General features: G+C 36.9%; 13 protein-coding genes and 1 non-coding gene across 22 annotated transcripts; 9 read left to right on the top strand and 5 right to left on the bottom strand.

The window, feature by feature from the left end:
• Nucleotides 1-342: 342 nt before the first annotated feature.
• On the top strand, nucleotides 343-6,620 carry LOC100244841 (hypothetical protein). Its single transcript, XM_002268969.5, has 5 exons — nucleotides 343-855; nucleotides 2,125-2,275; nucleotides 2,374-2,440; nucleotides 2,538-2,772; nucleotides 6,109-6,620. Exons 1-5 carry the CDS (start codon nucleotides 776-778, stop codon nucleotides 6,317-6,319), a joined length of 744 nt encoding a protein of 247 aa, XP_002269005.3. The 5' UTR covers nucleotides 343-775; the 3' UTR covers nucleotides 6,320-6,620.
• A 3,257-nt stretch (nucleotides 6,621-9,877) lies between these two features.
• Nucleotides 9,878-12,111, top strand: LOC100854247 (sphingolipid delta(4)-desaturase DES1-like). 3 transcript variants are annotated; one of them, XM_059739970.1, is made up of 3 exons: nucleotides 9,881-9,999; nucleotides 10,088-10,322; nucleotides 11,171-12,111. In XM_059739970.1, the coding sequence occupies exons 2-3, from the start codon at nucleotides 10,170-10,172 to the stop codon at nucleotides 11,999-12,001; spliced, it is 984 nt and encodes a 327-aa protein (XP_059595953.1). In that variant the 5' UTR covers nucleotides 9,881-9,999; nucleotides 10,088-10,169; the 3' UTR covers nucleotides 12,002-12,111. The 3 variants fall into 3 exon arrangements, with proteins under 3 accessions (XP_003635420.1, XP_059595953.1, XP_059595952.1); XM_059739969.1 differs by having other exon boundaries at nucleotides 9,896-9,999; nucleotides 10,080-10,322; XM_003635372.4 differs by having other exon boundaries at nucleotides 9,878-10,322.
• Nucleotides 12,112-12,637: 526 nt separating this feature from the next.
• On the bottom strand, nucleotides 12,638-14,788 carry LOC100854362 (tetraspanin-19). The gene is made up of 6 exons (XM_003635373.4): nucleotides 14,449-14,788; nucleotides 13,869-13,968; nucleotides 13,539-13,619; nucleotides 13,332-13,436; nucleotides 12,982-13,149; nucleotides 12,638-12,890 (listed from the first exon to the last, which is right to left on the bottom strand). Exons 1-6 carry the CDS (start codon nucleotides 14,616-14,618, stop codon nucleotides 12,879-12,881), a joined length of 636 nt encoding a protein of 211 aa, XP_003635421.2. The 5' UTR covers nucleotides 14,619-14,788; the 3' UTR covers nucleotides 12,638-12,878.
• A 447-nt stretch (nucleotides 14,789-15,235) lies between these two features.
• Nucleotides 15,236-15,308, top strand: TRNAV-UAC (transfer RNA valine (anticodon UAC)). The gene has a single exon. It is a non-coding gene; the product is annotated as a tRNA-Val (tRNA).
• An 830-nt stretch (nucleotides 15,309-16,138) lies between these two features.
• On the bottom strand, nucleotides 16,139-24,665 carry LOC100258601 (general transcription and DNA repair factor IIH subunit TFB2). Its single transcript, XM_059740136.1, has 15 exons — nucleotides 24,366-24,665; nucleotides 23,707-23,874; nucleotides 23,095-23,163; nucleotides 22,674-22,767; nucleotides 22,383-22,483; nucleotides 22,219-22,264; nucleotides 21,719-21,778; nucleotides 20,130-20,198; nucleotides 19,709-19,792; nucleotides 19,416-19,499; nucleotides 19,037-19,122; nucleotides 18,348-18,438; nucleotides 17,269-17,349; nucleotides 16,957-17,031; nucleotides 16,139-16,865 (listed from the first exon to the last, which is right to left on the bottom strand). The coding sequence occupies exons 1-15, from the start codon at nucleotides 24,476-24,478 to the stop codon at nucleotides 16,731-16,733; spliced, it is 1,356 nt and encodes a 451-aa protein (XP_059596119.1). The 5' UTR covers nucleotides 24,479-24,665; the 3' UTR covers nucleotides 16,139-16,730.
• An 844-nt stretch (nucleotides 24,666-25,509) lies between these two features.
• LOC100243438 (uncharacterized) lies at nucleotides 25,510-33,019 on the bottom strand. 2 transcript variants are annotated; one of them, XM_059739971.1, is made up of 5 exons: nucleotides 32,735-33,019; nucleotides 30,893-30,946; nucleotides 29,651-29,754; nucleotides 27,099-27,137; nucleotides 25,510-26,101 (listed from the first exon to the last, which is right to left on the bottom strand). In XM_059739971.1, exons 1-5 carry the CDS (start codon nucleotides 32,805-32,807, stop codon nucleotides 25,943-25,945), a joined length of 429 nt encoding a protein of 142 aa, XP_059595954.1. In that variant the 5' UTR covers nucleotides 32,808-33,019; the 3' UTR covers nucleotides 25,510-25,942. The 2 variants fall into 2 exon arrangements, with proteins under 2 accessions (XP_059595954.1, XP_059595955.1); XM_059739972.1 differs by having other exon boundaries at nucleotides 25,510-26,946; nucleotides 32,735-32,912.
• Nucleotides 33,020-36,694: 3,675 nt separating this feature from the next.
• Nucleotides 36,695-49,467, top strand: LOC132254415 (uncharacterized LOC116803646). Its single transcript, XM_059739973.1, has 15 exons — nucleotides 36,695-37,014; nucleotides 37,648-37,741; nucleotides 38,000-38,120; nucleotides 39,308-39,381; nucleotides 39,714-39,790; nucleotides 39,955-39,991; nucleotides 40,064-40,149; nucleotides 42,943-43,002; nucleotides 43,356-43,504; nucleotides 44,269-44,395; nucleotides 46,864-47,019; nucleotides 47,103-47,213; nucleotides 48,108-48,218; nucleotides 48,661-48,759; nucleotides 49,125-49,467. The coding sequence occupies exons 1-15, from the start codon at nucleotides 36,928-36,930 to the stop codon at nucleotides 49,251-49,253; spliced, it is 1,518 nt and encodes a 505-aa protein (XP_059595956.1). The 5' UTR covers nucleotides 36,695-36,927; the 3' UTR covers nucleotides 49,254-49,467.
• Nucleotides 49,468-50,771: 1,304 nt separating this feature from the next.
• LOC132254416 (uncharacterized LOC116803646) lies at nucleotides 50,772-58,581 on the top strand. The gene is made up of 5 exons (XM_059739974.1): nucleotides 50,772-51,526; nucleotides 53,016-53,934; nucleotides 54,024-54,548; nucleotides 56,260-56,724; nucleotides 57,909-58,581. The coding sequence occupies exons 1-5, from the start codon at nucleotides 51,069-51,071 to the stop codon at nucleotides 58,218-58,220; spliced, it is 2,679 nt and encodes an 892-aa protein (XP_059595957.1). The 5' UTR covers nucleotides 50,772-51,068; the 3' UTR covers nucleotides 58,221-58,581.
• A 429-nt stretch (nucleotides 58,582-59,010) lies between these two features.
• LOC100252186 (stem-specific protein TSJT1) lies at nucleotides 59,011-60,982 on the top strand. Its single transcript, XM_059739975.1, has 4 exons — nucleotides 59,011-59,404; nucleotides 59,754-59,994; nucleotides 60,303-60,423; nucleotides 60,583-60,982. Exons 1-4 carry the CDS (start codon nucleotides 59,205-59,207, stop codon nucleotides 60,780-60,782), a joined length of 762 nt encoding a protein of 253 aa, XP_059595958.1. The 5' UTR covers nucleotides 59,011-59,204; the 3' UTR covers nucleotides 60,783-60,982.
• Nucleotides 60,983-62,547: 1,565 nt separating this feature from the next.
• Nucleotides 62,548-72,102, top strand: LOC100258824 (putative nuclear RNA export factor SDE5). 3 transcript variants are annotated; one of them, XM_059740063.1, is made up of 12 exons: nucleotides 62,548-62,722; nucleotides 63,918-64,540; nucleotides 65,234-65,259; nucleotides 66,420-66,497; nucleotides 67,869-67,942; nucleotides 68,468-68,706; nucleotides 69,855-69,937; nucleotides 70,079-70,135; nucleotides 70,730-70,797; nucleotides 70,909-71,015; nucleotides 71,092-71,165; nucleotides 71,739-72,102. In XM_059740063.1, the coding sequence occupies exons 2-12, from the start codon at nucleotides 63,958-63,960 to the stop codon at nucleotides 71,853-71,855; spliced, it is 1,506 nt and encodes a 501-aa protein (XP_059596046.1). In that variant the 5' UTR covers nucleotides 62,548-62,722; nucleotides 63,918-63,957; the 3' UTR covers nucleotides 71,856-72,102. The 3 variants fall into 3 exon arrangements, with proteins under 3 accessions (XP_059596046.1, XP_059596047.1, XP_059596045.1); XM_059740064.1 differs by having other exon boundaries at nucleotides 63,949-64,540; XM_059740062.1 differs by lacking the exon at nucleotides 62,548-62,722 and adding an exon at nucleotides 62,755-63,007 and having other exon boundaries at nucleotides 63,949-64,540.
• Nucleotides 72,103-72,476: 374 nt separating this feature from the next.
• On the top strand, nucleotides 72,477-78,790 carry LOC100257317 (monothiol glutaredoxin-S17). 2 transcript variants are annotated; one of them, XM_010657124.3, is made up of 3 exons: nucleotides 72,477-72,935; nucleotides 74,207-74,281; nucleotides 77,160-78,790. In XM_010657124.3, the coding sequence occupies exons 1-3, from the start codon at nucleotides 72,765-72,767 to the stop codon at nucleotides 78,390-78,392; spliced, it is 1,479 nt and encodes a 492-aa protein (XP_010655426.1). In that variant the 5' UTR covers nucleotides 72,477-72,764; the 3' UTR covers nucleotides 78,393-78,790. The 2 variants fall into 2 exon arrangements, with proteins under 2 accessions (XP_010655426.1, XP_010655427.1); XM_010657125.3 differs by lacking the exon at nucleotides 74,207-74,281 and having other exon boundaries at nucleotides 72,530-72,935.
• Nucleotides 78,791-80,404: 1,614 nt separating this feature from the next.
• Nucleotides 80,405-82,990, bottom strand: LOC100262431 (pentatricopeptide repeat-containing protein At4g21705, mitochondrial). Its single transcript, XM_003632914.4, has 2 exons — nucleotides 82,635-82,990; nucleotides 80,405-81,857 (listed from the first exon to the last, which is right to left on the bottom strand). Exons 1-2 carry the CDS (start codon nucleotides 82,908-82,910, stop codon nucleotides 80,613-80,615), a joined length of 1,521 nt encoding a protein of 506 aa, XP_003632962.1. The 5' UTR covers nucleotides 82,911-82,990; the 3' UTR covers nucleotides 80,405-80,612.
• A 979-nt stretch (nucleotides 82,991-83,969) lies between these two features.
• On the bottom strand, nucleotides 83,970-85,794 carry LOC100855171 (heat stress transcription factor B-2a). 2 transcript variants are annotated; one of them, XM_059740352.1, is made up of 3 exons: nucleotides 85,412-85,794; nucleotides 85,244-85,335; nucleotides 83,970-84,390 (listed from the first exon to the last, which is right to left on the bottom strand). In XM_059740352.1, exons 1-3 carry the CDS (start codon nucleotides 85,673-85,675, stop codon nucleotides 84,375-84,377), a joined length of 372 nt encoding a protein of 123 aa, XP_059596335.1. In that variant the 5' UTR covers nucleotides 85,676-85,794; the 3' UTR covers nucleotides 83,970-84,374. The 2 variants fall into 2 exon arrangements, with proteins under 2 accessions (XP_059596335.1, XP_010655428.3); XM_010657126.3 differs by lacking the exon at nucleotides 85,244-85,335 and having other exon boundaries at nucleotides 85,412-85,787.
• Nucleotides 85,795-94,446: 8,652 nt separating this feature from the next.
• Nucleotides 94,447-100,481, top strand: LOC100255005 (pentatricopeptide repeat-containing protein At2g20710, mitochondrial). 2 transcript variants are annotated; one of them, XR_009466766.1, is made up of 3 exons: nucleotides 94,455-94,829; nucleotides 98,362-99,726; nucleotides 100,003-100,481. XR_009466766.1 is itself a non-coding variant. In XM_059740247.1 (2 exons), the coding sequence occupies exons 1-2, from the start codon at nucleotides 94,545-94,547 to the stop codon at nucleotides 99,541-99,543; spliced, it is 1,467 nt and encodes a 488-aa protein (XP_059596230.1). In that variant the 5' UTR covers nucleotides 94,447-94,544; the 3' UTR covers nucleotides 99,544-99,846. The 2 variants fall into 2 exon arrangements, 1 of the variants encoding a protein (XP_059596230.1); XM_059740247.1 differs by lacking the exon at nucleotides 100,003-100,481 and having other exon boundaries at nucleotides 94,447-94,829; nucleotides 98,362-99,846.
• Nucleotides 100,482-120,470: the final 19,989 nt, after the last annotated feature.

Consider the following 120,470-nt stretch of genomic DNA (forward strand, 5'->3'; position numbering starts at 1 on the left):
GAATTTTGTATAGATTTACAAATTTTATAATATTTATTTTTATTTAAATTTTTTTTGTAATAAATTAAATTAAATTAAAGAATTTAAATATTTTGCCATATTTTCTTGAGAAAATTGTCTATCCAAATCATATCCAAAACCATGAATCTTATTTAGAAATCATCAGCATAAAATATGAATAAGGTAAAAATATTAAAAAAATCACTACAGATCGATTTTCTCAGAAGGGATAAAACAGAGAAGAGAGAGCAGAAGAGGGCAATTTCGTGAATAGATATAAAGCTGAAGGGGAAAAGAGAAAGATGGAATAGGTAACCATCACTGCGTAGAGGGAAAGCTACCGAAAGGGCAATAGAGAAGTGGGAGACAAGAGAGGGATATAGAGAGAGAGAGAGTGGATAAGGGCGTCAGGGGCTGAATTTGGAGGGTCTGTGCTAATTCCCATTGACGCCTTTATTATTATTATTTTTTTAAATTTTAATTGTTTTTGACGCCTACGTGACACCCTTCTCCGTACACGTGGCGAAGATTGAGGGTCTCACACCACCTCGGTCCTTATTTTCGCTCTCGGCTTCGCTTTCAAGAACAGATAGAATAACAGCACTCGGACCAAACCCACTCCTTGGAGAGAGAGAAAGCGAGGGTTTTGGGGCGGTGAATTAGGGTTTTCTTGTTTGAAGTGGGGCGATCGATTGATGGTGGTGGTTGTGTGTTTCGTTTTGTGATTGTTTCTTGAGAAAGTTTGGGGAGATATAGAGAGAGACCGTGGGGGGAGATGTACATAGCTTCCATGCGAAAATCTTTCAAGGATTCTCTCAAAGTGCTTGAAGCCGATCTTCAGCACGCCAATACTCTGTATGTGTCCAGATAGTTTTCTGTTCATTTTGTTCTTTGCTTTTTTTTTTTTTTTTTGGTTTTTTCTCACTTTTTTTTTTCCTAGGCTGTGGTTGAAGATCACTGCTACAGTCCAAAGCATTCACCTTTCTGCTTTGTTTGACAAAATTTGTTTAATTTTTTTTTTTGTTGGATGGATAAAGAAAGCGAATGTTATAAAGATTATCGCCAAAAATTTGTATAATTTTCTGCTTTGTTCGACAAAATTTGTTTAATTTTTTTCTTGCCAATTTTTATTTTCCCTTCCCTTTTTTGGGCTTAGCTGCTTGTGGCCTTCTGAGGGTTTTTTGGTTATTGTTTTAATTACGCAATCTGACACAGTTTTCTTAGTTTTTAATGCCTTTCCTTTTTAAGTTGTTCTTTTTCCTGCAAAAGAGAGTGATTTTATGCAGTTATTCCTAAGGAGGGATGTAAAAATGTTTGTGTTCCTGTTTATGATGTAGGTATATTTTTGTCTCCCTTGTATCTCGTCCGTCCGTCTTAGTTTACTCAACTTCGTTGAGTTGTTCTTACTTCATGTCAATATCATGTTTATCACTCGGCGGCGAAGATGACTAGTGAATTAGTAAATATACGTATACTGAGCATATCTTTCCACATTTTTCTCCTGCAAATTTCTACCTGTTCACTTGAATCGGGATGAGTTGACTGCCGTCTCCTGGCTTCAATAGGGAAATGGGTTCCACCTCGTCCCTTCCTTTTTCTTTTTATTGGAGCTCCTAAGCACTGGGATTTTCATTTTCTTCATAAAAAAGAGCTACATTTTATAGCGGACCCTTATGGAGGGCAGAATCCCACCTAGCCTTTTTTTTAGGTGGGGTAGCTGTTTTGAATTTGCAAGCCATTGCGGGACCAGTATAGCTGTTGAGCCGGCTGGATTGTTGTTTCCCCAATTGTCTTTCTACATGCTGTTATTGGCAGCATTGGGAGGATTGTGTATCACATTGATTTTTTGGCTCACAATATGGTGCCAGTGTATCCTTACTCTTTAAGATTTTTGCTAGTTAAAAGATTTTTTGTAACTTGTCCGGAGTCATGGGGTTTCTTTGCTACTGCCCTTGCTTTGGAGCAAGCATATGTTTTATTTGATAAATTGTTAACTAATAAAAACCATGGGAGTTTTTATATAGTCTGGTTTCTTATAATTTTGTTAGTTTTAAATGTAATTTATTTTGGTGGTTGTTCCTTCATGCTTCTGTTTGTATTCTTATCTTGCAATGTGTGGTGCAGGGCGTCGGATTTCCCTAGGGAGTATGATGGTGCCTGCCTTCAGATGAGAATGTCATACAGTCCAGCTGCACACCTGTTTCTTTTCCTAGTGCAATGGACTGACTGCCACCTTGCTGGTGCTCTTGGACTATTAAGGATCCTAATTTACAAGGTTAAATTTTTGTTGACTTCCATGTATTTCACTCCTACCTTGTTGATTTCTTCATCAATCAAGAATGTGGCTGACCTTGGGGATTCCTTATGGTATAGGTTTATGTGGATGGCACAACGACCATGTCCACTCATGAAAGAAAAGCAAGTATTAGAGAGTTTTATGGTAATCTCTTATTTCTTTGAATTAGAACCCACGATCATGGTGATTCTCTTAGGCTCTAGTATCTGTTTATTAATGATCCAATTCATACTGTGTCCAGCTGTAATTTATCCCTCTTTACTGCAACTAGAAAGAGGTCTTACCGATACAGAAGATAAGAAGCAAAAGGCAGTGTGCATGGAAAGGTACAGAAGAAGAGATGATGAGGAACATAAGCAATATTCAGACGTGGACATTGAACGAGAAGAAGAGTGTGGTATTTGCATGGAGATGAATAGTAAGATTGTTTTGCCCAATTGCAACCATGCCATGTGCTTGAAATGCTACCGAGAATGGTATGCCTATTCCTCTCTCTCTCTCTCTCCCTCTCTCTCTCTCATGCATGCACACACCTCCACCACTCTCCCCCTTTTTCTCTTCCCTGGATGAGTGATGGGATTATGAACTAAGCCTGAGGCTATGGTGGTTTCAAATTCATCAATAAATTCCTCAAGGTAAACACATTCCTCTTGGTTCAGAAACCGGCCTTGTAGTTGCTTGATTTAGGAATTCAAAAGAAAGACATCTCCATGTGCGTCATTGATGAATAGAACAATTGACACATCTCCCATCACTATGTTCCACATTAGCACAGTCTCCTCTCATAACTTTGTTCCAGTTCAGGAATGGACCAATTGATCACATTAGCACAATAGTTCAGTATGCTGAGGGAGTGTTTTTATGATCTTGCATTCCCTTAAATATAGCATTCAAAGCCTAACCCTTCTCTGGGTGTTTGGAACTCTTTTATGAGACATTTTGTTGATGAGCCCTAAAGGATGTAATGAAGACGTTAGAAGACAAAATAGTGTTGCTGCAAAACATTTGAAACACTTGACCAAGCTGACAATACAGACTATGATCTATATGTTCTCTTTACTGACATCCAGAGTACCATCTTTGCAAATTTTGTAGTGTGAATCATGGATTATTGGTTTGCTAGCTGTATTCATTAAGTGAAAGATTGATTCAGATGCATAAGTCTTTTAAACTGATATTCGAAGTATAATAGGTAATGAACCCTTTAGTTTTTTGGTTTCTTTTATTGATATTAAAGTTTGCGTTTCTGACTACTGAAATAACGATTCTCTAGCTGCAGGTTCAGATTATTGCCCCAGTGGTTTTGACAACCCTGAGGTTCTAAGCCCCTAGTCCATAGAAACGTAATTAAAGGAAAAATATGGATATTTACCATTAATTTAAATTTAAGTTTTACTGGCTTTGGAGCTAAAAACATCTAAAGCCACTTCCAGCTTATTGAAGTTGGATAAAAATTTTATTCGTCTTCCCCCCTTTTTCTGCCACACTGAAACCTCCCCCCAATTTTCTCTTATTTAACCCTATTTGGCATCTAAAGCTTTGGCTAGGGTTTCTCCGGATTGGAAGGTCCAAACATGTTTATTATTATATTTTTTGGTTTGCTTAATCCATTTGCATATTTTACCTGTGTTCTTTTTGCTTGTACCTCATACTATTAGTTTTCAGGATCTGCTTCTTGAAAAGACAATAGTGTCAAAAGTTGGGGGGGAAATCCCATCTATTTTGTGAATTACATGTGTGAGGGCATAGGTTGTTTCCGTGATTTTGAAAGGAGGTGACTGTAGATTATACATATGACTGATCAGAACTGGAGTTCTAATAGGTCCAAACATGTTTATTATTATATTTTTCGGTTTGCTTAATCCATTTGCATATTTTACCTTTGTTCTTTTTGCTTGTACCTCTACTATTAGGTTTCAAGATATGCTTCTTGAAAAGGCAATAGTGTCAAAAGTTGGGGGGGGGGGGGGAGGAATCCAATCTATTTTGTGAATTACATGTGTGAGGGCATAGGTTGTTTCCGTGATTTTGAAAGGAGGTGACTGTAGATTATACATATGACTGACCAGAACTGGAGTTCTAATAGAAACATTGCCCTGTTTGGGACTGGCAGAGGTTTGGGGACATGAGCTCTTGAGAATTTTCCTTATAGAGTTTGGACTGTGTTGTGGTTCTTCATCAGATGGAATTTTTGTTGTTTATGTTCAAATTGAATCCTGATTTGCAGTCTTTTGGGATCTGGATTCTATGATAGAGCTTGTAACATGAGGGTTACAGAAGGATGAAATCTTGTTAGAGGACCTAATGTTAGTTGAATGTGAGTTTTCCAATCTGTAGGTTTGTTGTCCATCTGTCTCTAAATGGTGGATTTTGTTTCGGATTAAGTTGGAAATGAATGTTATGTTTACCATATGGTAGGCATGTTTGTATCATCTATTAGTAGTACTTCTGCATCCTTCAACTCAGGGCAATTCCTGGAAGTTTAAGGTAGGTGAGAATTGGAAGAATTGGATGTGTCATTGGGACTAGTTGTTAGATCTGAAGCTAGGTCAATAGGAGGGGAAAAAAACTGGTTGAGGATGAACACTCCCTTGAGAATGCAAAAAAAATTTGTTCACTTCCATGTGTTGTTTAAGTTATTTTCACAACTGTCATTGACTTGAACAATATGACAGCTATTTCATATTTTGAATGGATTAAATCAAAGTAATGAATCTATTTCATCACACCTCTTTGCTTGTGAAGGCATAATTCCATGTTAACCCAAGAACAGACCCACTTTGCTAGTTGGAAGAAGGAACTCTGAAAGTTAATATATTAATATTATTTATAAATGTTGTATTGCAGAGGATTCCATAGTGTGACATGATAGTGCCCATATTTTGATGTTGGATTGCAATGTTGATTATCATATTTATTCCAAAATATACTTAAATTGCTTCCATTATACCAGTAAAAATTCCTCGTTTTTTATGTGGTTTTTTCCCTTTTCGGGTAGTAGCATGCCAAGGGATATTTAGTAAATTGGGGATGAATTCTGTAGAAACCGGATATGTCTCTTATTCGGTTCTTTGGCATTCGTATTATCCCTATCGTACTCATTTTGTGTGTTTGGAGGGATCTGCTCTGTTTTTGTGTATATTAATTTTTCGTTGCTCATTGAAAATTAATACTGAGGTCAAACATGAAGATTAATGTTTCTCAACCTGTCATTTTTATCACAAAAGCCTCCGTAGAATATCATAGCTGTTCTATTTCTTTTAATGTCAAGTGGATTAGATATATGCCACATTTTAGAGAGATGATACCAATACAATATTCTGAATCCTACACAAGTTGAATTCGGTCAGAAAAACTCGATACATATGATTTACCATTGAAGTTTTGTAGTGTCACTAAATAATTGCTCACATCAGATATTTCAACCTGATGACTTCCAATAGGATAGAGTTGGTTTTCAAATGACATCGGGATCTGGTATATGGTCTAGTAGTTGATATTTGGAGAGTAAAAAAATGATACTCTCTGGTCATTTCTATAATTCAAAATTGTTGCAGGCTAATGGGTACATAAAACACTACAGAAAATTCTAAGCCATTCCATTTCCCTTGTTTTCATTCCCTGCTTTTAACCATTTGCATAATTATTTCCCCTAGCTTTTAACATATTAGGTTGATGTGCTCATGCTTGTTTCCAGCTATAGGAGATATAACATGCCCTTTCTCAAGCCCTTGGTTTGCTAGCTATTTCATGTTTTGTTGGTCTTAATTTTTTCTATGGGGTTAGTAAGAATTTGATGCAATGCATTGCAGGCGATCGAGATCACAGTCGTGCCCCTTCTGTCGTGACAGTCTTAAGAGAGTGAATTCTGGTGATCTCTGGGTATTCACAGACAGCAGGGACATAATTGACATGGTTACAGTCACTAGGGAGAATCTCAGAAGGCTTTTCATGTACATAGACAAGTTGCCTCTGATCATTCCTGATTCCCTTTTTGACCAGTATGATTCTCATCTAAGATAGGTGATTAGTACACAGCCTGAGCCCACTGTCTCATGTGTTTTTCAATGAGTCTGTAGTTCTCTGTCTGCTTTAATTTTACATAAGGACCGAGATTGATTGGTTCGGTCGATCTAGATTTAGTTACAACTGTTCTGCTTTCTTCCCGCTTCTGAGAAGGAAGAAGCAAAGGCCTGAGTTATTGTGGGCAGGGAGGTGAAGGTAGTGGTCTATTTAGAAGGTTTATGAATTGTAAGAGAATTTGTACATGTTTGTACAGTTTGAAAGTTTGCCCATGAAATGTCTCTCCAAGCTTAGAAAGAAAGCCCCTTTTCTCTTTCTCTGCAGCAGGCGGGTTGCTTCCTAGTTGAAGCTACCATGTAAGAAAATGAGACATTTACCAGATGGTTTCAGTGATAAATGGTTGGCTTTGTTTGGAAATTATTCTTGAAAATAGTTTTCTGATTTTTTAGAATAAACTTTTGATAGAAGTTTCTTAAAAATAATTTATTTTTAAGAATAAATTTAAGATATTTGCTATCGGTTTTTGTATAATGTTAAAAGCATTTATCATATGGAAAATAATTTTAAAATTGTTTTTTATTTCTTGGAAATAATGGAGAATTGTACCAAAATGAATCTTTAGGGTGGCAATCATTTTTTTTTTTTTTAAGTTTTCTATTTTTTTGAATAAAAAATTTAAAAAGCATGTATGGTAATTAAAAATTGTTTTCTGTTTTTAGTTCTTAAAATTAGAAAATATTTTATGACTATTTTTTATTTTTGTTTTTAAAAGGGTGTTTTAAGAAATAATTATATAAATATATGTTTTTATTTTTTTAGACTGGTAAATTATTATGTTTGGTGTTGCCTGTATTTATGCTTCAAAAAGAGAGATTTTTTTTTTTCATGAGAATCTTATATTTTAGCTTAGGAGCACTATTTTTATTTATATAAAATTTATTCCACATTTAATAAACATTTATAATATTATGTCATGAAGTTTATAATTTTGGATTGGTCATATAGCTAAAACCAAGAGTTGAAATCATTGCGCCCCAAGCTACCAAGTTTTTTGGGTTGAGGCTTGAGAAGTTAACCAAATGACAGTGTTAAGTCCTTGTTTGGGACAAAAAATGGATTTTTTTTTCACTTATGAATTTTATTTTATTTTATTTTTGAAAATGGGTTAATTTTTATATTAAAATGAAATTAAAGGTATTTTTACTTACTTTTTGCAAAGCATTTTGAGTAAGACTTTTGTGAGTTTTAAACAAAAATATTTTATTTGAATTTTTATTTTTATTTTATAAAATAAGGGTATATTTGATAACTATTTTTTAAAACAATGATGAAAATTGGTTTTTGAGAATAGTTTTTTAATTTTTGTAATACAAAAAACTGTTTGAAAACCTGAAATATTTTTAGTCTGTTTTTAATATTTCTAAGTATGTTTTAAAAATAAATTTTATATCTAATATTTTATTTTTAATCATTCTACATGTTTGTATAATTATTTCGTAAAATAATTTTCAAAAAATAAATAAAAATAATATAAAACAAGTAAAAGATGTTATCTAAAAACGTCTAGTTTTTTGTTCTTAAAAATAGAAAATATAAAACAGAAAATAGTTTTTATGAAATCAAGGTTTGTTTAATTTCGATTTTAATGATAACAAAACAAAGTTTAGAATTAATGATTATATTTCAAGTATGATTATACAAGATAATTTCCAAAGTGACAATTACAAAGATAAATCAAGCCAAAAAGAAATCATGAAAAAAAAAATATCTCAAAGAGAAGTGTTTTTCAAGACCCAAGCTTCATAAGATATCTTTGTAAAGTTGTTGATGCATTAGTTTTTTTTATGCATTACATTATTTACTTAAGCACCAAAATCATCAAAAAGTTTTTTCATTTTTAAATCCTTTAAAATTAAATAATTTCGTGTTTGCAACTAAAACCATGTGTCAAATATTTTTCAAACTTGTTTAAAAGGTTTTAAGTTGGAAAAGTTGGTTGTTGAGTCAAAAACGACTCAACCGGTTGAACCAGATGAAGAACCAGTCGATCCTCAGCTCAATCGGTTGAGGGGTGCAAAAAAAACGTTTTCTCTCTTCCAGAACAATTGTTCAATCGGTCAAGGTTGAACCTCAATCGATCGAGGTCCGGTCAAGGGGTGGTCGAGGTTCAACGATCACCTGCCAAGCATGAAATGCTAACGATTAGTCAACTAGTCGAACTCCCAATGGCTAGTTTGATATTTTTCTTCTATAAAAAGGTTTCAATCTTTATTGTTGCATGAGATTAATCTTCATAAACATTTCTTGAATATATTTGAGCCTTGAAAGAGTGTTTTTTAGTGCACCATTGTTCTAAAAGATTTTATAAAATCATTTGTAAATATTTGAGAAGAAAAGTCTAAGTGTGAGGTATCACTTAGAGATTCTTAAGTGTGGAGTATCATTTGAGGGGTTATTAAAGAGCGAGATATCTCTTGAGAAGTGTAAAGGGTGCTTGGAGCCAAAAGTCCAAGAGGGTGGATTAGAACCATAATGCAATTGTATTGTTTGAAGGATTTGTTTGGAACCCTTAAATTAATGGAACCTCAAGTTTGAGATTGAAGTTAGAGGAGAGTGGATGTAGGTCGGGTTGCGCCAAACCACTATAAAATTTTATGTTTGCATTCTCTCTTTCCTACTTTTTTACTTTATATGCAAATATTTTTATATTATTTTATTATATATTTATATATAATTGTCTCTTACACTCATACAATTTAAATTTGAAAAAAGAGACCATCACCACCCTATTCACCCCATTTTAAGGCGATTACCTTAGATTGGATTATCCTAATTTTTCTATCAGTTTTTTTTTTTCTTAAAACATGTTTTCTGTGTTTTTTTGTTATAGATAACAAAAAAATTATTCTAAAAAACAATTCCCAAACAAAGTTTTAACCTTTATCAAAATAATTTTCAACTAATGTATCTCAGCCACTTGGACATCCATGCAACTTGAGATTTTTGGTGTTTTTTTTTTTTTTTTTGTGTCACAAAATCGTATAACTACTATACGGTTTTGAATTTTTAGAAATATAAAACCCTAATCTGTTATTAGTGCTTTAAATTTAATCTTAACAATTTTAAGTCCTTTTGTGATTATTTAAAAAAAAAATTAAAATCATAGTTACCAAAAACGATTTTTTTATGATATGGATAATACGTGGGGATAAAATGCACTAGTTTGAAAATCATTTTGAAAATGAAATTACTTTATAAAATTTATTTTAAAGAGATTATTTTTACTAGTATACAATATTTTTTTAATAAATAAATTTAAAATAGATTGTTTTAAATTTTGAATTCCTAAATAAATTTGATAATTGAAAATGGCTGAAGTATTTCAAATAATGTTCAAACAGAAGTTTCAAAAACGTCAGCCCTAAAGATATTTTAAATTGCGATTCAGATATTTGGTGTGGAATTAGGAAGGGGTTCAAACTCCAACGGTGAAAAAAATTTAAAACATATTTTTTTGATTTTATAATTTGGAAAAAATGAGGGGGAGGCACGTGGGAGCAAGCTGGCAGCGCCACTTCCGCCACAAACGGCAATCATATCATGGCTCTTTCGAACGCCAATGAGAAGGGACGCTGGACGAGGCCTCCACGCCCACGTCCACCAACGCCGTACCCAACAGGGTCCTTCCAAATCTCCATCACCTCTCTCTCTACATTTCTAATATTGGCCATTCCCTTTTAACCCTACATTATTGGTTTAGCTTCGCAGGTACTAGAATCTGAGGCCGTAGGGAGACAATACAAGAAAAGAGGAAGGAAATCGAGAGAGGAAGGAAGAGGGAGGTCTGGGGATGGGAGGGGAAGAGAGAGAGGAGGGAGTGATGGCAAACGACTTCTTCTGGTCGTACACAGACGAGCCTCACGCCTCCCGACGCCGTCAGATACTCTCTCAGTACCCTCAAATCAAAGACCTCTTCGGCCCTGACCCTTTCGCTTTCCTCAAGGTTTTTTTTTTTTTTTTTTTTTTTTTTCTTTCAGATCTGGCTAAATGTGGTTCAATCCATCGTTCTCGTTCTTGAAAAAGTGCTTTTATGTTTGTTGCATCGGCCTTGGTGGAGTTGTATTCAGAGATTGGTTTATTTGTGTCGTTCTTTCTTTATATCCACTCTCTCGGATCTGCAAATGCTGGTTTATATGATACGATTTATCACTGGATGATGCAGAAATAAGCTGCGATAGGATTTCGACTCCGCATTGCTGTTTTGTTTTTGCTAATTGTGTGTTGGCGGAAAGTGATTACTGTGTATCTGATCCCAATTTCTTGTGATTTAAGCTTTTGTCATTGTTGTTCTAATTTTTGAATCTTTATCGTGTTTCATGCTTGCACCTCCTCCCCTCCTCTCGTTTCAGCATTGCGATGTATGAAGTTTGAACTTACATCTTCCAAATCCGACTTTTCCCCCCCTTTTTGTTATCGTTAGAATCCAGCTGTTCCTTTATGGATTCAATTACACATTGATTATTTTGACTGGAAGAGGTGGTGTTTTGAAGTAATTAATATGTCTAGAAATTCTAGATAAATTTAGAGAGAATTTCAGTTTCACAAATTCTGAAGGTTTTAGAAAGTTCTCGGAAAAAAAAATACAAATGCCTAGTTTTCTTGAATAAAGACTTCAATTGAGAGTTCAGTAGTTTTGTCACTGTATTTCCCTGTTTGGAACTCTAGAAAATATGTTTGTTATGCAGATGTCCGACTGGTTTTGTGACTGGCTTATTGTTTAATTGCTATTACAATGAATATTCTGCAATTAAGATGTCTTTGGTTCATACTATTGAAATTGTGGGCTTGCAGGTTGCTGGGGTGGTTTTGCTTCAGCTGGGGACTGCTACTGTCCTCCATGATGCAGGCTGGCTGAAGATATTGACAGTGGCATACTTCTTTGGCTCGTTTCTAAATCATAACCTCTTCTTAGCCATTCATGAGCTGAGTCACAACCTCGCCTTCTCTACTCCAGTCTACAACCGCTGGCTCGGGATTTTTGCTAATCTCCCAATTGGTGTGCCCATGTCTGTCACCTTCCAAAAGTACCACCTTGAGCACCATCGTTATCAGGGAGTGGATGGCATGGACATGGACGTCCCCAGCCAAATTGAAGCCCTGCTCGTGAGAAATGCCCTAACAAAATCAATCTGGGTCACCTTCCAACTCTTCTTCTATGCTCTCCGGCCTCTATTTCTCAATCCGAAGCCCCCTGGTGTATGGGAGTTCTTCAATTTGATTGTCCAGTTGGCCCTCGATGCTGCCATGGTCTATTTCTGGGGTTGGAAGTCATTTGCTTATTTGATCCTTTCCACCTTCGTTGGGGGCGGGATGCACCCAATGGCGGGTCATTTCATCTCTGAACATTATGTCTTCAACCCTGAACAAGAGACATACTCTTACTATGGCCCCCTAAATCTTCTCACATGGAGCGTGGGATACCACAATGAGCACCATGACTTCCCCAGGATCCCAGGGAACAAGCTCTATAGGGTGAAGGAGATTGCACCAGAATACTACGAGGATTTAGAGTCGTATAAATCCTGGAGCCAGGTCATCTACATGTACATTATGGACTGCACAATTGGACCCTTCAGCCGGATGAAGAGAAAGCCATCAACAACTTCCAAGAAAACGGAATAGCTCTTCTCCCTTTGTTTTTTCCTCCCTTTCAGATTTTCCCTTCTTTCTTGGTTGGTTTGCATATTTGATTGTAAAATTCTTGAGAAGATCATTAAATATTATTTTTGTCATCCTTTTGTCTGTAAAATTGGGAAGGGATCAGTATTGACTCTCTATCCATTGTTTGTTTAATTTTTTTTTCCTAAAATAGTCTCATCATCTTGACTATATCCCAAGTAATTTCCATTAATATTTAAAAATTAGATTATTTTTAGTTACAATTTAATTGATTTAAATAATATTTCCATATTTAATTAATTCAAATAATATTTCTCTCTTTTCAAGGTTGTCTCTTTAAAAATATTATCTTAATTTAATTAAAGCATTTTTAATGAAAGAAAAAAAAGTTGATTTATATTCTATCATTATTTTATTTAATTAATTTAGATAATATTTCTAAGATAATCTAAAAATTGATTTATATTCCACTTTATGACAATAATGTCTTTTCTATATCCCTACATGAGGGAAAAAAGTCTCTAAATATATGTAGTGAGTTCTTCTTAACCAAGTCGTTTCAGTTAATTTCGACATCTTGTTTTGACGATGATGTTGTGAGTGCCCTGCAAATCCAGTGGGTGATAAGAGTAGAGAGTAAAAAAAAAACAAACCCAGACAATTATGAAATTTTTAGTCTCTGGTATTTGTTCTACAACAAAAAGTCCTTAAACCATTTATGTAATCTTTACACCATTTCCACTTCAACCACAATGAAACCCATGCACACCACCACTTCAACATTGAAGTCCCACTAAGGAAAGCTGATGCCACCACTGCCAAACTGATTAGTCCCATGTTTTTTCCTTCTTGTTTCTTCCACATTTGATGCAAAATCTCCTCACTTTTTCATCTGAGAAAGGGAAAAATACATGTTGAATGAGAAATCATAAGCTCCCTCAGAAACCTCAGGCAGAAAAATATGGCTGTGAATAACTGATTACACTATCATGACCCACGGTCCAGGCATCATTAGCAACATAAGGAAGTGGCTGAACAGGCCCGTTCAATAGGGGGTTCCTGGCTGTTGTGTAGGCATCATCACTGTCATAGTTGGATGCTTGTCCTCGCTCAGTAGTTCTTAGCACCATGGCCAGTAAGATGGAAATGCCCTGCAGATGGAGGACAATAGGGTCATAAGCAGTAGCAAATTCAAGCTTTGGAATGGTTTGAATCCTCATTACAACATCTTATTTTGACTGTTGATTGTGTTATCATCAAAAGTTTCATTTCAGTTCTTGATTGATATTTCATTCAATCCGAGTATTGGGATATTGGACATAGAGGTAGGTACCTGTGCTAAAACAATCAGCAAGCCTATCCATTGGAACATCTCAATATTTGAGTTCACAAAATCTTTGAAATCATCAAACCTCCCTGTTGGATCCTCGGGTAAGTCCTGATAGAGCACAATAACAGTTCATGACAAGCAACACAAGTTGTTTGGCAAGGAAGAAAAAGAGAATTTGAGGAGACAGAGAGAATCTCTCTATACATATACCTTCTCCCAATCTGAATTTAGGAATATATCTGCTGCAAGCGCTGTTTCCAGCAGGAGAAGCGAAACGAGAATCACCATATACTGTGCTGATTTAAGGTATCCAATAAATTCAAAATGTGAACAAGAAGGTGAGGACATATGCATATGCATTTGTGTTCATAGTGATAGATCTATGATTTGAATTAGGAATTGGACTGACCCCTGTGACAGTTGAGGTTTAGAGTGTGGATTTTTCACATGGCAATAAGAGCAGTTTGCCCCATGAAGGACTGTTCATACAGGCTTACAAAACATCAAAAGAAATGAGCAGATGCTTGATAAAAAGGATACACAAGAGAGGCAATGACCATTTACAGTGTCTGCAGCAATGTGACCTATGGATGTTATCACACAAAAACTGATGCCAGTGATGATAGAAGCCCATATAAACCTGTATTTGACAAGGAAAAAATGTCAAAAATGAACTAATCAGCAATTATCCAAACAACAAAGTAGAGAGCTAAAGTAATCTTTTCCTAAAAGCTTAAGTTTATATCATGCTTCCTTAACACCCTCGACCTCCTGCCAAATGGGGAAACAAATATGTAAATTATGGAGAGGTCGTTCGAACCACGACCTCCTGTCAAACCAAGCTCTGATATCATATTGAGTTACCAATTTTCCTAAAAGCTACTTTGTAGGATTTGGATTGAAAGTCTTGGATCTTTTCTTTGTGCAGACTGGATGTAACATTACAAGGTCAGGGCTGATTTCAACTCAGGTGAGAACCAAATACAGATACACAAAAAACAACTGAACCACAGCCTAAATGAAAATGAGGAACTTCTACTACTACAAGTACTAGCTTCCTTCAATATTTTCTCAGTGATTTGGGAAATGGGAAATGGGAAATAACAGAAACAGAACTTACCATGGAAAATGGGGTGGTTCAAAACTATCAGAGGAGGTCCCCTGCATGTCCCTCTGCCAAACTCTCATCATCCACAAGCCATACAGAATTATGGTCACTCCAACCATTCCCATAACCAAATTCACCAATTTCAACATGGATTGCAGGAAACTCTTTACAAGTCTTGCCATCTTCACCTCTCTGCCAAGCCCTTTGAGAAACCCAGGATATTCTCCAACTCTAAGCCACTTAGCTGAGAGAAACTACCTCTACCGGATTCAGCAATATTTCTATTTTATTATTTCATTCTCTATCAAAAATGATAGGCACCCTCACCTCAGTCTTATCAATTTTAACAGGTCTTACATTTTTTTTTTTCCTTTTCCATTTTTTTAAAGATTTATTTGGGAATTAAATAGAATATTGTTAATATTCTTGTAATTTTGAAAATTTTAATTTTAATTATAAAAATAAAAAATTCAATGCCAAAATATGGCATGGGGAGAAAATGATTTGGCAAATGAAACATTAGGAAATTTCCAAGAAAGTGTCTGTCTCTGTTTTTATGGATTGGAGTGGCACACTTTTTCATGCTGGCCAATAATAGTTTCACACGTCACCATACTTGTCGTTACGTGGACCTAAATGTAACGGCCAAAAGGATATGGACTTCACTTAGGGGCCCATGCAACAGCTTGATCACGCGGGAACATCGAGTCTGGAGTTGAATAACTGCCGTTATGAATTTTAGCAAAGATGTCAGTGTGGATGAATTATTATAACTGGGAATTAGTTGTTAAAATCATCAGATGCTGTGGTGTAGTGGTTATCACGTTAGTCTTACACACTAAAGGTCCCCAGTTCGATCCTGGGCAGCATCATTTTGTTTCTCTTCTTTCTGCCAGGCTCTGTTTTTCTTGTTTTGGCTTTTTTCCCTTCTATGAGATAGAACCAATGAAAATCCACCGGACAGGGACAAACAGTAATAGTCGAAATTGAGAATATATTAATCTAAGTAATAAGTATACTTTAATATTTTAAAAATTAAAAAATGGATATATTTTTTATTTTCTACTAATACATCTTCTATATAAGATTCAACAACTCTTAAAACCTTGTATAAAAAAAAGCTAATATTTTTAAAAAACTGTTTTAAAAAATAAAATATTAAAACAATTTATTATCTGAAACTTTAAAAATTTTAAAAGTGATTTTTAAATATGTATGATGAATTTAAACTATTTGTATATTATGTCATATTGCTATATAGAAGTTTCTTATCTTTAAAACAAACGAAAACTAAATGTAAAATTATGAAACTAAAAAAATTAACGAGATTGTAGTTTACATGGGGAATTTAGAATACGTTTGACATTGATTGGACGAAGCATTTTTAATCTTTTAAATATTTGAAAGATAAAATTTTTTACTGTTAAAAAGGTTTCCTAAAATAACTATCAAATACATTTTTCGAGTACGAATGAGAGTGATTTTGGGAAGTATTTTTAACATTTCTAATGCTTGAAAATTTTTATCTTTCAAATATTAGAAATATTAGAAATATTTCCAAAAATCATTACCTAACTTATTCTTACTCCCGCAACCAGAATTTCCCCTTATCACCCATCTAGTCTAAAACAAGGAATGAGATGATTACAAAGAATAAATGATTTCCCCTCCTCACCCATCTAGTCTAAAACAAGGAATGAGATGAGTAAAGAGAATATATTTATAAGCAAGGATCCGATAGTTTACATCCCTAGTTTGCACACACAGTGAGGGTGGATGATGAACCTTCACTGGACTGAAGCAAAATTGGAGATCCAAAAAACACTACATATGAATACCAACAGAAAAACAAAATTGTAACAACAAAAAACTCCACTGGACTGAAGCAGTGGGATTCATATCCAGTTACAAGTATAGGATGATGAACCTTTCCCTTTCTTGTTCTCCTTCTCCTTGTTGTAACAATATAATACATTTGTTATCTCGCAATGTCGAATTACTGTTTCCATCTTTATTTGCAGTGCCTCAACTATTCCATCTCAGTACAGAATAAACCCCTCCAGCAGCTACATTCAACATTGTCAGGAGATTGGATCTTTGAATACCCTTTGATTGGATTGGATGCTCTGTACACAATGACAGCTCCAGCAAGAAAATTTGAGATATTGGTAGCGGAAAAATGGAAAGACACCAAGAAGGTTTTATTTTCCCAGTAGATGTAGCTTCACTTCATTTTCCAGTTGTCAGAGAGAAAAGGGAAGATGCCCCATGCATCTTCTGGATGTATCCAGCTACTACTTTGGGCGGCGAAGATACTCACGCATATGCAAATGTATCTCTGCCTTCACTACCAGACGCATCTTTTTTGAATCCTCCCATAACAGCCCACCGTATTCCCTCGCAAAATCACAAGCTGCCTCAAAGACATCCTGCAGTATAGAAGAAACAGATTTTGGGATTAACTATAAAAATATGAAAATACAAAAGAATGTTATTCTAATTAAGAAGCTTAGTTGTTACCCTAGAAGGGAATTCATCATAAAGATGTGAAGGCATCGTCTCAACCCTGTTCAGATCTGTCTCCCACAGCCTAATCTGTGACATATTAGTGAATTCTGATATTAGAAAATGGAAAATAAGATGTCAATCTCTTTGTATTAACATCCCTTAGAAATAGAAGGTTTGCAGTTTCAAGGACTTGCTGATTTGCAAAGCAAACTAGCATTTGCATTGGATGTGAACAAAAATATCAAAAGTGATTGGAATCAAAGCTGGGAGCAACAGAAATTTGAGTACATTACAAATATTTGAACAGAGAGAAGAATGGGAAACCTGATCTGTGACATTTTCAGGGACAGCTGGTGTTCTTTCTGCAACACGGGGATGTGCATTTTGCTGAAGAAAAGAAATTATCTGCCAATGCAAAGGGTCAGGATTTAAAAGAAGTGACATTGTTTCCAAGGAGATGACAAATTATCAGAAGTAGCAAGTTTAAAAGACAAAGTATGCAATAAAAAGATTTTTTTAGTAATTGGTTTGAGTATATAATTTATTTTCTACATATCCATGCAGGTGGCAACCTTAGGATCCTCTGCCACTGTTCTTGAAAAAGAATCACATTTGGCATATTAATCAAAAGTTCCCACAAAATCGCCATGTACAATCGCACTGTATCTAGGATAAAAGCTTGTAAACGAGAGAAAAAACCCTATGCCATTTTTACTCCTCTGACCCCATCAAAAGTAACACACAATGCATACATGCATAAATGCATATGTGCACCTCCAAACACTTTAGGTTAGAGCAACTCATTTAATCAAAACAGAAGTTTGCATAAATGTTATCTCCTTTCAGAACCATACACAAGTGATTGTAACCTATTCAGCTCCCTTTATTGATGGGATAGAATGAAAAATATTGACTGATTTTGGCCTTCCCAAGCCATATTAGATGATTTACAAAGCTTGCCAGTTGAGCATATAGAAAGATCTATAGACATTAACTGAAGCATGCTAGAGTGCAAGTACTCCTGAGGGTAGTGAAATCAGTATTACTTTTGGGGGAAAAAGTGAAGTGTTAAAAAATGAAATATAAAGGTTCTCTCCTTTTCATTGAATAACAAGTTAGCCTATAACTCTCTTCCTCTTCCATGACAGAAGCATAGGTGGCATAATTTATTGAACACGAAGAACAGGTGAAATATGGGCCAGTCTCAGTTCAACCTGTGAATAGGTGCCTTGTTCAAGCAAAGTCAATCTCTCATAACCAGAATACTAGAATGAAGGTAAACAGGCATTAATTGAAAGCTGCAATGTTTTTAAGTTTTGAAGTCAATTTGATCCCAGCCAAAAGATTCTATTAGATTGAAATATGATATTCAGGCAACAAATATAATGCTTTAAAAGACTCACCTGCTCTGCCGTAATGCCATTTTCAAAAGCATTATACAAGCTTTCTTTGGTTATTGCACCAACTATAAGATTTGGAAGTTGATACTCTACCCTGCATTTTTTGGCACAAACTTATATACTTCAGAAATCAAGAACAACGATCAAGTAGGTAACGCAAGCAAGGAATTTTTTCAGCCAAGCAGCTAATAGTAAAAATGACAAGGTAACCATGGCAAGGAGTGGCAACAGTAGATACAGAACTGAAAAACCAAAAAATAATTTTTCCTTTTTTGATAAAAAGGAAAAATAAAATGAATCATATAGTTATGGGGGGAAAAGGAACATCTATATCAGGCACTAAATTAAGATAGTTTTGTCTTTTCCCAAATTACATTATCTTGTATCTAAGTGCCTCTAACAGTGTACATGGCTCCAATAAACGTCAAAGTTAGGCAATAATAACCAAGGGAAAAGGTTCTCAAACATTCGTACATTATCAGAGAAACATCGAGTAGGGTTCCTTTCTGTGCTTTAGTAAGGTTTGCACCATGATTAAAGGGAATAAAATCAAGTTCAAAAGAAACACTCATGGATTCTTCCATGTTCTCATTAACAAGCAGTGTATTATCCACAGTCACACTTACCTCCTGAGCAAAGAAAAACAGGAATAACAAATACATAAAAGACAATCAAACAACATGCTGGCATACCTTGAGAACAGCCGTAAAATCTCACAATGCAACTTAGATGATGAATAAGCATACAACCTAAAGTTTGTTTCCACAACCACAAATCCCTGAAGTGAGAACATAATTAGAAGATGTCATCAATAATGTATCTAATATTTTTTTGTTAAAGAAAAAAAAATGAAAAAGTATTTATAGGTACAAGCTGAACAAAGGAAGAAGCACATTATATTTCAGTTATGGCTGTTGATTCAGAGTAGCATATCCTGTCCAATGTTAGGATATATTAGGATTGGACTAACGATTCATAATAGGTTAGCAGACCAAATGGTTATGCAATATAATGATTTGACAAAACATGTGCTGTGCTGGAATGCATTAAATAATTTGTCTTGTGCACTACCTGTTTCCGCGATGATGTATCTGATAAGCTCATTGACAGATTGGTAGCTAATTTAGTAGGAATAAACCAACTCTCTTTTCTGCCCTGAACAAACACAAATATATCAAAACTATAGCAAAACAATACCTAGTTTTTCTTCTTCTTCTTCCTTTTCCTTTTGCACATTAAAGGCTTCCTCTATTACATTGACCCATACAAAGAAAACCCCCACTGACTCCTACATATTGAAATGGATACTTTCTTGGACAATGATTTACACATTCTATAATAAGAAAATGGAGGCTGGTATTCACCTGCTGAAGTTTGACCAATCCCAAGTCTACCAGGTCCTTGATTGTATTTCTCTGGAACTCAGTCAATGTGTTTATATTATATGCCTACACATGAAGTAACAAACAGTTTAATGCCCAAATGAGATGTGGTATCATTATAGAAAAAGTCATTGCAAGAAGATTGTAAAATCCTACAGAGAGGAAGTTCATAAAAGTATCACCAAGGGAAATGGCACCCTAAAGAATAAAATTTTTGAAGGATAAAAGAATTCCTCTCATTATCCATTTAGAATATCAAAAGAAATGTTCAACTTTCAGAAGGCAAGGATTGTCAGCCAAACAAGGATCTCAACATTTCACAGACAACCATATATGGAATAGGAGAATTGAATAATGCAGCTTGCTTGGGAAACAGTTAGAAATAAAAAAATGTATTTAATACCTCTCCTGTAACATGAAAACTGAGCTCTAGCAGAAATGAAATCAAATCTGCTGGGTCCACACCCCGCTCCTGCACCAAATTCAGAAGGTCCAGATATAGGAAATATTATATAGAGCCACTAAAGTGCAAAATTCTACCAAGTTAGATTAAAAAAAAAGAAGCGACAGAATACAAGAAATTAATTTTTCAGACAAATTGTTAAAAGTATCATTGTATTTCTATCTCCAATATCAGCATTGTTAGAGTGCTTGAGATATATTGTGAGTCCAAATTCTACAAGCTTAAGCTTTTAGAAAAATTGGTGGTTCAACATGGTATCAAAACTTCATTTGGTGGGGGTCATGTATTCAAACCCCACTACCGTATATTTATATACCAAATTTATTAAGCCTAAAAGAAGTTGATTGTGGTTGTTTGCCTACAAGTTTGTGTCTCTTCATGTGCGGTATGAGATCACACATGAGGGAGGGTGTTAGAGTCCATGATATACAATGCAAGTTTGTCTAACATGGTATCAGAGCCTCATTTGGTGGGAGGTCAATAATGTATATTTATATTCCTAACTTATTAAGCCCAAAAGAGACTGATTGTGGTTGTTTATCCACGGGCTTGTGTGTCTCTCCATGTGTAGGTACGGGGTTGCACATAATGGAGGGTGTTAGAGGCTCAAATCTTACAAGTTTAAGTTTTTAAGAAAATTGGTAGTACAACAAATATGATATATTTTTCAATAGTTATTTTCAAGAAAAATGCTATCGGTTCTTTGGATCAAATTGAGAAATCATAAGATATTTTGAATACTAAGAAGGAATTATGATTGCAATAAATAAAACTTCAAAGGTGTTAAAACGGTATAAACATCAAATCTTATAAAAGACTAATAAAAAAATCAGACAAGATCCAATTATTTAAAAAATCAGAACTATTTCTCTCTTGATTCTTGGAAAAATATCTAGAGATTTTCAAATGGCAGAACATATTGTTGGGATGCAGCCCAACATGCTAAAAGTTCCTAAGGTGCCAAGTGAATTCCAAGTCAGTTCCAGAAAAAAAAAATATATCTCATTCGAAGAGTCATCCTTTCATTTTGTATGGAACTTTCAGGTTGCAATTTTCATCAAAATTAGTAGCTAAGCATTACTTATATGTTTGGAGCATAGTGTTGAAGCTTCCAATTAGCAAGTCTCACAAGAATTTGGTAGCATGGTCTTGAAATAAAGCAACTTTCATGCTGTTACTTTTGTGTCTCTTGTGATTTTAACTTCCTAGATATATTATCAACAAAATCCCAACAAGGCATTTACAGTTACTGAAATTATTTGCATTTGAGATTTCTTCTCCGCGGCCCTTCTTTTGGGTTTGAGACCATCAATTTCCTTCTTGTTCTTCAGCAGTGGGGGCCCAATTTCTGACCACCAATCTTCTCCACTAAAACAGTAACAAGGGCACACAGATTCCCGTACCTTTGAAAATAGGATTCCACTCAAAGATACATATATAGGCCAGATTTACCAGTTGACCAGTATATATATATATATATATATATAGAGAGAGAGAGAGAGAGAGAGAGAGAGAGAAAGAGAGAATACCTCAGAATTAGAGATATATTCCCTCATGATGTACCAAAGTTGTGCATTTGTATCCATAAGCTGTAAAACAGGTCAGAATCATTTCTAGCAACAAACATTTTAAGAGTAAGTATGGCTCTGCAGGTCAACTTAACAGGCAGGTCATCCTTGCTCCTACTTACCTATGTTTGAGTCCTGGGCTTACCTGGTGCATGGACCTTGGGGAAGAGGTCATGTGCCATGGTTTTCTAAACTAGGGTAGTATGTTTCTGAAAAAGGCCTATTGCGCCACCATTTTTGTCACCTATTGATGTGGCATATGATTTTGATGATAGAAAAAATTGGTAAGACTAAAATAAAAATATAATGCAATATTATAATCTTACAAAGATCACCTTTTTCTACCACTAATCATATCAATAGGTGGTAAAAGTGGCAGCAAGTATAGCACCTTACATGAATTTTTATGTTATTGAAAGAAAACATATAAGAAATAAATCAGATGATCATGTAATGCATACCAAGAACTGGAAACCACTCTCAGTTAACCGTGGAGCTTCTTTTTCTCTGTGTAAAAGGTACATGCACACATAATGTAATACAAGATGAGATACCAAATCACCACTTTCCAAGTACACAACAAAAATTCAAGTTCAAAAGTGGTGGCAAAAAAGTAAGGAAGGACCTTTGAGTCAGAAGACCACGCTGGAAAACTTTCATCATAGAAGAGCTGAAATTCGTGAGTTTTTCAGTTTGAGTGGAGCTTATAAGTTGCAGCAAGAAACACTGGTGAAACACATTTGCAAGTCAAAGAAAGGAGTAGCCCAAAATATCATGAGATTGCATATAATGACCAGTTGCAGGAAGCAGTTAAGCTTCATAATACATCGAGCACCAGATTCAGTAGGAAAATATCACCACTATCCTTAAGCACACTTGCACAGAGAGAACAAAAACAAATAGATGAAGTTCACACCTCCCATTGTCCAAGGGCATAGGCTTCTAGATCATCCAAGCTTGGGAGCCTCACAGTGATATTTGAAGGCATTGGTTCCCTTGGTAAAACCCCGCTGCAAGTTTCCAATCAAAGGCCATTTCAGAACTCTATTTTAGAAAAATACTGTGTCTCAAGGTAAAAACATCTGGAACATCATAATGCTGACTTTTATCTATCAAAAATAGATGAATAAATAAGTTATCCATCATAAATCCATATGAAAAATACTATTTTTTCCTTTTTTTCCATGTATGTATGATGGTTCGAATATATAAAAGGAAAAAAAATGGTCTGCATGTAAGAAATTTTCATTTGCTTTCACTCAAAAGTTTGCAGGTAAGAGATCAGGTGCAACTAATCACTGCCAAAAATAAAAGCCAGAGATGAATCTAAAACTTACCCATATATCAAATGCTTTTGAAGATTTGTCTGAAACGTTGGATTTAATCTATAAGAGGTTTCCTTTTTCCTGCCAACATGATAAGAACTTCAGAAATACTGCAAGCAGTGCTGAGTTGGACACAAAAATTTATCCAGTAGTGACAAAAGACAATGATTAAATAAGCAACAACTTTGGAGATACTTAAAATTTTCAAGCTTCCATACAAGGTTCAAAACTTCAAGTACACTTTGATGAGAAAGCAATAAAAGAAAAAAGTAACTGAAATGATGAAAATGCTTGATGTTATAGCCCTCATAGAAGTTCCAAAACTTTGTGTCTAACGTGTTAATACAACTGAATTCCCAAACCATAACAATGTTCTTCTTCTTCTTTTTCCATTTTTTTTAGTTATTGTTGACTCAAATCTTCAGGTGGAATTAAATTTCCTTTAGTGAATTTCTAATACTACCATATAGTCTACAAACCCAAATGAGAAATTGTCCAAAGAAAAAGACGCAAACATCTTAGCATGCACAAAACCTTTCTTCTCTTTTACTCCAAATCCAGATCAAACAGAGTATTTAAAACCAATTGGCAAAAACCCCAAGTACTTAACAAAAGGCATGTTACCTGTCCGAAGTTTCAGTAAATACTCTTAACTGGATCAATCGATCAATGGCTACTCTATGCTTAGAAAACCCATCTGCCAGCACCCACTCCTCCATTGCCTTGGCTGTTACCGGAACATCAATGTATAACATTTGTAATATATACTTCTTGGCTAGAGGTGGCAAAGACCTAAGCACAAAGAACAACATACAATATCAATTTTTATCAAAATTCCACCACTTAAACACCCACATTGAGCACATATTAACCAGATATTCAGCAGGACATCTCAGAAATGCGAATGTTTTCAGCTATAACTACCCAATTCACAATATTGTAGTTTAAGAGTAGCTTCAGTTCAAATCTTAATAATTAAAATAATTATAAAAAAAACCTTAAAATACATCAATATCATCAAAATCTTAAATCGTAGCATTTCATAAAAAGGTGCAGTGCCTCAATTTAGACTGAGAGCTCAGCAGAATGATGATAATTTAAGGGATCACCCCCAACTGCTGTGAAATTATTAATTTAAAATCTACAAATCAAAATAAAAAATAAAACTTCAACCCACGAATTTTATTTTTTATTTTTTTCCTGAAATTTTGATAAGGGAAACAAGCATCATGGATTCATACAAATGAAATTACGGAATAAAAAACAAGAGTTAAAGAGAGAACCTGAGAATGGCTTCGCAAATGAAAGTATTGTGGTAGAGGGCGTCGAGCTTCATGGCAGGCAAAGATGCCACCATGTCCATAAAATTCTTGGCGATTATTTTCACCTGCGGCATTCTCTGTAATTCTTTCCTTTTTCACCTTCTCAATCTCCAATTAATATAATCTCGTTTATAATCTCAATCTCGCCTTCAACTTTCTTTCCCACTGTCTGGTGTCTTCTCTCTTTTATGGGTTTTGAAGAGTAGGGTTCCCAAGGAAAGGCGATGGTTGTGATCATCAACTGCATTTTCGACCGTTGATCAAATCTTGGATAGGCCCCACAGTTGAATTAGGGACGAAATGTGCGTTATTTTCTCCTAAGATACCTCAAAATGAATAATTATTTAGGGATTTTTTTTCTTCAAATTATTTGGAAATGGTTTTTTTGTAAAATAAATACAGAAGTATAATGCTTTTGAATTTTTGATATTTGTTCTACTTTTAGACTCCTTATAAAAAATTTTATATTAAATTTATTTTTTAAAATTATTTTTCATAAAATGATTTTTTAAAAATTATTTTACACATTCCAAAACCTATTGGTTTAGGTTCCATGCTGTTACAAAATGAATGCCCATTCATGATTTTAAAAGAAAGATTTTGATATTATAAAAAATTATTGTATGTAAGAGATTTGTGACGCGAATTTTAAAAGGTTCTACAAAAAATAATCCTGCCTTTGGGAAAAGTCATGTTTTCTTACCACCTTCTGATATGAATATGAAAAGGAAAAGAGAAAAGAAAAATCAATTCTTTTTTCTTTCTTCTGGTCACCATGTCTTCGCGTGGATCACAGGTTTTTCTCAAAAAACATGAAGTGGATATGTTTTTTGACGCTTTTTATTTTTTCTCCAGATACAAAAGGGCATCAAGATAAAAAAATTTCGTGTCATGAAGTCATTCAGGTAGGGTCATGCCAGGAGAAGTTTAGCGTCAGTACTCATTGTGTAATGATTTTGCAGTATGTTAAAAGGCTAAGAAGCGAGAAGCATTTTTCATGCTTAGACAGAGATGCAAGATTGCTTCCTTGGAAACATTTCCGAGGACTGCTATCATCACCAGGCAGGAGCGGTCTACCAACACAACCACAGAAAAAGATCATATATACAAAATTTCCTAAAAAAATTCCCATAACCACCGAAGAAGAACAATTAGTCCCTGTATGGTTTTAGGTATCTTGTAAAGGATTTTTAGACCGATTCTTTTGCACCATCATATCTTTTATGGAGCAAAAAATTGGGGGTCAGTAATCCAGAAAACTGACCAGAGGAAGCTCCAGAAAAATGACTAAGGTATAGTCTCAAAACTCCAGAAAACTGGATATTAGGTCACACCTCAGGCCAGAGGAAGCTCGGAAGACGCAAGAGGTGGACATAAGAACAAAATCTTCTGCCGACAAAAAAATGGCCTACAACTGAACTGATCCTAAGCAGCATGTATGTTGCAGCATTTCGTCTGCCTGCAAAATGTTTTAGCAGACAACTACTCTCACTATGCAGATTTTTGATATACAAGCCTTGTTGCCTAGAATACTCTCGCTATGCAGATGTGCAAGGTACATCTTCGGTTGTTGCACAGGGTCCGTCAGTTGGTGTTGGCATTGGCATTGGTGTCGACGGTGGTGGTTCTTGAACAGTGAGAGGCTCAGGTAACCTCTTTGACCGAACTTTAGCAACTTCCTCTGGGCTAATTTCAAACTGCAATGAAACAAAGATACAACACAGGCAAAAGCTTGGAGAACAATTACTTGGAAAAACATTATGGAACTGAAGATATTATTCATCTAATCCAATGGAATGTAATATAGTTGCACACTAACTGCACTGGGAGACGATGGATAATTCTCCAATAATGTCCATAAGCCCAGAAGACAGATACTGTCCTCATCAGCAACATACATGACCCAATACCATGAGCTTCACAATCATGGAGATAATGTGGCAGTAAAAATTGTAGTGAGCATGTAACAATGTCAAATTATTGACTTTTTTCTATAGTAACCATTTTTCACCTTTTTTTTGGGTATGGCTGGAAGGGGAAGGATGCAGCAGAATTGTCATATCAAATGTTAGAAATAGATATGTATAGAGATTATCCACATCAAGCGCCAAAACATTATCTTATTACAGTCTGAAGATTAGAAGAATAGTTGTTCAGTGCCTGTTTGGAAATGAACAGCAGTTTGCCTCATACCTTGACAACAAAAAATTATTGTAGTAAACATGGGAACAACCCCAACCCCTGTTTCTTTAACTCACAGAGCATAAAGAAAGTAAGACAGTTAAAGCAACACAAAAAATGGTTAGAAACCTATTAACTATGAACATAGCATATGTAAATGGTTTCCTGTCCACAGAAAAAGCACTAGATCATTGAGTAGGAAATGCAACGCTTCAAGGGTTATTAAAAGTACTAAAAAAGCCTTTCATAATTATCATTTAACCATAAACATAAAGCAATGCCAGTAACAAGCAAGCTCAAGGACTTTCTTTCTCATGAAGTACATAAGTTTTTTCTTTGCTTCTCACCAAAAGGCAGAGCTCTGCTCAAGCAAAACAAGAGAATTGCAGACAGAAATTCTAGTAAGCAAGTCATGGTGGAATAGCTTTCACATTCATAACATTCAACATGAAGTTCTAAGACTAAAATTACTCAATGTAAGAAAAAGTTTAACCCGTTTGAACACAAACTGACCTTGAAACCACAGCCAGATACACAAGCATTAAAGCATTCCTGTATGCAGAAAAGGAGCACATAGGTATTAGTACACAGCTGGAACTGTACTCATTGCATCTATATAATGAATTTCTGTCACCAAAAAATTATAAGCATGCTGGAATGGATCAATCTCCACCACCATACTTAACAGGATATAGCACAGATAAAATGCTGCATATATTGTGGTACAGTTTGAATATAAATTAACAACATTTGGTGCAGTTCTGTTACAAAGAAGGTGTTATTGGCATTCGAACATGGTGGTGCCTTTCTCCTTGAAATTTAAAACTTGATTATGCCAATTTGTGACATTTTTTTGTGGGCCAAGTCCACTGTTCTTACCATCCTCTAGCATATTTTGATAAGCCACAATAAGCTGGTACAAGGAAAGAAAATCTGTAACGTTGTGGCCAGATCAAGTAAAGTACCAATTTCAGCGGATCTCTCTTCTTTTTTTCTTTTTTTTTTTGAGGCAAAGATCAAATCTATTAAATGCACCTAACAAAAAAAATACAAAGACTTCAAAAGGCCATACAAAGTGCTGAGAGACAAAAAACAGTGCCCTCTCCCTACTTAGAACTCGGACAATCAATGAAGTCTACCATGGACATTGAGTAATCTCCTATGTACACTCTAACCAATTGAAGGGGATTATGAATGCTTCCTCCTAGATCTTGTTGGATCTGGAATGAGCTGGTATTTGTTTTATGGCCTATCAAGCTTACAGAAATAGTACAGCTGCAGGAGCTGAAAGTTGATGTGCTCTATGTCCCATCCAACTTGAAGCTCAAGCCCTTGAGCAAGCCTACAATGATGCCCAATGTTGTCTACAAATAAGTGCATGTGTTCCCAATGCAAGTTGTAAATGTGTGAATATCCATGCTGACTCTATTCAGATTCTATATCATTTCAGAGAAGCTTATCAGTTTTCTGACCTTTGTCCTATTACTATGAAGTTCAGACTGGAGTATGAAAGGAAGTTTCCAGTTTTGTCAAATATGTAAAAATTTCCTAAGAGAATGAAGCTAGATTGGCTGCTTCTGAGTTTGTACTACAACAATGTTCTATAGTTTAACTAATGCATCTCAGACAATTTTAAACATAGTAGGATTTTCTAACCAATCTAATCAATGATTTTATATGCCACCAGATAAGCCATGAATAAGAATAATGGCCAGTTTAAAATGGAAACAGAAAATTCATATTAAGTTGCATTCAGGGGAGCAAACAAGGCTTCTTAATACAAATTGGCATGTTGCATTTAAGAACAAAGAAAAAAATCCTTCCAAATGCGATTAAAATCACTTAATTGTGTCTCTACAGACAACATAGAAACCAATTGATGATCAGTTCCAAGCACCACCTGTATCAATTCAATTCCGACAAAATATTGATCAAGTTCTCTTCTCTCCTAAATTGCTTAATTTTCCTCTATTCGGAACTCTTGAAGACCCCAGGCTATTCATTTTCTGTTTAACCAAGTGCTAATAATCTTCTGCAAATAATGCTGAAATTTGGGAGAAAGGATAATGCCATTGAGCGGACATTTTGTGCTTACAAGTTCCACAGTCCATATTTTACAACACTTCAAGTGGTTATTTGCAGAACATATAATTCAAATCATTGACTGATTGATCAAACTTTCTCAAAGCTAATCAATTAATTTCAACTTTCAAATTTTAAAATAGCACCATATTCACCCACAATGGTAAGGTAGTTAGCCCTTATTTCCATTATGATAATTATTGCTGTTGTTTTAGCATTTACTACTTTTCAGATTCAGTTCAAATATCATCTTTTATACATTTGATTTGAAAATAACTTTGAAATAACAAAAATGTTAAAATAAGATAAATACAGAATAACAACAATTTATATTTCTATCATCATTCCAACACTACTTTCTTATCAAATAATTAGAAAAAAAAAAAAAAATTTAACATTATAATGCAGCAGTTGAATGAAAGTAAAATGACCTTTCTTAAAACAATTATTAATTTTCAACTACTTATGAACCTCAGCCAAGCACTTTCCGGACAAACATTTTGCCTTGAAATTAATAAATCATGTTTCAAAACAAACAAATTTTCTTTTACATGATCAGGAAATAAGTTGCTCATTCTGTTATGATTTATGGGTCTTATGAACAGCTCACAAGAAAGAGATTTACTAGATGTTGCAAAAAGAAGTCAATCAATTAATTGGTTTAGACCAATTGGAAAGACCATTTTATTGGGTGTTGAAGGAAAATTAAAATATCTACCCCAATAATAAGCATTACAAAAAATTAACATCCAGATAAACATTATAGTACACAATCTAAGACTTTTCATTACATTAAAAACAACTTGCTTCGGACAGCAAAATTAGAACTTATGTAAATATTAGAGGCCACGTGGGGAAGGTCAAAAGCAGGTGGGAAAAAAAACCAAAGGGTTCAACCGGATCAACCTTACAGATATATCATTGAATGACAAAATACACTGCAACACAAACAGGAAGAGAGAAAATTTATAAGAGATAAAAACCTTGGAGTGAGAGGGAGATCCAGGAGAACGATCAATGTAAGCACTCCACTGCTGGTCCTTGAATACGGGGTCCTTATAGCATATCTCATTGCACTCCTCCAAGCCTAAGGATTAAATAATACTACCGATAAATGCTCAGAATCAACTAGAAAATCTAAAATAGGGTTCCTTAACAACAAATATTTTAAGTAATTGAACCAAGCAAAGCTTTGGAAATAACCACTAAGATTATTGAAGCACCATGGAGATGGCTCTCTTTTCATGGGATGCAGCACTCATTAGCAAGGGTACAGAGACAATCTGGGTTTAGCTTAGTCAATCTAAGGTCTTCCACTTGCTACCAAATTATTCAAAGGTCAACTGGATCACAGAAGATTATACTTCTTAGTCCTTATTTTCGTACTCCAGCACAGAAATCTGAGTTTCAAGTTTTAGTTTAATAGATAACGACTATGCCATGATAATCCCTCACAAAAATTTGTAGGGACAATGAAACCACAATCTTTTTTATTATATGACAATAGCTGATCATGAATGATCAATAAGTAGGATCCAAAATGATAAACTGGATTCCCAACTACTATGTTTATCTATATACTTTCACTAAAGTTGCTTAAGAAATTCTTCACACTACTGATTTCTATTCATAACGTGTTTTCAAACCATGTTACAAGCTCAACTAGGCCCAAAAACCAACTTGCAAGTAAACAAATAATAGGAATTTTCAAGATTTATGTGTCTCTTTGCATTTTTCAGCTACATGATTGACTCTTCAATACAAAATATGAATATTAACAGTACTAAAGAGAATCAGATTCAAACATTTTCGACAAGTTCATGTTTGGAGCCCCAAAAAGACTAAATTTTTCCATGACTTCCCAAAAGAGAGAACTTTCCATGTTTGGACTAATACTATGCATGTTCCATTTTTGTGCATTCCTTTAATGTGATGACATATCAATACAGTTTTCCCCAAATTTCATGATAAGTGGAGCTGAATTATAACCTGGCCTGGTATGAAATGCACCATTAGTTTTTTGGAAATTTTAATCAAGCTCAGTGCATTGATGCAAAAGAAACTTTCACATTATGTCCCCACACATATGGACAAGTCAAAAAACAATAGGGCTATAGTCCTGCCAAATATGAGATCTCCTACCGTATCACAAATAATAGGGGAAATATAATTCATCTAAACTAGTTTGAAAGAGATGCTAAGGAGGACGACTGAATAATACTTACATTCCTCCCATGTCTCTCCATCAGCATAGCACCCTTTTTTGCAAAATACTCTCCCTGCAAAATCCCGTTCAAATTGTTTTGGTGGTTAATTTGATAGCCTTTAATTTGGAATTTCAGTTATAATTTGTAAAAATTCAAAAACAATAAACACCCACATAAGTACTGTTGCAACAACATAGATTTTAGAGAAAAAATATATAATGATTCTGTAAGGCTATTTGAGATCAGATTTTTTTAAAAAGAACAACAACAACAAATCTCCAAGCATCTTTCAAAATCTTGGAGAATCTTGCACATATTTCCACTAATCAAACAATTCAAATCAATGAGTTGGTCTCCTCCATGAATTGTAGTTGTAATGAAGTCCTGGGAAGCATAGCAAAAGCCCAGCTGTTGCCTAAGTGCTTAACCCAGTGACAAGGCAGTCCTTGAATGAGTATGTCACGTAAAATCACAGCTTGAAATTAATCACTAGTCATAAAATTCTAACCATTTCATTGTACAAAATAAAATATAGAAGATGACAAAATACAAGAAACAATGCAAAAGGGGAAGAGCAGTAAAAGTCACAAACATGCTAAGCCTAACCAATAAGTAATCAAAACCAGGTCAAAATAAGAAATGCGACAAATATTTGTTTACTTTACAAAGTAGAACAATCTCAAGTCAGTGGATCTTAAAACATCAAATTGAGCTAGACTTAGTTGGAATTTAGAACCTATGCTATTTTTCCTTGTATTTCCTTCTACTGTTTATTCCAAATTTGGAGTAGTTAAGCATGACAATACTTGATTAACAGTTTATTTACAACATGTGGAATGAGATGATGATCCTGCCTCAAAAACTGCAATTTCTTATTTTTGGGCACAAGCTCAAGAGTTGTAATTTTCAATTTTCAGCATTTATTACTCAGTCTCCAAATCTACAATTACAAGCCTTACTAACTTGACACAAACTTGAGTGATCAAAAGTTCAAACCGTTTCATATGAGATTTCTTTTTTTCCTTTTGGGGGGAAGAAGCTGCAGAAATTAAATTCAGTTTTTCAGTTTCAAAGGCTATCATTTACAAATTTTTTGGACAAAAATAAATAGTTTCTCTCTCCTAATGGTGTTAATTTTCAGCTTTGAGGGCTATCATCTCCAAATTTTCTGTACAATAGACCGTTCCCCCCTGATGATGTGTTTGATAGTATACACGTGTGTGCATGTGCGCGCACTATGTGAATGTTCATGTGTGAACCTGTGTATATGAATGCAAGTATACAAATAATTGAGCATGAAATGTCAACCTAATAAAATATTACATTCTTCGCTTGGATGACTTTTGAACCTTGGCGGCCTTCTCACTCAGTTTTTAAGATTTAAAGGAAAGGTCTGTCATCTACCAAAAGAATTTATATATTTGCTATTCATAAGTTCTTTTGAACCTCCCAAGCTTGACATTTTCCCGTTCCTCCCTTTTAAATCCACTTCCACATTAAGCAATGAATCTGCCTAAAACAACACTATCCTGAACTTACCTGAAAAGCTTAGCTCCAAAGATATGATCAAAGAACCGACAAAACAACTACTCCAGACTTGAATTTAACAAAAACGACATGAAAGTAGGGTTATATCACCAAACGCATATCGAAATGGCCACAAACTTCACAGCAGACAGATTATTCGGAGCGAAAACCTTCGTTGACCGCACACGAAATCATTCTCGGATATTTAAGTGCAAAAAAAAACGTATTGAACACTGAAGGCCATGAATCGATAAATCTGAAGAAATCAGAGAGCAGACAAAACATGAAAATGAGAAATTGAAGAGAGAAGCGGTAGAGATGGAGGTGATTTACATGCAATCTGCATAGCTGCGTATTTCTTGGTGCACTGATTTCCGCAAGGAGACGTCCATTGGTCTGGAATCATCGTTCCCTCCACAAAGCTTCTCTTTCCCTCAATATCTCTGTCTCTCACCGGAAGATAAACAAATGAACTCCGAGTCTTGGGGGTCTTAATAAGTGCATTGCCAATAAGCCTTCTACGGACGCAAATTTTTTTTTTTTTTTTTTTTTTTTTTTTTTACAGAAATACAATTTCTAAACCAAAGAATATATTGGTTAGGCATTTTCTAAAATGACGATATAATTGACATTTTCTAGAATGTGAAAGAAACCTCTCATAAGTTCACAACAATGAGTCGTTATTGCTTATGACAAAATTAGTTGGGCTGTTTTTGTCAGTAAATGGTACGACTTTTCTACAGTCTGACTTGCTCAAATAAGTGCATTTATTGAAGACAATGGTGCGAGGTTTCCAAAGTCTCCATAACATGGCCCATTTTTGTTGGGAGGTAGAGATTTTCCCGCTTTATATGGGATACGAAATATTTGCATGCCAGTGATTCATTCAAATGAAACAACAAAATTAGACACATAACAGCGTATATGTGTAGAAAATCCTTCAAATGAGAGAGAAATTACGAGGCACCATCAATTCAATTTACTAATAGAGAAAGAAAAAATTCTCTCAAGTAGTGGATTAGCAACAACTAAACACATAAATGATGTATAACGTCTTTAAACAAAATCAACGGTGTCTTGTTTGGTAATTGTTTTTTGAAATAGTTTTGAAAAAATAGTTTTTGAATACGATTTTTGAAAATCGTTCTTTAATTATTTTGTAGAACAAAAGCTTGTTTAAGAACTTGAAATACTTTTAATGTGATTTTGATAAATCTAAATATGTTATAACAATCATTAAATAGCAATTAGATCATAAGCATAATTATATACAGATTGAAAACATATCTCTCGCCATGGCCGTTCTACAGGTTAAAATATGTTTTTCAATTTTCAGGTTTCAGGTGCTTTGAAAAACGGAAAGATATTGCAGACTTAGGGAACCTTACCCATTAGTGTTCTGCAACTTTTAAAGACTCTTTCCATCATCGAGTCTGCTTAGAGCGTGCACGAAACATAGGGTAGTGATGCGAACGTTGTTCCGAGCATGAATCCTTATTCCCAAATTGATGGAATGATGCAAACCACATTCTGAATCACGTCTTCGGTTTATTACCGAAGATCCAGGACAAATAAAATCCCAACATTTGATATTTTAAAATATGTTTTAAAAATAATTTTTACCTGCATAACTTTATTTTTAATTATTATACATATTTATATAATTTTTTTTTAAAACATATCTTAAAAAATAAGTAAAAATAACTAAAAGTTTTTGTTATTAAAAACAAAAAAAGCATAAAACTATTTTTTTATTATCGCATGTGTTTTATAGTTTTTTTTTTTTTTTTTATTCTGAAATTTTTTTAAAAAAATATTAATGAATACAATTGTGAAATAGACCTTGAGTTACTATTTATAAAAACAACTCTTCTAAATACTTGAAAAAAAAAATCACATTGGTTTGGTTTTAATAAGTAAAAAACATTAAGAGTGTGTTTGTTTTTTAAACTTTTTGCTAAAAGTGATTTACTATCAGACTTTAAATTATTTGTTTTTCTATTTTTTCATAACTTATTATAAAATTTGTACTGAATATAAAAATTTAAAATATTTATTTTTTTCTAAATAAAAAAAAAACATATTAATTTGTTTTACTTTTTAATACTTAATAAAAAAAATATTACAAAAATAAACAATCTAATACTTAATATAAGTATTAAAGTTTTATTTAAAGTTAAGTAAACAAACAAACACCAGCTAACCATTAAATATAAAAAGTGGGATAAAATAAAAGAAATGTTTATTTATTTATTTTTCTTGAATGCCATAAAATAAATTTAAAAAATAGGCTCTTAAACATTGTTATATATATAAAATATGGATTCTCACAAAATAAGTCGGGACGAACCCTAAACAAATGTTTGTGTTGATCCATTCCACATGAGACTAAACTCCGATAAACCTTATTTTTAATAATCTCCCCTTTTAGACACGTGAAGAGTGATTCCCTTGTAACTTATAAGTGAATCTAATGTTTATTGACATTTTTTTTTTTATTCAAAACCTCTTACAACTAACCTTATTTTGTGCTTCGCTTCATTATTCATCGGAGTCATCTATTGAAAATATATCTTTTAATATAAATTTAGTTTTATGGAGCCATGGAAAACGTCTTTTAAATATAAATTTAATTTTTTTCATTTTGTGACTATGGACCCCACATTTCATTCATACGTTCCCACTCGATGGTGAAACTCGTTTTTTTATTTGATGAAAATTTGATTTTTTTTTTTTTTAAAAAAACTTGGAGTCGTCAGTTATTTTTGTTTTATTTTTTTTAAGGAAAAACAAAATAAGAAATAAAACTCTAAGTGTGACTCCTTATTTTGAAAATACAGTATGTGGAAAACCAAAATCAAGTTCGGGGTCAGATTATCTATTGAAAAGGTACGGTGGTGAGTTGTAGCACTCCTTTAAACCCCTAAAAATGAGTATATACTAAATAAGATGAAACAAACATGACAATTAACTAGGAGATCAAAATATACCAAAATGATTATAGATCAAAATCAAGTCATGATAATGAATAAATAAATAAAGTAAGAGTGAGAGCGTGTCTTGACAACAAGTAATAAAGCGTTGGGAGGCCTCATCTTGAGCAATATTTTGTTCGTCCAGCTTCCCAACTTTTTTTCCTCTACTTCAACTCTCTTTATCTCATAGTTTTTCTTGCTTTCTCTGCAAGAATATCAATAGACTCACATCTATCCCTTTTTTCCCTCAAACTAAATGGATCCTCTCTAACAGCTCATCATCGGAGAATGCTCTTCCCTATACTAGAATCTAAATCCTCTTTTCCCTTAACGTCTCTTATTCGATCTCTCTTCCATTGCCTCACTATCTCCCTCTTCTCTATCTAATGCTCAAATCATCATCATATGAAGCTTCCTCGTTCCAGCCATCCCTCTCTCTTTCTTTTGCTCTATTTTTCTTATTTTCCTCTCCTCTACTAGCTCTACTACTTATCGCTCAGCCTCTACTAGCTCCACTGCTTCAACCACCACCATGGCAAGGTGAGCACATCCTTGCCACACGTCTCATGCAACCCTTAACCTTAAGAAGTCGTCCCCCACTTTTGGAAATGGGTCTACAGTGACTAATACGAAAATTGTGGAAAATATTTTTTTAATATAAATTTGATTTTGGGGAATGTATATAAGTATAAAAAAGAATTATGAAAAAAATGTATTTTAAGAAAACACTTTTAGTATAAATTCAATTTTATAAAATTGTAAAAAGTTTTTCTTAAAAAAACATGTGTCACTAGTATAAAAATTATGGAAGGAAGATATTTACATTTTTCAATACCGTGAAAAATACCTTAAATTTAATTTATTTTTAAATGTATTGTATTTAAAAAAATTAATTTTAAATTTACCCTACTTATATAGAAAATCAAAGGAAAGTGTGAGCCGTGTGCCATTGACATTCGGTTTATATTCAAAAGTGGCTTTTAGCAGTGCCTCACAACGCATGGTCCACAAGGAAAAGGGAGAATCCTGAGCAATGAAGGCACAAATTATTTTTCACGCGCAAATATACAGATTGCACTCACGGACAAACCGCAACAGGATCAAACCTCCGCGCAGTTGAATCAGACGAATAACTGCGAGTGATGATAGTACGTGACGAATCTGGATTGGCAACTCAGGATTCCACGTAGCAGCTTCAATTATCACTAAAATGGTTATTGATTTTGATTTTGATTTTATTTTTTTAATTTTTATAATTTTAAAATCATTTAATTAAACATTTTAATATTTATATTAACGTCTTATAAATAAACAAAATATTTATATTATATATGATATTTAATTTCGAATATATATGAAATAATATTTTATTTACATTAATATTTCTTCCTTGTATGAAATACTATCTTTTTAGAAAATAGTTTTTATTTAAGAAAAATTAAAAACATCTTTTTAACTTTTTTTATTTTTATTTTTTATTTATTTTTCTGAAGTAAACTCGATCGAGTCCCGTCTTTGGGCAAGGAGCGAGAGAGCAGAGGAATAGAAGAAATGGATTTTCTGCAGTCGAGGCTCCTGCCTTTGCTAACACTGTTGCTGTCTTCTCTACTTTTCTTCTACTTCAACAATATTTCCAAGGTCGTATTCTTCTACTCTCTTCTATTCTCAATACTGTTTTTTCAATTCCGTCTTGTTTTGTTTGTTTGATTATAGTTCACTATCCCTCAATTTTCACGTAATAGATTGTGGTTTCAACTTCCTCTGTTTGTTTGCTGAGAAAATGGAGGAAAATCAGTAGAAATTAAAATCTTCAGTTTTATGTTATTTGTTGTTATCCTGTCAGAAAATGGAAAATTCTACCTGGCTTACTTGGGCTGAATTGATATACATAGATATTTATATGAAGGGTGGCTGTTCATTGGTCATAGATGGGAAAAATTATGATTCGAAATTTAGATTTCTTCTGTTTTTTACACTAGTTTGATAACCAAATGAGTAATTACCCATATGGTTATGATTATTACATGATTTTTGGGCCCCTCATCACTTTACATATGCATGCTTTGTGTTTGCGTGTGTATTATTTCAGTTCTAGTTGGCTTACTTGGGTGTTGCTTCCATTTTAAAGCAAATCCCTTCCCTTCTTGGACATTGCCATTTGAATTTTTTCCCAATACCAAAAAAAGAAGAAAGAAATAAAAGAAGGAGAAGAGAAAATTTGTCATTTAATGTAAGTAATGCTGCTTATAAAATTTAACATTTATATTACAGCCATCTCACATTGGGTGCAGCCTTGTTCCTTACAACCATTACTGGATAACCAGCAAGCGAATTGTAACCCCCCAAGGGGTTATTTCTGGTGCAGGTTTGTTCAGTGTACTGTTAATATTTTCATTTAATTTCAAGTTCCCATGAATAAAATTAGAGCTTTTGGATTTGCATTGTATATTTAATAACTTGTTATACTTCAAACAACATTTGTTTTGATGTTAGTTACTCTCATTATCATACTAAGACCATATTTCATCATTGTTATTATAATTAGTTACTACCCTTGAGCAATATTTTTTTCTAACACTATTTAATTGCTTTTTTTTTTTCTTTTTAAATTGGAACTGAGCAGTTGAAGTAAAAGGAGAGTACATCACTTCAGTTGTTAATGGAGAGGATTGGCGTGGAAGTGTCAAGAAGGAACAAGTAATTGATCATGGAGAGGCTGTTGTCATGCCTGGCTTGATTGATGTGTAAGATGTGGACACATCTGCTAGTAATTTTGCTTCTTAATGTTGTCATTAAGTTGAAACCATATAATTGGCAGATGAAACAGATGTGGAAAATAGTTTGAACTGAGACTGGAACTACCATAAGAATTATTATATTTATGTAAGATGAATAACATGTAAGAAATGTGAAACTGCTGTAAAGGAGATTGGATTGAAACTGCTGTAAGAAATGTGAAAATATAATTTAAAAGTGTATTCACACAGGAATTTCAAGCTGTTTTGTTATCCATTTCTCAGAAGCTTCCCATGCATTCTTCCACATAACCTAGTTCCCATTCATATATCTCATGTTATGGGAAAAAGTTTGCTTCTTTTCATTTCCCTGGAAATTCCAGTAATGGGTGTCAGGTTTTCTGGTTGATGTAAGCATTAGTTCCATGCTTCATTTTGCATTTCTTTCATCCATGCACTTATCTATTGGTATACTGTTGTTCTGAAGCAACATTTCAAAATCCCATGGAATTTCTATGCATCAGTCCTATCTAGTTCATCACCAGAGTGGGGTCATTAAAGGAATAGGAACCGTCATCACCGCTATTGGCATGGACTTGAACTTGACGTCTCTTACAGTAACGTAGTTCAAATGTTTACAATCATTTGTGAGATGGTCTTTATTTTTAATGGACTGACTCAGGGTGATGAACTTTTAGCTTGTAATATTAATTAAAATACAATGAAGCTACTTAATTTCTGTGTTGCATTCAGTCACACTCACTCTCTATTCATAACATTGAAAATTTCATTGTAGGTTGGAAAAAATAATCCTAGTATGTTATACCTATAACTGAAAATAGAGCGTGTGGGTGCAGATTTGACAATTAACAGAAATATGAGGGAAATATAGTATGAGACATACATCTAGAACTGGAAAATATAAGAACTGTTAAAAGTTTCAATAATTAGAAGGATATGCACAAGTAAAGCCATGGTCTTGGATTTTGCATTTATAATTAAGAATGAGGAGTTGATTTCTATTTGAACAAAGGGAGAAAAGACCGAGGGTTGACTGTTCATGGAGTTGCCTTGCTTGGTAGGAAATAGATCAATTCTCTTATTTTAGAATAAAAAAACTAACTTGGGTGCCATGAATTATCATAGGCTTATAATAGTTCCCCTTCATTAAACTTTTTTGATCATGTCAATGGCAGGCATGCACACCTTGATGATCCTGGAAGAACCGAATGGGAAGGATTTCCTTCTGGAACAAAGTCAGCTGCTGCTGGTATGCCAACTTTTCCTTCCTTTCATAAAGTTATTTTGAATAATGTTTCTATATTCTTAATTGATTTTCTTTAGGGGAGTGGTTTTAAGATTCCCAAAATTCAAGGCATTTGATATTTCTTCAAACTTTGAAACACGTATAAAATATTGTTCATTTTGTTGTCCTCTGATCATCGATGAGTTCAGCATTCTAAAATTTTTACTTTCACATATTTATTTGGTTGATTCTGACTGTTTTTGTGCAGTGTCAGAAAGTTTGGCTGTGTTAAAGTAGATTTTTTTTTACCCTGTTACTGGCCTAACTAAGCATTTGGCATAACCGTGTACCTACAGGTGGTATAACAACATTGATTGATATGCCTCTAAATAGTTTTCCCTCAACTGTGTCTGAGGAAACTCTAAAACTCAAGGTATGAATGGTTTGCTTTCAACTCACACTTTGTTGTTAACTATATAAGAAGTGGCCACATAATGATTCTGAGTACTCATTTTATAGCGAGCTTGCTTTATTTTCTCCATAATTGTACATTAACTAACCAATGTTCTTATAATCCTTTAAACACCTGCACAATAGATTGAAGCTGCAGAAGAAAAAATCTACATCGATGTTGGTATGTTCTTGTAGCTATACCTTAGCATGCTGATATTTCAAGGACTTCTGTTCCTGAACTTTAGTTAAACAGGTTTCTGGGGAGGTCTAGTTCCTGAAAATGCATTCAATGCAAGTATGCTGGAGGGTCTGCTTAGTGCTGGTGCCCTTGGTTTGAAGGTAACTGTTTGGAATTTTAAATGATGTTGTCAACTATTCTTCCTGTGATACCTGCTTAGAACAGTATAATCATGCTATACAAGTTTCTTTGCCTAGACTCAGGATTTGCATTCTTCTGTAGGGGTAAGGAGCAGGTCTCCCTTAAATAATATTTCTTAAAAGTATTCAGGTTGTATGCACTTCTTACTTTTTATACAGTTAAGCTTTGTCCAACTCAAAGGAGCACTCATGGAATTTAGTCATTCTTTTTGTGTACTGTTATTTTTGTTAACTACTAATGTTCCTTTATCATCAAGTACATTATCATAAATTTTCTTAGCCTTTTCTTCTTAACGACTTTTAACTGCAAATGTAAATGTCGATTGCGCTTGATTGCAATTGTTACTGTTATAAGTCTGCTACATTTTACTTTCTGATCTTGGAGGAAACATAGAGTGTTTTCATGAAGATGAGAAAATACTTGTGTTGTATGCTTGTAATAAACTAAACATGTCTGTTTCCTATATTCATTTCCAATTGTGGGACTGCCTTGCATGATCTGTTTTCAATTATTAATTTTTTATGACATTCAAATCAACAAACCGTCTCTTTCCAAGAACATGAGGGTAAGGCTATTGTGGAGGGGCTGATCTTTATTAAGTACATTGCCATTTTTAAATTTGCAGATGAAATGTCACATTATTTGAAACCCTTGCTATCACTTGATGACAGTGGCTCTCCTTGGATCATTGTGATTGTAAATAATATTTGTACAATGCCTGTCTATTAGTGTGTCTTATGCCCCATTGTTATTATTATTGTTAATTTTATATAGGATAATCTATTGTTAATAATTGCTGGTATGCTTCTGAGGGTGGCTATACTATGACTGGGTTTTTAAGAAGTTCTTGCAAAAAATTTTAAGAAGCCAACCATCAACCATGATAGGGGCTGATCTAAAGTTAGTTGCAATGTTAGTGTATGTCAAGGTTCCTAATCCTTCACGTCTCAAATTTTAGGATGCATGGACTTGTGTAAAAAATAATCTTAATTGTACTAAAATATATTATAACAAAGAAAAAAATGAATTGCAAGTTAATTAGAAGCAAAAAATAACATGCTTTTGCTAAAAAAACTCTCTTTTCTCTTTTATCCCTAATCTTAAAAGGATTCGTCGATCACGTCACTGGATGAGGTTTTTCTCTAGAGCCCCTCCTTCCCACAAGAAAGCCCTACAAAGTCTCTCTAGTTTCACTGCCACTGACTTGGGAATAGCAAAAAGGGACATGAAGCATATAGGTAAGCCACTCAAGATACTCTTTAACAAAGTAAGTCTCCCTCCCATTGAGAGGTATTGCCTCTTCCAAAGAGCTAGTTTTTTGGAGAACCTTTCCTCTACCACGTCCAAAGCAGATTTATCTTTGAAGGGAGCACCTGAGGCAGCCCCAAATATGTGGCAGACAATTTTCATACTCCTCACCCCACCATTGATGCTGCAAAATAAGTAATGTGAAGTAAATAGAAATGGACAATATTTTCTTTTAGATAGGCGGAAGTGGACAATCTAATTATTGTATTGAAAGAAAGAAAAATTGCCCCACATCCCTGCTGCTGTGGGTGTTATTTCAACCTCATGCCTCTTCCCAAGTTCATGCAACATAGCTCACCAATGTCTTTGCCTCTTAACTCTGCTCCACTCCATCTGTACCATCATCACCAACTCTTTGATACCACTCTGCCTATAGCTACAACCTCCACGGCATTAGTGCTGGTACATTACCACTACCATCAATAACCACACTATGCCACCATTGACTACCTCCACTTTTATCTATGACACTACCACTTCAGCACTAGTTCTCTTGGAATTCTATATGCTAATCCAAACAACAGAATCCTGAAGTCCACAGAAGAAAATTCTCTCTCCCAATTCCATTGTTTATTATCCAAACATACCCTATATAAATGTCAGATTTCATGGTTAGATAGGAAGGTTCCCTTCCTAATATATGGGTGTATAATAAGTTATGGTGGTGGATCTTAGAAAGTTAACAGGAGGAATACCATTTCTGCCACATGATTGTATTCCTTTGCTATTTCTTCAGTCTCACATTAAGGGTAATTTAACCTGCCTAGAAAGTTGATGAATCTATCAATCACCTACTTATTTAATGGTATGGGGCAGGTTCATTCACTGTTGAGAAGTTTGGAGTTCAATACTTCTTGGGGTTATCAATACTCTGCTGGGTTGGTATCTAGCTAGCACAAGAAGTGGGTTGTTTAGGGTTGGATTGGGTTTATTGCATCATTTGGCTCAGAAAATTGATGAATCTGCTTTCTAGCTGAGGATTTTATTTGATCTACTGCAAGATACTGATGTTCATGGAGTGTGGTTCTCTTAAGCATTCCCAGAAGTAATCTGGAAAATGTGTTGATATTTATTTGTTCTGGTAAAGAAATTTAGGCAATCAGTTGTTGAACTGCACAGATTCATCTTTTTTATTTTTTATAATTGTAATTCTAATATTGAAAGGATGGTTTGATTTATATCTAGACAGTCACATGTATACAACTATACATGCGCTTTTTGCAAAGGGGCAGAAGTATATAGAGGATAAATGCATAGATGTTTGAGCATGTATTTGCACCTTAAGAAGGTCTTAAACATTGAAGCTATAATGCTCTCTCCCTTTCTTGTACTGTACATTGCTATATTAATGGCATATTAGATTCATAAAATTTTTTTCCTTGATTTCCTAGAATTCCTTCTAATAGCCACTTGTTTACTGACACTTCTTTTTTTTTTGGTTGTAGTCTTTCATGTGTCCTTCTGGGATCAATGACTTTCCCATGACAAATGCCAGTCATATTAAGGTTTGTTTCATGAAGCATGATACTAGATCAAGGTATCTTGGATGACAGATCTGAGCTTCCTAGTGAAACTAACTACAGTTTCAGGGTTAATGTCTTCTTGGTTTTTTTTACTTTATGATAATTCATTTCCAAATTCCTTTTTTCCAATTGTCACATATTCATGCATGCATGGTTAGTTGTATGGTCTGGCTTTCTGCAACATATTTTGTGCTTTTATGCATGTTAACTTCTTTGTCAATGAACCAATTTTAAGGATTGGATGGCATCATGTTTGCAATTCTAGGTCTGTTTTCCTGCAAGGAACATATGATTTAACTCTTTTTTCTTGTGGTTTCAATTATTGGCTCTTGTAGGAGGGGCTATCAGTACTGGCAAAATATAAAAGACCTTTACTTGTGCATTCAGAGATTCAACAAGATCTTGAAAGCAATTCAGGACTGAAAGATGGTATTGATGATGTGCGGTCTTATTCAACATATCTAAAGTCTAGGCCTTCTTCATGGTACACCACTCTGCTTATTAGTTTTTCTATACTTTGCTTAATGGCTAAATTGTTTGTCAATAGTTCAAGCTTTATAAAGATTCTTTTAATTTGCTTTCCATGGAAGTGGAATGTGGTGCACACATGTGTGTTTTCCATGGTTTGAGTGCCAGAATTTTTTGATCTGTCATGTGGATGCTGTTCTTCATCTGGTTGGCAGTATCTGCCTGAATGCATGATTAGCCTAAATTAAATTACTTATGCTGTTTAATTGCTTTTTAATTTGATTATTTTCCATATAAATCACCCGAAGAAAATTTCATCTCCAATAATTCCTGTACTGTAGGTTAAAACATGTATTTTTATGATGAGTACCTGTTGCGTTGGTCCTGTTGAGGATTTGAAGGGGTAACTTATCTTTTGCCACTTAATTGTAGAGGGAAATTGAACTGTCAGGAATTCAGGGTTTAAAATCCAGAGTCATTTTTGTAGTTAATGTGTTTTCTACTTTTCTTCCTCAAAATTCTCAAAAAAAAAAAAAATCCAAAACAAATGCCATGTGTGTTTCCAGATGAGCCTTTCTTTATATCTGTTGCTTGATCTCTACTCTTGTTTTCTCACATGATAATGAACTTTTCTTCAAAACACCTTGGTACATTTCCAGATGAGAATGTTCATATATCTGTGACTTGCTAGATGCTTGTTCTTCTTCACATGACTATTGATCCTCTCTGTCTCTCTCTCTTTTACTGCTTCCTTTTTTCTTTTTTTCTTTTTCCAACCAGGGAGGAGGCAGCTATTAGGGAGCTTTTAACAGTAACAAAGGATACAAGGGCTGGTGGTCCTGCAGAAGGAGCTCATCTTCACATTGTTCATTTGTCTGATGCAAGTTCTTCCTTAGATCTTATAAAGGTGCTGTATTTCTTGTTTTTCACACGTATGAATATGCAGTATCTCACTGCTTATGTGATACTTTCATCACATAACATACAACTTATTGTTGAGACTTGTGTAATATATAATTTCTAATATAAACCAATACTCTTGAGAGTCAATTCATGTGACACGGAAATGCTAGGAATAATTAGGATCATATGCTTCCTCAAATTGTATTTTGAGAAGTTAGGTTTGAAATCTGTGTTATTGTTAGCTTGACGTTTGGTTAAACCCAAGTTTTGATGATAAAGAGGTAAAGACTTGGATTTATTGTTAAATTCCAAATGTGATAGGCAAGAAGATCTAGATTAGGTATTGATAGTTTTAGGCTTGTTAAGCTATGACTTGTATGATCAAATGAAGGTAAATTTTGCCTTAAAATTTGACCTTAAAGTTAGGCCTTTGAACCAAAACTTTTTCATATCATAAGAAGGCTTTCTAAAAATAAACTCATCTAAGCATAATTGATAATCTTTAATAAAATGAGTTTGACTCAATCAAGGATAAAAACTCAAGCTTTCAGCAAGTTTTCAAAAGTTTAAAAAGTGTTTTTATACTTGGTATAAAATACTGGGCCTAAACCCAAGCCATACGAGTCCATGTGTGTAGAATGAAGGGTTCTAACATAGATGGTCAAGTGGGCAGTCAATAGCTATCCCTGTGGTTTTGCCCCCTTCTATTTTGTGCTTGGTTGTGACAAATGGATGCACAATCAGCTAGCAACCTATTAACTGGTTGTGCAACTGGTTGAGCAATTGGTCAGCTAGTTGGTCTACTGGTTGTCCAGTTTGTTTCTCATCAGTCACCTTCACAGAACACTAAATGCTAACTGTGAGTCTGCGAGTAAGTAGTCAACCATGGGAAATGCGCGTAATGTTCAATTTCCTATAAAATGCTATAAATATGACCATTGGAACTCATTTACGATGGACCAATAACTTGTAAGTCATTATTAAATTGGGTCCAAACCTCTTTAAGCATTTTATAGTGCATCAAACCTCAACTTGCATACTTGATTGCATTTACGTCCAAGCTCATTTGACTTGTATATCTACTCTAAAGTAGAATTTCATTCAGTCCTTCTTCCATTATAAACTTGTAAAAGGTTGAGACGACCTCATTAGAGCTTTATTAAAGCTGTGAAGGTGTGAGGATAACATCAAGAGCTTGTAAAGGTCCCTTGGTACCAGGGAAAACCAAGAATATGTATTTGAGTTTTGGTTAGAAGATTCTTGAGGGATTAGTGAAAATTTTTCAAAGCTTGGAAGAAGCTTGTGAGCATGGACATAGGCAGGATTCTCAGACCACAATAAAATCCTTGTTTGCATTTCTCTTATCTAGCCTTTTACTTTATTGTACTTGAGATTATTACTTTGCTTGTTTTGTTCAAATTTCATAACTTACAATAATTTTTCAAAAAAATGTTGAACTTCTAGTTCACCCCCTCCTTGGGTGTGCTTGGTAAGTTTTCCCATTTCTAAACAACAGTTACCAGAACTGCCACATGCTTTTTTTATTTTTTTTTATTTTTATCTAGAATGTTTCTGAATAGGTTTTTCTAACCAAGTCTCTGAGAGGAATGGATTATTAAACCTAAAAACAAAATGGATATTTAGTTGTTGATACATGTGATCACACAACGGAGGGGGCCTTGTAACAACAATTACTAACTCCAATGGCTTGTCTCCCAATATCTAATTGCTTGTTTCTTCAATTCTCCAATCACTTCATTTCCACTTTGTCACATCTACTTGTACACATGATATGAATCTAAAAGTATGTCCTATTTTATTTTGTATAATTTTTCCTTTTCTACATTGGTAAGAAGGGACTTAATGTCAAACACAGTTATGCTAAATATTCCCAATTATAAAATGAGACTGAGCTGGCTGATCTTCCAAAAGGGAAGTGCCATGGAAATTGTAATGGTAACTGATGTAATGTAACCAATATGAAATCAAATTTCATCTCAAGTTATATTTTACTCCACATCCCTCATGTATGGATCCCCTTTTCCCAAGATGGTTACTGAACCATGATTGAGCCAAAAATGTGCTGTACAAGAGATTCAAGTCTGTGACCTAGAGTAGTTATCAACAAGCCACAATCTGGACTTACGTGTATTTTTGCCCCCTTGGAATAGATTTCTTACTCTTTCACACTCCACATCAGCGCCACTCCCCTGCCTCACTTCCACTGCTTTTGAACTTCTTTAAACTTCTAAATGACTGATTTATTAAGTTTCAACCTTCTGTTTATGAGAAGTTGAGGATGTCACCATCTTTCATATTCTGACTCCTGTTTGTTGTGTTGGTATGATACCACTGTTAGATCTCAATAACTATATTGATGTATTGGCATTGTGCACTGCTGTTCCTTTCATGTGTAAATCATGACCAAAATATTCATAAAGAATGCTATTTCTATTTCTACGTATTTTACAGGGAGCAAAAAGTAGTGGTGACAGCATAACTGTTGAAACATGCCCTCATTATTTAGCTTTTTCAGCAGAGGAGATACCTGATGGTGATACTCGTTTCAAGTGTGCTCCACCCATTCGTGATGCGGCCAACAGAGAAAAACTATGGGAAGCATTATTGGTACTTACAGTTTCATGATGCGTGTTTTTCGTTTGCATTGTCATTTGATTTGCTTGATTTTCTTGATTTCCTTCTCATTTCAGGAAGGACAAATTGACATGCTAAGTTCTGATCATTCACCATCAGTGCCAGAACTGAAACTCTTTGATGAGGGTGACTTCTTAAGAGCATGGGGAGGCATATCATCTTTGCAGGTTGATTTGTTTTTCATTCATTATATGAACAGGAGTTTGTTCTTGTGATTGTTTGGTTAATTGTCATATGTCCATAAGGGTTTGTGTGTATCAGAAGTGAAACATAAATGAATACTAACATGGAACTGCTATTATTTGATTTTAGAAAGAAAAAAAAAAAAGAAGCTTTTTGAGTGATGTACCATGCCACATGTTTTAACAAGTTCCGCATTCCAATAAATGAGCCCCTGAAGGATGTCTACCTCAATTATTGGATAAATCTTGAGCTACAAAGTTTGAGTCCCATTTGACCTGCTGCTTGTGCTTCCCTGGATTTGCAGTTTAGCACCACTCTGTCCAATTAGAAGCTTGGCATCTTCAATAATCATATAATTATGAACATGAAATATGAATACAGCTAGTCAATACAATGGCCATAATCTGTAACTGAAAAACTAAAAAAATGCATAATAGAAGTAAAAAGTTTAGGGACATAGGAGTTTGACTCATTGCAACATGTATATATGGTTGTGGGTGTGTAGGTATGCATGTAAAAATTTAACATCTTTTATTATGTGCTTGTTGGTGGACAGAGTCATCCTTCTTTTGAGTGTGGTTGTGCTTTCTTACCTAACTGCTTTAACCATGCTATACAAGGATGCTGCCAGAGAAAATGACATTGTCTTTTAGGACTAACAGTTGTTTATGGCTTTATGCATCTCTACCTAGACAGTACCCACTAGCACAACTAGAAAAGGTGTGTGCCAGTTTCTTAGGTTTGTTAATGTTGTGATATATGCAATACCTAGTCAACAAAATAAAAGAACAAACCTGTTATCGATTTCTGTTCTTGAGACTGCTAACTTTTTATTATTATGTGAAGAGTAACTGGCATTCTTTCAATGACATTTTCAGTTTGTTCTTCCTGTGACATGGTCTTATGGGCGGAAATATGGAGTAACTTTGGAACAGTTAGTCTCATGGTGGAGTGAGAGGCCTGCCAAACTTTCTGGACAAGAATTGAAGGTCATTTTTCAAATTCTTGTTTCTCTTCCTTTCAGATTCTATGCACTTCCATGACAGCTTGTTCTAGCTTTTAAAATTTTTTGGAGTTCTTCCTTTCCAGCCACTACCATGAAACATAAATGATTCAAATAGGAACCGCAAGAAAGTTCTGTGTGCACTTCTCTTCATGCCAGTGTTAACAAAATTCAATTGCATTGTTAAGTATTATTTTCTTTAAAATAGACATGAATATTGCAATCTCACATCAATATGAATATCTGGTTTCAAAAATTAGCACGTCTGAATCATGATATGAAGGTATGACAACTTACCGGGTTAGCTCATAAGATTGATTGATCCACTGGGGAAAACTTTCTAATTTCATTCTTTAGGTATTTGACATGATTTTAAGTTCTGCAATTTTACAGCTTTGTGTTTACAGTATAATTTGCATATATTGCAGGGGGCCATTGCAGTCGGAAAACATGCAGATATTGTTGTATGGGAACCGGAGATAGAGTTTGACCTTGATGAAAACTATCCTGTCTACCACAAGCATCCCGTATGTTCTTATATATTATTCTTTGTTTAAAAAAAAAAAAATAGAAAACAAAAAATTTTGCCCCTAAAGTTGATTATGGATAGTCAAGATGAATAAATATGGCTGATAATAGGTTCTGAGAAACAAAATTTGGCAATTTTGGAATAGTAACTTTGGGAAAAAGTCAGACATTTGAGATATCAGAATATAGACACACAGACAGCATCATGCTTGACTCCATGAGACCACCTTCCCAACCTTCACTTTTCTTTATTTTGCATGTTTTGCATAACGAATTGAACCTTTTGCCAAGCTATTGCTGTGAATCTAATTCATGTTTTTCAGAGCCCACAGAATATCGATTCTTTCTGTGTTTGTAACTACAGAGTATCTCAGCCTACATGGGAACAAGACTATCCGGAAAAGTTTTGGCAACTTTTGTGAGAGGAAACCTTGTCTTCAAAGAGGGACATCATGCCCCTGCTGCTTGTGGAACTCCGATTCTTGCAAGATGAGAAGGATGAATTGCTGGGTCTCTGACTACCGGTTAGTCTCCAAAATCTGACTTGAATTTTGATTTGTTTTAATGCGGTGTATGTTGATATTGTATCCTGGCTCCACAACGTTCATCTCCAGAATTGACTCTAAACTATTGATGGATATGATTCCATATTCAACTATCTTTTCATAAGCTCCTATGATTATTGAAGGGCAATGCGTTGGATACCATGGCGTTGATCAAACTCTTCACTAGATTCAAGGCTTTTTAAGCTATTTAAGAAACATAAAGGTGTATTTGGGAGTGTTTTCGAGGATACATCTTGGAAAGCTAAAGAGTGTTTTTAACCGTGTTTCTCTTAAAAGTGTTTTTTAGTGAAATTGTTTGTTTGGAGAGTGTTTTTATGAGAATTATGTTAATGATTTTTTACCTTTTTTTTTTTTTTTTTAAACATTTATGAGGTTAAAAGCATTTTTTAAAAACATTTGAAAAATTTTATCACTTAAGTGTTAAAAATGTTAGGAATGTTTTATAGAATTACTTTTAAACATACTATAGCTCATTTCACAGTAATTTTAGAAAGTGTTTCTAACTTTTTTAACACTTCAAATTGAAGTATTAAAAAAATTAGAAATGTTTTATAAAATCATTACCAAACACATTTTTAAAATCATTTGAGAACTTTGAATATTTTTAATTTGTTTTTTTTATATTTTTAAATATTTTTTATAAATAGTTTTTATATAAAATGTTTTATTTTTTATTATTCTTTATATTTGTATAAATTTTTTTAAAGCAATTAAAAAAATAAGTAAAAATAATTAAAATATGTTCTCAAATAATAATATATTTAACATCACATTTTCATTTAAAAAAAAAAAAATCAAATGGCTTTTGAGTTTGAAAAATAATTTTTATTTTTAGGGGCAAAAAATTATTTTTAACATCTGGTTACACTAAAAGAACAATTTTTATACTAATTGTTATTTGACAAAAAAAAAAAAACAATTTAGCATGTTTCTAAAAATCTAAAAATAATAGAAATTACTACAATAATAAAATTATAAATAAGTAATTTATCATTATTAAATTTGTTAATAATTTGAATAATAATAAATTGATCAACCTAAATCATATTAAAGAAAAAAAAGTACAATTCAATTAGATATTTTTAAATATTCGAAGACAAAATTTTCATCATAGAAAAACATAGGAATTAACAATTTTTTTATAATTGCAAAAATTTAAATCTATCTAATATCTAAAATGAGAAAACCAAATGAACTGAATTATAATTAAGTGGTGTGAATGAAATTAACCCCTTTTAAACATTGTTTAATTTTTTTAAGGAATTAAAATAATTTACTATTTCAAATTTAAAAATTTTTAAAAATATTTTTGAGGACATAAGCTAAGTTTATGCATTTTATACAAGACTTATTATATTTTTTATTTTTTATAGAGTAATTTTTTTTAAATATAAAAGAAAAAAATGTCACACAAGCACTATGGTTTGTATAAAAATACTTAATTCTCTTTTATATTAAGAACTTAAGACAGACAACTTCCCCGCTGAAACTGAAGTCCGATAAGCGAAACTGGAAAAGTGGAACTCGATCAAACAAACAGATCCCAATGATAATCTTGAACTAGAATAACCTAAACCGGTGCAAGGAAGGATCGTAGCCGCTGAATGGATTATAGTGATCCACTTGGCAAACAAACTCGCGTCTTAACCGGATAAGAGAATTGGAATCCAAATCCCAGGGTCCAAACAACAAGGCCCAATCGTCCGCGTTTCATCTCAACCCATCCATGAACTGCTTCTCCAATGGAATTCTGTCACCGCTTCATCTCCATTAGAACACCTTCAATCATCCACCGAACCCGCAAGCCCTACATCTCTTTCTGCAACTCACCCGAGTCACAACGAATTAGGATTTCGGAGACTCTCCACAACGAGACTCTGAAGACCTTAGAATGGGATTCCATATGCAGACAGCTCTCTGCCTTCACTTCTACTACCATGGCCTCCGCCGCCGCCCGAAACGGAAATGTCCGGCTCGGTAGGAGCCGAGACGAGAGCCAGAAGCTTATGGACCAGACTACTGCGGCGGTGCTCTTCTCTCGGCCGTTGGATTTCTCGAGGATCGAAGATGTTTCGGAAATTGTTGATTCTGCTGTTGGTGGCGAGCTGGTTACGGTTGGCGAGCTTTGCGCTGTGAAGCGGACTCTTCAATCGGCGAGGGAGGTGTTGGAGCAGTTGGAGGACGGAGAACGTTCAGAGAGGTATCGGTCATCTGGCGCTTTTTTGGATTCGTGATATGCATATCGGTTGTTTTGACTCGCAAGGCTGTGGCATCGTTTGGTTGCTGAGAAATTGCGGGAAACTTTTGAATTTAAAATCTTTACTAAAAAACTTTATTTATTTATTTATTTATTTTAAGAAAAATCTAAAAAACCATGACTTTTTATCAAATTGCGCACCTATTTTACTAGATATAGATGAGAAAGTCAAGAGGAAAGCAATGTACATAAGTTTGGAGCAAACATGGGTTTATATAATACCTTCCGAAATTAAATCTCTGGTAATATCTTAAACTTCCACTGTTTCTAAAAGCTTAAACTTGGCAAGAAATAAACAAATGTCTATCAAGCTGCCTAATACGGAATAGGCCAATAAAACCTATAAAGCTGGTTAGTTTAACAACCGTCTGCCTCTCGCATGGCCTTATCTTGCTCATTGATTCAATGAGGGAATAGATAAATTTAAGTTTGTAAACAACGACCCATCAATGCATGACTAACATTTAACATTGAGTTGGTTTGAGATAGGCATTGGTCGTTGAATGAAATCTTTGAGTTGGTTCCTTCCTCTAAATGGTTCATGTACTTTATTTTTGCAGTTCTGGAATGTTTTTTTTTTAGTAAGGGAATGTATTAAAAGTGCACAAAAACGCACAGGAGTATACTGGAAGTATACAATGAGCGAAAAATACAAAACAAAAAGGGGGGAAAACAAAAAACTACTCCCTTCCTCAACAAGAACCCATCCAACCTACACAATCTATTAAAGACAAAGAACTTCCATTAATGTACACTTGAGTCCACGTAGCAAGATTGTTAAGGAATGAACTTTTAAGACTTTGATTCGACATCTCCTCATCTTCAAACTCTCTTTGATTTCTTTTCTTCCATATAGTCCAAAAAATACATAAAAGGGCTGCTCTCCAAACTTTCTCATGCTTTCTTCCCACAAAGGAACCTTGCCACCCTAGTAGGGTGTCCCTTATTGAGGCAAAAATAACCCAAGGGATGTCAAATAAAGAGAACACCAACTGCCATAACATCCTTGCTTTAGCACAATGAAAAAGAATGTGGTCAATGGATTCTGCTTCCTCTTTGAGATCTGGAATGTAATCTGGTTCAAGATAATAAAGATGGAATAGCTTTTATTATGGGCCTTTAGGGCTTGTGAAGACCTTATATTTGATTTTGAACCAATTTTATTAGATGCATCTCTGGATAGATTTTCTTTTTTGCTTGACATGATTTTGAGAGATGAGTGAATCATTATGATAATGATAGATTCTCATGTTACATTAAGATTGAAGAGGGCTGAAAGGAAGAAATTGTTTTGGGGGCACTTTTTCTATATGCTATAGTGCTTGTTTCTATTTTCTTTCACATTTAAAGTAGAAGCTGCATGCATGAAATTCCATTTTAGTGATAAGGGACTGTCTCATAGGGTGCCATATATTCTATTGTACTCAAACAGGTATTCTCCCCTGCTTGAAATACTTCGCAGTTGTGATTTCCAGATAGAATTGGAGCACAAAATAGGGTTTTGCATAGATTGCAATCTTTCAATAATCCTTGATAGAGCTAGTGAAGACTTGGAGATCGTTAGGTCAGAAAGAAAAAGGAATATGGAAAATCTGGATTTGCTGTTGAAGAAAGCATCAACTGAGATTTTTCAAGCTGGGGGCATTGACAGACCTTTGATAACAAAGCGTCGATCAAGAATGTGTGTCGGTGTCAGGGCTTCACACAGACATTTGCTTTCTGATGGTGTACTTTTAAATGTTAGTAGTTCGGGTGCAACATACTTTATGGAACCCAAAGGGGCGGTAGAGTTGAACAACATGGAAGTGAGGCTTTCAAACTCTCAGAAGGCTGAGGAGAATGCTATTTTAAGCTTGTTTACATCTGAAATAGCAAGATCAGAAATGGAGATAAAGTATTTGTTGGATAGAATTGTAGAAGTTGATCTTGCTTTTGCAAGAGCTGCTTATGCTCAGTGGATGAATGGGGTCTGTCCTAGTTTTAGTTGTGGGGGCCCTGAGGGATTCAAATCTAATGGATCAGATTATGCTTTATCAGTGCATATTGAAGGCATACAGCATCCATTGCTCCTTGAATCCTCTCTAAGAAATTTTCCAGATGTCCTTACACCCCAAATTGCTAGTTCAGTTCAGTTGGATAAGGGGAATGCTGTAGTGCCTATAGACATACAAATTGGATGTGGAACCAGAGTGGTTGTAATCTCAGGGCCTAATACCGGAGGCAAAACTACTTCCATGAAAACTCTGGGCCTGGCATCTCTTATGTCAAAGGCTGGTATGTATTTACCTGCTAAAAAACACCCAAGGCTTCCTTGGTTTGATATGGTTCTAGCTGAAATCGGAGATCATCAGGTAGTATTTTGTCTTATTTATGGCAGAGAAAGTCTCATTTCTGTTTAGATGTTTTATTTTTTTCTGAAACTTTTGTTTTTGGGTTGAAGTCTTGGGAGCAAAACCTCTCAACTTTTAGTGGACACATATCGCGGGTCTGTAAGATCTTGGAAGTGGCCTCAAAAGAGTCACTTGTCCTCATTGATGAAATAGGGTGTGGGACTGACCCTTCAGAAGGTGTGGCTCTTTCTGCCAGCATCTTGGAGTATCTTAAAGATAGTGTTAACTTAGCTGTTATAACTACCCATTATGCGGATCTAAGTTGCTTGAAAGAAAAGGATGCACAATTTGAGAATGCAGCAATGGAGTTTTCTCTGGAGAACTTACAACCTACTTATCGGATACTCTGGGGAAGAACTGGTGATTCGAATGCCCTGAAAATTGCTAAATCAATTGGTTTTGATGAAAAAATAGTTGAACGTGCACAAGAGTGGGTGGAGAGATTAATGCCTGATAAGCAGCAGCAGTGGAAAGGTTTACTATATCAGTCACTAATGGAGGAAAGAAACAGATTGGAAGCTCAGGCTCAGGCAGCTTCATCTCTCCATTCAGAAATTATGGATCTTTATCGTGAGGTATTATATTAAAAGTTCTGGTTGGCACAATCATGTTTTTTAAGCACTAATTGATGGCTAATTCAGAGGCCCATTTAGAATCTTTATTTGTCCTAATTGCTGATTTTTTATTTTTTATTTTTTGGGTGAGAAGCAAACAATTCCTTAACAAAGTAGAAAAACTGACTAAAAAGGTAGGAAGACAGAAGAAAACAGGTGGGATAGCCGAGAACCTAATCTAATTACTGAAATTTTAATCGAATTTGGATGATGAAATTTTATTTTTCAATTATTCTTTTATCCCTACATGGATTTGCTGTGCTTGGAGCACCAAATCTAAACTTGTGCAAGGAATTTCTATCTCCTCTCTCACTTAGCACCATATCTAAATTCTTGTTATGATTTTTTTTTTTTTTTCTGTCACTCTTCATCTTTTGTGCTTTGAGAACAATCTCAAATTTCTTTTTGAGAATTTTCTTTCATTCTTTGATTGCTTTAAGAAATTGTAACTGAGAGAACATCATTTGGTACTTTGCTGGAACCTCTGATCTATCTTTAGTTTCTGCACTGTCAAGGTTGTCAAATATGCTTCACCCATTTCATTAGGTGCTTTCTATTTCAATTATATTCTCTTTGCCTATCAGAAAAGGTTGTTGACTATGGTTTGAAGTCTATACTAGTTGGCCATAATTGGATTTTGGATAGGGTGTTGAGTAAGGAGAAGTTAGAATTAAGAATAATAGTAACTTTTTTTCTTTTTGAAGATTTGGCAATTTTCCTGGAAATCTATAAATTTGGCCTTTTTAATACTTCAATGTTTTTTAATATTTTGAACCTAAAGTTTGGTTGAAACCTTGAATGAAAGTTTTGGAAATTGGATAAATTTGGAAGGATGATCCTAGTAATTAAAGTTTTTAAAAAATACTGTTTATAGTATTGGCACAAAATTATTGTAATCTGGATCCTGACAATAAAAATCCAGACATTCTTTAGTTAACACACTGTGGTACTATTTTGCCAGTTGATCTCCAAGGCATTTAATCACTTTTTCACATTTCACACAGCAGCAGTTAGTTTAAAGCTATGTTAGTTTGAGGGAAAGAAAAGAGAAGAAAATTATAAGGAAAGGAAATGGTGAGGAAAATTTATAGTTTTTCTCTTGTTTGGATATTGATGGAATAGTTAGGGAAAGAAAATTAAATTGTTAAGGAGTACACTTTCCCCAAACTTCCCTCATCTTTATCTAAGGAAAGTAGGGAGGAAAATCATTAATGCTATGTTTGGTTCCAAGGAAACTATTGAGCAAAGAAAAAAATGCTAAGAAAATGATTTTCTCATGTTGGGTTTTATTATGGAAAACATGAAAGAATCAGATATGATTAAAATTAGTTAGAAACTTATATGCACTGGTCACTTCTTAATGCTTTGCATGCACATCTGGGCTCACATTTCTACTAAGTTGTTTAATTTTTGTTGGGTAAATGGGGTATCGCTTTGATACTTATGCTGTGCTTATCTCAAAGTTATTGCAAAATTTTCATATATTCCTATCATTAGCATTCTATGTGCAAGGAAGAGATCCAGAACTATTTAACCCTCCACTATCTCTAGGAGAACACATGTGAATATCCACACAAACAATAATATTTGTTGTGAATATTGCCCTGTAACAGGCCTCTACTTATTGGTGTTGCTTATTTTTTTCTCCTTTTTTCCGGTTTTACTGATGAAGATCCAAGAGGAGGCACAAGATCTTGATGGACGTGAGATACTGCTAAAGGCAAAGGAAACCCAACAGGTCCAAAAAGAACTAAAAACTGCAAAGTCCCAGTTACAAACTGTTGTACAGGAGCTCGAGAATCAACTCCGAACTGCTAATGCTGATAATTTCAATTCACTGATTAAGAAATCAGAATCTGCAATTTCATCCATTGTTGAAGCTCACCGCCTTAGTGATGATTTCTTTGTAACTGAAAAAGATAGCAGTTCTTATAAACCACAACTTGGAGAGCAAGTCAATGTAAAAGGACTAGGAGGTAAGTTAGCTACTGTAGTTGAAGCGCCTGGGGATGATGATGAGACTGTCCTAGTCCAATATGGTAACATAAGGGTCCGTGTGAAAAAAAGCAACATCATAGCTATTCCAGTTAGTGAAAGGAATGCTGGAACAAGTTCTGTTCGACCCTTGAGGAGGCAGGTATGTATTAGATAGTGCTATAGAATAAGTTTATAGGTGTTTTATTTTTTGGTGCTGGTCCTTTTCAGTTCAGACATGTCTTAATGATAAAATGAAGCCATAATGGTTCCACCTTGTTGCTGATGCAATGGGTCCTAGATTGTCATTGTATAGCTGGTATATTAGTGACACAGGCATATGTCCCTGTGCTTGGCTCAAGACCCAGAGCAAATGGGACTTGATTTGTTAATTTAACTTCTGAAGATTCAAGGGAAAGTAGAACCAGATTTTAAGGAATTTTGGAGTCAAGATTATAGCTCATTTTGTGGAGCTATATTAGGAGTTTCTTAGAGGAAGGTATTGCTGCATTTTCAGTAGTTCTGCTAGACTGTTTGTTTTTTTAAACTTAATGTTGAATGTAATTTGTTTTCGGACTTTAAATTGTTTGTTTTTAACTTATTACTTAATTTATAAATTTTTTGATTGAATAGAAAAGGCTAAAATATTTGTTTTTAGCTGAATGCTAAAAATAATTTTTTGAAACAATTAAAACACAATTACAACACAACCCTCGCCCTATTGATACTTAATATTTATTTAAGAGAAATAAAAAAATAAAAAAATAACATAATTCTTAATACCATTAAGTTGTATTTAGAGTTAAGTTAAATTAAGTCCTATTTAGATTTAAGTAAAAAAAACAAATACCACCTGAGTGTAGTTATCATTTCTTTTCTTGCTTAACTCATTTCTTAGGTGAGGTTTCAGTTCCTCTACAAGTCTTATATGATGCCATTTACCTTAGTCAAACAGGGTCTTAGAATGCTATTGAATTAGGTCTTGAAAACGTAAGTTAAGTGCTTTGGGAGACTATGTTTTGGGAGTTGTTCCAAGTCTGAAACTATACCAGTCCTGTGTCTTGTAATATTCAGGAGTTTTTTGGATTATAGAAGATCATGTTAGTTTTAATAGAGATTTATTTCTTGAAACTCTGTATTTCTTTGGTGGATTTCATTTAGGGGTGGGTTGCAAGTCTAGTTGGGCCCATAAGGGTGCTGATCATCACCTTTTAGTGTTCCTCTCTGTGTTCTTTTTCCTCGAGTCTCAGACTTCTTTCAATATTGATTAGTGGCCTGTTGCACTCATCTTTAAAAGAATCTAAACATGTAAGAGTCGATCCATCTTTATTATAATTTATATTTCAGGGTCAGCGGAGGAGAATTTTGAGAAATGCTTCAGATGCAGATAAGAATGAGGAGGTTTCTTATGGGCCATTGGTGCAGACATCAAAGAACACGGTGGATCTACGAGGTATGCGAGTGGAGGAAGCTTCTCACCACCTCAACATGGCCATCTCTGCAAGAGAGTCTAATTCAGTTCTCTTTGTAATACATGGGATGGGCACTGGAGTTGTTAAGGAGTGTGCAATTGAGATATTGAGAAACCATCCACGCGTTGCCAAGTTTGAACAGGAAAGTCCAATGAATTATGGTTGTACGGTTGCTTATATCAAATGAGAAAACATCAATTTTTTTGGTCTGCTAAACAACTTCTTTGAGAGTACAGCCTTTGTTCAACTTGGACAAGATTCGACTGAAGCTTTACCTTCTATTGATACACTAGGAATAGTTTCACTTCCATATGTCAATGTGACTAGTTCATTGATAGTAAACAAGTATAGTCAATAGTTGTAATTATGATGCTACATGTAATTCATTCATCCCACTAGTGGATTTAAAGAGCTTCACAGTAGTTTTATGTCAGTTGTGGGTGTAACAGGTTAATTTCTTGAGGCTCTCGATATAGTGAGAGATGTACAAGATCCTATTCTTATATGAAATTTGCTTTGGTAGGTTGTGCTTGTGTGCAACCATTCAATAGTCTTTTTAATTTTAATCGGTTTCGATCAGGTTAGGGCACACTGTCCCATTGATCATGTCATTCCAGCTGCTGCACAGATATCCCATTCTCATGAATACCAAGAAGAATCCTGTTTGTATGAATGAATGTCCAAATTTGCTCTGCAAACAACAGAGGATATTGGCTTCATAACCTTATCTCTGAGGTCCATTCCCTCTTCAAATTTTGGTAAATCAAAGGCTCTATCAACACCTATCTTTCAAGACCAGGCGACCCTTCTTAGGAGGCACAACAGGACACACTTTGCCGCTCTGATATCTCAGAAAAGTCCAGTACTCATCTCTATTTTTTTTAAAAAAAGAAAAAATCGCAAGGGGACAGTCAGTCTGTAACAAACACCAATGGTATAAAACCAAATTCCTTGGCCTTATGCCTGCCTCCCATGCCCACCTTGGTTGCATTTTTACACGTATTCCCCAAAACAAACGTTGGAGCTGCCACATGCATAACTGCCAAGCAACACTGACTGTACTCCTTCAATTTTTCTTCAGTTACAACATTTGAGATAAGCATGTGGTAAGCCTTAAGCACCCCTTCTAGTCTAATCCCTTGCCGGGGAAGTCTTCAAGTTTCGCCGGAAAATGTTGGCTGTTTTTGAGAAAGGGATTGGCAAGCCCCCGGAGGAGCTGAGTCTTCCTTCCATGGGGTTGCAGAACTCAAAAACCCGGCAAGAGATCGCAGAGACGCTCCGGGTGGCATGGCCAGAGGCGACCATGTACAGCCTCTCAAATGGGAACTTCCTGGCTTTGTCACATGTGGATGAAAGTCCAACACATCCAAGGTAATGAATTTTCTTTATTTCCTTTTCCTGCGTATCATGATTTTTTGTCTACTCTGTTTCTCCATGAAAAGATCACCCGAGTACTGAAAACTTCTAAATTTGTCGGACCTAACATTACAGGCAGGGATGTCTTCTACTTGATAGGCAGCCTCTCCCTGTTTGATCCTGCAATAACACGATAATAAGTCTGTTTTTTCTTTTTCCAATTTTTTCATGTTTATAAAATAAAGTCTTTTCATTCATGATCATTCAGAACCTGATCATGACTAGACTGCTGTTTCAAATGTACTTGGTTGTAAAACCAGAAGAAAAAAGTGATCTAAATTGTCTAATATGGTATATGTAACAGGTCCATTGTAGTCGTGGACGATGTCTTCTGCATTTTCGTTGGGACGTTAGAGAACATCTGCGACCTAAGAAGGCACTATGGGCTTTCCAGGCAAGCAACAGAAGCCATGGTGGTGGTTGAAGCTTATAAAGTCCTGAGAGATCGTGCACCTTACCCTCCTGATCAAGTCATTAGAGATCTTGAAGGAAAATTTGCATTTATTCTCTTTGATGCTAAAGGTGGTACTCTTTTTACAGCCAGGGTGAGTTCATGACTGGAATAATTTCCAGGCCTTCTCTCAAGTAGCTTCAAGGAAGACTAACTTCTGTTTGATGATAAAAACTTGATGATTCAGTTGGGAATTTTCAAATCCATGCTTGTTTTTAAGATGGGCTATAGTGGCCATTGGCACTCTTTCAACCTCCAACATGACCTTCAAACCATCCTAAACCTGGCACCATGGTTGCTCTGCTGCTAGCTCTCTCAACTTGGACTTAATAGGAGAAATTGCTTGAGTCCCATCATATATTTGCAATTGTATCCTACTAATTATTCTGCCAATGGTCTTAGGATCGGGATGGAAGCATAAATCTTCACTGGGGCATGGCGGGTGACGGGTCACTGGTCTGCTCCGACAATCCAAAAATCATTACAGAGGCTTGTGGAAAAGCTTGTGCTCCTTTTCCTCCAGGTTAGATAAAGCTCAATCCTTTTTCCCTTTGGTGCTCTGTTTGTTTGCTGCTATCATTTTGGACCATTTGGAACCTTACTATAAAATTAGTGTGCCCTGTTTGAATCTTTTTAAGATCAGTGAATAGTGTTAAAATCAGTCTTCACATTTGTTTCCCAGGCTGCATCTTCATGAATGGAAGTGGGCTAATGAGCTTTGATCACCCCCTTCACAAGGTAAGAGCAATTGCACGGGAAGATGATGATGGAAGCATTTCTGCCATTATTTTTCAGGTGGACTTGCTCACGAGACTACCCAGCATTCCACGCACTGGTAGTGCAGCCAACTGGGCTGGTGCTGCCGTTGTTAATGAAGAATAAGGTGACGAGGTTTTGCCCTCAATGAGAATGGACTCTGGTCTAATCTTATGCAATGAAAACTAAATAATGTGTTCATGGGTTCATGCGTTGAAGCTTGAGGAATGTGTTGGTTTCCCAAAGTGACATGAATCTGGATTGCAGAACTTTAATACAGTTTGTTGTGAACACAATGTTTATGGTATGTATTTATGTTTGGGGAACTTGCCTTATTACCTCTACCAAAAGCAGGGGCTGCAGGAAACCACCACTTCCAGCGCTACAGAAGCTACCAGGCGTTGGGTGTCCAAAATCCACCACTTAATATTTTAATATTAAATGTATTTTCAAGTTGGAATATTATAAATTTTATCGTCCATATATTATTTTTTAATAAAATAATTTTACTTTATTATTTTTAATTTTTTTTCCATATTTTTATAGAGTTTTAATCAAATTTTATTTTATTGATATTTTTTATTAAAACTTTCATTCAAATTTATGTAAAATCCCCAAAAATATTCCCATAAATTCTAATAATTTAATCCTCATAAAAAACAACCAAAAACATGAAAAAGCCCAATAAACATAAAGCTTGGTTGGTAATTATTTTAAAAAATAATTTTTAAAAATTGTTTTTTAATTTTTATAGAATAAAAATCTGTTTAAAAATTTAAAATATTTTTAAAAATAATTTTTATGACTAACATTTTATTTTTAATTATTTTATATATTTATATAATTATTTTTAAAAATAACTATAAAATTTTTTTTTTGTGAAAACATTCTATTGTTTATTTTTAAAAATGGAAAATACGAGAATAATTTTTAATTACCCAAATATTTTCTATATTTTCTTTTTGTTTCGAATAACAAAAAAAATTATTTTAAAAAACAATTACAAACGATCCCAAAGTTCTTCCATACGATCCCACACTTCTTCCGTCCAAGAGAAACGTGGCCACGAAGTAGCTGTCGCGTCGCAAAGCTCGACCCTTTTGCTTTTTTTATTTTTATTTTAGCATATTGGGAATCAAAAGAAGAGGTGGGCCCCAGAATGCAGGAGTGGGTCCCATTGATATTTGTGGAAACCCATACCTCCAAATGGAGCAATGAGATTACGAGACTCCCCTCGAAAAGATACAAAGGAGTCAAATTTTCTTCATATCAAATTACTTTAATGTCCCTCCCACTAATCCTAAATATTTTAAACTAATTTAATTTAAAATAATAAAAACTCAAATACAAATATTAAAAAATCATTACAGGAATATTAACAAAAAATAAATTTTAGAATTCATTTTGACAATATTTAAAAAAATAATTTTAATGTAACAAAATATAAAAAATACTTTTAACATTTTGAAAAGTGAATTTTTTCGAAAAAAAAAAACTTTTTGATATGTGATTTTCCTCAAAAACACATGAAGTAAAAATATTGTTAGAAACATTTTTAATATTTTTCATTATAAGAGGACTTGAAATGAAATTTATAAATATAATAACGGGTAAAAATGGAATTTTATTTAGTTCCCACTTAATATTTATAACAAAGCTAGCCCGTATCCCTGATAAAAAGAATTGTGATCATGTTTATTCCTTCTAATCGCTTTTTAATTAAAGCCCTCGGATTCGATCTGCAGGAGGACCGAACCCCACAGACGCGTTAAGTGTGTGGCCAAAGATTGACCAAATTACCCCTGAAATACCCCCACAATAACGAGACAACCCCTGGTCACGCGGCAAAGAAGGGCCAGCGGGAAGGTACGAAGAAAGAAATAAGACGCGAGGTGGTGAGTCTGGTGACTGGTTAGAGAGCAGAATTCACAAAAATCAGTACCACAATTGGCAAAAAAGAATTCCGTTCCCTTTCTTTTTACGTACCCTACGTTCCATTTATATCTATATATATAAAGTAGAGAGGGACTACTTCATTTGTCTGCTCTCCAAACCCTCTGGTGCAAGTAAGCTCTTCCTCTCGATTTCTCAGATTCCAATCTGCTTGCATTTCCTTTTATGAATTTGGGATTAAATTTTTGTACTCCTCCACCTCCAGATTTCTGTTGTGTGTTATCACAACCGATTTTTAGGAAGTTTTGCCGCCTCCTTTTTTTTTTTTTTTAAATTTAAATTGTAATCCCGGGTATGCATTTTGGGTTTGAGTGGGTCTGATCGCTTGTGCTGTAATCTGATTGAAAGGGGAGGTTTATGTGGAAATTCATGGGTTTGTCACATTCTGATGAATGATTGTAGGTTTTGGCACCGAGTTGAGCTTGTGGATTTTTATTTTTTGTTTTTAATTTTTATTACAATCGATGAAAAGAGGAAATGAAACCCATTATTAACATGGTCGTGGGTTTTGATAATGCTCCATTTTCATGGGCTTTAACATGGTGCAATGATGTTTTACATATTGGAATCAAACAGTAATGGGTATTCATAGGGACAGTGGCAATGTCCTACTCTTAGCCTGGAGTTTTTTTCTTTTTGGCAACCCTAATTTTTTTTTTCTTTATATTGATTATTTTTGCTAAATTTATTTGCGGACCTTGAGGTATCCCTCACCCATTGATCATGCTATCTGTCGTAGGGGTGATCTTATTTCATCATTTTTCTTTTGTTTTCTTGGTTCTTTCCATCTCACCACTTTGGCTCTTTACTGAGAAAACAATCCCTGTGTTTCTGTCTTGGAAAATTTGAGAGAAAGTAAATCAGAGAGGAAAAATAGAAAGAAAATAAAAATAGATTTAAAATTAATACATTATTTTTGCATTTCCTTTCAAACTCATTTCACTTATTTTTCTTTTTCCATATAAAGATTAATTAAATTTGATTTTTTTTTTATATTTGTCATGATCAATCAAACATGAGAACACTTTTTTCTTTGCATTTTTTCCCTTTCTTTAGTACATTTCAGGAACCAAACATAGTCTAATTTGTTTGTTATGCCATATGCTTACCTATCTCCTTTGATTCTAAGATTCACCCCCTTGCTCACTTGAGAAAGAAAACGGCATTGGTAATTTGAGGAGAGAGGTTGGCATATCTTCTTTGTTGTATCATCCGGTTGGGTTTGCATATGGGCAGTTATGCTATTTCTTTGATAACTATGTCTTTTTTAGTTTCCTTTCATATTGTAATGATCATGGTATTATTCAGTGATTGATGTGAAAATGCCTTAACATTGAAGCATTCTAGAATGGAAGTCTCTGCTTCAAGCATATCAGAATATGATGAGAGAAAGGCGTTGGAGGTTTTGCTTGATGCATTTGGTTCCACATTTTCCCTTCAAGAAATAGCTCATGCTTATTGTGAGGCAGGCCGAAATGCAGATTTGGCTGGTGAAATTCTATATGACATGAATGGAAGCACCTCCACCTCTACTGTTCATGCATCCAATCAGGCTACTGCTACATGTAATAAGGAGGTGAAGGATGATCCATCTTCAGAGTGCTATAGTAATATTTCTGAACATCCATGTCCTGCAGATGGAAACCCCAAGGCTTCAAAGCCAAAAAGACGTCCTGTTTCAGTGGGCACTATTTCAGGTGTTATTGGTAAAAGTTATGCTAGGTGCACAGCTTCAGCAAATGAATCTTGTGTGGCAACCAAACCATTGAAACTGGATATGACAAACTTTCCTATGTTTGAATGTCAAGATAAAGAAGATAAGTTTGATTCTGCGAAGGACGATCTTATGCACAAAGATGTTGAGGATTTCATATTTAAAATGCTTGGACATGGGTTTCAGCTGGACAGGGGCCTAATTCAAGAAGTTCTTGGTAAATTTTCCTTGATGCCTTCGCTATCTAAACTATTGTTATTTGTCTGATTATGAATAAAGACGAGGCATATTTTTCCATTTTACTATGGTGGATGCAAATTAAACTGTTGATTGAATTAGATTATAGATCTTTTCTTCTTTATTATAATGTTAACAAAAAGAATCTTAGCACAGAGGTAGCCTCTTGAAGAAGTAAAATTACTATTCACACTCAAGCAAAAAATTCTATTTTGTTACCGAATCAATATATGTGTAGTCACGTGGACATAGTGCTATTATTTTTTCTACCTATCACAGTATGATACCTGTTTGTTTCTTTTATACTTCAGATGATTACTCTGGTTCTAAATTATGACTATATTGGTTTTAATTTCTTGATGAGGGATTTTGTTAGCATTCAGTGTGTGTATGCTAACGAAACCCCAAATAAAGAAATTAAAACCAATATGGTCATATTTTTTAGCACTCATAGTATGTGTATGTGGGTGGAGCAAATTTTGTTTTGGATTGTAATTTTAGCTCCTTGTTTGATTTCTTAGATAGTCTATGAAAGGGCTAAGGTGCTAGTTTTTACTATCTTTGGTGCATTTTGTATACCTCCTGTACACAGTGAATGTGCCTCCTTTTCTTCTGGGTGCTTACTAACACAATTTTCTACAATCACTGATCAAGCATTTTATTGAATGTGCAGATAATTGTGGATACGACATTACAAAGGTATGTTAGGTTTCTTTGCTTTTGTTTCATAATTATTCCTTTCTTATGTTAGGGTATTATATTTATGTCAAAGAGAAAACTCAAATTTAGTTTTCTTGAATGAAGTGTATATTGCTTTTATAGAGCTTACTTACAATCAGTTGATATATATTTGCCATGTATTATCTAGCATGGGGATTTCTGGTTATAATTTTAGCTCAGGGGTTTGATAATTAAAAAGCCCTGTTTGTGAAAGGCTTTTCTATGGCAACTCAGGCCATGATGATTAAAGAGGGGCATGCATCTCTATAAAAGAGAAAGGGGAGGGGTTCCAAAAAAACCCCTCTGCAGGAAGACCAGGCCTCACAATTTAAGAAATTACTGGTCTTAAAAAATATGATGAGTGCTATCCTTGAATAAATAGGGAAGGAGGCGGGTGTGCCCATAGAAATGACAGGAGATTTCCAAAGAGAAAAATGAGAGTTCTTTCTTGGAAAGTGACCATACAATAAAAGAAAGGAGAGGATTGCTCCAAGAGAAAAGGTTCTCTCTATGAGAAAAAAATTTTGGGGAAAAAAAAGAAGAAGATTTAGTCCGAGCAGTTCAAATCATGGTCTAGGATCACACTTCTAAGACAATATATTCCAAACAAAGAGTTAGAAAAAGCAGGAGCATATTCAATCCCTCTATTTTTTTTTTCCTTTTCAGGGTTAGGATATGGAGGAGGGGGTAATTTATGTTTTCACCTTTGCATCTTTATATCTTCTACTATATATGCATCCTTATTCACCTGGATATGAGATCTGTTATTATTGGCACTCTCCACCTTAATCTAGGGATTTTTGGTGACCAAGTTTTTCTTGTTGCTATTGTGATCATTATTCGGCTTCAATATAAAGATGGCTATTTTTTTTTTTTTGGGGGGGGGGGGGGGGGGTGGTTTGTCCCCCAAAACATGACATTGTTTGATTACTTCTGTTTATGACAATTAAGCACCTTTGACGAACATGGTTCAACTTTTTGGGTTGGTGTGTTTAATAAACTAATTCTTCAAAAAAAAATTTATGGTCTGCTTTTTCTAATGCTGCACTTTTACTGTCATTTTCTCAACTGCATTACATGTTGCAATATGGCATAAGGTAAACAATATTGCATTACAACATTTCTTTTTTATGATTCAGGGTATGGATAAACTACTTGATATGTCAGCAGCAACTTTGGATGAAACGAACAGTAATCTTCATGAATCCAGTCAAAAGGTTAGAATGACTGCCTAGATTTTAGGAACACGATAATCACTAAGATCTTCATGCTCTATCTTCTATAAGAAAGATATTAGAACGTGCCAAAGGGTACACTTGTGATTTGAATAAAATTTCAATTGCTAAAGAAAAGGGTATGCACCTCAATTTTGGTGTGCATTGGTAATATTCATTTTTTAACTGATTGATGACATCTGGAAATGACAACAATAATTTTTTATATGCTCATCTCAGTCAAATATTTATATCTGAAGTAGTTTGTTCTTCTCTATATTATTGCACAAAAGAAAAACAATTGTAGTCACCATATACTTGTTTAATTTTAGTGTGCAACAGAAATTCCTTTTTCATAGACTTTCCGTTGGATTTATTATGAACTATTTGTATCCTTATGAGGCTTTGTCTTATCAATATTTTGTGTTCTATTTCATAGAATGGCAAAGTGGTTGAATTATTTCTGTGGCATATTCTTTTGAAGGATACACAGAAGCACACATGCATGTACAGAGACATTTATGTTGCACTCATCCTTTCTCCAAATATCCAAGAAAGAAACAGGAAATCATTATCTTGTTCTTTTATCTTTTTTTAAGGACTGGTAGGATTTTGGTTTTGTGTTTGCATGTAAGAACATCAGAACATTACAACTGAAACTCATCTCTGCCCTGCCTCCTTCTCCTACACTAGGCGTCACTGTCTTGAGTTTTCCCACCTCATTTTACTTATTGTGATCTTGGTGACTTGCTTTTCAGAAAGCCTTTATTCCTTCATAGGAAAATTTTGTTCTACATCCGCTTTATTTTTTTCTTTAGTCAATAACAGGTAGCTTGTTTTTATTTGGGAATGAATTTATTTCTAAAGGGAAAGTTCTGAAATATTCTGCAAAGATGTATCATGCAGCTCAATTTTACATCAACTTTTCATCCTTTCTGTGTTGCTCTCTAATTACTTAATCCATGGATTTTTTATCTGGACAAATTGGTAAGAGATGCTTTGGTATTTCAGCCAAGATTTTATTTTTTATCTAAATTTTAGAAGAACCCCTCAAGATTAGGGAATAAATTTAGTGAAATTACTTTTGGAGTGTGTTTACATAAATGCTATGATAACAATGACTCTCCTGAGTATTTAACTTATTTCTCTTGCCATACGCATTTCTGCAAAATATTTACTACTCTTTAATCAAGTTATGGAAGTGTTAGGTATATGCAATTATGTGGTGTGGGTTCTTGTTAGATGGTAAATTCATGTTGAGTTGTTCCCTGGTTTGCTCCCTTCCTCTATACAACTGGAAACTATAGGCCTTAATAGGCCTGTTTTATTATTATAATAACTGATTTTTCTTTTCATTTGAGTTAATTTTTGTAGTTTACAGATTATCGTCCAAAATCAAGATCTCTTATGGGTCAAAGGAAGTCAGAATATATGACTGGTGACCGAAGGTATATTTCTTTGATCTGTCTTTTTTATTTCAATTGCTATTAACTCCATCAACTTAATAGTTTCTCCAGTTTTGTTCATGAGGGGGATAGGGAATCAATTCATTCTCGTGATGTTTCATAGGTCATAGTTATTTTTTGGGAATTACAAAATCCCCCCTCTAAACTGTCACCAGTGTCTCAATTTAGTCCTTAAACCCTTTTTTTTTTGGAGCAATATCAACACTTAACTGCCCAAATATCAAATCAACCCTTTTGCTAAGCAATTTTGTTTAAAATGGATAGAAACTTGCACACATCATGTGCAATTCACATGCAATATACAAAACCTTCATGACGTGGTCACGTTGAGTGTAATACGAGAGTTTCCATCCATTAATAACAAAATTGCTGATTGGTTCAGCATTTGGGTATAGTTCAAGGTTGACATTTCTTAACAAAAATTCTGGGACTAAAATTGAGACATCAGTGAAAGTTTGAGGGGGGTTCCCTTAATTTTTTCCTACATTCACATGGTAATTGAAACAGGATTTTGAATACAAAAGAACCAGAATTACCTGGGGAGAAAGGGAGACGTAATCTGCAGAAGGAAGTTTTGGCTGCTTTGTTTACCACTTCTGAGAGGCCTGAGGAGTTGCCTGCAAGAACAGCTAAACCCAGGCCAGTGAGAAAATCTAGAGTAGCAGGAAACCTGGTGCTAGAACCTTTTAAGGATGTTGAGGAGTACAAGATTGATGACTTGTTTTCTAAGCAAATCTATGAGGACGGTAAGCACTCTGTTCCATATCTTTTATCTTTATGGAAAGCTTCATTCCTAATATCCATATGGAGCTTAAATAAGACATGGAAAACTCAGCAATTGCTATTTCAGGAAATAGGAAAACTGATGCTGAAATTATAGCTTCTACTGGCAATTGACCTTTCATTTAAAGACTGTAGCTTGATATACATTATTAATCCTATTCCTCATCTTCTTAATCCTTAGGGCTCATGGAAATGTAACAAGGTATTAGAGCTTCATTTTTTAGGGGTTTTGGTTCATAACTTTTTGAAAGCGTATATTTTTTCCCAATGTTTGCCTCTTGTTTGCCTGCCTATCCTCTAGCAGGAGGGGGCTACACAGGGTGTGAATATTGGCTTGGTTATTGGTCCATTCTCCACTAGCTTAAGCTTTTAGTGTAAGGGTGGTAATATAATAGAGAGAATGCGCCAAGATTTGGTGATTTGTCCAATTTTGTTTTAGAACTTTTGGTGGGTTATCTTTTAAATTATATGAAGGTGCATGGCCTAGGCCCGCTGACATTTGGGCCACCCTGGATTATGTGGCAAACTTAAACTGGTCCAAGGCCTGGCTTTGAGGCAAATGTCCTGCAGTAAGCCCTCCCAAGAGTTAAGATCTCTACCTCAATAGTCAAACCCTCGCCTGTTGGTTTAGAGAGGACTCTCAATACCATGCCATGGTGATCCCTAATCATACCTCCAATTCCAAGTTGGCTTGTATTACCTAGTAGAGTGCACCCATCAAAGTTCAACTTAATTGAACCCATTGGAGGTGGTATGATCTAACAACAATGGGTATGATATATCTAGGAAAGAAAAGTTCTATGAACAATTCTTCTTGTGTCATGGAAGGAAATAATATGGTAGTTGCTTGTTCATCCATTGTCACATTGCAGAGGGTAATTTACTGATTATAGCATCAGTCTGTAAAGGACTAGTGAATCTTTGGGAGTTTAAATTTTTTCTGAAAAAAAAAAAATTCTAGTTCTCTCATCTGAACCTATAAATAACATTTGAGACAAGAACTAGGATAGATGATGGCTCAAGTTGCTATTAGATATCACATGTTTTTGTTTCTCTAGCATTTATTCATTTGCTTTGTCCTTTTTTTCATGGAATTTGATACCAAAAGCAGATGGGGAGGAAGATGACAGCTACCAGGACCTTCGTCAAGCAGTGAAGGAGTACAGAACTACAATGAAAGAATATTACAAAGCTGTATGCCACTTTTTATCAAAAATTTCCATGCCTTGTTTTGCTTGTTCAGAGAATTTTATACATTTTCAAAGATGCGTTATAGAAGGTTTTATTGGCTTCAAATTTAGAATCTAGGAATTAAGGATATTGGTTCCATGGCAGGCTGTCAATGCATTTGCCAATGGAGATCGTGTTAAAGCAGACAAACTGCTAGAAAAGGTAAAATTTCTGCATTTCCCCCCTTCAACTATGTGTTTGGTTTCTGCATTTTTCCCATTGCTGTCTCTAAGGAGTGAAAGTGCTTGAATGAGCATTTTTCAAGTTAACCAATAATGGTCGATGTATTTTCTCTATTGCAACAACCATGGTCTCTTGTTAACTTTCAATCTTCTCTGTATTTAGACTTGTAGGTTTAACAAATTTTGAGTAGAGAAGTAAAATCCCAGTACCATTTCCAATTTTCTGTTCTTTTTTACACGATAGTAGAGTCAAGTTGTTTGTCAATGTTGTGCTGAGATTTTGAAATAGACTCTTGAGGTACTAGGCACTGATGCAAAATGTGTATAGACACCAAGAAACTTGATACTGCTACTACATGGTCTGACAGTTTATTGTATATAATGGAGATGGTACATTTTTGACAATTTAGTGAGGCTTGTAAGAATAAAGACAAGGTTCACTTATTTTTCTTACATATGATTTCACATAACAAAAGATGAAATCAGTAGTAGCAGCATAATGGCTAAGACAATTTGGTTTCAAATCTGAGAATTGGCCTTCTTAAACAAATGTAATTATTGTTATCTATGGCAGGGACATTTTTTTCACAATAAGGCTCGTGAAGCAGATGAAGAATCTGCACGAAAGATCTTTGAAACTAGGTCAGCGTCTCTTTCTTTGATGTGGTGTAACAGTTAACTGTATTCTTTGAGGGGGGTTAGGGAATGATGTAAATTTGACCTTTTCTTGACACGAGTTTTGTTTATTGAAAGAAATGTGGAAACAGAAGATGAAATGTCGCTTGACTTGCATGTTCATGATGCCAAGGAGGCAATACTGATTCTAAAGAGTCATCTCTCTTCACTTTCTGGCATCCCATGTAAGTGTTATTCTCATACTTTTAATTTGTTCTTGAATTCATTTACTTATTTGATCTGTGTCATCTTATCCATCAGCTATTAAGTTCCTCAAGGTTATCATGGAGACTGGCGAGGAAAACATTTCAAAAGGAGGGGCTCGTAAGCGACTGGTAAGGCTGGTTGATTGATCAAATTCAGTTGCAAAGCAGTTTATTCCTATTTAGAAATTTATGGGCCTGACATTCATTCATTTAACTTCAAAAGAGTTCCTTAACATGAAAATTTGAAATGGCATTTCAAAAATTACTTTCACATCCCTTTTTTCTTTCTTGGGGGTGGTGGTGTAGAATCAAATAGAATTGAAGTTTATCATATTGACCCAAGTTTGCTCTCGGGCCTTAATGGATTGGTATACGTTTGAGAATGGCCTGTTCCACAACTTTCCCCTTGTATCAGCTGATTCAGCTCTGCTACTAGATTTTTCCTACTCCTAGAAAACCTGTTTCTTATGGGCAGGCTAATCCTGAACAATTTTAAGCTTTCTATTTTTAGCATGAGAAGGTAGATCTTTTCTAGGAGCCAAATTCTATAAGTTAATGGCGGGCCTCAATTCAAACCCTTTGTGTTAAATATATATGCTAATGCACAAATCATTCATAAGCTTTCATTTCTCATTCACAGGCCTTTGTTAAGTAAGCCGATCATAGAATTTAATTATCGGTTTCATATTGGCATTTGCACAGATTATGAAGCTATTGGAGAAGCATTCCATTAAGTGGACCGAAGGGAGCAATGCTGGAATAATATTGATCCGGGTGGATGAAATCAATCCTCAACGGCTGAGTTTTACCAGAAAATAACAGAATCAGCCCTCCTCTATAAACTACTCATTGTGGGTGGCATGGGATTTTTATTATTTTGTTCTCTATGCCATAAGCTTTGAAGCTTTGCAATGTCATATCACACCTTATCATTCTCATTCTCCATTTTGGTATTCCGTATCCAGGATTTTCATACCTTGGTAATTGTAATCCTTGAAATCAGGGATGATAAGAGAATTTCCGAATCGAAAACTTGCGTTTGAATGGACATTGATATTTCTCTTCATGTAGTTGTACACTTGTACTTGGGCTTCTCCTTAGCTTACACAAGCTTTAGACAAGGTGACAAGCCAAATGATCCCACCTGAAGAGTGCCTGATTCCCGTGAGAAAATAGATGAATGGCATATTTGATACCTTTTTGTTTTTAACTTTAATTAAAAATAAGTCACAATTTTTTTTTAAGGATAATGTTGTTATTATTTTTTATTTTTTAAATTTTTATTTGATTTTTTTTTATTTAAAAAAATATAAAGAGGATATATGTTCATAAATTTACAAATTTAAACCTTCATTTTTTTCAATTTTTAAAAAATTGACAAAAATAACTTCATTTTTTCTTTTTAAAAAAATCACTTAAAATTTTATCCCCTTTTAATCAATTAATTTTAAATTTATTTATTTATTATTTTCAGAAATTGAAAAAGGTGGTGAGTCCAGACATTTCCGGACCCGACATTCAGAAAGCGGATGTGGAGCGCGTGACGACTTAAAGACGTCGACTCCCTGTGATTCTAATTCCTCAGGGACCGCCTCCACAGCCCCTTTTCCTTCACAAATTCTTCTCTATCTCTTTCTCCCTCTCTCTCATTCCCACAGAACCCCTGTTTTCTTTCTCATCTGTATTTCGGATTCTGAAAGTAAGCATTCATACAGAGAAAGAGAAACCATGGGTGGGTCTGTAAAAGATGTAGAGTCAAAGGAAGAGCTGGATAACGTGGTTCGCCAAGGTGCTCCCGTTATCCTCCACTTCTGGGCCTCCTGGTGTGAAGCTTCCAAGCATATGGATCAAGTCTTCTCCCATCTCTCCACCGACTTCCCTCACGCCGTTTTCTTCAGGGTTTGTTCTCTCTTTCACTCTCTCTCTTTATCTATGTTTTCACTATATTTCTTATTCAAAAATTTCTAGGTTTATTTTGTTCAACTTTGGGGGAACATTGGAATCATATTAGAATTCGCTGAAAATTTACTAGGGTTTACTTGAAACTTGGTCTAGAGATTTTTGTTGTTTGGCAGATTTAAGGCTTCGATAACAAGGACACGTGATTCATTTTTTGTTTTTAATACATGAAATCCATCTGGTTAATTAAGTTGTTAAGAATGGGCTTATCCCAAAAGGGGGAATTGGGGGAATGATTTTTCATTTTCATTTTTGTTTTGTTGGTGATTTGAATTTAATTTACTATTCCTTTAGCTGTATTTGCTTTCAACATTACACAATGACAAGTTCATGTGAGATCGTATATTATTAGTCAGGTGTGACATTGCAAGTACATTCTGCCTTTCCCTTGGGTCCTCTACTAAAATCTTCCTTGTTTAATGGTGTGTGTTCTAAATTTTGCATTTGGGATTTCTCAATGTTCTGGTGCTGCGTTCTAGCTATTACACGATCAATGAGCTACAAGAAGATCAGGCTTTACAAGATTCTCGAGTGTGGTGCTGCATATGGGGCGAGTTGTTTTATTATAGCCTGATTCTGCTTGGAACATTCTATTCTTTAATTTTTAAAATTATTGGTATTATGATGAAGTTGAAAGTGAAAATGTCCCTGCCAAATGGGAAGTGAAGTAGGGTACTACTACATGATTCTCAGGATGGGAAATGAGAAATTGGATGAATGCATTTATAATTTGAAAAACATGGATTTAAATTCTTGAAACATGTGACTTTAACATGAGGGTCCCTGCAAGAAGAATGGGGGTGGGTTGTTGTGGAGGGAGGGAATGATGCAATGAGTTATAAATTATTATTCATCTTTAATGTATCATATCAATGCTTCATCTGGCAGGAAAGTTCGTTGATTGTGGTATTAAAGTTAGTTCTTTTTCCCCCTTTTTCGTGTTTGAATCTGAAAAATTAGTGTTTGATCATAACAAAATGGGTTATCCATCATCCAGCTCTTTTTCTGATCTTTATTTGTACCTTTTTGTGTTTTATGTTAGTTTCATCTAAAGCTTGTGCTTGATTATAATTTGCTATTATCATTGATTATGAGCTCTGAGTCTAAGTGATGCCCACATTGTGATGTTATGGGGTCTCTTCTGATATTTTCATTTTTGGTGATGCTTGAGAGAACTCATGTTTCTTTCTAAATTGTTCATAATATTGTAGGTTGAAGCTGAAGAGCAACCTGTGATTTCTGAGGCTTATTCAGTTTCTGCTGTGCCATATTTTGTCTTCTTTAAGGCAAGTTAGTAAAATATCCTCATTACTAGATCTTTTTTCAGTTTCACTATATGGTTATCAATGTACTGTTCAATGGCTAACAGAAAGATCTAAAACAATGGGGGAGACAAAGCATGTGAGGAGTCTCCCCATGATAACCATTAGTCTAAGACTAAGTCCTGGGACCATGATCTAAAGAAATACTCACTCTAGATTTGAAAATCTTCCTACACCCTTTCCAATAGCAGTCAGAAAGTCCACCTTGTAAGGCTTCCTTGCTTCCCTCACATACGAATCCTCCTCCAACTCCTCATACTCTCTTTCAAGGACACTTTTCCATGAACTGTTTCTCTCTCCTTTGAACCCTGAAGCTGTGCACCTCTCGAGTAAAGATTTGTTAAGAATTGATACCCTTCTAATGCCTAAACCAGCCCTTGGCTTTCTTAACACAAACAATTTTCCATTTGACCAGGGAATCTTCCTTTTCTCAGTTTCTCTTCCCTAGATAAGATTTCTTAAGAGTCTTTTCCGACCTGTTTCTGACTTTTTGGGTTCTTAAAATGGGACTTAAAATAAAGCAGGAGACTAGGGAGAAGCCTTTTTTATGAGTGTAAGTCTACCACGTTTGAACAGATACTATCTATTCCAAGAGGCTACTCTCTTCCTTAACTCTATCTCATTAAGATCCTGCAATGAGGTGGACTTGTAGAATGCCCATAAATTCAAACCTAAGTCCATAGTATGTATGGTTCCCACTTTGCACCTAACGCCTAGTGCCAAACTCTCCATATGCTCCACTCTTCCTGCTAGAGCAATCAATTTAAGCCTTGAAACTATTTTGAAACAAAGAGGAACCTATCTCGGATAAAGTCGCTACTCAGTATTAGACTCATAGGACAGCTGAGAATTATCATGAAAACAAATATGAACGATCCTATCCTGTTGACTCCTCTGCCTTTCACTTTAAAGGTACTGACAAACCTCCCTTTCACCACCGTCAATAAAAAGCAGCTCAGCATCTCCATCAGCTGGGGGAATATATAATGCAAAAGTGGGTCCTACTTCAGCTTCCTCAAGCTTTTAAAAAAACTGGTAGGGTCCTCATTGATTAAAACTGAGAATGGAACCATGCAGGTGTAAAATTAATCCAGCCCATCCATTTTTTTCGGAACCCCATATATCTCATCATAGAAAAGAAAAAGTCTCAATTCACATGATCATAAGCTTTTTCTGTGTCTAGCTTGCCCACCATCCCATGAAGCTTTTGATTTTAAAACTGATGACTTCATTGGCAATGAGGGCTGCTTTGAGAATCTATCTATTCCACAGAAGCATGCTATGACTCAAATCACCTTTTCAATAACCTTCTTAGCCTGTTCACTAGAATTTTTGACCTAGAGTTTTACAAACCATCCACCTAATGTGCCTGCAATCTTTGATGTCCTCCACACCTCCCTTCTTAGGCACCAATGCCAAGAAGGTAGCATTTAAGCTCCTCTCAAATGTTCCAGACCTATGGAAATCTTTTAAAAACCAGAACACACAACCTTGAACTGTAGATCCAAAACTTAGAAATAAAACCATGGTGAACCTATCTGGTCCCAAGCTTTATCCCTGTCTAAATCAAGTAATGCTGCTGGCAGCTCTTCTTCATTGAAAGGATCCTCTAGACCCACTCTATCCTCCTCCACCAGCTGTTTGGAAAGCACCATTCCTACACCAGGGTGATGGTCCTCTTTGTTTGAAGGAAGCCATTGGGAATATCCAGAAATCCATCTCCTCAATTCTGACCCCTAAATGTCCCCTCCCCCCCCCCCCCCCCTCTCTACCCGGATCGTCTATCTTGATGAAATTTCATCAATTTCTTCGAAGAGCTTATGATCTTGAATAGAGGAATTTGCAGCCACCCAGTCATCCACCAGCAGCCTGCCCTCTCTTCTTTCAAATATCAATACCTGATTTGCTCTTAGGCACAAGCATTCTAAATGGCAACATTACCAAACATTCTTCTGTTCCACTTTTTCAAAAAGCAACCTCAGCATGCTAGCTAAGACAAAAGCTTGGTGATCCCATAACAGCAGAACTCTCCTGCCATTATGAAAGAGTGAGTAGTTGATATTTCATTTTTTATTAAAAAAAATGCATTTGGTTATTGGGGTTTTTGACTTTCAATGCATTCTTGGAGAAGTATTTTGTTACCTGTGACAATTACAACAAAGACTTGTAAAAGAAATTTACTGCTGCTGCCACAGTAGCCACCAGTTGGCATGGGTGCCACCATAGCACCTCCTCATCACCACAGAGCTTTTTTCAGCAAAGCTGAAGCAATCAAATTCCTATTGCTCTTGAGTAGAGTATGTGCCTTGGTGTGGGTTTTCCATCAAGGTAGCACTGGTATTGGTTGAGGATCACAAAAAACTGTGCATAGGAAGAAGTACCTGATTTTTAGCAAGACTGTTGCTGAAACAGTACAAACTTCTGTGGTTTATTGTTAAAAGGCATAAGGATTGTACTGGTACCATCATGTGCAGGTTCTAACAATTTAGCAATGTTTGAAATTATTTACAGAAAGAGCATGAATATAGCTTACAATATATGTGTGCTCATTTTTAAACATTATGTGGGACTTCTATTGTTATGCTGCAGACAACTACTTTTTGCAGTTTATATGTTTCTCAGTTTTTTTATTGGCTTTTGGGTATGATTGCAAGTGCAATTTCTTTAACACCCCCCTCTTCCCCCTCTTTCTAAAAGGTCTCTCACTCTCTCTTTTCTCTTTCTCTCTCTCTCTCTCTCTCTCTCTCACACACACACACACACACACAACTCTCACTGTCACTGTAAATCCTAGTATTGAAGTTTCCTTTTGTTCTTTATTTTTCTTTTTTTCTTTTTGCAGGATGGTAAGACTGTTGATACAATGGAGGGTGCAGATCCATCTAGTTTGGCCAACAAAGTTGCTAAAGTTGCTGGGTCAATTAACCCTGGGGAAGCTGCAGCCCCTGCCAGCCTTGGGATGGCTGCTGGGCCCACTGTCCTTGAAACAGTCAAAGAGTTTGCCAAAGAAAATGGTGCTTCCCAAGTGGAAAGTCAATTGCCATCAGGTCTGAGTGATACACTAAAAATACATCTCCAGAAGGTAATCGAGACACAACCAGTCATGCTTTTCATGAAAGGAAGCCCAGAAGAGCCCAAGTGTGGATTTAGCCGAAAAGTTGTTGAAATTTTGAGGGAAGAGAAGGTCAAATTTGGGAGCTTTGATATTCTGCTGGACACTGAGGTACGCGAGGGGTTGAAGAAGTTCTCCAACTGGCCAACATTTCCTCAGCTCTACTGCAAGGGAGAGCTTCTTGGCGGGTGTGATATAGCAATAGCAATGCATGAGAGTGGTGAATTGAAAGAGGTTTTCAGAGATCATGGGATTGAAACTTCTGACTTGAACGAGGCAAAAGAAACTAAACCTGGAAGTGGCAAGGGTGGCATCTCTGAGTCCACTGGCTTGAGTGTGACCTTAACCTCCAGGCTTGAAAGTTTGATCAATTCAAGCCCAGTTATCCTGTTTATGAAGGGAAAACCAGATGAACCTAGGTGTGGTTTCAGCCGAAAGGTGGTTGAAATTCTTCAACAAGAGAAGGTGGATTTCGGGAGCTTTGACATTCTTTCTGATGATGAAGTTCGGCAAGGGCTCAAAGTTCACTCAAACTGGTCCAGTTACCCTCAGCTTTACATAAAGGGTGAACTTATTGGTGGATCAGACATTGTATTAGAGATGCAGAAAAGTGGGGAGCTTGCGAGGGTTTTAGCTGAGAAAGGGATTACTCAGAAAGAGACTCTTGAGGACCGTGTAAGGAATTTAATAAATTCTTCACCGACGATGCTCTTTATGAAGGGTACCCCTGATGCTCCCAAGTGTGGTTTCAGCTCTAAGGTTGTGGATGCTTTGAGGGCAGAAAATGTGAGTTTTGGCTCCTTCGATATTCTAACTGATGAGGAGGTAAGACAGGGTTTAAAGGTCTTCTCAAACTGGCCAACATTTCCACAGCTTTATTACAAGGGTGAGTTGATAGGAGGTTGTGATATCATAATGGAGTTGCGAAACAATGGAGAGCTCAAATCTACCCTATCTGAGTAGAATGGTGTGATTTTGTCAAATAATGCTGAACAGATCTCAACTCCAGCATTAAGCAGTGGGCGTGTTTTAACTTTTATTATGAACATTGGCAACTCTTTTGTGAGTTTCTGGTAATGTTAAATGTCTGCAAACCTTGAATCTCTTATGATACTTTTAGGTCATATCATCATGAAGGTCGATGGTTGCTGCCCGGTTCATAAATGGGACCCGACCTGGTGCTCCATGAGATTCAAAGGGGGGTTTATGGGCTGTATTTTGACATCACATGGTTCTTCACTTTCACAGTTGCTTTTTTTTTTCTTTTTTTTCTTACATTTACCTTGTTATTACATTATTGTTTTGTTTTTTATTTTTATTTTAGTGGGCGACTTGCTATGATAATGTTTGGGTTTGAACTATAACATTGTCTAGACCTTTAAATGTTGCTATGAAAAGACAAAACACACACTCACAATAGAATGGTGCTTGAGGTCCCATCAGATAATACGGGGGAGGATGGTATTGTTCCTTGTTTGGAGAATGTTACCATCATCACATATTAGGGCATCATTTTGAAACGGGGTTGCCTTTTTCCAGATTTTCTCTACATGGCAATCAATTCAAACCACAAGAAGTTACTAGGTTAAAACCCAATATTAGCCAATTCTTGGTTATGCAAACCCAATATTCATGTAGCTAGTTGAGGTAGAGCTGATTGACCTTCATTTTCATGTATCTTTAGTTTGCAAAGAAGATGAAATTTCTAGATAATGGTCGTCGCTCGTCAGTGGATCCATGCTTCCTTTGTAAACTTAGGTAATCACATTCTCCTTTATTTTTCCAAGATTCTATGACAGTCGTTGTTCTCTTTCTTCATCATGGTTTGGGTTCTTTGCCCATGATTAAAGGTACTTTGTTAAGCTGGCATAACTTCTTTGTGGGATGGAAAAGGATAAGGGTGTGGAGGGTAGTTCCTCTCTACATGTTTTGGTCTATTTGGCAGGAATGAAATCGAAATGTATTTGACAATGAGGAGCAAATTGATCAAAAGTTGAAACCTTTATAACAACATTTCAACTTGGGTTAGCAAGTGTATAAGAGATGACTCAATGCCTTTGGTTAATTTTGTAAATTGATTGGGTTCTTGTTAAGAGAGGAATTGGTTTTTATGGCTTCTCTTTTAAGGTCTTGCTTTTGCGTGCCTAATATATAATGTCCTGTGTAATTTGGTGCACGTTATTTTTGCTATTTATATTTACGCATCTTTCTTTGCCTATAAAAAGAAAAATTGGGATTCCTAGATGGTGTTTAATCAAGATGATGGAGTGTAGCAAATTTATCCATTGTTAGAAAATAGAAGGGAAAAAATTCTCAGATTTAAAGCACTGTGGGATTAGTTTTGTAGGCAGTAAGAAACAGTACATGAGGTATCCCTTCAATGTTATGGGGTGGTCTGATGTGGCAAAAAAGTTCATAGGCAGAAAGAAGAAAGTAGGAAGGTTTAAGGTCACCTATTTCTTAGGGGTCTTTGTTTTTTTAGCTTAATAATAATAAATGTAATTTGCTTTCATATTTTAAAAGATTTGTTTTTAATTTTTTTTATCCATTACTTAATTTTTAAATTTTTTTACTAGAAAAAACTAAAATATTTGGATTTTTATACACTACTAAAAATAACTTTTTGAAACAACGAAAATGCGATCCTATTAATAGTAAAAAAAACAAACATTGTAATATTTAATACTATTAAATTATATTGAGAGTTAAATTAAATTAAATTTTATTTAGATTTAAATAAAAAAATAAACATCACCTTAGTACCATGGTATTTGTTAAAACTCCATCCCTTCGTATGGTTCTTTATTTTTGAGAAATTCCACGAGGAAATCGCTAGCTTCATATCCACAAATAGATGAAAATTTTCATTTTTGATTGATTTATTTATTTTGAAAAATGAAATAGATCAAAGTAACAAGCAAAATAGAAAACAAGGGAGCTTGTGGGGTCAAGTCTTTGTATGGAATTCAGAAAGGTGATCCTCAATTCCTCATCTCATAAGCACAACTGAAGAAGTGCTCTTTGATTACTATATTAACGTAGAGAAACTGAATGCTCTGCCACAATTCCATTCTTCTTGGACATTCTGATTCCAAATCAGCAAGAAACCAGGGCCCTGAATGGGAAAGCAAGAAAATCAGCATAATAGTTCAATGGAACTAAAATAATACAGACTGTGGATTGTTAAATTTTGTTCTGCTTTGTGCCAAGGATCTTCTTGGTTTCTTCATCTTCAACTATTTTATCAGCTTTCATGCTGGCCAAAAGCCCATCCACTTCTTTACCAGCCCTGATATTTGCCATGATCAAGGTATGATACATCCGTCTGTTCATTGGGATAACAATTCTCAGTGACCCCACAAAAGCTTCTACATCTTCCACACGGCCCTTATCACCAAGCCAACTCAATATGCCTGCAATTACCCTAGAATTAGGCTTCCGTCCTTTATTGTTCACATGCAAAGAGATAGCTGCCTTCATGCACTCCACAGCTTTCTCCATCTCTCCCTCATCCATATACCCAGAAGCCACTGTTCCCCAACTGTTTGGGGTGGTTATTTTTCCTTTCTCCATCAGTTCTTTGAGCATTGCTTCTGCTTTCTCAAACAAACCCTTTTCAGAATAACCGATAATGACAATGTTTGGCACTCGAAAATCATAACAGTTGCCAGATGACTCCCATTCCCTCAGCACTTTCTCAGCTTCTTCAAGCTCACCAAGCCTTACCAGGGATTCCAGCATGGTAATATAATCCCTGTTTATATTCCTCTTACAAGCACTTTTCTCGAGACTCCACAATCTCAACACCTCAGCCTTATTTCCCAGACTTGCATAGAGTGAGATCAGATGGTTATAACCAAGCCCATCTCTCTTATCTAGCCTCTCCTCTGATTTCTTCAGGGCTTCAATTGCCTTATCTGGCAGGCCTGCTTTTATGTAGAAATTGGCTGCAACAGCATAGGTGTTCCAGTCCATGACAATATGAGGTTGTCTCTCCATTTCTTTCAAAACATTTTCCATTCCCTGGATATCAGATTGAGCACCATAAGAATTGATGCAGATTCTGTAGCTGAAGTTGTCAGGGTAAACATTGCTCTGCTTCATCTCAGTTAGCACATCAGGGACCTTCTCATGCTGGCCAACATTTGTGTAGAGGCACATGATGTCATTGTAAGTGAGAGGTGATGATGCAAAGCCCATCTCCTTCATTTTCTGCAAGTGGGAGAGGGACTTATCAGTTTGGCGCTGTCGGACATAACAATTTAGGAGGGCGCCATATGTCTTATCAGTTTTATCGTGGTTCTGCAAACTGTTGAAATAGCTTTCTGCAGAAAGAAAACCGCGAACCCTACCAATCAGATCCAACTGCACGGCATGTTCAGTTGGTGAAAATGCACATATGCCTTTTTTACTCATCCACTCTGAAATCTGCACCCATAAAGCATCACAACATGATAAATTAACAAGAAAATAGCTTGTAAATGAAAGTGTTGGAGGGTTTCAATACTCAGACGGACCATAACATCCATTTAGAACAAAAACAAGGGGACAAAAAAAGAAAAAAGAAAAAAGAAAGACTATGTCTCCCTTTTCATGCAGGTATCATTTTTCATTTCCACAAGAACACACCAGTTGACAATGTGTCCATTTAACAACTCAAAACAAACTGTTTGAACATTTGACTACTTGACCAGAGAGCCTTCTAAAAAATATGTAAGCACAATGCGCATTTTAATGGACATATTCCTCACACTTTTACCATTGACCATGGGACTGTATCCTCATAGAGGTAGCAAAGATCATTCTTATCCCACATTTCCTCAATTGTTTCTCTTTAGGAGGATGGTGCTCAATTGCTTGAATTCAAATAGATTTTATGACAGAATTGGATTCTAATAGACATGCATATCAACACAATTCATCAATGGTTTCCATCAAATTGCCAAAAAAAAAATAAGGAAAGAGCATTAGAAACCCTCTCAAAATCACTCCCAAATGGACTGTTGGTCCAAATGCAAATAGTGGAATATTTGCTCCCTGAAAACACTTCAGCAAAGATTAAAAAAAAAAAATTCCCTCTTTTAGTATGTTTAGTTGAAACGATTATAACCAGACTCCATCCATCTTCATAGATTTCAAGGCGAAAGAGAAAAAAAATTGTGAAAGTTTCCCGGAAAACAAACAGCTGAGCGAGAGATGGCGAACCTCTAGGGCCTGAGAGAACCTCTTGCGCTTGCGGAGATCGTGAATGATGCGTTGGAGCTCAGCCACCCAAACCTTGTTCCCATTCTGGACCCAATTGTCCAGCTCCGGGACAACGCTTGTGTTAGGGTCTCCGAGAGGACTGATCTTGTTGTACAAGCTGATTTTGCCGTACCTGCTGGTGTAGTATGTCCGATTTGAAATGGGGTTTTTTCTGATTAGGGATTGTGGGTACTGTTGGATAGATTGCCTTAGGAGGGAGAAGAGTCTCGAGTCCATGAGAGGGTTTTAGGGGTTTAGCAGAAGCTGCAGAACTCAGCTGTTAGAAATGAGAACGAGTGTAGCCCTCTGTCCTATTGCGTTTGGTTTCGGTAGGGTTTAAGGTTTGAAAAATGGACATCGAAAATTGGGCTTGGGCTGATGTTGTTGATAAGCCTCACTTTTTCATGGGCTGAGCCCTATTGACCATTTATGCCTTGTTTCGCACCACTTCTTAAACATTTACCTTAGGGTTTTTGATCAAATACAATATTTTAATTTTTAACATAATATTTGAAAATTATTTTTAAATTTATCACCGTTCATGAGGCAATTCAAATGATAATTTCAAATTTTAGAATTTACATTAAAATAATCCCTTTATAATATTACTATACTAAATTTCACCTGATGGAAATAAGGTTTTGAATTGCCTTATAAAATGTCCAAAATTTATATTGGTTGTTTCACTAATGAATCTTCCCCAATCCATGAATGGAATTTACAAAAAAAATAAGAATCACTCTATTTTTACAACATAAATGTCTTAACTTTTGATTTCACAAAACAAAAAAAAAAAAAATCAAGAAAAATGATTTTCTTATAAAAGTCTATGAAGAGGAAAAGAGAAAGATTTTATATGATTATATGGCATTATATGGTCAATTTTAACTCTCAGAAAACAGTTCCTTCTCCATTTTTCTCAAGTTGAGTCGGATTAGCCCATTTGGGCATCCAAATCCAACTCCAACGCTACCAAAAAAGATGGCTTCCAATTTGATGGCTTGCAAACCGCTATAAGTTTGAAAAAGTACTACAAATTTGAAATTACTTTTACAATTGTTATTTTTTACAAATATTTTACAAAAATTATATATATAAACATAATCCAACTCTTTCCACACCTAAAATTTTTGGTCAAAATTGAAGCACCATAAAATTAAATTCACTTTAGGGTATGATGATCTTATAAGCAAACCTAGAAAAGAAAAAAAGAAAGAAAAAATCAGTGTTTTCATTTGCAGTCATGTGCCATTACTATGTGATGACAGTTTGTGAGAGCTGGCAAAGAAAATGTTGATACAAAAGTTTAATTTCATGTCCAAGTCCAATACATTCGAGCAGCATCACTCAATTTCTTTCACAATTTGAGAGTTAGAAATTAGAAGAGCCTCCTAAGTTTGTTGTGAGGGTGGTGGTGCCCATGAATTGAGACATTAAGACAATCCATGAGCTTCATTTCCAGAGCTTTGAGCTGGGATATCTGCATTTGCAAATCCAAATTTTGCCTTCTTAGGCTCTCATTCTCCTCCATGAGTGACAGGCAATTGCTTTTTTGGTCTGCAGAAGATGCTGTGTTGTCTTTGGAAGCCTTTAGGAATGGTGGGAAGATGCTGGGCTCACACTTCTTCCGGGTTATCTCTGCAAGCATGTCCCTGCATCCCCTCTGGAACTTGTCATGCTGGAATTCCCATCTCTTGGAAGCTATCTTCTTGAATCCCTGCTTGGAAAGGAATCAAACTCACTCAATAACATAGGATGTTTTCATTTTCTTTGATTTAAAAAGAGTTAATACGTAATAATATACTTCTAATCATGTAAATATTATCCGTTTTGAATTCAAAGATTCTCACAACTTTAAAATATGTTTGGAAGAACCCATATATACGAAGCCATGAGAATCCTTTAGATTAAAAACAGATAATATCTATGGTATAAATTAATACAAATGATAATGAAACTGATCTTCGATCTTATCGTGGGAGTTTGTTTAACACCGCAATTCTATGATACAAAAAACGTGTTTACATGAAGGTGATTATGATATTTCTAATTGGATGAAGAAAAAACTTCTATATATATAAAGATTTCTCCTAATCGTGTAAATGCATTTTAAAATCGTAAAAGTCTAAACCGCAATCAATGACTAAAAGTGCAAATTATTTAAAGTAGGTCTCGGGGCTTGCCGGCTTGGCTTTTCCATTAAAATGTGTTTTGGCAATGAGGGCGGGTGTCGTGGGAATCTTAGGCAGAATATCACATGAGTAGGACGTTTCTTTGTGTTTTCTTTTTGCCTACTTGCGTACGAGACAGCAGAGCGTGATTATTTTGACTCTGCATCACCCCAAAAGAAAGAAACAGGAAAAAAAAAATATAGAAATAATTTTATTGACCTCACAATTATCATTTCTTGTTTTGACTAATGCAAGAAAAATGTCTCAATTTGACTAATCGGATTCAATAGGCGGCTACTGTTGAATCAAAATCAAATCCTCCATTATCATTCAGCTATCATCATCCCAGAAATACCAATCAAACACAAGACTGGTTCCTCAAATGGTGACCAGGCTCACCAATTTTCCTCTGCAGAAGAGCTAGAGCAAGAGCTCACTGCTTTGATTGCCCTTGATGTTTTGAAAGACAGTCTCATGCAATGTAGAGAGCCCTGGAAAAATAAGAAAGAAAACAAATACATAGATGATGGATCCTTGTGGGGAGATGAGAGGAGGAGACTAACTCACATAAGTATTGAGTTGGCGAACGAAGCTGGAGAAGTTGTTGTGCTTGAAGTATCTAGGCAGCATGATCTCTGAAAATTCATCAGGGGACCATACCACAAACCCTGTTCCATCTGCATTCCAAGACACGATTCTCTGCCCCCCATCCCCATTACTCGTATCTATAACTCCTTCCAACAGATCGTAGGTCTTCAACAGGAAAGGAGCAGGGGACTTTGTCCTCGTCCCAGACTTGCCTCCTGGACTATGCCTCAATTCTTCAGCCATACTCGTTGCCCAAATGGTTCCTTATCCCACACCCTCCTACTTATACCGCCATCCGGGAAACTCCTAGTCCCCCCTTTCCATTTCCCTTTTAGAATTTTATCTCCTTTGGCCTTTGAAAAAGTGGCACACCCTCCTATAAAATAATTAAATATTTAAATCTATGGTAATTGATTTTTTAAAGTAGAAACCAACTCCTTCCGTATCATTTTGACCCGTCTTAATTTTTCGTTCACCTTTTTAAAAATTTCATCAAAATAAGAGTTACGTGTCGTGTATTCTCATATGGTCTTGCTTCATTTTTATGAAGAATCGGGTCGTAATCTTTTGGATCATTTTGGGCCTTCCGTTTGAGACTGTTCAATACAAACGAACGGGAACATCCAGAACTAGCATTCTTCCAAACTTTCCGAAATTATCTACCCGATGCAACTGGGAAGGAGCACCTAACCGGAATCAGCAAGGCATTCGACAGCCCTTCGAACGTAGGACCAGAAGCAACGGGGAACATGACACTAGTGTGTTAGTGACACGAGATTGTCGATTATGTAACTGAGGGCGTTCGCCTATAAAAGAAAATACCATAATTAATGAGGACCAGTTTTTGGGGTCTCATTTAATACTGACTGCACCAACAACTTTGGTGTAGTTGATGTCTGTACCATTTTTATATTTAAAATTTTATCGAATATATAAAAATTAAAAATAAGAAATTAATGAGAATAAAATGTATTGAACAAATGTGAAGAGAAGCCAATGAAATTAACCCATGTCACTTACCCAACGACACACCTATCCTATCGGTCGTGCTACCAACTACCAAGCCCAATGCATTAAAGACAAATGGAAAGGGAACGAGAAAAGAAAAGAAGGGCCGCGAATGCTGACCCACATCGGAAACTTCTGGCAAACTGATTCGATCAATGTCAGCTATGATGAGTCACATGGGGCCACAAGGGCATTCACACACCTGATAATGACAAACCTCTGCATTTATTTTTCACTAAATAATTTGTAAGTAATTTTCAAAACTGTACAAATGGTTCACAACTCACTTCAGAATTTGTGTCAATTGTCGATGTGGGAAACAGGCTAACCCAAGGCATCATTAGTTTGGAGAACCTTGTGGAGTTGGTTGGACCTTGGCCAAGGAATCCCTAGACTTCTTCACACAAACTAGGGCACTAAAATTTCATGAACCACGTGGCTTTGGACTTGCAGATGAGCAAATTCAAAAGAAAATAGGCATTTTGTTTTGGGATTTTTTTATGTTTTTTATAAATTTGAGACGCTCTTCTTATAAAGCATTCATAAATAATGATAATTATAATAATAATTTGAGATTTATAACATTAGAAAAACATTTTCAAATTTATGATAATTATGAAATACCAATAAAAATGACTTTTATGTAGTTATATAATATTCGATTTGTTTTTTTTTTTAAATAATAATATAAAATATGAAATTTTAAATTATTGTTTAAAAATATAATTTTAAAATTTAAGTATTTAGTTAAAATTGTGTTTTCAAAAGATAACTTTTTATCTTAGGAGTGTTTGGTAAAATTGAATATTTATTATTTAATAACCTAAGTTGATTTTAAGTTAAATTCTAATTAAGTTGTTAATTTATTACTTAATTTTTATTTTAAGTATTAAAGTTATTTGATAAAATTAATTTAAAACTTATTCTAAATTATAAAATTAATATATTTATCCTTATAAATTATAATTAAGATAAAGAAGGTTGTAAAGTAACAAAAGAAATTATAGGATAATTAAGATAAATAAGAATAAAAATATAAAATAAAAATATGCACTTAAGAATAATAAATTCTTTTTTTTATCCTATAAAAAAAAGTTATTTTTTTAGTTTAAGTTATACCATTAAATTATTTTACCAAACATATTTAATTTATGTAATAATTTAAATTAAGTTATTAAATCACTTTAAGTTATTAAGTTAGTTTATCAAACACTCATTTTAAAATAAATTTTTAATTATCATATTTGAACAAATATTTTATTTATTTATTTATTTATTTTACAAAATCTCTCATTTGTCTTGACAACGAGTTTACTAGGTTGAAATTTGGGGAAAATAGGATTTGATTCACTAATATAAAAATATATGGAAAAAATAACCTTAAAATTTTTAAATTAGTATTATTTTTATCTATTTAAAAATAATTTGAACTACATGCACTTTTTAATGAGTCATCCAATTATTCCAAAAAAAATGTCTCTTTTACTTATCATGGCATCCAAATCAATTAATAACTAAATTCCTTCTCCGTGTAGATGTTTCCTTTCTTTTTATATATTTTATTACTATTATTATTATTTTATTATTTGAGTTTTTTTTTCTCTACAAATATTATAAAGTAAGAATTTGAAAAAAAAAAAAAAGTTCATTCTAGTATTAATAAGTTAAAAATAAATTTATATTCTTGATAATAAATAATCCAATAATAAATTTGTATTTATTATATAATATTAATAATTGTTTAATATAATAAAGAATAAAATTTGTTGTAAGTGTTTTTTTAGAAATAAAATGTTTTACAATATTGTTGTACTTTGATATATAATATAAAAAAATTATTTTATATTAAATAAATTAATCATAATTAAAATAATTATATATTATTGTAGACCCCCGTTTGGGATTCATTATACCTCATTTTTCCTACAGCTCATCTTTGCAGGTGGAAGGCTCTCAAGGTGCCACATGTTGTCTCCTGATTGACTGGTAAGGAATCACAATAGTGCTTTTGAAGAAGCAACCAAAAGGCGACACCTGGTAAGGAATCTGTAGGAGCGTATTCTTTCTGTTATGGAGAGGGCTAGTGGCCAGAAGTGGGGACCTATTTTCTTCAAGCTAGCTACATGAAACACGTGCCGGAGCAGCTGACCATGGCCATGGCGTTAGTTGGGATGGTGACCAGCTGAGTAAGGAATAGGAGAGCAGTTGGGGAAAGAAAAAAGAAAGAAAAAGAGAAGAATGAGAGGAGGAGTAGCCTTTGGGGTGGAAAAGAGGTCCTGATCTGGGCATCTTCGAAAAGAGTCATAAAAACAGGGCTCGAAGTCAGGTGAGCTTCCATCTGCGAGGAAGCTTTTCAGGTATTGACCCTGTTCATTACCTTCTCTATTTTGTTTTTGAATATCGATAAGATTCTATTTCGGTGTTTGGATGCGAGCATTGGAGATTTTATTATGTTCTTATGGAATCTGAGTTCGTTTGCCTCCATGTTGTGCTTGATTTCTAACTTGGCTTTCAACTTGTTTACACCGACTATTTTAAACTGCTCTCCTCTGTTTCTTGATTGTTTGCAAGTTATCCTCGATGCCTGGAGTATACTTACTCATTCTCTCTATTCTGGAAAATTTTAAGAGAAGATTCATCACATGCTTTTGATTTGTGGGGTAATGCCTGCATTTCTTTTTTATTTATTTATTTATTTATCATTCCACTCGGGGAAGAATTCTGTCCGGCCGACGTTCAACCTTCCCCGGATATCTCACATCCGAAATTCTGTATGGCCGACGTTCAACCTTCTCCGGATACCTCACATCCGGAATTCTGTCCGGCCGACGTTCAACCTTCTCCGGATATCTCACATCCGGAATTCTGTCCGACCGACATTTCACCTTCTCCGGATATCTCACATTCGGAATTCTATCCGGCCGACGTTCAACCTTCTCCGGATATCTCACATCCGGAATTCTGTCCGGCCGACGTTCCACCTTCTCCGAATATCTCACATCCGACGCCTGACACTGGATGGGAGAGGAGGGCGATTCAACTTCCCCAATCAGACATGTCCGGATCCTCTGATAGCGCTGACCCGGAGAGCATCCGCAGCCGACAATTCAGATTCCCCGGACAGCTTGGCTCGTCAGACACTCGCGATTCGCCGAATCCATTTCTGCCCACAATAAAAAAGCAAACTCCGATAATACTGACGACCAAGTCTCCTGAATTGTCACTCATCTTTAATGCAAGATAGATTGGGCTTTGGTGGGGGCCCCACATACGTGATTTTATGATCGATTGATTTATTTATTGATTTGTTTGTCAGGCGCGATTGATTTATTCCACTCTATGACATGCATGTGATTATTCTGTGTTTAATTGCTAACATTCGCTTTCATTGAAGTAAATCGGTTCATCACTCAGGTACATTCTTTGCCTTTCCTATTCATTCAATTATTTTGTTTTGAATAATATTTATCTGGTATCAGGCTCGATTAACCAATTGTCATGATTGCTTCATTTTATTAGTAGAGATCCACTTTAGGGACTTAAAGGGGTGTTATGGTTTTTACCGTACCTTCCTGATAAGTAACCTGACCCTCGAACCCAATCCGGTTTTTCGCATACCACCTTTTCCAAAACAAGGAGTCACACTTAGGGTTTTTCTTTCTTATTTTGTTTACCCTTTAAAAATAAAACAAAAATAAGTGGCGACTCCAAATCATTTTCAAACAATAAATAAAATCAAATTTTCAAATAAAAATCGAGCTTGCCATCGAGTGGGAAACACATGAGCCGAAATGCGGGGTCCACAATTATTAAAATTATTATTTAATAAACAACCTTATTAATTTTTGGTAATTATGGTTAAATAAGATTTGTTTGACAATTTTTTTAAAAAAAATCTAAGAAATTAAAAAAATATATGTATTAATTATATTTAAATAGGTTTTTTTTGCACAATATTCCTAAACTTTTAGAAAACTAAAATAATAATCTTGTGTTTGCTTTTAGGGAGAAAAAAGTAATAAAATAAATAATAATAATAATAATATAAAAGGAAGGGAAACATCCATATGGAGAGAATCTATTTATCAATTGATTTGAATGACATGATAAATAAAATGAACATTTTCTAGAATGATTTAATGACTCATTAAAAATTACATGTATTTCAAATTATTTTTAAATAAATAAATATTTTCAAATTGATTTGTTTGCCCTGACCATTTTAATCGAGATACTTCCGGAAAAGGTTCAGATTGAAGAAGAAGGTTAGTTCCGGTGGTTTCACGGAAATACTATTCCATGATAATGGTGATTCTAAACTGAGGTAATTGTGAAGATTCACTCAGGATCATTTTGATCTGAGCTTCATCATCACTCATCCTATTTCTGACTGTGTTCCCTTCACCGCGTTTGGTGTTTGTTTGGATCATAACTATGCGAGAAGAGGTTGATCGACGTAAGGATGAACGATAGAGGGGAGTTCTCTGGATCATTATGTTGCAAACAAAGACTTTGATAAAGCAGTAAGCGGAATCAGAGAAATGTCGCAAGTAAATAAAACTGAGGAAGCAGAGAAAATACTGGTCATTCTTTAGAAAGCAGATCTGTACAATGGCAGCTTTTGAGTGCATCAGTCACTAAGGAGAGCAGCATGATGTTCATACAAAATTTCGTTGAAAGTGAGAAGTGTTGGTATTCGGCTGGCTTTTTACCTCATTAAGTCAATATGGGAAACCTTCAATGCATTTTCTGGGTGCTTTGTCCAGTGTTTTGGAGGGTCATTATTGGATGCTTTCCCCCTGAGGATTGGATGTCTATTATACGGGGTAACGGGACTTCATGGGGTTGGATTAACAGCAGATCAATCCCGGCAAGGAGCCACCTCAAACATGGAGTGTGTTGCCCTGCGCTAATGACAGTAACATGGGCGCCCCATTTTTTTAGAAAATTCATCACCGTGTCAACTTGCATACTCCCATTAAAATCTTTCAAACCCATTCCATGCTAGTCACTTTCTCTCACTATCTCTTCCTAAACCCATTTTTTTTCCCTAAGCCTTCTCATTCATCCCGCCACCTTTTCTCTCTCATCATCCATCTTACCCATTGTTTTCTTCACCACCCCACCTTCATTATCTCACACCCATACATACCATTAAATCATCCAATACCCATCCTTTCCACCGTGGCCGCATGTGTTCTCTCTGTTAAAAAATATTTCCACTTCCGGTTTTGAGAAAGCCTCCACAATCATTTCTCGCAAACATGGAAGATTATATAAGAGAAGCATCAAGGGTGGTTTCTGTTCCGAATGAGCCATTGCTGCAGTTGACACACAAATCCGAAGATGCTCCTCCTTCTGAAGACTCAAGATTACTCAGTGATGAGGAACCCATCAAGGAATGGCCTTGTCTACACAGCCTGGAAACCATGGGTTGCAGTTGGAATGAGAAATGTTGATTATAAGTGGGCTCGGCATTTTGAAGTTGACCTTTCAGCTTTCAGAAATATCCTGGACATTGGCAAAGAGAGGATGATTGCCAGATGTGAACCCCTAGTCAACACGGGGCAGATTAGCAGAGTTAGTGTCCCAATGAATCCTGCATTTGTTGTGGTTGCTGAGCTTGATGTTCTTATTGGTGGCCTCATCAATGGTTATGGAATTGAAGGAAGCTCTCACAGTTACGGCCTATTCTCTGACACTATTGTGGCTTATGAAATCATTTTGGCTGATGGGCAGCTAGTTAAAGCACAGCAATATACAGAAGAAGATGGAGAGAAGGAATTTAGCTGCCCTCGAACGACGCCGGCGGCTTGCCGCCGGCGGCGAAACGCCTTCTACCTCACCACCATATCCCCACCTTTGGATACCCACTTCTTGGAATATACACAGCTCCATTTCCACCTCTATACCCTTCTTCATGACCGCCCTCTCTTTCTACAATGTCACCTGTGTCCATTAAACCTCCTTCCTGCACTAGGGGCAAGCCACAGCCTCCTGTTGATTCAAACAAAGCCTGCTCATCCAGCATTTGAACTGCTCATTCACTCGGATGATGAAGAAGTATTAACTGGCTGTTATTGAAAAGGGGTTGAATATTCATCAGGCATTGGTCGAAAGAGGCTTAGTTGCCAAGATAGTTGATTGTAATAAGGTCTTGAAAGGCCTTTGCATGAGAATTCAGATAGGCGTTGCTTCAGATTTCTTTGATGTGATGTTAAGGAGTGGTCCAAGCACCTGTTGTTGTCTTCTTCCCCCAACATGTATCAATCTGGTGGTGATACAGGAGGTTGGTCGTGTTCTTATTACTCTACTCGGAGGGATGAATCTTCTGCAAAAGAATTCTCTTTTCGTCTGGTTTATCCAACTGGAAATGTTGGAGGTGTGATTGGCAAAGATGGCGATATTATCAAACAAACCAGACAGGAATCTGGGGCTCCCATTAAAGTTGATGGTTCAAGTGCTGAATAAGATGATTGTATTATTTTTATATCAGCAAAGGAGTTCTTCGAAGACCCATCTCCTACCATTGATGCAGCACTGTGGTTGCAACCATGATACAGTGAGAAAGCTGAAAGGGAATCTGATGATTCTGTGGTCACTACCTGTCTATTCCTTCCAAGCCCACGAATTGGATGCTTTTTTTTGGTAACGTGTGGGCCATCCTTTTGACGTAAACCATTCCTCCCCGTTCAAATCAGTGTGCAATCAAGGCCAACTTTAGAACCTGCACCTTGGGCCCCTCTATAGTTTTTCCGGCTTGCATGGCCACCTCTAGGTTTTTCCTTTTCTTTTATATATTTCTTTATCTTCTGATTTTAAAATGATTCCCCAATTTCTAGCTTTCGAATGATTATCCGAATTTTAATTTTCAAATAATTCCAATTTTCTCCTATCTTTCATCCTTAGGTTTTTTAGGTTCCAAAAATTCCATTTTTAATAAAATTTTGGTTGCCATTTTCCTCTTTGGCAAGCCTTTTCATTTTTTTCTCTTGATTTTAAAATGTTTTGAAATAAGTGTGGATCAAATCCCGTAATTCCTAATAATAGATATTCATGGGATTAATTCATACAAGAATGAACGGGCTTTGGTGGGGGCCCGACATATGTGACTTCATGATTGATTGATTGACTGATTGATTTGACTGTTATGCACGATTGATTCATTCTGATCATTGATATACACATAATCATTCTGTATTTGTTCACTAACCCGGATTTTGATAGCGCATTACGGCTCGCGGCCCAGGTACGCACTCCCTATGCTCATTCTGATTTTCATATGTGCAAGATTGATTCGAGTATTCATTGATTTTCTTATTGACTGCCACGTCAACTTCATTCTATTAGTAGAGACCCGACTTTAGGGACTTAGAGGGGTGCTACGGTCTTTACCGTACCTTCCCGATAAGTAACCTGACCCCCGAACCCGATCCGGTTTTTCGTAGACCGCCTTTTCCAAAATAAGGAGTCACACTTAGGGTTTTTCTTTCTTATTTTGTTTACCCTTTAAAAAATAAAACAAAAATAAGTGGCGACTCCAAGTCATTTTCAAATAATCAATAAAAATCATAATTTTTCGAAATAAAAATTCGAGTTTCGCCATCCGAGTGGGAAACGCATTCGAGCGATCGAAATGCGGGGTCCACATATTAATTTAAAAAAAATGAGGTTTTGTTTTTCATATATTTTCATATTAGATTTTTCCTTTGAAATTTTCCATGATTTAAAAACTCCTCATTTTTTAATTAAGCAATCAATATTAAAAATTAAGTGGAAATGCTTGACTTCCAAAGATTTGAAACAAAAAAAATAAAAAATAAAAAAATAAAAAAGTAAATGTTGTCCCACCATGGCTTTCAGTCTTCTCAACTTTGGTAAAAGAAGATAGTGTGTCGGTTTGGTAGAATTATGAAAATATTTTTTCAAAATATTTTTATTTCTGAAAATAAAAATAATTTAATAAATTGCATCTATCTATTTGAATATTTTTGTTCTTTTAAATAAAATATTTTATTTTTATTTTTTATGATCAAACCAGAAGCAGGATCTCTGAAGACAAAAACCTCAAACCCTTAAAATCATTTCCTTCTTCTTTTTCCTGATGAGTCTTTCTCTGAATAGATTATTGAATTCGCGTTCTGGGTTTCCTTGGAAACGGCGTTTTGGCCATTTCTTCTCCTCAACAGCTGCCCACACCAGATCTTTCTCACTGTACAGGAGGATGTCCCCACTCTACTGGAGGATTTTCCCACTAGGCGATTCTAAGATTTCCATGGTTCCAGTCCTTGATGAATGGGTACAAAAAGGAAGGACGGTAAATGAAGAAGAGCTTCGGGACATTATCCAGAAATTGAATCATTACAGGCGCTTCAAGCATGCTCTCGAGGTTTCAATTTACATTTAATTTGTATCATACTGTTGTTGGTACTGAAAAATCAACTTATCCATTGAAATATTGTTGTATTTTCTCTGAATTTTGTTGGGTTTTGTTGCTTGAAGCAATGTGTTCGAGAAAATAACCAAATTAGTTGAAATGGAGTGGTACTTGACCCCACTCCTGAAATATGGGGCTCGTTTGATAGCGGGAATTGGAATAGGAGTGAAAACTATCGAGAATACGATTCGGTTGAAATGTTTTTAAAATTTAGAAAATGAAAATATTTCTGACAAAACCATTTCCGTATTGGCTACCAGATGTACTACAGGTTTTTGGTATGAACTTGACAAGTACACCAAGAACCTTAAGACTTGTGGAATGTGGCTGGCGGCTCAATTTGGATGTGGGGTAGTCAACGTAGCCAGCTGGCCAGAGTGAACTTTTGGGTTGGGTCATCGAACTGTAGTTTTATGCTTATGGGCCATCTTTGCCTTTTAATGGCGGACATTTTGGTTTAGATTGGGCAATAAAATTTTTATGAACCAATAGACTGATGGTAATCACTCTGGCTTTACTCGAGTAACCTGTGATAGAGAATCTAATCCTCCTTCCTCAAATCAAGGAACTCAAAATCAGGCACCCTGATCTTGGAATTTGATTTGATTTTGAATTTGAAATTGTATCTTTGATTTTCTGCCATTTGAACTTTTATTTCCTTCACTTTAGCCGCCACACCACTAACTTCTGTCTAACAGTCCTTTATTCTGTAGTCTCTAATTTTGAAATCTTGCATCCCTTGGTTAAAATTCCATCCATTATCTTCAAAATCCAATGCAATAACTGCCCACCCAACCTACTCCGTGGTGACTTGTTCCAAGATCAATATATTCAGATAAACATTTTTGCCTCACTACCACGAAACACCCTCTACTTGACTCTATTAAGTCCCCTCAATGGCTTCAAGTAATGAGTGACAAGTTGAATGCATTTCTTTGAAATTAGACATGGGACCCTATACCCTCTCAACATTCGCAGAATACCATTGGTTGCAAATGAGTTTTCCTATAATTAAATGCAATCCTAGCTGGTCCATCTCTCAGTACAAAGCTCACTTAGTGGCCAAGGATTTTCACCAATGCCTTGGTCTCAACTATCATGACATGTTTAGTGTTGTCATTAAGCCAACAATGGTACATTTAGTTCATCTCTTGCTCTAACACATCACTGGAAGATTAGGCGACTTGATATCAACAATCTCTTCCTGCATGGCATCATTTCTGAGGATGTATACATGTAGCAGCCCCCTGGGCTCATTGACCCCACCTATCCATCTCATGTTTGTAAACTGAAGAAAGCTATATACAGCTTCAAACAAGCTCCCTAGGCCTGGTACAATGAGCTCAAGGGCTTCTTACTGCTCTATAGGCTTGTGAATTCTAAAAGTGATACCTCTTTGTTTGTCTATCGTTTGGTGGCTGTTAATGTTTATTTTCTTGTGTACGTTGATGATCTCATTATTACAAGAAGTGATGTGTTCTTCATCTCATATTTTTTAAGTGCCTTATCCAAACACTTCTCCATTATGGACTTGGGAGACTAGCATTATTTTCTTAGTGTCGCAATGTTGTCAACTCCTTCCAGCCTTCTTACACAACATAAGTGCATTCGTGATCTCCTCCTTAATACCAATGTGGCAGGTGCCAAGGACGTAATGACACCAATCTCAATGTCTCAAGCTCTCACTCTCCATGATGGCTCATCTTCCATTAATGCGATGCAATATCATCATGTGATTGGTGCCTTTCAATATCTTGCTTTCGCACGCCCTCATATTTATTTCACTATGAGCAAGCTTGCCTAATTCATGTTCCAATCTACCAAATGAATTAGCTACCTAATGAACTCCTTCAACCTGCTACCAAATGACCACTTAGCTACCTAAAGAACACAATATACCATGGCTTATTTCTCAAGCATTAACAGTCGTTACATCTCACTGCCCTCTTTGATGCAGATTGGGCTAAAATCATGATGATTGAACCTCCACCACCATCTACATAGTTTATATTAGGGGCAATGCTATTTCATGGTGCTTGAAAAAACAAAAATTAGTTGTATGTTCTTCCACCGAGGTAGAATATCATGCCCTTGCTAACTGTGCATCTAGAGTTCTCTGGCTAAAGAGCATCCTTGATGAACTAGGGGTTGATCTATCTCAAAAACAAACCATTTACTGTGATAACATTGGTGCCACCTATCTTTCTATTAATCATGTCTTTCACTCTCAAATGAAGCACAACTCCATTGACTATCACTTTGTTTGGGATCATGTTGCTTGAGATAGCTTTGGAGTATCATACATATTCTCAAAAGATCAGCTCGCAGACGCTCTTACAAAACTGTTGCTAGCACAACTTTTCTTCATCTTCAATACAAGATTGGTGTCTCCAATGGGAGCATCATCTTGCAGGGGCATCATAGAGAACCTCCTTGCTCAAATCAAGGAATTCCAAATCAGGCACCCTAATCTTGTAATTTGATTTGATTTTAAATTTGAAATTGTATCTTTAATTTTGCCTTTTGTATTTTAATTTCCTACACTTTAGGCTGAATGTTTGTAACTACTAAACACAGCCTGGACCCCTGTATATATAAGCACATACGAGTTTGATGAAACAAATATAACATTCCATGATATTTTCAATCCTGCTGGCCTGTCTTTGCCTTTGATGGCTGGCATTTTGGTCTGGATCACTTCTACTCTGCATGTTTATTTATGCTTTGACACCATATAATATTAACTTAACTAATATTCCAAAAACCAGAAAGACTGAGGTAATGTAGTGAGTTAAACCTTTTAATAATATGAAATTGGGACAATTTTTGATGCATTTCTTAGTAAACTTTTTTTTGGTCCTGGGTGGGGTAGGGTTAGTTTAAGACAAAAAGTTGTACTTAGTGCAGCTTTTATCTTGCAATGATGAAATGGCAGGTGAATGAATGTTTCTGATTCAGTGTTTGTTTTTTGGGGTGTGAAGTATTTTGACTTTGATTACAAGAACCATAAGAGAGCCAAAGTTGGTTTAGGTGAAAGCATAAACACCTGTTTGTTGTGCTAGCTTTGCCAAGGAGTCCAAAGATTTATAATTTCCTTATGTTATGGGTTTGTCTGGAATTGAATTTCCTGCAGCTGAGACTATGATGCTTGGTTTGGTTTCTGAGAAAGTAATGAAAAGAAAATTCATTTTATCTTATGGCTGTCTGAAACTTCTGGGAGTATCAGGCCAACTAGCTCAGAGATTCAAACTAAGGTGATCCTCATGAATAAATGCATAAGTTGTTTTTTCACTTAGGTGCATGTTCTAATGCAAGACCCCAGAATTTTTTTAAAGTGGAAGCTAAATGTAGGCTTTAACTTTACACAGATAGATGCAACGTATCATTCATTGACCATTGTTATCCATTCAAATAAATTTAATTCAGTAATTTTCTTATTGTTTCAGAAGTTCTACCTATTAATCATTGCCTTTTCCTTTTCCAGATATCTCAATGGATGAGTGATAAAAGGTACATTCCCCTGATGCCCAGAGACATTGCCCTCAGGATGAACTTGATCTTAAAAGTTCATGGCCTAGAACAAGTAGAGAATTATTTTAACAACATCCATAAAAATTTGAAAACCTACCAGGTTTATATTGCTCTTCTCAACTGCTATGCTCTAGAGAAATCTGTGGACAAAGCAGAAGCCATCATGCAGAGGTTGAGGGATTTGGGTTTTGTTAGGACAGCACTAGGTTACAATACTTTGATGAATGTCTATTATCGCATGGGAAATTGGGAGAAACTAGACATCCTGATGCATGAAATGGAGGAAAAGGGTATCTTCTGTGACAAATTTACCCTCGCCATCCGACTGAGTGCATATGCAGCTGCCTCCAACATCGTGGGAATAGATAACATTGTGACAAGGATGGAATCGGATCCCCGGATTATTCTAGATTGGAATAGTTATGCAGTTGTAGCACATGGATATTTGAAAGTTGGTCTGGTAGACAAGACTTTGGTAATGATGAAGAAATTGGAGGAGCTGATAGATGCCAAAGGAAGTAATGTTGCATTTGATAATCTCCTCAAGCTATACGCAGAAACTAGGCAGAGAGATGAGTTGGACAGGGTTTGGATGCTTTACAAGAAAAAGGAGAAAATTTACAACAAGGGCTATATGGCCATGATAAGCTCGCTGTTGAAGTTTGATGACATTGATGCTGCTGAGAAGGTTCTTGAGGAGTGGGAATCCCGGAGATTATCCTACGATTTCCGGGTTCCAAACTTCTTGATTGATGCATATTGCAGAAAAGGTCTTACAGAGAAGGCTGAGGCCCTTGTAAACAAGATACTTACAAAAGGTGGCAATCCTTTGGTTGATACTTGGTTTTATTTAGCAAATGGTTATCTTGAAGACAGTCAAATTCCAAAAGCAGTGGAAGCATTGAAGAAAGCAGTCGTGGTTTGTCCTCCCAATTGGAAACCCAGCAAGAATACTTTGGCAACTTGTTTGGAATATTTGGAAGGGAATAGAGATGTGGAAGGAGCAGGTGAGTTCATAAGGTTCCTGCAAAATGAGGGTATTTTCTCAGTGGGTGTTTGCAAAAGATTACTAAGTTACATTGAGAATGGAAAACCCCAACCCAACAGGCTTGGTGAAATAGAAGGGGATGTTTAGTCACGGAAGTGGAGATACATGGAATCACAGAGCCAAGCAGAAGTGCATGATGAAATTTTGAAGCATTCCTATTATGGATTTCAGAAGTCAAAAGCTTAGGTAGCTTAACTCAGTGTTTGTTCTGACATTGTTGTGCCAGAAAAAGATCCTCAAGGCACAAGGCGTCCTAATTTAATCATGCAGGTATGGTTCACTTACAAAATCTTGGATGTACTTCAGTAGTTTACTTTTTTTTTTTCCTAACAAAACTTCATTCCATTATTCCATTATATCCAGGAGGCACACATTTGTTTTTTTTTATAACCTTGATTACTTGCATATTACTTTCTTGCAAAACTACTTGTGCATAAATATCATTGAGATTCATGATATTGCAGCTAGAACTAATACATTCATAGAACCTTTCTAGCCGTGAGGTTTGTGAGGAATTCTATTCTATTCTCTTTTCTATGTCAGCAGTGGAATGATTAGGAACCGCAGGAAAGATTTCCTGTGGCATCCATATATGGCTGTTAGCATCCCAGTGTTGGGACAATATCACAGAATGATGTTATCATCATTGTTCACCAAGTAGCAAGCAAGCAAGTGATCAGGAGAATGTTGGGGGAAAAAATTCTCCTCTGCTTTTGCAGAACTGCATCAACCCTTCATTTAGCTGCAGACTTTTGGGTATAGACACCAGTATCATAGGCTGCAGGATGTTTATCATAGTTTTCTGCAAGTTGAATAAGGATTCTGTGTTGTTGTATATGGATTACTTGAACCAAATCTTGTTCATTGGTCTGCCATGCTTGCTCTGGTCCATGTTTGTTGGATGGGCAATGGATATTCAACTTTGTTAGTAAGGCTGTAACGAGCAAGTTCAGCCATTATCTAATGCTGTGTTTGGTTCCTAGTAAGCATACAAGAAAAAAATGCTAAAGAAAATTATTTTTTCATGTTTGGTTTTATTATGGAAATACGGAAGAAAATAAAATATTATCAAATTTAGTAATAAATTTATGTATTTTTGAACTATTTAATCTTGTATAGTGGGATTAGATTAAGTGAAAATAAACTGATTTTTGAAGTAACTATAAACATAGTAGGAAATTTTAATTTATATAAATATTAACGTTTTATATATAAGTTATAATAATGTTAGTTCGTTTGACAATATGATTTTAGGAAGTGTTTTTAACATTTATAACACTTATAATCTATTTAACAGTGATTCTAAGAAGCGCTTCTAACCTTTCTAATACTTAAAAAAATTTTATCATTCAAGTGTTAGCAAAGTTAAAAACATTTTTTAAAATTACTATCAAATGAAATTTTTATCTTTCAACAATTAAAAATAAGGGTCTCCAACGGGCGGGCCGGGCCGTAAATAGGAGGCCCGCGGCCCGGGCCGAGCTCAAATGCTAGGCCCGCGGGCTAGCGGGCTGGCGGGCTGGGGGGGCTGGGCGGGCCGGGCCCGCGGGCCGGGTCGACGGGCCTTTTTAAATAAGCCAAAATGGCTTTTAAATAAAGGAAGGAAGAGGGGGGGATTCGAACCCCTCCCCTCAAGCTTAAATTTCAAGGCTCTAACCAACTGAGCTATATTTATTTTGTGCTTATTAAATGAATTAGTTATATATATATATAAAAATATAGTATATTATTTTTTAAAAAAAAATTAAAGGCGGGCCTAAGGGCGGGTGTAGACCCCCATTTACGGTGAAGGGAGTATTTCATTATTTTTTTTCTGCTTCTTCTGACCACCCCGAAATTAAGCTGATGGGGCGGCCAGATGGGACATGAGAGGGGCAGAGAGTAGGTGAGGGCTGTGGGGAAAAAGGCGGGAAATGAGAGAAGGGAGCTGGAAGGAGTTTTAGGGAGCTAGAGAAGAAAGGAGAGCGGGGCGCAGGGGAGATTCAGACGAGAGAAAGGAGAGGACAGGTATTTTCCGGTATCACCATTTATAGCTTTTTCGTAGGCTCCCTCATATTTCAATTTCTCCTTGTTTTTGTTCTCCGTGAGTTCAACCCTACTTGTGGAGCTGCTGTGTTTTTTTATGATTATCAGTTTGACCTTTAAAGAATTTGTTATATTTTAATGTTTCACCTCAGTCCACTGAATGTTAGATTCATGAATGAAATAGTAAAACGGGTTTGGCATGCTTGTAAAATGTTCCAGGCTCTGTGTTCCTTCCTATTTTCTTTGCTTCTTTGTTTTCACCATGATGAAGCACTCCACCAGGCTTCGTGCTGAGAAGACTGGAAACCCGGTTTTCCTCAATCTCGTTCCTCTTCTCGTGGGTAATGTGGGTCTGATTTCCACAAAGGGTGATTTGAAGGAGGTCGACAAAGAGGTGGCCAAATACAAGGTTGGAGCTCCTGCCCGTGCTGGATTAGTTGCTCATATTGATGTCATTGTCCCACCTGGTAACACTGGACTCGACCTTGCCCACACCCGAGCCTCCATCAAACCCATCTCTCCAACCTTTTCCCAACCTCTCCATCAAGGTCACTCTCCATCACCGCCAGCCGTCTATGCTGTCAATAGCCCCCCCACTCATCTTCATGCCCATCTCTCACACATTCTTGAATTCCCATGCAAACAAAGTCCCATGCATGTCGTCACCTTTCCTCTCTCTATCACCACCTTTTCACCCCTCTAAAGCACCTCTCCATTTCGCTCCTTCTATATCTTCCTCCCTGTAGATCCTCTCTTTAAGTTATCAATGGGTATGCGAATCCCATCTCACCAGTCCAGCAATGGCCTTCACGTGTCTAAGCGACGGGATCAGCACCAAGAGGGGCAGCCGACGATAGGGCCACGTGCAGCACCGATCACCAGAGACAACGTGAAGAGATCCGTGGCGATGCAGGCAGTGGCAGTGCACACGCGCGACGCGGCGACGCCTCTCATCTCCGGTTCCGTCGTCGCTGCCTGAAGTAGAGAGGAACATGTGTTTGAACAGCCCAAAGGGAGATGAGAGTGGATTTGGGCTTTAGAGGATGGGTCCAGTTGAAAGGCCCAGGTTTGTGAAGGCATTGGATGTTTTGGGCTTGCCCATAGCATCAGATATGGGCTTATTTTTGGAGCCCAGGCCCAAGCATATGATGAAGAGGGTGTTTGTATTGGGCTTGCCCATGAAGACTTTGGGCTCAGATTTGAGTTGCATCCCAGACCCAGTTCGTGTGGGTGAATGGCCTCATGCCAATCCTTCACAAATCCCTTGTTTTAATTTACTTCTTCAAATAATTGCTTAAATCTTATTTTTATAAATAAAATTATTATCACCTATTTATATAGTTATTTAAAGTCTAACCCTTTTAAAAAAAATCCCATGTCTTGAATTGATTTCCCCATAAGTCGCTTAAATCTCGTTTACGTCAATTGGAATTATTATCACATATCTATCTAGTTATTTAAAGTTTAATCCTTAAAAAATTTCCATGTTTAAATCCTAAAAACTCTACAATTCAATTCAATCTTATTTCCATCACTTAGGGTTATAATCTCGTATTTATTTAGATATTTAAAGTCTAATTCTTCGAACACTCCATATTTTTTTCAATTTAATTTTTTTTTTTTAATCCTAAAAATTCTACAATTCGTTTAAATTTCATTTTTATCAATTAGAATCGTCACCCCATATTTATTTATAGTCCAATCTTTCAAAAATCTCAATTTAACTTTCAACCTTAGAAACTCTATTATTCGCCTAAACGATATTTTCGTTAATTAGAATTCTTATTCCCCGTGTCTTTTATTTCATTTAGGGTCCAACTCTTCAAAAATTCATTGTCCTAACTTAACTTTCATACCCAAAAAAATTCTACTATTCTTTTCATTTTGTTTTAAGTGATTATTTTCGTTAATTAGTATTATCATCCTATATTAGTTTATTTATCCAAAATCCAATTCTTTAAAAAGATCCAATGTCATAATTTAATTTTCAATCCTAAAATTCTACTATTTGTCTAAATGTTATTTTCTTTAATTTGAATTATGATCCAATATTCATTTACTTATTTAGAATCTAATCCCTCGAAGACCTAACTCCTTAACTCAATTTTTCAACCCTAAGAATTCTACAATTCGTCTAAATTTTATCATCATCCATTAGAATCATTATTCCATATCCATTCAAAGTCCAATTTCTCGAAAACCCCATGTCTTAATTCACTTTTCAATCCCAGAAATTCCATTATTCGTCTATATTTTATTTTTGTTAATTAGGATTCTTGTTCCACATCTATTTACTTATATAAGACCCAATTCTTCAAAAATCCGATTCCTGAATTAAAACTTCAATCCCAAAAATTCTACTACCCATCTTCATTCGCCTAAATATTATTCTCGTTAATTAGTATTATAATCTCATACCTGCTTATTTATTCAAAGTCTAATCCTTTAAAAACCCAATGCCCTAATTCAAATTTCCAATTAGAAAAATTCCACTATTCTTTTTTTTATTATTATTATTATTCGTTTAAACATTATTTTTGTTAATATCGCCTAAATATTATTCTCGTTAATTAGTATTATAATCTCATACCTACCTATTTATTCAAAGTCTAATCCTCTAAAAACCCAATGCCCTAATTCAAATTTCCAATTAGAAAAATTCCACTATTCTTTTTTTTTATTATTATTATTTGTTTAAACATTATTTTTGTTAATAAGTATCATTATTCCATATTTGTTTATTTATTTATTTCAATCATTAAAATTCCACTCTTCAAAACCGGATTTCCAAATTTAACCTTGAGACTCAAAAATTCCACCATTCACTTTTATTCATTCAAACATCATCTTTGTTATCATTATTATAAATTCCACGTTTACTTATTTCTTTCTTCTAAAAATTCCAATAATTAGAGTCCAATTATTCAAATATCCGACTTTCAAAATTAATTTTCAAAATCCCACTACTCACTTTCATCCGTTCAAATATCACTTTCGTCAAAATCCGATTTTCCAATTTAGTCTTTAATCTCACAAACCCCACTATTCACTATTCATCCGTCCAAATATCGTTTTGATTAATTAATAACATTATTCCATATTTACCCATTTATTTCTCTTAAAAATCTCAATCATTAAAGTCTAATTCTTCAAAATTCCGATTTCTAAATTTAGCTATCTAAAATTCCAAGTGTCCTATCTCCGAACTTAATTTTCAATTCCTAATGTTCCGATTACCATATTTACCCAGTTACTCATTTGTTATCATCATTATTTTTATTACCATTTTATTTGTTCATTTCTAAAAAGTCCGCCTTCAAATGATCTTCGAGATTTCGTTTTTTTCAATTAAATTTCAAAAATCTAATTTTCTCCCGAGTAGTTTTAATTCTGCTCTGGCTTTCAAACAATCTTCTGCTCCTCTTGACTTTAATAAGCGTGAGTGTCATTTTCATAATTTCAGAATAATGGAATTTGTGAGATTAATTCATACAAGATCGATCGGGCTTTGGTGGGGGCCCCACATACGTGATTTTATGATTGATTGATTTGTTTGTCACGCGCTATTTATTTATCCTGCTCTACGACGTGCATGCTATTATTTTTTAATTGTGCACTAACGTCACTTCTTGATAGCGCTTCATGGATCACTGCCCAGGTACGCATCTACATCCGCTCTGGTCATTTTCGATATGCATGTTTAAATTCTCACGTGTGCATGATCACTCTGAGTATTCATTGATTTCTTCATCAATTGCCATGGTTGCTTCATTTTATTAGTAGAGACCCGTTTTTAGGGACTTAGAAGGGTGCTACGGTTTTTACCGTACCTTCCTGATAAGTAACCTGACCCCCGAACCCGATCCGGTTTTTCACAGACCACCTTTTCCAAAATAAGGAGTCACACTTAGGGTTTTTCTTTCTTATTTTGTTTACCCTTTAAAAATAAAACAAAAATAAGTGGCGACTCCAAGTCATTTTCATAATCAATATAAATCAATTTTTCAAATTAAAAATCGAGCTCGTCATCGAGTGGGAAACACATTGAGCCGAAAATGCGGGGTCCACAAAATGGCGACTCCACTGGGGAGGGATTTTTTTTTTTTAGAGGGTCAAGCTTGAACTTAGAGTGAAGCAAACGTGGCTTTTGATTGGACGATCAGTGGATGCTCATCTCTTGATTGTACATTGAGGATTTCTTGATGCATGCTTAGATGTCGTATTCATTTGAGATTTTGGCATGTTGGATTATTGATGATTGATCTTAATGCATTGCTTAGCGTATTGATTCTGATTTTGGCACGATTGTTCTGATCACTTCACATGCATACACCCACCATTGTATATCACTCAGCTTGACATGTTGATTCTCTGACTTGTATACTATTTTGACCGTCTTTGAGCATGATGTTTGTATCACTATTCGTCCTGATTGTCATATTCTCGCTTATCTTGCGTGTATATGATTGATATATCCTGTACTCTGCTTGCCTGTATGATGCATGACTGCCCTCCCTCTGCATGATTGCATGTCGTCTGTCTATGTGGGTCTCACTTCTATCCCCCTACCTCCAAATCTCTTGGTCTCGGTCATTCTTTTCATCTCGGTTCTCACTATTGCAAGTGTGAGACCTTCTGTGTGCTTGCTCTCTGACCGAGCCAGAGATTAGGAGTAGGGTCTAGCAACGGGCTATATCGATGCACGGGAGCATTCTGGAGGAGAGCGACACTTTGATGTCGATTGGAGTCCGATCATTGAAGACCTATATAGCCCCGAGCTAGGTTTCATGGATAGTCGTGCGACCAGTGTGTTTCCTCTTTTGCTCTAGATTCTTAGGGTTTTCGGATGTACCCACACCTTTCACTGTGCACTTTAGTTAACCATTGAGCGTCAAGAGTTTGAGAGGTTTCACCATAGGAAACCCCCTGGGATGTCGAGGTAGTGCATGTGTGGAGGTGATGACCACCTTGCATGGAAGCACCCCGTCTCTTTTTGAGGCGTGCAGAAGGTTGCGTAACGTCGGAGGGTACGATCGCTTCTACTAGGGATCTTTTAAAGTCCACCCATATCCATTTAGAGCCATCTTCACCTTGTAGGTTGAGCCGTAGATCCTCCGATTAGGACTCCCTCCCTACACGTGGGTGCATCTGTGGGCCTTCAGAGCCGGTTCAGTAGTAACGGGTTTGGTTACCTTCACAGTAGTCTCTTATATATCTGCTCAAGATTGGATATCAGTTTGTTTGCTTCCAGGCTACCTTTTGACACATTTGATAGACATTCTTTGTGAAGTTTCCTTTACCCCGCACCTTATCTAGTATTTCCACTATTGTAGGAGTACCGATACGTTTAGTCTGGGTTCGACTTCTTGGATCAGAGTTGGGGGTAGATTGATCAGGGTATCGGACCAATTAGGCCAGAGATCAGATCAGAGGGATATGGATTCACAGATAGTTACCGTCGATCAGTTCGCTGAGGCCATGGCTTCGATTCAGGAGGCTATAGCTAGCCTTGGCCGGAGGATAGATGGGCAGCAGGCCCAGCAGGTCCCACCCCCGGTTGGTGCCCAGTATGACCCTACAGTGCCACCACCTCCTCCACCCAGTCAGTCAGCGCCACAGGCCATGCCGTTCACTCTGCATAGTCAGACCGGGGTTGCCCCGCCTCCCATCACCGTGCCCACCCCGACCTCAGAGGACCCGCATGCTCGCATGGATAGACTTGAGCAGGGTTTGAGACAGTTGAGGGCTTCAGACAGAGCCACTACTTGGGAGGGTTTTGATGGAGTGCCGGTAGCTAGCTTGCCGGCTAAGTTCAGGATGCCTGACATTGAGAGGTATACTGGCATTGGTTGTCCACGCCTCCATCTTCGATTATACAGCACCGTGATGAGGGCTCATGGACTGGACGAGCCTCAGATGATTACTCTTTTCCCACTATCTTTGAGTGGGGCGGCCCAGCGCTGGTTTGCATCTCTAGAGGCCTCGAGGCGCCGCACATGGGATGATTTGGCCCAGGAGTTCCTACGACAGTTTTCGTTTAACACTGTCGTAGATGTATCGAGGAGGGAGCTCGAGGCTTTGAGACAGAGGGCAGAGGAGTCTGTTTCTTCTTTCATTTCCCGCTGGCGCGGGAAGATAGCTGAGATTATCGATAGACCATCAGAGAGGGACCAGATTCAGATGGTTTTGAGGAGCCTACAGCCGCGGATCGCCAGACATGTGGTAGGGGCCCCGTTCACAGATTTTGGGTCTCTGGTTATGGCTTTGTATGATGTCGAGGACGGCATCTCGAGAGGATTATGGACAGATTCTTCCCCTAGTGATATTAAGGGGAAGAAGCCCTTCGTAGGACCGAGGCCAGTAGATGTGAGCGCTATCGGTTCTTCTAGTTAGAGGCCTCCTAAGCGTTATCAGTCGGTCCCACAGCTCCTAGAGACTCATCCATCTTACACACCTCAGCAGTTCAGGCCACGGGCACCTTGCCCGGCTTTTGATCAGACATACCAGGCTCAGCCATTGGCTCTACCTTACTATGCCACTCAGGGCATTGAGAGGCCTCCTGTTTCATACACGGCCACTGGACAGCCATGTTACGCTGCACAGTTCACTCCGAGGCCCGCACCTTCATGCCCTAGGCCTCGAGCTCAGCAGACCTCTGCACCTTTTGCTTTGGGGACGCAGAGACAGTTTTCACAGATAGGCATGCCGTTGAGCCAGGCTCTTCGGAAGCTTACAGAGGCTGGATTATTGACTACTCTCACCCCTCGGCCACCGCCTCAGCCGATTCCACCTCAGTTCAGGATGGATCTACACTGTGCATACCATCAGGGGCCTGGACACGAGACCGATCGATGCACTACTTTGAGGCACGCCATTCAGGATTTGATCGACCAGGGTTTGGTACACTTGGGTCAGCCGAGTGTGACCACGAACCCGTTACCTGCTCACACCACACATGCAGTCCCTCCACCAGCCGATGACATTCATTTCTTAGACTTTGATGTGATCGATGACCACATCCACATGCTGAGTGATGATGATTCAGACCTAGAGCCCATCATGCCATATGTGATTTATGAGACGAGTGGGGTGACTCCGGGTCCTCGGATGCCTACTCCATTCCGATTAGTTCCCGAGGCGGGGTCCGTGCAGGTTGCCACTGTTGAGCCATTGATTTTGCCGCATTACAGTGTCCGGACGCCTTTCATCTTGATCCCGGATGTTGCGGGGGTTCAGGCTTCGTGCGTTGATGATTCTCAGACTCTAGACATTCAGTATGTTCTCCGAGGAGGTAGAGTGATGAGACAGCCACCTCCAGCCGCTGCCGCTAGACCCTTAGGGGGTACGTCATCCCAGGAGGAGGTCAGAGCAGAGGATGACGAGATTTTGAGGCAGTTGCAGAGCACTCAGGCTCGTATTTCTATATGGAGCCTTTTAGCGTCCTCCAGTACTCATCGGGATGCACTGACTCGAGCTCTGAGCCAGATCAGAGTTGATACCACGACCACTCCTGAGGGACTCATTCATATGATGACGGCTAGCAGAGCCACTTGTATCGTCTTTTCCGATGACGACTTGCCACTAGAGGGTTCTGGCCACACGCGTCCTCTCTATATATCTGTTGGCTGTTCAGGTCGCCGAGTTCCATCTGTCCTTCTGGACAATGGCTCGGCCCTGAACGTATGTCCTCTGACCACCGCCATCGCCCTTGGATACGCACCATCCGATTTCGGCCCATCCACTCAGACCGTTCGCGCGTATGATAGCACTCGGAGGGAGGTCATGGGTACACTAGAGATTGAGCTACTGATTGGTCCAGCCACTTTTGTCGCCGTGTTTCAGGTTTTGAGGATTCCTACATCCTTTAACCTGCTTCTAGGCCGACCATGGATCCATAGAGCCGGAGCTATTCCTTCTTCCCTTCATCAGAAGGTGAAGTTTATTCATGATGGCCGGGTCGTAGTGGTACAGTCTGTAGGGGATATGTTCATTTCGGCCGAGCCCGTACTTGAGATCAGTCACGCTGATGATGATCTTTTTCTGACCGGATTCACCTTTGATGAGGTGCAGACTCTGGAGATGGAGGACTTTTGTCGAGACTTTGTAGCCCTGTCCTTCGACCAGCACAGCAGCACGGTGGTACTCGATATTATGAGGAGCATGTCTTATCTTCCTGGTATGGGTTTGGGGCGGCGTCAGCACGGGCCTAGTGAGTTCATGACCTTTCCGGACCGCGATGTACCATTCGGGCTCGGATTCATTCCCACTGAGGCCGACTATCGTCCTATGGCGCGGCTGCGCAGGGAGAGGGTGAGGGCTCGCTTGACTCATACGCCTTTTTATTATCCTGTCCGCCCATACACCACGAGCCTAGCCGATTACTTTGTGAGGGCATCAGAGCCACATGCACCATCTGATGGGATCATCGGAGGACTCAGCACCACTCAGGAGGCCAAGCTTCAGCACCTCGTCCAGCAGTTACAGTTGAGTGACGGAGCCCCTGGCCCTTCGGCTTCTGTATTGATTGCTCCTCCCTCCCCAGATCGCACGAGCCTTATGACGCTTTGCTTCCCGGATGAGATCGATGATCACGGGACTTTTGCCGAGATTGGAGACGTAGTGGATGGAGCCGTGCCGCATGATGAGTACGTTGATGAGATGCTCGCGATGAGCTTGAGCCAGACCGAGGAGATGGCCCCGCCGGAGCTCGCTTCACCATTTGATCTCTTCGGGGTGTCCGTCCTCGAGATCGCCGAGGAGATCCTTGCCCCCACTCCAGAGGTCGTCGAGGATGTTATAGTTGCTGTTGATTTGTTTGATGGCCCTGTTGGCCTAGTTGAGGGAGCGTCCGACCTTGTGGACCCACCTCTCACCTTTGATGTTCTATCGGGATTTGTCTCCCGTCATGACTATGTTTCTGACTTTTCATCTATGGATTTGAGCACCTTTGAGTATTTGCCTGTCTCTCATGTTATTGATTTATCTGCACCATCTTCACCCACATCACAGATTTTTGACATTGATGATGAGATTGCGCAGCACGACTCAGACGATGACTCGTCTTCTGCTTCTGATTCAGACCCCGTTGATCAGAGAGTTTCACCTACTGTAGGGAACACCGAGATTGTTGACTTTGGCACGGCAGATCAGCCTAGGGAGTTGAGGATCGGATCGGATTTGTCTACAGATGAGAGAGATAGCCTCATCCAGCTACTCAGATCCTACTTGGACGTTTTCGCATGGTCCTATGAGGACATGCCAGACCTTGATCCATCTATCGTCCAGCATCGTTTGCCACTTTTGCCCCAGGCTAGACCGGTTAAGCAGAAGTTGAGACGATTGCACCCTCGTTGGAGCTTGCAGGTGAAAGAGGAGATCCAGAAGCAGCTCAGTGTAGGATTCTTATCAGTGGTTGAGTACCCGGAGTGGCTGGCCAATGTCGTCCCTGTTCCCAAGAAGGACGGCAAGGTGAGAGTCTGTGTCGATTTTCGAGATCTCAACAAGGCCAGTCCTAAGGATGATTTTCCTCTTCCACACATCGACATGCTGGTTGACAGTACGGCAGGTCATTCGATGTTGTCCTTTATGGACGGATTTTCCGGGTACAATCAGATCTTGATGGCTCCAGAGGACATGGAGAAGACGTCCTTCATTACCGAGTGGGGTACTTATTGCTATAGAGTCATGCCATTCGGATTGAAGAACGCAGGAGCCACATATCAGAGAGCAGCGACCACACTCTTCCATGACATGATGCATCGGGATGTCGAGGTTTACGTAGACGACATGATAGTGAAATCCCGAGATAGATCAGATCATTTGGCAGCTCTTGAGAGGTTCTTTGAGAGGATCAGACAGTTCAGATTGAGACTGAATCCCAAGAAGTGCACTTTCGGAGTGACTTCTGGGAAACTCTTGGGATACATGGTCAGTGAGCGAGGCATAGAGGTAGATCCGGACAAGATTAGAGCCATTCTTGACATGCCTGCGCCAAGGACAGAGAGAGAGGTCAGAGGCTTCCTGGGCAGACTTCAGTACATCAGTAGATTCATAGCCAGATTGACAGACATCTGCGAGCCCATATTTCGACTCTTGAGGAAGAGTCAACCTACTGTTTGGGATGACCAGTGCCAGCGTGCCTTCGAGAGGATCAGAGAGTACTTGTTGTCACCTCCTGTTTTGGCGCCTCCTACACCAGGTCGTCCTCTACTCTTATACTTGTCCGTATCAGACGTGGCCCTGGGTTGCATGTTAGCTCAGCTCGATGATTCGGGCAAGGATCGAGCCATTTACTATTTGAGTAAGAGGATGTTAGACTACGAGACGAGGTATGTCATGATTGAGCGTTATTGTTTGGCATTGGTTTGGGCCACTCGCCGGTTGAGACATTACATGACCGAGTATTCCGTGCATTTGATATCTCGCTTGGATCCTCTGAGATATTTGTTTGATAGACCCGCTCTGGTTGGTCGCCTCATGAGATGGTTGGTACTTCTGACTGAGTTCGACATCCATTATGTCACTCAGAAGTCCATCAGAGGGAGCATTGTAGCAGATCATCTAGCTTCATTACCAGTTTCTGATGCCAGAGCTATTGCCGATGATTTTCCAGACGAGGATGTCGCTGCTGTGACTAGTCTGTCGGGGTGGCGCATGTACTTTGATGGTGCGGCCAACCATTCTGGATATGGGATAGGCGTCTTGTTGATATCCCCTCACGGTGATCACATTCCCAGATCAGTTCGTTTGGCATTCTCGGATCGACATCCTGCCACGAACAACATTGTTGAGTATGAGGCTTGTATCTTGGGATTAGAGACGGCCCTCGAGCTCGGGATTAGACAGATGGAGGTGTTTGGTGACTCCAATCTGGTATTGAGACAGATTCAGGGCGAGTGGAAGACTAGAGATGTGAAGCTTAAGCCTTATCATGCATATTTGGAGCTACTGGTTGGGAGATTTGATGATTTGAGATATACCCATCTGCCTAGAGCGCAGAACCAGTTTGCTGATGCTTTAGCTACTCTAGCTTCCATGATCGATATTCCCGTTGACGCCACTGTTCGACCTTTGTTGATCGAGTCGAGATCTGCTCCGGCTTACTGTTGCCTGATCGATGATGTGGAGCCAGATGATGGTTTGCCATGGTATCACGACATATATCACTTTTTGAGACTCGGCGTATATCCTGAGGCTGCCACGGCCAAGGATAGGAGAGCATTGAGACAGTTGGCCGCTTGATTCGTGATTTGCGGCGAGACATTGTACAGGCGATCACCTGACGGGATGCTATTATTGTGTTTAGACCGCGCCTCTGCCGATCGGGTGATGAGAGAGGTTCATGCGGGAGTCTGCGGACCACATATGGGAGGACATATGATGGCTCGTAAGATCATGAGGACAGGATACTTCTGGTTGACCATAGAGACAGATTGCTGCCAGTTTGTTCAGAGGTGTCCCGAGTGTCAGATACACGGAGATCTCATTCATGTGCCGCCCTTCGAGCTGCACGCTTTGACTTCACCATGGCCATTTTCCGTCTGGGGTATTGATATCATCGGGAAGATTTCACCGAAATCTTCCAGTGGTCATGAGTTCATCCTGGTCGCCATCGATTACTTCACCAAGTGGGTGGAGGCCGCCTCATATGCGAGGTTGACATCAGCTGGAGTCGCTAGTTTCATCAGATCACACATTATCTGTCGCTATGGAGTCCCTCATGAGCTGATTTCAGATAGAGGAGTGCATTTCAGAGCAGAGGTTGACACCTTAGTGCAGAGATACAGCATCCGACATCATAGATCGTCTGCGTACAGGCCGCAGACGAATGGGGCAGTAGAGGCCGCGAATAAGAATATCAAGAGGATATTACGGAGGATGGTCGAGACTTCTCGGGATTGGTCAGAGAAGCTCCCATTTGCATTGTGGGCTTATCGGACTTCTTTTCGCACCTCTACAGGTGCCACACCCTACTCCTTGGTATATGGCATGGAGGCGATGCTACCCGTTGAGATTGAGATGGGTTCGTTGAGAGTAGCATTAGAGCAGCAGATTCCCGAGGCAGATTGGGCTCAGGCTCGATTTGATCAGCTCAATCTCCTAGATGAGAGGAGATTGAGAGCAGCAGACCATGTTCGTGCATATCAGAGGAAGATGGCCCGCGCTTTCAAAAAGCGGGTCAAGCCTAGACCACTGCATGTAGGTGACTTAGTTTTGAAAGTCATCAGGGGATTGATCAGAGATCCTAGAGGGAAGTTCAGACCCAACTGGAGCGGACCTTATTTCATCAGGGAGTTGACCCCAGAGGGCGCTGCATGGCTGATGGATTTAGACGGAAACCGATTCTCAGAGCCAACCAATGTGGATCAGCTAAAGAGGTACTATGTTTGAGACCATGGTCGCAGGATGGGTGGCCGTCATTTCGGTTAGCTATTACCTTGTTATTCCTTTGTGATACCTAGTCCGTTGCTAGCCCATTGAGCCTCACATGCGTATTATGGCCTGTCTTTCTTATCGCCTTGCTCACATTTTCACACCGGGATAGGGGCCCTTTAATGTATGCATGCATTGTTTGGTAGTTTCATGAGCTTTGGACCTAGAGGCATGTTTTTCTCATTATCTTTTCCTATCACTGCACCTCTGCATTTTCATCTCATCTTATTGGTTATGTTATTCATCTCTTCTTCCTTATCCTATCTACTATTTGTTTGTCTCATATTCTCTCCACCCGGAGTGGTGAGCCTCCTCAGTTCATCACATGGAGGATAGTCACATCATTCCCATCATCTATCTCACGGACACTGGTTTAGAGATCCTTGGTTTGAGAAGGTCATCTTGTTAGAGAGAGTTTGTTTGTTATCTTATCACTTGGGAGTGTGTCCATTTGTTATTGATATCATCTTTGGGGTTCATTTGTTCACGTTCAGGGTACGCGTATTTGTATATATGTAAAAAAAAAAAAAAAATCAAAAAAAAAAAAATCAAAAAAAAAAAAAAAATCATCATTATTATTATTATTAGCACATGTGTGTATGTGCATAGTGTTCTCGATCATTGGGTATGTATATTGATGTCTGGGGGTCATTTTTATCGAGTATGTTCGTTATTGGGAGTTCGTATGTGAGCTCTCTGAGATCCCATGTTATTTGTATTGTTTCGTCATATCTATTTGTGAGAGAGATGAGTGACCTTCTCCTTAGGACTCCGAGTCATTGTCCTTCCCATCATTACATTCATTATTGATGTGACTTCACTTCATGTTTGATCTGAGTCGATCACTACCTTTCTTCACATATCCATTGTTTCACTGTCGTTTTTATCGTTGCTTGTGATTCATCTCATTCCCTTCACATCTTATTCTCCCCTTACAGCGACCCATCTCGGGTTCGATACTTCGCATCATCATTACACATATCACTATCAGTTCATCCTGTTTCATTTGTCTCCTTATCGATATCATATTCACATTAGGCATCCTCAGGTCCATGGCTCATGAGGTTCACTATACATGTTGCATTTCATATATGAGGGCATGAGTTTCGATCATCGGGTATTTGAGCCTAGTTTTCTTTCATTTCTATCACCCTATCACCTTGGCCTACGTTACGTCCCGTGTCTTAAGACCACCCTGAGGCCATGGGATCAGATGTCGTCTTCAGCAGCCTCTACTTGGACAGGTGATTGAGATCTGGTTGATATTTAGATATTGTCATGCTTCTTCTTTTGGGAGTCGCCTCTTTGATGTGTAGGTCTGATTCGGTTGTGTTCGGATTACCAGGATCGTGAGTTTGATGATGATTGATTTGGTGTCACCTGATTTTTGACCTATCATACCTCTGGTACCACACTGGGGCATATCCCATTTCATTTAGAGGTTCATGGATCCTCACGGACTTGCGCGACCATCACTTACTGGATGCTCATCGAGACGTGGACATGATCGTTTACCTTACAGAGCCTCTGAGATCCACCCAGTCGGGTCCGCACTTCTCGACACTTGGATCCCATCATGCCTCTCCACCTGGGAGGTACATTTTGGGCATGTGTGCATGATTCAGTTATGGATTCGGACGACCATTGTTACATGTTCGATGACAGATGATTTCGTGTCGCTCGATTTCTGACCTGTCGTGCATCTGATGCCATACTGGGGCATATTTTCCGTTTCGGATGAGATTTACGGACTTTCATGGAGGTCGCATGTGCGATGATGGATGATTTCGTGACATTTGTTCTTCGGACCTATCGCGCACCTGATGCCATATTGGGGCATATTCCGTTTCGGAGGATCTTTATGGATCTTCGCAGAGGTCACATGTTCGAGGATAGATGATTCCATGCTATCTGATTTCCGACTTATCATACATTTTGATGCCATACAGGGGCATATTTCGGTTCGGATGAGATTTACAGATCATGAGGGAGTCGCGTGCTTAGCCTTATTTGGCGAGATGTATGCAGAGATGATGATATATTTGCTATCCTCACGATGATTCCTTAGTGGAGCCTATCGAGAGCCGTCTAGCCAGGCATGGATGACCTGAGCTCCTCTGATTTTTCGATGTATTGCATTCTCGATGCCACATTGGGGCACATTCCCCATCTTGATCGAGATTTATAGATCCCCACTGGTTTACATGATCATCCACGGTTATGAGATACATGCCAGGTCGATGTTTGATCTCATTTTGTCCGGATACTCCGAGGAGCCTCTCTTGAGTCATTCAGCCAGATTCATACCCTTTGATATAGTCGTATGGAGTTGTCTCTGATGCCTGGATTTCCCGCGTCATCATTTTAGAGGGGTACGATCTGTTACGCGTCCCATTGGTGTTATTCTCGGGTCATCAGGACAGATCGGGTACATCCAATGTCATACTGGGACATATTTCCATTTCAGATGAGATTTACGGATCTTCACGGAGGTCACGTGCTCGACGATAGATGATTTCTTGTCGCTTTTCTTTTGACCCGTCCCACATTCGATGCCATACTGGAGGCATATTTTCCATTTCAGATGAGATTTATGGATCTTCACTTATGTCACATGATTGAGGATAGACGATTTCATGCCACCCGATCTTCGACCTATCATACATTTGATGCCATACTGGGGCATATTTCCGTTTCGATTGAGATTTACGGATCTTCATGGAGTTGCATGTTCATCCCCACTTACGAGATACACGTTGACACGATGTTTCCTCCGTGGAGCCTCTCAGGAGTTACCCAGGGCTGCACTTCGCGACGCCTCGATGTCATCATGCTTTCCTTCCGGGGGACGCCCTTTTGATCTATGAGTCTGATTCAGTTGTACACGTGGATGATTTGGATCGCGCATTAGATGACGGGTGATCTGAGCTCATTTGGTTCTTCTGACCTATCACACATCCGATGTCATATCGGGGCATTCCCCCACTGTCATTTTCGTTTGGGGCATCCCCCCACTGTCATTTTCGTTTGGGGCATCCCCCCACTGTCATTTTCGTTTGGGGCATCCCCCCACTGTCATTTTCGTTTGGGGCATCCCCTCACTGTCATTTACGTTTGGGGCATCCCCCCACTGTCATTTTCGTTTGGGGCATCCCCCACTGTCATTTTCGTTTGGGGCATCCCCCCACTGTCATTTTCGTTTAGGGCATCCCCCTACCGTCATCTTGTTTAGGGCGTTCCCCTGTTTTTAGTTCGTTTAGGGCATCCCCCTTTGTTTCAGATTCATCACCATCATAGATTTTCATCTATGAGCAGTTGTTTCAGTTTTCACCACCATGGATTTTCATCCTTGGGCTTCCCGAGCTATCCCTGTCTTCTCATTTAGGCTTCCAGAGCCATCACTATTGTCTCGTTCAGGCTTCCACAGCCATCACTGTCTTCTCATTTAGGCTTCCAGAGCCATCACTATTGTCTCATTTAGGCTTCCAGAGCCATCACTATTGTCTCATTCAGGCTTCCAGAGCCATCACTGTCTTCTCATTTAGGCTTCCAGAGCCATCACTATTGTCTCATTCAGGCTTCCCAAGCCATCCCTATCGTCTCATTTAGGCTTCCAGAGCCATCCTTGTCGTCTCGTTTAGGCTTCCAGAGCCATCACTATCATCTCGTTTTGGCTTCCAAAGCCATCACTGTCATCTTGTTTAGGCTTCCAGAGCCATTACTGTCGTCTTGCTTAGGCTTCCAGAGTCATTACCGTCATCTTGTTTTGGCTTCCAGAGCCATTACTGTCATCTCGTTTAGGCTTCCAGAGCCATTTCTATCATCTCGTTTAGGCTTCCAGAGCCATCATTGTCGTCTCGTTTAGGCTTTCAGAGCCATCACTATCGTCTTGGTTTGACTTCCAGAGCTATTATGTTCTCAGTAGCATTTAGAGTTAGCTTTTTGGTCTGGCTTCCAGAGCTGTTGTTTTCTAGTTTAGCTTTTAGAGTTAGTTTTTGGTTTGGCTTCCCGAGCTGCTATCTTCTAGTTTAGTGCTTAGAGTTAGCTTTTTGCCTTGGCTTCCAGAGCCGTCGTTTTTCTCAGTTTAGTGTTTAGAGTCGGCCTTGTCATCCAGAGTCACAACTCCTCGCGTTCATATCCGCTGGCTTTGCGCATCTTGCCTTCATGGTTTTACATTCTCCCTCGGTTTTTCCTCACTCCGTTATCCTGTGCTTATCGCCTATTCATCTCGTAGTCCACATAGGGTAGTCCCCTTTGGGCGCATTCTTGCTCATACTCCAGGGTGGTTCGACTGTTACTCATCTTTGACGTTGATCTCCTGGGTCACTTTTGGAGACATCTTAGAGAAAGTGTGGGTCCTTGGTGCAAACTTAGAGGCGTTTTGAGATGCGCTTTTCTTTTAGGGTTAGAGCCTTTGTGTTCATCTATTGGCTTGAGTGAGTCCTTATTTTGCTAGTGTCCTTTTGGGGGTCTCTTTGGTTCTTCGGTAGAGTCCACTTCATTCCATTCACTATTCACACTTTCTTTTCACTTCAGTGTTTATGTTCTTTGCACTCGTGAACTCTACCGAAGAGGGGCATATTTGTAGACCCCCATTTACGGTGAAGGGAGTATTTCATTATTTTTTTTTTGCTTCTTCTGACCACCCCGAAATTAAGCTGATGGGGCGGCCAGATGGGACATGAGAGGGGCAGAGAGTAGGTGAGGGCTGTGGGGAAAAAGGCGGGAAATGAGAGAAGGGAGCTGGAAGGAGTTTTAGGGAGCTAGAGAAGAAAGGAGAGCGGGGCGCAGGGGAGATTCAGACGAGAGAAAGGAGAGGACAGGTATTTTCCGGTATCACCATTTATAGCTTTTTCGTAGGCTCCCTCATATTTCAATTTCTCCTTGTTTTTGTTCTCCGTGAGTTCAACCCTACTTGTTGAGCTGCTGTGTTTTTTTATGATTATCAGTTTGACCTTTAAAGAATTTGTTATATTTTAATGTTTCACCTCAGTCCACTGAATGTTAGATTCATGAATGAAATAGTAAAACGGGTTTGGCATGCTTGTAAAATGTTCCAGGCTCTGTGTTCCTTCCTATTTTCTTTGCTTCTTTGTTTTCACCATGATGAAGCACTCCACCAGGCTTCGTGCTGAGAAGACTGGAAACCCGGTTTTCCTCAATCTCGTTCCTCTTCTCGTGGGTAATGTGGGTCTGATTTCCACAAAGGGTGATTTGAAGGAGGTCGACAAAGAGGTGGCCAAATACAAGGTTGGAGCTCCTGCCCGTGCTGGATTAGTTGCTCATATTGATGTCATTGTCCCACCTGGTAACACTGGACTCGACCTTGCCCACACCCGAGCCTCCATCAAACCCATCTCTCCAACCTTTTCCCAACCTCTCCATCAAGGTCACTCTCCATCACCGCCAGCCGTCTATGCTGTCAATAGCCCCCCCACTCATCTTCATGCCCATCTCTCACACATTCTTGAATTCCCATGCAAACAAAGTCCCATGCATGTCGTCACCTTTCCTCTCTCTATCACCACCTTTTCACCCCTCTAAAGCACCTCTCCATTTCGCTCCTTCTATATCTTCCTCCCTGTAGATCCTCTCTTTAAGTTATCAATGGGTATGCGAATCCCATCTCACCAGTCCAGCAATGGCCTTCACGTGTCTAAGCGACGGGATCAGCACCAAGAGGGGCAGCCGACGATAGGGCCACGTGCAGCACCGATCACCAGAGACAACGTGAAGAGATCCGTGGCGATGCAGGCAGTGGCAGTGCACACGCGCGACGCGGCGACGCCTCTCATCTCCGGTTCCGTCGTCGCTGCCTGAAGTAGAGAGGAACATGTGTTTGAACAGCCCAAAGGGAGATGAGAGTGGATTTGGGCTTTAGAGGATGGGTCCAGTTGAAAGGCCCAGGTTTGTGAAGGCATTGGATGTTTTGGGCTTGCCCATAGCATCAGATATGGGCTTATTTTTGGAGCCCAGGCCCAAGCATATGATGAAGAGGGTGTTTGTATTGGGCTTGCCCATGAAGACTTTGGGCTCAGATTTGAGTTGCATCCCAGACCCAGTTCGTGTGGGTGAATGGCCTCATGCCAATCCTTCACAAATCCCTTGTTTTAATTTACTTCTTCAAATAATTGCTTAAATCTTATTTTTATAAATAAAATTATTATCACCTATTTATATAGTTATTTAAAGTCTAACCCTTTTAAAAAAAATCCCATGTCTTGAATTGATTTCCCCATAAGTCGCTTAAATCTCGTTTACGTCAATTGGAATTATTATCACATATCTATCTAGTTATTTAAAGTTTAATCCTTAAAAAATTTCCATGTTTAAATCCTAAAAACTCTACAATTCAATTCAATCTTATTTCCATCACTTAGGGTTATAATCTCGTATTTATTTAGATATTTAAAGTCTAATTCTTCGAACACTCCATATTTTTTTCAATTTAATTTTTTTTTTTTAATCCTAAAAATTCTACAATTCGTTTAAATTTCATTTTTATCAATTAGAATCGTCACCCCATATTTATTTATAGTCCAATCTTTCAAAAATCT

Source organism: Vitis vinifera, chromosome 10, assembly GCF_030704535.1.
Source record: "Vitis vinifera cultivar Pinot Noir 40024 chromosome 10, ASM3070453v1".
Classification (NCBI taxonomy): domain Eukaryota; kingdom Viridiplantae; phylum Streptophyta; class Magnoliopsida; order Vitales; family Vitaceae; genus Vitis; species Vitis vinifera.

Coding starts and splice junctions, on each gene's coding strand:
- LOC100244841 (XM_002268969.5), top strand. CDS start 776: ATGTACATAGCTTCCATGCGAAAATCTTTCAAGGATTCTCTCAAAGTG. Junction 2,441..2,537: donor AAGTATTAGAGAGTTTTATG/GTAATCTCTTAT, acceptor TACTGTGTCCAG/CTGTAATTTATCCCTCTTTA. Junction 2,773..6,108: donor TTGAAATGCTACCGAGAATG/GTATGCCTATTC, acceptor AATGCATTGCAG/GCGATCGAGATCACAGTCGT.
- LOC100854247 (XM_003635372.4), top strand. CDS start 10,170: ATGGGAGGGGAAGAGAGAGAGGAGGGAGTGATGGCAAACGACTTCTTC. Junction 10,323..11,170: donor ACCCTTTCGCTTTCCTCAAG/GTTTTTTTTTTT, acceptor GTGGGCTTGCAG/GTTGCTGGGGTGGTTTTGCT.
- LOC100854362 (XM_003635373.4), bottom strand. CDS start 14,618: ATGGCAAGACTTGTAAAGAGTTTCCTGCAATCCATGTTGAAATTGGTG. Junction 13,620..13,868: donor ATGGTCATTGCCTCTCTTGT/GTATCCTTTTTA, acceptor AAATCAGCACAG/TATATGGTGATTCTCGTTTC. Junction 13,437..13,538: donor TAAATTCAGATTGGGAGAAG/GTATATGTATAG, acceptor GTGCTCTATCAG/GACTTACCCGAGGATCCAAC.
- LOC100258601 (XM_059740136.1), bottom strand. CDS start 24,478: ATGCCGCAGGTGAAAATAATCGCCAAGAATTTTATGGACATGGTGGCA. Junction 22,768..23,094: donor CAAAAGCATTTGATATATGG/GTAAGTTTTAGA, acceptor GGAAACTTGCAG/CGGGGTTTTACCAAGGGAAC. Junction 19,123..19,415: donor ATACATCATCGCGGAAACAG/GTAGTGCACAAG, acceptor TTCTCACTTCAG/GGATTTGTGGTTGTGGAAAC.
- LOC100243438 (XM_059739971.1), bottom strand. CDS start 32,807: ATGATTCCAGACCAATGGACGTCTCCTTGCGGAAATCAGTGCACCAAG. Junction 27,138..29,650: donor GATCTCCCTCTCACTCCAAG/GTTTTTATCTCT, acceptor TTCTGCATACAG/GAATGCTTTAATGCTTGTGT. Junction 26,102..27,098: donor TATCTGGCTGTGGTTTCAAG/GTCAGTTTGTGT, acceptor GTTTCATTGCAG/TTTGAAATTAGCCCAGAGGA.
- LOC132254415 (XM_059739973.1), top strand. CDS start 36,928: ATGGATTTTCTGCAGTCGAGGCTCCTGCCTTTGCTAACACTGTTGCTG. Junction 43,505..44,268: donor AAGTCTAGGCCTTCTTCATG/GTACACCACTCT, acceptor TTTTCCAACCAG/GGAGGAGGCAGCTATTAGGG. Junction 44,396..46,863: donor CTTCCTTAGATCTTATAAAG/GTGCTGTATTTC, acceptor CGTATTTTACAG/GGAGCAAAAAGTAGTGGTGA.
- LOC132254416 (XM_059739974.1), top strand. CDS start 51,069: ATGGAATTCTGTCACCGCTTCATCTCCATTAGAACACCTTCAATCATC. Junction 54,549..56,259: donor TTATGGATCTTTATCGTGAG/GTATTATATTAA, acceptor TTACTGATGAAG/ATCCAAGAGGAGGCACAAGA. Junction 56,725..57,908: donor TTCGACCCTTGAGGAGGCAG/GTATGTATTAGA, acceptor TTTATATTTCAG/GGTCAGCGGAGGAGAATTTT.
- LOC100252186 (XM_059739975.1), top strand. CDS start 59,205: ATGTTGGCTGTTTTTGAGAAAGGGATTGGCAAGCCCCCGGAGGAGCTG. Junction 59,405..59,753: donor GAAAGTCCAACACATCCAAG/GTAATGAATTTT, acceptor TATATGTAACAG/GTCCATTGTAGTCGTGGACG. Junction 60,424..60,582: donor TTGTGCTCCTTTTCCTCCAG/GTTAGATAAAGC, acceptor TTTGTTTCCCAG/GCTGCATCTTCATGAATGGA.
- LOC100258824 (XM_059740062.1), top strand. Junction 64,541..65,233: donor CCTAATTCAAGAAGTTCTTG/GTAAATTTTCCT, acceptor TTGAATGTGCAG/ATAATTGTGGATACGACATT. Junction 68,707..69,854: donor TAAGCAAATCTATGAGGACG/GTAAGCACTCTG, acceptor TACCAAAAGCAG/ATGGGGAGGAAGATGACAGC.
- LOC100257317 (XM_010657124.3), top strand. CDS start 72,765: ATGGGTGGGTCTGTAAAAGATGTAGAGTCAAAGGAAGAGCTGGATAAC. Junction 72,936..74,206: donor CTCACGCCGTTTTCTTCAGG/GTTTGTTCTCTC, acceptor ATAATATTGTAG/GTTGAAGCTGAAGAGCAACC. Junction 74,282..77,159: donor CATATTTTGTCTTCTTTAAG/GCAAGTTAGTAA, acceptor TTCTTTTTGCAG/GATGGTAAGACTGTTGATAC.
- LOC100262431 (XM_003632914.4), bottom strand. CDS start 82,910: ATGGACTCGAGACTCTTCTCCCTCCTAAGGCAATCTATCCAACAGTAC. Junction 81,858..82,634: donor GGTTCTCTCAGGCCCTAGAG/GTTCGCCATCTC, acceptor TTATGGGTGCAG/ATTTCAGAGTGGATGAGTAA.
- LOC100855171 (XM_010657126.3), bottom strand. CDS start 85,675: ATGGCTGAAGAATTGAGGCATAGTCCAGGAGGCAAGTCTGGGACGAGG. Junction 84,391..85,411: donor TTCGCCAACTCAATACTTAT/GTGAGTTAGTCT, acceptor CTTTCCAAGCAG/GGATTCAAGAAGATAGCTTC.
- LOC100255005 (XM_059740247.1), top strand. CDS start 94,545: ATGAGTCTTTCTCTGAATAGATTATTGAATTCGCGTTCTGGGTTTCCT. Junction 94,830..98,361: donor GCTTCAAGCATGCTCTCGAG/GTTTCAATTTAC, acceptor TTCCTTTTCCAG/ATATCTCAATGGATGAGTGA.